This window comes from Falco cherrug, chromosome 15 (genome assembly GCF_023634085.1).
Source record: "Falco cherrug isolate bFalChe1 chromosome 15, bFalChe1.pri, whole genome shotgun sequence".
In the NCBI taxonomy this organism is placed as follows: Eukaryota; Metazoa; Chordata; class Aves; order Falconiformes; family Falconidae; genus Falco; species Falco cherrug.
This window is the reverse complement of record NC_073711.1, coordinates 9,075,248-9,218,373: the sequence shown is the minus strand read 5'-3', so window position 1 is coordinate 9,218,373 and position 143,126 is coordinate 9,075,248. Positions and strand designations below refer to the sequence as shown.

General features: G+C 45.6%; 1 protein-coding gene and 2 long non-coding RNA genes across 7 annotated transcripts; all 3 read left to right on the top strand.

Moving 5' to 3' along the window:
* Positions 1 to 37,290: 37,290 nt before the first annotated feature.
* LOC129737433 (uncharacterized) lies at positions 37,291 to 71,871 on the top strand. The gene is made up of 8 exons (XR_008735285.1): positions 37,291 to 37,462; positions 52,019 to 52,180; positions 56,453 to 56,543; positions 56,634 to 56,730; positions 58,829 to 58,912; positions 59,810 to 60,981; positions 61,069 to 61,271; positions 66,242 to 71,871. It is a non-coding gene; the product is annotated as an uncharacterized LOC129737433 (long non-coding RNA).
* A 43-nt stretch (positions 71,872 to 71,914) lies between these two features.
* On the top strand, positions 71,915 to 112,413 carry LOC114014749 (uncharacterized). Of its 5 annotated transcripts, XR_008735267.1 has the most exons (7): positions 71,915 to 73,672; positions 78,082 to 78,280; positions 80,182 to 80,366; positions 87,030 to 87,256; positions 103,198 to 104,806; positions 107,929 to 108,837; positions 110,673 to 112,413. It is a non-coding gene; the product is annotated as an uncharacterized LOC114014749 (long non-coding RNA). The 5 variants fall into 5 exon arrangements; XR_008735269.1 differs by having other exon boundaries at positions 71,915 to 78,280; positions 80,185 to 80,366; XR_008735268.1 differs by having other exon boundaries at positions 71,915 to 78,280; positions 107,929 to 108,129.
* A 10,990-nt stretch (positions 112,414 to 123,403) lies between these two features.
* Positions 123,404 to 129,116, top strand: VMA21 (vacuolar ATPase assembly factor VMA21). Its single transcript, XM_055727515.1, has 3 exons — positions 123,404 to 123,556; positions 125,550 to 125,659; positions 127,137 to 129,116. Exons 1-3 carry the CDS (start codon positions 123,501 to 123,503, stop codon positions 127,277 to 127,279), a joined length of 309 nt encoding a protein of 102 aa, XP_055583490.1. The 5' UTR covers positions 123,404 to 123,500; the 3' UTR covers positions 127,280 to 129,116.
* Positions 129,117 to 143,126: the final 14,010 nt, after the last annotated feature.

The following is a 143,126-nucleotide window of genomic DNA, read 5'->3' as shown; positions in this document are numbered from 1 at the left end:
GAGTCCAGTTGTAACTGTAACCTTAGCTCTGTATTTGATTTTATTACACAGACCAAGTACCCTGCTCCTGTTTCCTAACCAGATGCCGTATGTATAGTGTTAAAGTAGTAAAGACTGAGATTATCCATTAAAACAAAATATTGCTGAACAACCATGGAGCAGATGTGCTGAATGAACAAGCACAATTCAATGACAACCCAGAGTAGTACTGCTACTTTTTTTTTGCTAATCTTTCCCAACAGGCACAGGACTTCATCTGCCGCTTCCACAATAAAGCCTGCAATGCTCAGTGACATGACATGCTGAAAGCAGTTTATGGTAGGTGCAGATCCCAAAAAGTATGTCCAAGTAGAGCTGCTAGAAAACCCTTGCACACACTCATACCTGCTATTTCTGCCACGAGGAACTGAACAAATTGAACTGTCAGAAATGAGGCAGCATTATTTATTTACTTACTTGCCACAAAGTATAGTAGCTGGGAGATAAGATACAGCTATAAAAGACAAGAGGTGCAATAATTCAACACCAGGATAAAATCTCACTCATGGTGACTATTTAGAGATCAATATTTGTCCTAATGTATTTACTTCCAAGCTTATAATTTATAACATGAAGCCAGTCAGTAAAGAGCTGTTGCATATGTATTTAGAATTTTATTGGAAAAATGTAAATTACTGGGCCTAATGCAATATTTCTTACCGTAAAAGCCCTGAGATAAGAAATGCAGAATGGGTTCTTGCAAGAAATCCATGATGGGATATGCAAATTTTTTCATTTGTGATAAGAACCATAAAATTTGTATCACTCGTGAACCACATTTGTGAATGGAAGCTCTATAATATTCTTAACTGAATTTTCATTTTGCTATGCTTGTTTATAATATCCATTATTCATATGCTATAAGTAATGCACTGTACAACAGAGATAGAATTTACAGTATGGGGTCAGTTTCCAAAGCAAACAAGGTAGGTCTGAACTATTAACTGAAATATGTTTCTATGTTTTCTCCCAAGCATGGTCTCCCAATAAGGTTTTTAACTCCAATAATAGCTTTTAAGAAGCCAGGGAAACTTTAATGTATTTTAGATTACTGGCAACGGCTGGCTGTGCAGTCATGGTTTGCTTCAATTACCTTTTAAATAGACTGAAGCAATCAAACCATTTTATAAATCTCTCCAGTTGAAGCACATAATTTATTTTGTATGTAGAATATTTTAGAGGTAACACATTTAATAAATTGTGATGTCTTTCCTTCTGTGTTGTGCTTCTCCTGTGAGCAAAACTTCTGAATTTCCCTGAAAGCAGGATGCAAAATTATTTCAACTGTAAGCAGTTTGCTTAGCCTCGAAGTCGGCTTCCAGTGGCTTTGACAAGTGTGTCAGATAGAGGTATTGCTGTGGCATCGCATCTCCTGGGTGAAAACTGACAGCCGTTTTGCAAAAAAAACAAAAAAAAAAGAAAAAAATTGGAAAAAAAGTGCAAATTTCCTGGAAAGACATTGAAAAAAACATTTGTGGTTGAAATGACAGGAATATTTGGAGAGGTTTTACTTACTCAAAGTGGGACCCGGCCAGGACAATGAAGCTAAAGAACCCTTTAACATAAAAAAATGACTTAATATAAAAAATTATTTTTATGGTGCTGGGGCACACAGCATGGAGCCGGGTGTTTGGCTGCCAGAGCCCCCATGGCACGAGCAGAGAAAAAGCCAATACAGTAGTTAAAACTAAAGAAACATTGAAAACCAGAGCGTACTTCTGAGAATATGAAATGCAAAAATGTATTGGTAGTTAATATAAAAGTTTAGTAAGATTTTGGGGTTTGTTGTTTGGTGGGGTTTTTTTAATGAAAGCTCAACATTCCCCTTTCTAACACTTCTGAAATATTATAAAACACTGTTAGTGAACTGGAACACTTTTATTTTGTTACGTGCCTTTGCCCTGCCACCACTGCAGCACCCGGCTCCCCGCAACGTCAAGCCTGCCATGGCTGGGGACAAGTAATTTCTCCCAAGCTTCTCCTACAATAGGAAATGGGTCAAAAGAAGCATTTTAGGAGGACAGGGCGTGCGCAGCACCACATCAGCTTGTGCTGGGTCTCTGGGCCTGGCCCTTCCTGCAGGCCAGGCAGCCGCCATTTTGGGAGCCCCTTGGCGGGATCTCCTGAGGAGCCGGTGCCTCAAGGAGGCGGGAGCTCTGCCGGTAATTCACAGCCAGATCTTGAAGAAAATATTTTCCCTCTTGCCCTCCCAAGCTGTGATGTAGTTGTAAATAAAACAAACTGGTTCCCGAAGGATGGGTTGGGTTGGGTTTGGTGGTGGATTTGGAGGGCCCCGAGCTGCAGGGATGGTGCCTGGGCACAGCTGGGTCGGGCAGGGTGGGATGGGGCTGATGAGCTGATGAGCTTCTCCTGGGCAGGGCGGTGTCACATCGCTGGGGGAGAAGCTCTGCCTGCTCTGCCTTGCCCTCTGGGTATGGCTGGAAGAGGAGGAAGGTGCTGTGCAGTGCTCACCACCTCTGCCCCAGCTGCCAGAGGGGCCACTGCTGTGCTTCAGCGCTTGGAGGCCATGTCTGGTTGCAATGGGGACTGCTGAGGCTAAACTGTGAGAGGTGCTGGCTGAGGTAGGAGGGGACCGTCCTGCCCTGGGAGCAGAGGGTGCTGAGGCTTGCTTTCTTGGTACAGTGCTTTTTTGCTGGAAAGTCAAAATACATTTTGGAAAGCAGATATCTGGTGGAAAAACAGAGCTGCTCTCCTCTGGTAGTTTATGGTTTTCCCTGCCCTACTTGTGGTGATGCAGGAGTTAAGGCTACAAAAAGGGGCTTTTTTTCACTGGCAAAACCTGTCCCTGTTGCTGTCCTAGACCAGCAATTGACCTTTTCCTCCTCCTCTGCCACTTCTCTGTCTTCCCAGCAACACTGAGGACTCATCTGTAGGAGCACTGCTCAGCAGGCCCTTGCCTGCAGGCCAGTGCTGAAAGAGAGGAGCAGACAGGTGAAGGAAAAAGAGCTTCACCTTGGCCTGAAGCCCTTTGGATTCCATAATAGACCTTATGTATACTCCTCTCTGCACTGTATAGAAACAGACATATACACAGCCTGGTTTTACCTAAAGGAATCAATACCACTCATAACTTACGAAATATTGACTGTATAAAAGTTCTGATTTTTCTCCTGGAGCAGATGGAAGATGCAGCAGGTGCTGGTAATGTTTTTCTGCCCTTGGGAAAGCTTGCCACAGTTACCTGTTTATCTTGTTTATTTTGACATTTTACTGCCTGAAACTGCTCTGTAACATAAAAGCACATGCGGGGCAGTTAGAGGTGAAGCCTTACAGATTTACTTATGCTTGAACAACTGAAAATCAATAAGCTGCAAGCAACAAAGAAAAATATCTTTTATTATAGAATGGTTTGGGTCGGAAGGGACCTTAAATATCATCTAGTTCCAACCCCCCTGCCATGGGCAGGGACACCTCCCCCCAGCCCAGGTTGCCCAAAGCCCCATCCAGCCTGGCCTTGGACACTGCCAGGGATGGGGCACCCACAGCTGCTCTGGGCAACCCGTGCCAGTGTCTCACCACCCTGTCAGTGAAGAATTTCTTCCTAACATCTACTCTAAATCTACCCTCTTTTAGCTTTAAAGCTTTTAAAGCCTCTTGTCCTATCACTGCAGGCCCTTGTAAAAAGCCCCTCCCCAGCTCTTTCGTCACCCCCTTTATGTACTGGCAGGCTGCTCTAAGGTCTCCCTGGAGCCTTCTCCAGGCTGAACAACCTCAACTCTCTCAGCCTGTCCTCACAGCAGAGGTGCTCCAGCCCTCGGGCCACCTTCATGGCCCTCCTCTGGACTTGCTCCAACAGGCCCATGTCCTTCTTACGCTGGGGGCCTCAGAGCTGAACGTAGCACTGCAGGGGCGGTCTCAGGAGAGCAGAGGGGGAGAATCGCCTCCCTCGACCTGCTGGTCACACTTCTTCTGATACAGCCCGGGATTTGGTTGGCTTTCTGGGTTGTGAGCACATGTTGCTGGGTCATGTTGAGCTTCTTGTCCACCAGTGCCCATCCATCCTCTCAATCCATCCTCTGCCCAGCCTGTATTTGTACCTGGGATTGCCCTGACCCACATGCAGGACCTTGCACTTGTCTTTGCTGAACTTTATGAGGTTCACACTGACCCGCCTCTCAAGCCTGTCAAGGTCTTTCTGGATGGCATCCCTTACCTCCTGTGTGTCAGCTGCACCATGCAGCTTGATGTCAGCAAACCTGCTGAGGGTGTGCTCAATCTCACTGCCCCTGTCACTGACAAAGATGTCAAACAGCACCAGTCCCAGTACGACCCCTGAGGAATGCCACTGGTCTCCACAGAGAGAGTGCATGTGGAAGAAGGCTGGTATTTTTGCTTTTACTAAGGAAGTGTCAGGCAATGCAGGGGTTTGCACTTTGTGCATTAGTGACTGGAGAGTGTAAAATGAGCTTTGCTTTAGCTGCTGTGCATGTGCTTTTCCTTTGCTTTTTCAATAGGTGATGGAAACCTCAGTTTATTTTTGGCATGTTCTTAGGACTGCACAGAGAAAGAACTTGAGGGTTGGTAGTACAGACACTGAAGGCTTCCTGTGCTCAGCATGTTAAAAAAGTGAAGTCCGTACAAGATGAAAATCAAAGCAAATCCTGTTGGCTGGTCTGCCTGAGTCCAGCTGTGCAGCAGGAATAGGCATTTCTCAGTGCCTTTGTATGCCTGCTTCTGTAAGAACTCAAAAATGGGGATGCTTCTCCCCTGCTGATCCTATCAGTAGACTGGAGAGATTTGGGCAGGCTTTATTCCAAGAAGGAAATAAAGAGTTTCTTTATAACTGTGGGTCCTCAGACTGATAGACCGTGTCATTCCAGATGCCAGACCTTTCCCCCGTTCTCTTCTCTGATGCTGAGATTTTGCAAAGCAAATAATGGGTTTTACTGCTCCCACCCTGAGAGGCAGCATCTTGTAAGTGCTTTTTAGCTGGTTGTTTGCTTGGAGCATGTTCATGGGTTTTGTTGTTTGAGGAATTACTGTTACATATGAGTGTCCCCTTTGAAGGGGCACTGAACTGGGTTGGAACAGCATAGCCATTGATAATAGCCTGGATGGTAATAATTGCACAATCTCTCCATCATCATTTGTGGAGTACGGTAATTAGGCTTTCGGGTAAGGAATGAATTGCACCCCTCAAACTGTGCTGTCATCTGGGGCTGCAGCAGAGAATACTACTGCAGTACATAGAGTATATTACTATTATAGACTGGGACGGCCTCCTTGTAGCAATTTCTATAGGTCTTTTCCGTTCTGAATGTTGGTCTCTTGATTTGAGCCTTTGAATGAATCTCAAAGAACTGTCTGAATTCAGAGCTTTCAGCTGAGAGAGGTATGGCTCACTGTTTAACAGAAATTAATACTAGCCATTAAACCTCTTAGCTGCTAATTAAATTGACTATTTCTATTTTATGTGTAAATCAATTCATATTTTCACTTTGCAGCCAGATGAAATTTCATTAAGGCACTTCAGTAACTATAGAAGGATAGCAGCAGCTAGCATTTTGGGGTATTTGGGGTTTAGTGAATTATATCACTAACTCCTACTGATTACTAAATACTTTAATGATATGTCTAGTAAAATTTATTTTTGTTTTGGCAGGGATGTTAGGATGATAAATAACGCAGCAAAGAAGAGTAAATTACAGCTGAGCTCCGAGGTGGTGCTTGAATCTTTTAAGTCCATCGTTGCTGTGGTTACTATGAGGATATGTAAACAGAGCTAGATAACTTTGTATACAAGTCTATTTGTCAAACTTATTGCATATCAAACACTGATTTAAACTGCGGTTTCTTTATATGATCAATGTAGAAAGGCTGCCTTTTCCCAGCCTCTGTTCTCATAGCTTTTTAGTTAGTAGCTGGCATTGACTTTGGTTTTCTGTATTTTGTGTCAGCTTGAAGAGTGGATGCTACCTGGTAGTTGAAGCAAGGGACTGAGTAGAGGTGCCAAGCCAGGAGATCTTGCCTCTGTTCTTACCCCTTTCTCACTTGTTTTGCAACCTTGAAATGAAGCGTGCTGTAGTTTTTACCTTTGGTACAGAGGTATAGTTAATTACACTGCAAAGCACTGAGGATAGGACAATTAACATTTATCCAAGGGAATTGCACAGTGATTAAGCCTTAATTTGCTATATGATTTCTTTCTTATTAACCCTACTGAAGCAGGACCTTTGAAATGAAATCAAAGTTGAGCATCATTCTTAGAAGTGTCAAGGACCGAACAAGTCAGCTGCAACTTTGAAGACACATTTGTTTTATACTGGCCTGGGCCAAAACCCATGGCTTGGATACTGGGTAACAGGTTGTGACATTGTGACAGTACCCTGATTTTTTTTTTTTTACTGATGTGCTTTTTTGGTTTTGTGGGGGGTGTGTGTGTGTGTGTGCAGAAACAGTGATCCCAACCCTATGTGGCAGAAACCCAGAGACAATAAAGAAACAAGTCCAGCTGAGTTTTGATCCGGTCTCCTAACTCTTCTAACCTGAATGCGGTGTATGAAACGCAGGTGTATGTTCACTTTGCTATTGAGGCTTTATGTGTAGGTTGGATATAGGTTTGCTTGGGAGGATAATAACTTCACAGCGGAAGGAAGTTCTCTTAGCAGGAAATGTGGATATCAAACCCTGTGACCAGAAACATCCCCAAGTACCCAAAATGGGGTTGTGATCTGCTCAGCCTTGAAAGGAGTAGGATCCTTTTGTCCATAACAGATCAACTGTTGTAGGAACGGTCAAAAGCAGCGGGGGAAAGACAGAGCAGATCTGCATGCCATGTTTAATTCTATTAAACGTGTAATTATCAGTAACATATTAGAGTGCCGTCAATCTAATTCACAATGTCCCTTGTGATATTTGTTGAATTGTTCCGATGCAAATGTAGAAGTGATTTTATTTTGGTTTATCTAATGTTCATACTAATGTATACTGTCTAATTCTGGTGGTATGCAGGTGTTGTGATATCTTGAGTGAGCCAGTTTTCATGGTGAAAGTAATTAGCAGTGATGAAACATTATGAGATTTGCTGCAATACTATTTGGTCATACTAAGTAAGCCTCTCTCCAGAGCTTGGGTCATGCATATGTATTTGTGGATTAAACTCCTACTGTAGGTGTAGTAGGGAGAAAACATTAGGACTGACCTTTTTTCTTTGTTTCCCAGCAGAGTGAACAAGACTATGTTCACTGCAGCTACATTAGTGTAGGGAGAGAACTGGGCCCAAACCAATATGGTTTTTTTTATCAGTTAGAAATTAGGACTGGAGTTTTTCTAAGCTATATTAATGGCAACAGAAAATGAAAGTGAGAACTCATTTAATGGTATGTGTATAAATGGAAAAAAGGAATCTTAGATTGCTCCAGGAGTTCACGTGCAGGCAATTTCCATGATGTCTGGAGGGAAAAAGTAACATGTTCAGCTGGCACGGGGCTATGGATTCAGCTGGAGTTTGCATACAGAAGCAGCAGTCCTTTTAAGAAAACAATGCGGGAGTTGTAGCCTGTGTGAATCTGGAGGTCAACCTGTCGCACTATACTGGTTCCTTCTAGTATTAAAAAACTACTTCTGTACTCTACAAAGCTACATTGTGTCTGAATTGAATATCTTTAAATCTAATGGATGACTGTATTTGGAGAGAGAAATCAGAGATACTGCATTAATATATGTAAATATACGCAGGTGGTATTGTTACTGCCCTGGTCTTTCAATTTGAGGAAATGTAGCAGGTTGCTGTGTGAACTAGTGAGTGATACATTCATGTAGAAAATGTGTATTTTAAGCTATAGTGAAAGCCTGTCAAAAGTGAGGCATAATAACTTGTGCTCTCTACAAGAATATTCTATAACTTAGAATAGAATTGATTAGGTTGGAAAAGACCTTTCATATAGTCTCCAAACATTAACCTAAAGCTGCCAAGTCCACGCCTAAACCATGACCCTCAGCGCTACATCTATACATCTTTCAAATGCTTTCAAAGACGGTGGTGAATCAACTGCTTCCCTGGACAGCCTGTTCCAGTGTTTAGCAACCCTTTCTGGGAAGAAATTTTTTGTAATATCCAATCTAAACCTCCCCTGGCACAACTTGAGGCCGTTTCCTCTTGTCCTATCACGTCTGTTTTGGGAGAAGAGACTGACCCTCACCTCACTACACCCCCCTGTCAGGGAGCTGTGGGGAGTGATCAGGGCCCCCCTGAGCCTCCTCCTCTCCAGACCAGCCCCCCCAGTCCCCTCAGCCGCCCCCCATCAGCCTCGTGCCCCAGCCCCTGCCCCAGCCCCTGCCCGGCTCTGGACACGCTCCAGCCCCTCAGGGTCTGCCTGGGGCTGAGGGGCCCAAACCTGCCCCCAGGGCTCGAGGGGCGGCCGCACCAGGGCCCAGCACAGGGGGACGGGCACTGCCCTGGCCCTGCTGGCCACACTGTTCCTGACACCAGCCAGGCTGCTGCTGGCCCCCGTGGCCACCTGGGCACAGGGCTGGCTCCTGCCCAGCCGGCCCAGCCAGCCCCCCCAGCCCCTTTCCCGCCGGGCACCTTCCCAGCCCCCTGCCCCAGCCTGCAGCGCTGCCTGGGGCTGCTGTGCCCCACGGGCAGGGCCCGGCACGGAGCCGGGTTGAACCTCACACAACCGGCCTGGGCCCCTCGCCCGGCCTGCCCAGACCCCCGGCAGGGCCTCCTGCCCCCCCGCAGGGCAGCACTGCCCCAGCCTGGTGTCCTCCGCAGACCGGCTGGGGGTGCGCTCAGTGCCCTCATCCAGGTCATCGATAAAGATATCAAACAGGGCTGGCCCCAACAACTCTTGTCTCAATTAGTTGTAAAATTGCATCCATTGCTTCAGTCCATCAGTTAGACCAAGTCCCTACTGCTTATGGTTCACTTCGGATGGATTTCGTGTAGATGGGACAGGACACGAGGGGTAAATGTTTTGCAGACAAATTCACAGCTGCTGTGAAATTAAATATTCAATTATATTACCTGCTGGGTTTCATTATTTAGGAAGATACCTAGAGTATTTGTAACCATTCTTTCTTAAATGATCTAACTGCTTTTGGGGCCATAGTCATCTGTGTGAAATTCCACCTAAATCCCTGTGTCTGGTCTTTATTAGGGCCAGGATCAGGCAAGCAGTTTGTGCAGTGACTTCCCTGGCCCCTTAGATACCTGCTTCTCTCCATTGCCCTGTCATTGGGGCATGGGTGATTTCAGTGCTCAAATACGGCCCTAAAAGGATATATTCCAATGAAGTTAGGCAAGAATCCTGAGAAATATGGGCCCAAGGTAAGAGACCACCTCAGCACTGGGCTAAGCTGGGCATGGGGATCTTTGAGTACCTGCATAGCTCCCTCTGGACTGCCTTTGGCTCTAGCTGAGAGATCAGAATATTATTGTTATGCCAGTAAAGAATAATTAACATGATGATATTTCTTTCTGTAAAGGGAAGTGTAATCAATTTTCATTTGACTTATTTCTCATAAGCTGGTTAAATCAGCTATTAAATCAGGTGAAATGTAGGTATTCCATTTTATGCTCTCTACTCTGTTAACATTGTAGGGTATAAGTCAGAAGGGAAAAGTAACACCAATGAAGTCTGCAAAGCTGAAGATGCACAGGGATTGTTCTGAGGGTTCCCTGCTCATGGAATCCATTTGCTCTATTAGTCCAGAGCTCTGCAGTCACTTACGCCAGGAACATCATCACTGTGACTTGGGGCTGATGGCTTGTCCTGTGGGATGCACTTCTGCCACAGAGTCCTTCACAGTGCACAGCACTGCTTGGGAAAGTCTGTGGGAGAGGCTTTGGTAGCCAGCCAAACCCTGGTCAGGGCTCATCCAATGTTTATTTTTTGGATCCTTTCTTGTCAAGGAAAAATATGCTTGGGAGCCTAATGATAGGAAATGGGGACTAAGGAGCCTGGAGGAAAGACTCAAATGTGCCAAGATTACTGCTCCAGTCTTCCCTTGTTTCCATTTCTGTCCCACTGGCTGTATCTGGCTAGTTCAGATTGAGGGGACACCTGGAGACCAGTGACGGGGTGGCACTGCAGCATAGCTAAGTGCAAGAAAAGTTAAGAAATACTAAGCAGGTATTTGCAGTGAGGAGGTGAAAAATTGCATTTATTGATTACTTTTTAGGGTGAATCAATCTTAAAAAGAGGAGCAAAAAAGACTCTTTTTATTAAAATGTTATTAAGACCTAACTTGGGCAAACTGCCATTATAGCAATTACTGTACTCTAGTGTTCTTAAGGGTGCCTATTAGATGGGATTAAGAGGTGAAACCATTTGTTACTACTTCTACTATCCAAATATAAATTGTCCTGTAACATTCAGTGAGGCTAGTAGAGATCAGAAGCTCAATTATTCATGCCCTATATTACATCAATATTTCAGGGTGAAGTAGTGTTTATGTGAGCCTAGTGAGATTTTTAAGCCGCCTTTATTTTGTGTTGATTTAGGGAAAGAATTTAACTCTGGAAACAGACCTATAGACTGATAGCATGGACTTGGTTCATGTGAAGTTGTTCTGAACAGCTAGAGCTGTAAAACAAGATGATGGGACCATACTGTGCTTGGTCCTCATCGTGGTGCAGATTCCTCTTGTAAATATGATGTGGGACATGGAGCTCTTAAGACATGATAGGAAGTCTTGCTATTAACTTAGCAGGAAGATGGAGCAGACCCCATCCTGCGTGATGTTCAACTCTGCACCTCAGTTATGAGGTACTTGTGCACACAGTTACAAATAATACAGGTGCCCAGAGGGAAGCTTCACTGCAATACAGGTCACAGAGCCCAGCAGTGCTATTCAGAGGCATTAATCTTTGGTGTCTAATCTTGGAGGGTCCCATGATCCCATCTGACAAATGAGATAGAGGTGGTTGCTCTGGCTGCATGCAAAACGTCCTGAATAACCCCCATCTTGGCTCTACTGTGTTCAAACCTATAAGCCTGTATTTGACTTTGAGTAGTTTATTCTATGTCTGGGGCAGAAAGATTTAAATCCCTAGAGCAGCCCGGATTGAATTGCTCTGTTGCTGAACATCATAAGCAAGTCTAGATAAACAGAAGTAGCATTTCAGAAAAGGCAGGAGGCACAAAACCTGGTGAAAGAGGCAAGGTCCATTGAGGTAGGCAGAGAGCTTTCATTGAATGAAACTGTGGTGTTTTAGCCCTGCCATGTCATTGAGTATGGCTTCTGTCAGCCATGCCCTGGTACTAGCACAGTGGGATGCTGAGGGGAGAGGTTGTGACAGAAGACAAAGATGCACCGAAACACTTTGTCTTTTCCACTGAAACGCTCCAGCCTTTCCATTAATTGAAATGCTTCTATTTTTTGTGAGTTAACTTGTCTGTACTCTCCTCCTCTGTGGTGTATAAAGCAAAAAAAATAATAAACCCTTGCTTTTTGGCTAACCTGATTCTCTTCAGGTCACTGCTATTCAAAAACCAAAACCAAAACCAAAAGAATTCCCTTTTGAAATCTTCTCTTTGCAGCATGGTTCAGCTTTAATTTTGGTGATTTATTAGAGCAGCAGTGTTCACACTGCTGTAATCAAAGCCCAGTTGGTACTTCAATACAAACTTTGATTCCCAAGGGTCTTGTAACTTGCCTGTAAAACAAGTAAATAGCTGTTGCACTGTTAAACTGAGGAATTGTCTTAAAAATACTCATGCCTTCTCCTCGCTCTTCCTCTCCCTTCCCCCAAGCCCTCCCCCAACAGTCCTTCCAAAACTTAGGCATACTGCAAGCAAGAAAATGGTTGATGTTGGCAGGAGAAATGGTACAAGACTGTACCTCCAAGTACTCAGTTCACGGAGGATCCTGTCTGTTCCCCACCACTCGTAATCGCAGCCAGCTGTGTCACACAAACTATCATAAGCAGAACAAACTCTTATCTTAAATCCAGAAAGGATGTTGCTCCCTTTCCAGCTCCTAGAAGGCTGTTTTAGTACCTCTCAGTTTCCAGTCACAATGGAAGCTTGCCTGCATATGTCAATGTTTTTGTTGCACTGTTCTTCATCTTAGACAGCTTTTTCCCCATCTTCAATGTGTTTATCTGACTGCTGCATTTCAATAAAATTGCTATGTCTATCCTTATTTGTGCCTTGGTTAATTTTGTCAGGTTCTGTTTCCAGGCCAGGTAATGCAGGAGTATAAAACAGGAGAAATGAAGCTCTTGTGCTGTGTGGAGCTTTGCCTTCCTGTGGCTGTGGGCAGCCTTGCTCAGAGCAGTGTCTCTTCCTGCCTTTGTGACAGATGAGGGAGCAGAGGGGAGCATGCCCTGCTGGGAATGTGGTCTGCTTCTGTTGTGCAGAGCTGCCCCGTGTGCACTTCATCCAGTTTTAAAAGCATGAGTGACATCTAAACAAATTATGGTCAGTGGAAAAACAATCCAAACCCAACTGCAACCTTGACTATTGCTCTAGGACTGAAGATGACTCCTATCTTTTGCATATTTTCCTGCTGTAAGAGCTGAGAGGCTTCTCAAAGGGTTGGAGGAGTCCTGTGAAGAACCTCCAAGTGTGCTCTGACAGTGACTCTTCCAGTGATATTTCTCAATGCACTGCAATGTCAAAAATGGCACTAAGCATTAAACAAAATAATTGGCACTTGCATATGGATTTGCCCTGGCCGTACACTTTGCCTGTAAGTTTGGTCAAGTTAGATGCTTTAAAAAAAGGAAAAAGCTGCTATCAGCTTGCTTCAGAATCAGTGTAAATGTCTAATAAGTCTAATAACCTTTACAAAAATGGTGCTTATATTTCTGTTAGTGTCCCTGGAGGTATATCTGTACATAATACTGACTGACTACAGCAGGAGATATGAACCAAATATGCTCTGAATAATCTGTACTTTTGGATCAGTTTTCTATTCATTAGCTGCTGCAGCTAACATTTTCTTCACATGTTTATCTTGAGTCACTACATTTGTTATTTGAAAGAGGGATTGATCCTTGCTGTGTTCTTGTAACAATACACAGTATTATTATGCTTGGACTTTGCTGCAAGTCTTGGGCTCTGTTTCATTGCTACTACTAATTGATGTCAGTTTTCGTTTTGTGAATCCCTGACTCCTTGGATGTATGTTTAGATATACAAAAGTACAGAATGCCTGTCTAAAGCATCATGTCACCGGTGTTTGTGGGAAGTGCTGAGATCTCTTGTGAAGCATCTTAATTAGTTTTGCCTTTCATGTTGACATCCTAAATTCTAGGCTTGAGTTATGTATTACAATTTTTTACCCGTGTTTGTCAAAACAGAACTTCTTCAGAGTAGAACATAATGCAAACACTAATTAAAACTGACAAGCCAAATTGATGTCACCTATTTCAACCAGAAGAAAAAAAACCTGACTAAGAAAAAGTCCATTCTACCCTTGTTGCAGTTGACTGAAACATGATTACTGAAATCTATGGGCACAGAGTGAAGAGCTCTGTTCTGCTTTTGCTGTTTCTTGAGGCAGGAGGCAGCCATCACATAACTTCAGAGAGCAGAGCTGTTGCCTATGGGGGAAATACAGCAATATCACCCTTCTAGCTTGTTTTCAAAGCTGCTATGATGCACTTGGAGGTCCAGCAGACCTTGCTGGCAGACCACCTTTGGCCAGATGTGATCCCACAAGTTGATCTCTACGGGTTGCACATATAAGTGTTGAGACCGGTAGCCATCAGCCCTGTCTCTCCAAAATGCTCTAGGAGTTGCTCAGAAGGAACTCTGGTTTGAGCCTCACAGTTTGCAATCTGTGTGAGCGTTGCCCATGCCAGTACAGGCAGCGCTGAAACCAGCTTCCTTCAGTTGCTGTTTGGCAGGGGAATAAAACTGGCGCTGCCCACAGAGTACTGGCTGTTGTCATAGCTGACAGGAGTGTGGGAGCCCTCTTTGTGTAGCAGAGAGTTTGGAAGGCTGGTAATTACTTCTTTTCTTCCCTCCTCAAGAGGCAGAAGGTGGAGCAGGCAATTATTATAAAAACCTAAGGAGTTTTTCACTTTGGATCTTTTTCTTCCATCACAGAGCACAGCATCATTTCCAGTGCAACCTGGTATTGTGCTGATGGTGTACCACTGAATGGCCCAGTAAGATGTAAATGCCTGGACTTATTTGGTGAGGTGCATTTACTTGGTGGTGAGACATGTAGATGCTAAGAAGAAAATTATTTCCTATGTGGATAGACATCTTTTGTTCAGTGCAACCTTAGCAGGCATCTCTCTTTATAAATATGAGGATATATTAGATATACTCTGATCATGTCTTAAAAGAACATCTGCAGTGTGATTATTAGTGCCTTGTATTCCCTTTCAGTCTGTATGCCCTGCTAATGATAGCTACTATTTATATAATCCTTTCTTTTCCCCTCCATGTGCTGGGAAGACTCTTCCACTGCTCTCCAAAAGCCTGGTTCTTTCTTGTGGCCATCACTCTTTAAGCCACCCCTGGGACCCACCACTGTGTCAGCTTCAGTGCTCAGCAAGTTGCTGAGTGCTGGAATGGTCCCTAGGTCAGTGTTATGTGTTTTTTTCTTACTCTACTCCCAGTCCTGTTCACCTGGGAAGTAAAAGCTTTTAGGAAAGAAAGCCATTGCCTTTTAATTCCTCCAAATCAAACCTTGTTGTCTTCTTGGCATGATGGAGTATTACTTGGGAAGACCTCATTGCTCCTCTTTGGCCTTTGGGTGTTTTATGGCTTTATAAATAAATAAATCCTTCTTCCTGAACCGTTGTAGCTTATTGTGGTGGTTGAAATGGGTTGGCTGGCTATAGCTTGAGAATGAACTTCAGACAAAAAAACTGAGTACATCTTTTCACAGAATACATACTCATTGGATAAAAGTAAAGCGCTTGTAAACAAGCCTTTCAGAGCACAAAACACCTGAGAGAGGCTCCATGACACTCCAGGGAATCAGGCTGGTATAATACATTTTGATGGATAAAACTTGGAAGGCATTACTGTGGCAATCTGCTGAAGGCGAAAAATAGCTCCTGTTCTTTTAGTGTTTGGTCTTCTGTGGTGTGAACAGAATAGCTGTGTTTTACAAACCAGGAATGAAGGCCAGGTGCAGGGCTGGGCTGGTGCTGGTTGCAGTTCCTAAGGTTTAGGTCTGGAACAGTGAAATGTGTTGCAATGAGGTGTGTGGAAAAAGACATCTTGAAACGCAGTGTGGTGATCAAGTGACTGAAGTGAGCCTGTGGGAGGCTCTGGGGACACTGCAATCTGCAGTTGTCTGTCTGTGGAAGTCAGCTCCCAGCTCTGGAGTTGCAGGAGGAGCCCTCTGCCCAGGACATGAGGCCTCTCTAGCTGTGCAGCAGGCTGTGCTGGTAGGTCATTGCTGTTGCCACCACCTAAGCTACCTGTGTAGGACACTGTCAGGGCTGTGAAAAACAGAACTGAAGTATCTGAAGTCAGCCAGCATGAATCCACATCTTGCCTCTTGAGATGCAGCAGTGAAATTCAGAATGAGGTGACTAGGTGCTTAATAACCCATCCCTTGGAGCATAACCATGATGCTACAACAGAGCTTCATGTGGTAAGATATTTGGGTTAGAGGACCGGGGAGCTGGAGGAAGAGCAAATGGCTCTAAGCTCTGGAAAATACATTAGCAGATCGATGGCTCTGTAAGGACTTTCCCTGTGGCTTATATTTTTACCAGACAAACTGGTCCAGCAGCCATAGGAGATTTGACTCTTTAATACAGAGCTGAGGAGAAAAAATCCTGCTGAAAATGTAGCCTTTGCAACCCTTAGGGAGCTGATTCAATCCTAAGTGAAGCCACCTGTGACTTGGACCCATTTTCCAGGGAATCACAGTAGGAAAACAAATACACTAGACTTTGTGCTGCTGATCACCAAGAGATTGGTGATAGCAGTCTGTAATCACTGATAAAAGACCTGATCCTTACACAGTGTAAAAATTTTTGTGGTGACAGTGCAGCCTTGCTGTTTTACATTTTTGAAAGAGGTGAGCACAGAGCTGAGGGAGTTATCCGGGCACTTCCATCTTTCCATCCATATTTTCCCAGTTTCAGCAATGGGAAGCAAAAGCTTTCCTCTCTTTGGCAGCAGTTAAAAGTTCAATGGGAGCCTGCTGTTATATATACAACAATAGATATACATTATAACAACAATTAATATCCCCTTAAAACCAGCTGGCAAGGAATCTGATTTTAATAAGAGTGAAATCTCAAACGAAAGATATCATGACAAAAATTCTGTCCTTTCAGTATCCTCTGGGTTGAATACTGGGGTAAGGGATACAGCAGGGACTGGTTTCTCACAGGTGACACAAGACTGGGCTCTCTCTGGCCTGAGCAAGCGAGTGATGAGTGGAGGTGTTGGCAAGGACAGTCGGTGGGGTTGATGGAGGGAGATGCTGCTGTGCCAGAGGCAGAGCAGGCTGGAGTCAGGCTGGTTTTCCCACAAGCTGCTTGTCCCTGCTGACTGCTTCCAGCCCAACCACTGACCTGTGGGGAGATGAATACTTCTGCACTAAAAACATAGTAATGTAAAATCTGGACATTAATCACAGTAATGGCTTGTCAACTGCAAGTTGCTGTGAGCATGCAGCTCTTCCTAGGGTTGCAGTGCATTTCTGGAGAATAACTAGATAACATTTCTCAGCAGAGGGAAGGCAGCTTTAATGCAAAGAGGGCTTTATAGCTGAGGCTGCCGAAAGGCACCAATGCTTTTAGACCCCAAGTGCTGGAGCTAATGACTCGGGCTTGGTGAAACCACTGTTCTGTCTTGAGACAATTTTTTCTCAGTCTCTTACCCCATCACGGTAGTGCAATCCAGTTGACAAGTCACTCTAAGATGCAGACAGATAGGTCTGAAGCTGCATTTGCTCTGCTTCATTCTGAATGAGTATTGGCAAGCATCCCATGGGCTGTGACATGGCCAGCTAACAGCATGCTCAACGTGCATCTTAGCTTGCTAGTTTAAGTAGCCTCAGTAAAAGTAACCAGAAGATGCTAATAAGACACATAGAAGAAACTGTCCTTTTTCCATGGAATTGCAGATACGAACATTATTCCTTGGCTCAATTTCCTAATTGATGAAATTCTGAATTATTGCAGTTCCTGAAAACTGTGTACAATTCTTCAGATCTGCCTTCTGCTGAGGGGAGCTCAGCCCTCATTTTGCCAAAGTAGTACTGGCATCTTGGTTAAGACCTTGGTAAACGTCTGCGTGAAGCAGAGAATTCATCTACCAGATGCAGAAAAGATCTGTCCAGCATGCTAGTCACACAAAGCAGATGGAAATCACATAGCTTATTTAACTGCATTGACTAAAGTGCAGTTAAATTGCCAAAATACATGCCCAGTTTTGCACTTCATGCAATTTTCAACGTTAATATTTCTGCTGGTGTTGCATTTGACTACTAAAAGTAGTGAAGCAAAGACTGACAGATCATTCAAACAGAAAATGTTGCAGGTTTAGATAATTTGCAAGTAATAATGGAGATCTGAGACTACTGAAATGCCGTTGGTTTATATCACTGTTTTATATCACTGTCTTATAAACAGCTTTGCACATGTAACCCTGATAATAGCGAAGATACTAAAAATTTTGTATAGCAATGTCTTCTAAAGGTGGGAGTCTGTAGTTATAATGTGGGTTGGATGCTGTTATTTTCTAACTACAGTTCAATTACAAATTTTCAGATTTTCTTCTAATGCTAGCTACTGCTTTTCTTGTTCTCTGTTTTTCCTGGCAGATATCTCAGGCTTTCATTCTGTAACAGTTCAAAGTTCAAGTCACGTTCAAAGTATTGTTAATAATAATAACACCGGGGATATATCTTTCCGATGGCAGGCATTGAAAGTTCAAAACTGGAAGACACAAGCAGACACCAACAATATTTGAACCCAGGCACCAGATTAGATTATGGTTTTAGTGCTCATAATATCTCACAAATGTCAAATGGGGAGTCCTGGAGGGCAGTTTTTCTTTCACTTTAGATGAAGGAAGGGACAAAATTGTCTGGAAATTGAGAGCTTAAACCTTTAAGGCCAGTTCATAAGTTTTTGAAGTAAGGAGCATTTAAGATCTTATTTTTGCTCATCTCTACAAGTGCTGCGCAAGTGAAATCCTGTTTTGCTGTGTTAGCCTGAGAAAGCTTCTTTAACAACTGGTGTTGGCAGCTGCTGAGGCCCTTAGTACTACAGCAGAAGCTGCAGCAGTTGAAGAAACAGTACTTGTCTCCCGAGCAGTTCAGAACCTCGGTGCTCCTTCCACATGGTCCTCTGGTCAGTCGAGCAACCCTAACAGCTTGACCTCAGTCTGGTTTTTAAAAACTTCTGGATTAAGATCAAGGGTGGGGTTTGTTTTGCCCTCTGTGTGCTTGAATTACGTCAATGGCTTAGATTTAGCTGAAAACTTAGGAAGGAAATGGAGCAGTAGCAAGGGGGAAGGCAGTTGAAAAATAAAGATATGGCTGAGGGTCAGTGCAATGTAGAAATAGTCAACATAATATTTTTGAGAAATGCTATTAATGCTAGAAAGCTGTGTCTAAATGAAAGCTACATTGACCCATCATACTTGACCCCTGAATCACTCAGTAAAGGAGGACACTTCATGTTTATTTGCATGCTGCACAGCAAGTTCATGGATATTTGATTTAGAAGTGGTGGTTTAAAGGCTGCCTTGTGCTCAAGTTGGGCTCAGCAAGGAAGGATCACGTCCTAGTGATTCAAAAATGAGGTTAGTGTAAATCAGCAGTGATGCTTTTTTTGTTCTATTATTATTTTTTTTTTCTTGGTTCTTCTACAAGGAATTTAAACATCAGGAAGTGGCTTGGTTTTCAGCACAGACAGACATATCTGTTGCAAGGGAGGTAAATGTTATTTCAGCCAGCTCTGCATTTGAATGTCACACACATGCAATACCTGTCTCCATTGCCTGGAATATTGCAGGATCTCTTTCTGCAGAGTACGCGTGATCTGTGTGGTAGGGAGGGTGTGTATAGACAAAACAACTCTGTTATAACAGTAACAGGAGCAGAACTTGTCATGTGAATGCCTACCTTCATTGCACGTTTGCATCCTGGCACCCCGTGTCAGACACAGGCTTGAATTAGTTAATTTGAAGAAAATAGTGTAAAAATTCTCCTCTCTTCTCTGGGACCATGAAGGAGGAGACTGAACAACTTGCACAAAGTCACCCACAAACTGTTGAGAGCTCTGATCTGACCCATACCATGGGATTGCCTATCAGGCATCTGCGCTAATTAAGTGTGGCTCAAGAAATCTGCAGGTTTTTTCCCAGACACTTCTGAACAAGGTGCGCGCTTCTTGCCTTGAGATGCCCCTGAGCAGTTTTTGATGCAGTCAGGAGCATGGCTTGGTCCATGAGTGAGAGAATTCTTTTCTTTTCTCCCTTTCTTTCTTTCAGTGATACTTATGCTTTTGATTTGCAAGGTTTAATCCTCAAGGAAACCTTGAGGAGATCCTTTTCTGAGTGCTCTGAGGCTGGTGAATGCCTTTGCATTCCTGGCTTCACAGTGGTAGGGGGACCCAGCTGAGAGCGCAGAGAAAAGCAACTACTGGCTGTGTACATGGAAGGAGGAGCAGACTCGGTGCTCATTTTCTCTTGAGCAACTTCTGCACGGATGTCAGCCCAACACAGCCAAGAACAAGCATAGCACCAGAAACGGACCCCCTACTGAAGGCTTTTAGCTGCTCGTTGTAGTTAATGGCACTGGTATGGTTGCTGGCCATCAGCATTCATGACCCCAGCAAATCCTGTCTCAGTCTCAGGTAAGATCCTGGTGCTGTTTTCAAGACCTGGAATCATAACAACCACCTTCTTCACAGTGGGAACAAAGAAAAACATGCAGATGGAAGAGTGTGAAGGCAATCCTCTGGGCCTGACACTTGGTAAATATGTAAGGGTTGTTTTCTGAAATGTACAGGCTGTCTTGTTTTGAGACCAACTAAATAAAAGATGCTTGTGTTCTACTGAAATGCAGTTAAGGGTCAGACTTGGTAGGAGCTGGTTGTCAGGGTTAATGAGGCTATCATCACTTTGTTTTAATCATGGTTCAAAATTTTGGACAAACTTCCTGCAAAATAATTCTCTGCAGCTTCCCCACTGCAAGAGATTGGAAGTTCAGAGAGTGGCCTGGTCTTCCAGTATGTTCCTTAAAAATTACTGAAGAAATACAATCAAATCTTGATTCAATTTTCTCCCATTTGGCTCTGCTGGTTCTTTCCCTGGGGTCAACCAGAGACCAGCAGTGATGAAGATAGAGATTAGTGGTGATCAATCTGATTTAGTGGTTGGTACATCTCTAGTGAACTCAAATGGACTATAGTTAATCTAGTTTTCAACCATGCCTTGTGTTGTGAGTGCAAGTTAAAATTCACTTTACATCTCTCTTACCAGATGGCCTTACAGCTGAAAGTATCAGAGTGGGAGGAAGGAGATCTGGCATTAGCTTGGAGCTTTGCTACAGATTATCTATCTCATCCTGCCGCGGCTCTGTGAGGAATTTTCCCCAACACAGTGATTTAAAAGCCTATTCTTTTCACACTTCTTTTGGAGTAAGAGGAGTGCACATAAGTTACCACAGGTCAGCTTGTGTGGAGTAACTCGGCTCTCAGAGTCAGCACAGAGCTGATGTAATATGACCACAAAGCAGCTGGTGGGGGCCCCTCAGAAGAGGGGTTCCTTGCTTCCAGGTTGTATGTAACAATAAGGGAGAGCAAGGAACACGTATGCATGGACACAGCTGTGGTGGCTGCATGGCATTCCTGTCCTGTAACCCAGAGATGTCTCCCCTTACTAGCTGTGGTTCTCAACATCATTTGCCTGCAGCATAATACATGGGCTTGTGCAATGAACAAAGTCCTTAAATTAAAACAGTTTCACTGGGGAAAGCTGTGCTGGGAGCACAAACTCATGTATCTCTCAGTGTCATAGAAGAAGTGAACATTCTCAGCCTTTATAGGTGCCTGCACCCTAGGGAAATGGCTGCACCAGGGTACTGACTGTGAGCAGGTTTTGTAAATCTGGTCGTGGTGGTGTTTTGCAGTGCTTTCAAGGCTTCTTTTGAACCTGGAGTCCTCTGTCCGCTTACCTCACAGTAATTACAAGAGCTGTGTATTGTGACAGGCCAGGTCGTGCTTCTGTTTCTGATGCTTTTTCAGCCACTGAAACAACCGAATGGTAGAGTTAAATTAAACTCATCAGAGGAAAATGCACTTTAAGCTGTGGTCATTGAACGGTTTAGGTGTCTTCTGTCCCAGCTGATTTCCTATGGAGTTAGATGTTTGGGGAGTTTCAGTATATGTGACCTGCAGCAGCATCAAATCAAGCCAAGAGCTGCTCCCCAGCAGTGCCTCCTGCCAGACCCACACTCAGCTTGGCAAGCAGTGGCTTGGCTCTGCTCTTGGTGCTGTTCTCTGCTGCCTGCAAGGTCACAGCAGCGTACTCAGATACAATGCCATGGGCTTTGTCAGGAGTACGGGCTACTGCAAGTGTGCTCCACTCTCCACCAGCTTGCCCTGCAAAAGCAAGCTTGAGCTGAGGTGTTGGGCTGGCCCTGAGCAAGCTGGTGCTTCAGTTATGGGACCTGCTTTGGGAAATGAACCAGTAACTTGGGGAAAATTTGGGAAAGCTTAGCTGTGGTGAGGTCTGGAGGGTTTGGGGAGAGGTTGCACAGAAAAGCAATGATTTATTTCTCTACCAATTTTCAAGAATTAGCTTATAAAAAGTGTCCTGATGGGAAGCTTACAAATAGGCTTGGGTTTAGAACTGGACTTTTGTTGTGTGGGTTGAGGGAACTGCCTAGGGTCTGTGGCTTTTATATTCTAGATACTTCTTGGCCTGACCCCACCATACTTAAGACAACTTGAAGCTCAAATTGCAGATGACAGTGACAGCTATGTACTTCTGACACAGAAAGTGTCCTGGAGGAAAACCTGATCTTTCCAAAAATGTGCTGGTCATAGGGATGGGGCAGAGGCAGAGCCAAGTCCCACGGGTGGAGCATGGGGAAGCTGCAGCAAGGAAGGGAACCCCTTCAGGAGTGTGTGGGTGGCCCGGCAGGCATGCAGTTTGCAAAAGGGGAACTGAAGTGCAAAAAACATGTTGACAGCAAATAGCAATGTCCGTGCTTCAGAACTTGGGGCACTAAGCTGGCACAGGAGCATAGGACAGGCAGGGAGGCTGGGGGGTTGGTGGTGCAGAGGGTGACTTGCATTATGCACATCACTTCAAGAAGAAATAACCATTCAAGGCCAAGGGGTAAGATGCACGGAACCACTCCATATGCACAGCACAGGGTGGCCCTCTAGTTGTAAGGAGAGTTTTTTCTTTCACACCTGATTCTGCATCAAATAAAGCCTCTCTTCATGTTTTATTGCAGTGCTAGGGGGCAAATTTAATTTCAGTACCTATATTCTCAGATAAACCTAAGGTTAACCTCTCTGATGATCAGGACGCTATGGAGCTCGTACCTCACTGACTGTGCACTGACCATGCGAAACTAAATAAAATGCAAACAGCAATGAAGGGTGTACAGGTGAGAAAATGCTGATGTGTGCCACTAGTAAGAGTGGACATACAAAGATTTTCTTCCTTTTCTTTCTTCTCTACTCTTTTTTACTTTCTGTATTTCCAAGGACAATCAACCAGAAATGAGGTATTGAAAGGATGTTACACTTAGATTTTTTTAAATGTTTTTTTTTCCCCAGCCTTTCTTGTGGATGTCCCTGGAACTGTTTCACAGCACTGCAGGTGACAGATTAAGTCTCTAGAATGTATAAACTACACTTATAAAAAAAATTATCTTCCCTGAGGAAATGAGGCTAATTCAGATTCTTTGGGTTTTAAGACTCAACTGAATGCACAAGCCCAGGTGTATTCATTATTTTTTAAAAACCCTTTTAATCTTCAGAAGGCAGTGTGTTCAGTAATTGCTGTTTGATGCAAAAATATTCCTGCTTTTGCCTCATTAGAGCTTACCTCTCCCATTTGCAAACCCAGGGCTGTAAACCCAGCTCTCACTTGAACATGTTATTTGTGGAATAAATGAAAGGGGAGAGGAGAGGGCCAGGGCAGCCCCTCACCTTGGTGGGCACGCGCAGGTACAAGTGGAGTGTGATGCTTGGGGTGCTTCAATGGCACTCTTAGGGGGTGGGTGGGCTCAGGGAATGGCAAAAATGAGGAAAAGCAGCAAAATTACTGCAATCAGCTGGAATTAGGCAAGATAGCAGGAGGCTGTACAGGGACCTCCTGTGTGTGGTTGGTGGTTTGGGCTGGAAGTCCTTTTCACTTGTAGATGGCTGGGATGTTTTGCTGATGGATTAGCTCAGTGGAGGGAGGGTTAACTCCTGGAAACCTCCATCAAGATCAGCTCTGAAGGCAGCTCTTCCTGAAGCCTTGCAAAACTTGGCCTTTGTGTCTGGCTTTCCAAAACTGCTGGATGGGGGTGAGAACCATGTGAAGTTGTTCCCTATGTTTAACAAGCCTCTGTCAAGGTCCTGGATGAGTAGATCGCTCCCACGCATTTCTAAAGGTGCACAGTGCCTGTCTGCCTGTGTACAAGTACTGTAGGAAGAATAATCTCCTTTTAATACTGAAAATGGAACTTGATTGGAATAAAAAGTTGTCATGAAAGTTACTCTTCCTCACTGCAGCTTCACACATTCCTCTGCTGCGTGACTGAAGTGAGTCACAGGAGCTTTCCTTGTAGTTTAAACGGGAGAGCCTACATGATGACATATGATTATTCTTTTAAAAACCTTTTTTCTCCTGCTGTTTTTCAGCAGGCAAAATGAAGAGTTTGTTTTGATGTGGGGAAGGTGTCAAGTGCAGGTGGGGGGGCTTGTTTGTCCTTTAACATTTCTCACTGCATAGCAAATGCCTTCTTTTCCTGGGAGATGGTTCATGCCATCTGGTTTTTCGTGAGAATCACTCAAGCTCCATAGAAGAATTGCCTTGAGCCCTTTCCATTTGGAAGGAAGCTTGATCAGGCAGGAGGAACATGGGTCTCTGAACTTCTTTGGAGTGTAATTATATTCAAGACCAACTGTGCTTAGTCCAGTAGCAGTACATGATTTTTTGTGTTAAAAGTCAGCTGAGTCCCTTATTCTGCTGTACAACAAGGCATGTCAACAATGAGAAACAACAAAAGATTTGATCTTGGTTTCTCCTTTTGTGAGATGACTGTTTGCAACTACCAATGCCAGGGTACTGTGTAATCCCCAGTCACCCTAGTCCATTTGTATTCTTTAAGTAGTATAACACAATTTGTGGTAGAACTTGTGGTAGAGTCTTGATGTAAAGCAAGGCCTGGTTTGCTTTTGCTCACATGGATAAAGCTGCAGCAAGCCACTTTTCAAGGCCTTCCAGCCCAATATTTCAGGGAAGTGGGGTTCCAGCAGCTGGGCAGGAGGACAGAGGCTGCAGAGTGGGATAAGCTTGAGGAGGAGCTGGCACAGGCTGCCTGCGTGGAGGCATGGCAGCGCGGCCTTGCCTGCCCATCCTTTCTGGCTTGCAATGTGTTGTGTTTGCAGGCAAGCATCTGCTTTTCCACCAGGCTCTGATGAGCTCTGGTGGAGAATGGCTGGGCTTCCAGGCAACACTGTGATGTTTGTCCAAAAGCATCCCCTTGGGTAATCTGGATGAAGACCTCGATACAGCCTACCCTCTGTTTTTGAGCTATTCTAATAATTTTCTAAAGCAACAGATAAACCAGGTGGTAATGGCACTATGCCTGGGCATAGGTTTTCCTCAAGCCCCCCAGATGACAGTTTGCTTTAGAGTATGTTATACATATTAACTTGTTCTTAATAGTCACCTTATGTAATCCATGAGTTATGAAGAAATACATAGTACAGCAATTATTCTGCCGTTATGGGGATTCAAAACCACATAATGAAAAAACTGAGAATCATAGAACCATAAATTCTGTTAATCCACAAACAGTATTATTTAAAATATTTAAAAATAAAATTTTACCATATTATTCATATTAACTCTACACTATATGTCATGATTTGGTGCTCCTGTATCCTCCTTCTCAGCAGCAAGTCATTGCATTTTATCATTTAGGATAGAAGGGAATAATAAAATAAAATATCCTTTTTCATAAATAACTGGATTGTATCATAAGACTATCAGCAGTGACTTGTTTTATGGCTGACCTTACTGAAAGTCACTGTTTCAAATGGTGGCATGAATTACAGCAGCACAAGAACAAAGTGTGCTGAGGATGGAAAAAAAATCATGGCATATAAAATGCTTTTTGGACTTAATTTATTGATGTTATGTCATCTCACAATGAACTAAAAATTTGATGTCTAAATAAAAAATAATTAAGCAAGGCATGCAAGTGATCGTGAAATCTTAATCTTGTTTATTGATACTCTTTTGTTATACAGCCAAAAGGGTCTGAAAGTTTAACAAAGATAGTTCATAGTGATGAACTTTATTACAAAGTCTCAGCCTTTTCCAAAATTCCCCTTGTGAATAGTAGCTGAATGAGAATTTGCCGTCTGAAATAGATTTTCCACCTGAAAAAATCACTTGCATGTAACATTTAGGGGGTTGTCTATGCTGGGAAGCCTTCTTCCAGGCTTTTGTTTCTGCATGTAAACTTTTTGAATGGATGATTCACAGAAATAGTGTCAGTAACTCCGGCATCATCCATCTTGCCTTTGAATCTCTCTCTCTCCCATTCAGTGCCCAACGCCCTGGGCAGGGGTTGTCTCCTTGGGTGGGCTCTGTGCTTTCTGGGGCTTCTCCCATGGTCATGGTGAAAAGTAGACTTGAGGATCTCAGCATGACCCCCAATTATTTCTTCCCATGGATTTTGTATCTCCAGCCTTCAACTTGGAGACCAGACTGCCCCAGTAGGGATTTTTTCATGACACAGTACCAGCACATGCTTCTGGATGGGCACTGTACCCAGTGCAATCATCTGCTCTCCCCAGTGAACATGAACTCTTCAGGTTAATGGCAAATGGTTTTTGTGAACTCAGCTGTTTTCCTGTGTGTATCTCCTCAGGGTCTGCAAATTACCTTTCTCTGATGGATTCCAACATGTTGTACCACATCCAAGCTGACATTTTGATTACGTATTATACACATTGTTGAAGAAATTAACATGTGAAACAGTCATAGCTTTTCAGGGTATTTTTCCCCAAATAACAATTTTGTCTTTTGAGCGTCAGCCAGATTCTCCATATGGCTAAAATGTACTAGAACAGAAAGACAATTAGCATGGCTTAATAAACTTCATGCATGGTTTGCTGTTGCAATATCAGAAAGAAAACAAATATAGCCACTAGTTCTCCTTGGAATAACTCTGTTAGATTACTGTTGTTTGAAATGAGCTTTTTTTATGGCTTACGGCTGATGTAATTTGCATTGTGATAGGTAAAGCACCCTTCCGTATGTTTAATGCCTTTGGATTTGACACAGGCTTGCTTGGGTCTTGCATAAATTTCCCCTGGTGAGAAAGGAAAGGCATTAAATGGAGTTTTGGTATGGAGCAGAAAGCAATGGATCTGGGGGATATTGGGGCCCCATTCCAGACTACCATGAGGCACAAATTTTGTTGGTGGCTTTTCAGCCTGCTTTCAATCTTTTTCTATTTGCTTTTCTTGGTTAAATGCTATGTTTTGAAAGACAGACCTAGCTGACCACAAAGACCAACTTTCACTGTCTGTTTCACACAGTGTCCGTAGGTACATTTGTGCTAACACATTTGATCTGTCAGCAGAGGATACTGCTGAGCACACTGCTAATAGCTTCTGGTTTAGCATCTGAGTGTGCTATGTGTAGCACTGAGGGGAAAAAAAGCAATCCTGATGTGTCCAAGTTGTGTGACAAACGAACTTTGCGCACTGAAGTCTGATACTTAAATGCTCGTGAAAGCTTGTGTTTTGTTTTGGGTCACGCGTGATTTAGGGGTGGACAGCTCCATGCATGTGATGTGCAGGGCTCAGGGCATCATGCTGTATCATGGCCACGAAGGTGTTGTGGCAGTCAGTGATAAACTGTGCTCTCAGGACATCAGTGACTCCCCAGGCATGGCCTGCCCATGGTGAGTGTTCAGATCACCTTCTGGCAGGAAAACCTGTTCTTCCCACTACAGTTGGCTTTTTGGATGATGCTGAGTGCAGGGTTACACAGAAGGAGCTTGTAGTGGTGAGTCCCACCACAAAGCTGCTTGTGTTGGATCTGGCACTCCCAAATGACTGTTTAGCATTTGGCGCTGCAGGAAGCTGAGCCTGGGCTCGTTTCCCCTCAAGGAATGGCAAATTGGTCAGCTCCTGAGCTGTCACGCTGAGCCCAGCCAGAAAAGGGACTGGGAAATGACCAGAAATTCTCATTTGAAATCCCCCAGTCCAAGGCAGATTAGAACACTGCCTTGTTTAAGATATCTGTATTGCCCTGTACAGATGTCTTCTTGTTACTGATGCAGCCTGTCTTGCAAATTTTCGTGAATGAGAGTGCCTGTGAAAAATCTTTTTTACGGGGCACTGGTTTGGAAGCATTTGATGGTTTAATTAACTTGTAGGGCTTATGGTCGAAACGGGTTTGCACAGCTATTCCATAGCTTGATCTGGATCTCTCTGGATTCAGAGCACATCTATCCTAATGCATTCAGAGCACATGAGTTCAGATTACCAATGTGCAGAGGATGAACGTTTCTACTACCCCATCATCATTATCATCACCATTTTACTCCTCGCTAACAGAGTGACAGCGTGGCTATAATTAGTATTGATTGTGCAAGATGGCAGGAGTAATCGGGAAGGTGTTACATGAGGGGGGCAGGCTGCGAACTCCCTGCCCAAGTCTCTTACACTACTGCTGCTGGCGGCCTGTGGGTGCAGTACTATTTGTGTTTATTAAAAATAAAAAAAAAAAAATTAAAAAATTTAAAAAAATGAGTGAGTGAATGCTTCTAGAAAGCAGTCTTCCCTGGGAATACCTTTTCCTAGCACTCTGGGCTTAGGAGTTCACAGTTCAGCTCTGGCAAGGTGTGAGTTTCTGGGCTACCACCTACACCACAGCTTTAGGAGGAGCATTTCTCTACTGATTTCTCTTCTACAAAGAAAAATACTCCAGGTAGGGGAAAACCTCAGTGAATACCATAAGTACATCTGTAAGGTTTCTTACCTCACTGTGGTGGATGCCTGTCCCAGGCTGTTTTTCTTGGCTAGGAGATACACACCTTTTCTGTGTAGTGCCTGTTCACATCCTTTACCCTGTGAGATGTCTCATATTTTTCCCTGCAACGTTTGTATTCCACTGTCTCATGCTGGATTTTGTGGATTCCCTCCTGTTGCCAGTGTTGATTAAGAGAGGTAACAATAGCAAAATATTTTCTTTTTCTGCAGCACATTGTAGCAAGTGGGCACGCCAGGTCTGCACTGTCTGTGCTGAACTGCTTGCCCCCCTGCAGCTGACCCCACTCTCTTGGAAATACTTCTTTGGCACCAAAAAACTGGTGTGTTTGCCACGTGGACAAACCTGTAGAGAGAGTACAGTGCTCCCAATCTTTGTCTCTAGGGCCTCAACCTTGGTGAGTCCTTTAGGGATGTCAGCGGTGGGAGTCACGGGGGACCCTCTGGCTTTAGGCATCAGCGAAGGGGAAGCAGAGCTGTGTGTCTGAGAGACCCAGCCAGTAAAGCTCGCAGTGAGGGTGCTGTGGTCCTTGCAATAATACTGGGGTGAAATCTGGCTTTGCTGCCTTGGCATTGTTCTGCAGAAGCTGTGGCATTGAATCAGCGCTGATACAAAATGGAGCAAAGCGTGGTTGAGTGTGTGTTGACTGCTTCTGCGAGCCTCAAAGCTGCTCACTTGAAAGTAGCCAAGATGAATGGCATGCCTGAACACAACGCATAAATAATTGTATGGGAAGCCTAGTGCTCCCATGCCAGTGTGTATAAATATTCATATTATTCTGTGAATCTGTCATTATATGCAAGTGCTTCATCTTTCAAACTTTACTCCTGCCAAAAGTCCTCACTCATGGAAACACTCACTGAAGGCAATCAGATGATTGACATTACCAAAGGGCTGTGGGAGCTCTTGTAACAGCCTGATTTACAGCAGTATTTCATTCGTAATTTCTGCACACTGGGAAACAAAACCCAAACGCAAATTGCCTCAGCTGTTTTTGAGAGGCTTTCCCACTGTAGGGCTCTTACTTCATGAGGACTGAATGAAACCACAGAGCTTTTCCCCAGCTGCTAATTGTCTGTGTACAGTTGTTATTATCAGCAATATTAGTGAGGTAATTGTTGGGGGCTGATTCAGTCCCTGTCTCCTGAGCTGCTGCTTTCCAGAGCCTCGGCACAAGTTTCTGGTGTGAATCATAACCAACGGGAGTGGCTGCCCTATTATGTATTATTGCAGCTGTTTAGCGCAGGGCAGAGTAGCTCGAAAGGTGCTGGGATACCAAAACATGCTCCCAACTCTGGTTATCTCTGGAGCGTTCAGATGCTCAAGGATACTGAAGTTTTTATCACTGAGGTTTTAGTGTGATTGTATGGGACCCAGCCAGTCCCTTGCAGTTAGATCTGAGCACCTGAGGAGGGAAACGGAGATTTTGGGAAGAAATGCTTTCTTTCCTTGTTAGCAATGCTGCCTACTTGCCCCATGTCAGCCAGCGTGTCCCATGCTGGTGGTGCCCATGGACCACAGCAGCCACACACCTCTGGCTCAGCAGAGCACCAGCTTTCAAAGTGCAGGGCTGCTAGATAGTTTTGTTCAGTGTTGACCCATCTGGGGCTGTGCATAGATCTGCTAGAGGTAACACAGCTTCCTCCGAACGCTCCTTGTAGGGGGGCATCCCTGGCATGGCATCAGTCTTGCAGTAAAGCTGCTGAATTAGATTCCAATCTTGCAAAATACTTTAACAAGATTAACGGTGTACAGGGGCGTGCGAAGTGTAATTGTCTCCCATTGCTGGGGCGGGAAGGGGAGCTGCATGTGGTACGAGCTGTGCTGCTCACACACTGGTGTGACCAAGCTGCTGCCAGCAATCCCGCGCCCTGCACAGTACCACCCACGGCAGCTTGTCTGCAACCTGTGCCCTGCTGCACTGGGGTAGGAGAGCTTGGCTAGCCATCCCCAGGTAAACGAGGTGCTCTTTGCTGAAAGCAAATCCTTGCTAAATCTGTGGTGGAAAGTAGAATAGATCTTGCTTAGACTTTCATCTTCAGCCCCTAAATACCTCCTTTTCATGCTTTCTGCAACAAATTATCCTTCTCGATGACACAGTTAAGTTCGGTGCAAGCCTGTATTCAGGCCTAATCAAGGGTCTGCTCTGCCTGCAGAGGTGCAAACAGCCTCCCCTTTCAGTGGGCAGCATCATCTGTCTTTCTGCCTCTGTCTGCCAGGGCCTTCACGGACCACCAGCTCAGGACTGCCTTGAGGCTACCCAAGCTGCGGGTGTCTGAAGGTGCTGTAGCCTCTGCACAGTACTCCTGGCATGGTCCAGGCTTGCTGTTCTGCAGAGTCGAGAGTTTAGGCCATGCACTGATCACATCCAGCCCCCTTTGCCTCAGGAGGTGGGCAGGAGCATGTGGTGGTGTTTGGGACCTGCAGCTCAGGCTTCTGCCTTATCCCCCTGAAATCAGTTTGTCTGGGGGCTCCTGTTTTGTTGCTTGCTTTGGCAGCTCTGGTACTTGCAGGACAGCTCTGCCATGCTGGAGCAGCTGCAGCTCCTGCTCTTGCCTTGGCCCACATGGGCACTGGTGGGATTTTGGTGGTAGGGAGCTGCCTTGCCTCAGCAGTAGGGCATGGCGTGCTGCTGGAAGATATAATTGCAATGTCTGTATTTCGTGCTTGGTGCCCTTGCTCTTTGAATGCAAGTTAACCGTGGCCAGCCAGCTTTCTCTTCTCTTTCAGCCCTGAGCCCTGATACTCACAGCAAGCTGCCTGGGGGAAAATGAACAGAAAATGCAGAAACATGCGTTCCAACAAAATTATCATCTCCATGAGAATTATTTTTTTTTACAAAAAGATAAATATTGCTGAATTTACTTATGCCTTTTAGAGTCCTGATTCCTGTTTTAATTGATCAGCCATTACAATAACTCATGACATTGGTTTAAGTTGATTTTTTTTTCAGAAGGAAAAGAGTTAATCATGACAAACCCAAGTTTCCCTCTGAGATGCTAATTAAATTACCACCTTACAAAAACTGAATCATATCAATCTGTAGTTTCTACAAAACTCTATTTCACCACCTCCCCCCCCCCCCCCCCCCTGATTTTTTTAAGCTGTTATTAGCAATGTTGAAACATGACAAGTTGTGTCAGCCCCTGCTTGAGCTGCCAGAGCTCTCAGACTCTTAGGAGGCTGTGGAGAGAGAAACTGCTTGTGTGAAAGAGGTTTGGAGGAAGGCAAACCTCCTTCTTGTGCTCCTAGGGGAAAGCTGAAACCTTCCCAGAGCTGCAGCAGAGAGGGAGTCCTTGAGGCACCAGACATCTGTCCCACCAGTTGTGGTGGGACTGTTGTTACCTTGCTCTGTGACAAGGTGGTTGTGTCTTCAGCTTTCTGGGGGACCTCAAGGGCCTCAGAAGGATTGGTTGATCTTAACAACCCTTTTCTGGGTGCGCTCAGCTAAGTCCTGTCTTGTCTTTCTAGGATGTGGAGGAGAAACTCAATGCAATTAGTCTTTCGTCTTTTCTTTGTAGGGCCTGAGCCTAGTCAGTGTGGGACTTTGAGAGAGAACCTTATGGCTGGGACTGTCAGCCCAGGTTATGTGGTGACCCCATAGGATCCACAGGCAGGACATGTCCTGGTCAGGGCACCAGGCTGGCAGCCCTTCTTGGAGGAGATGTACCATAGCTAGGAGAGGACAGGGAGGATGGCAAATACAGCCTCAAGGAGGCACAACCAAGCTTACAGAGCAGGTGAGAGAACCAGCTCCTGGTGTCCTCTCCTTGCACCCAGCCTGACGAGGCAGGGGAATGCAGAGGTAGAGCACAAGTGCACTTTAAACCAAAAGACCTTGCTTTTATACATCCAGCAGATCGTAACAGCTGTAATCCTTAAACATGCATTTAATTGAACTGCATGTAAAGTTTCATCATTATTGTTTACTGGGTGAGCAGGAAAGACGGCTCTTACACTGCAGCTTTATGTTTCAGTACATTTTTTCTTTTGGAAAACAATGAAATGTGCTGGACCGCAAGATGGGATATTTGCTTGCAAAATGTCTTTTTGCTATCAAAACTGATTCCAATTGTCAATACAATCACCCACCACTACTGACAAGCTTGGGGTTTTTGTATTTCTGTATTCTTTTACACATGCTCTTCTTTGAGAAAAACAAGCTTCCTAAAACTTTGAATTAACAGAGGTTGACGGTGCCTACATCTTCTGCTCCGTTCAGAGCTGCAGAGTGGTTTGCATGTTCCAGCAAGTGGCATCTCCTGGTATGGCTGACAGATCCTGAGACTGTGGTGATGCTGTCCCCCAGATCCGTCCATGCCTAGTGACAGAGCAAAGACCAGACTTTTTGGTCTCTTGCAGAGAATTGCTGTCTCCTGCTGGCATCAGTGTCTAGGTAGACATCTGCCTGCAGTCCTGGGTATGGCATTTTGAGCAGGACCTTGTCCAGCCATGTTCCAAATTACAGCGTCAGGGCAGGTGTTACTCCCCATCAGCTGAGATGGAGCAGCTGACCACGTGTGCCCCTAGCTGACTGCAAATACCCCCTTTGCTGAGTTTGTATAAACCCTGAGTTGTAGAGAAACTAATAAATACAGGCTGATACTACAGAGAGAAGGGATCAGCACTTTCCCATATGCTTTCACAGTCACACGCCTCATCTATACTGTTTCCACACCTTCTCATGCTTAAATACTGGTGCTGAGTGTAGAAGAGCACGGATCAATATGAACACAAATGCTGGTGCCAATTAAAACTCCCACTGGAGAGAAAGGCAGTTTTCCCAGAAGTGTCCTTCTTGTTTTCATGGTTGTATAGCATTGCTAATTTCCCTGTGATGAGTCATTGAAAACATTTATAGAGGTAAGACAGGGATTTCATGCCTTAAATATAACTTCATGTCAGCCCACATGGAGCAACTGCAGGAGCTGGTTGCTGAGTTAGTAAGTACAACTCAGAGCTGATCCCAGCCCCTCCTGACTGATGGGGCTTGCAGCGAGGGAAACAGCGAGTTACAGAGCAGGAAAAGTGTCGGCATGTGTAAGCTGGGACCACAAGACCTGACATCCCAACATGGTGCACAAGTACAGGTGAATGTGGGCTGAAAAAGAGAGTAGGGACTATGGGAAGAAATGGACAGAGAAGGATGCTGCTTCACACTGCTTTTGCAAAGCATCCATGGCAGTGCTAGGCGGGTCTCTGAGAGACCACTGGTTCAGCTCTGCTGACCCATTGGGATGTTCCAAGTGTTTTTATGGCTCCTTTTCCTGCTAAACCTCCTGACCCGGCTTTCAGGCTGTTGTGGTTTCTGCAGATGTTCTTCTATCTTCGCTGTGAATGGGAGGTCACCCCTTACATGGGGCTTGGGAGTTGCTGGGTCCCTCTGTGCCTCCTCGGCAGGCTCACCTTGCAGAATCTGCCTGGACCACTGGGTCCAGGGAACCCCTGTGTGCCTGCAGTGCTTCTGGCAGGGGTGTGCGATCAGGCAGCTGGGAGCTTCAGGCAGGGCAGCCCCAAACCCTTCCTGCTGTAGCAAAGTTCCTGCGCTCTGAAAGCAGCCTGTGCCTGTGGCCTGGGCGTCATGCTGCTTGGGTGGGTGCTGGGATGCCTCCCTGGGCATCTCTGTTGCCTCCCAAATGTGCTACTAGATAAAGCTCTAGTTAAAGAAATCAATAACTGTGGGGGAAGGTTTGCAAAATCCAAACCAGACTACAGACGCAGAATGTGAATCTACGATGCTTCTTGTATGGCGGCTGAACATGGGACGCTCTCCTCGATTGATATGCAAATTCCACATGGCTAATTGGCTTTCTCATCTGTCTGCAAAGAGTGCATGTATAATTTATAAAGGACTGGCTATGTCTGCCCTGAGAACATAATAGCTAATAACATTGAATATTCATGAATTCCACCACCTACTAGGGAGGTAAGACCATCAGTAGTTTTGACACATTGGAGTGAACCATCACAATCTGGTTTTATTTGAACTAAAATGTTCTATGGCACTTTAGGTCTTCAGAAAACATTTATTTCTCTTTTAATCCAGAACATTTAAAGACTCTTTAGATACCAGCTTGAAGTGCCCCGTAACAATTAAAAGACATACTGTGGGTGTGTAGTGGGTGCACTAGACACAGATATATCTTGCCAAGGCATAAAACATTACAGATTTTCCTGGCAGAGCTGGGTATATCTTTATCTTCCCCCATCAGGTTTGCAGCTCCATTTTATTGAAACATACTAGAAAATGGATGTTTTGGGAGGAATAAACAAAGTGGGTTACTGAAATGGTTTCAGTTATGCAGAATAACATTTACTTAAAGTTGAGATCTTTAAAGTTTTGGTGTGCAGGATTGATGCCGAAAAGATGCATGAAAATGCAAACGTGCTAGTTAGAAACGAACTCAACCTTTGTGGGCTATGGGTTTGGAAAATTCAGATGTTTGAATCTACACCACTGATTATATTTAAATTTTAAGTTAAAATCCAGAAGCTGGAGGGAGTGGTATCAGCTGGTCTACAGTGAGTGCTGCAACATCAACGAGATTGTTAGGTTTTGAGACTGCAAATTTTGGAGCACCGGCAATTTTATTAGGTCTAGAGACTACTCCTTAACTCAAAGCTGCAGTCTTTGGCCAGCCTAGCAGCTGCTTCTGCATCTGCTGAAGTCAACAGGGAAGCACTCGATGCAGATCATGAGAAGCTAAATCCAGCACAGACCACAAATGGAGTGGCCAATAAAGAAGGGAATGGAGATCTGAGAACAGCATAAAGACCATGTTTATCTCCAGGAAATCAGCAGTATTTCAGACAGGGAGGGATTACTGCATGCCTAGACTTTATGTATATCTGCTCTGCCTCTAGTTAGACTGGTGTCCAATACCCTGGGACACTACACTCATGCCAGGGATGTGAACCTTGCAAAGTTTTTGCCTTGATTCAGGAATGTGGAAAAGGATTCTTAGGTGGAATGTGGAAAGATTTTTAAGTGAGTTTTGTAACCCAAAATAGCATAAGCTGGCTTTTCCTCCATCTTCCTTGGCTCTTATATTAATCCTGTTCAAAGCAGATTTCTTCCACCTGCGATGAGGCAAGTTTCTGGGGATGGAGTCTCTGCTGGTGGACCTCATCTTGACTGACAGCTTTCTCACCTTTCTGCAGCAGTAGAAGGATGACTATGGTTTACCTCAAATGCAGTTCACCCTACTTCACACTCCTGTAAAACACAGGGAAGAGCTGAAGGGTGGAGGGAGGCTCTGTTTTATCTGTCCTGCAGCCAGCACCCCTGTTTGCACGATGTGATGAATTAATGCAGGTGACTGCATGAACTGGTTCTGGAACAGAAGGTTGAAGCTGCTTTGTTAAAGAAAAAACTTATCAGAGAGATTTATATGGTAATAAAACATATTGCACTGCTACTAAAACACACTGTATTTTGAGGCAAGAGCTTTAACAGCATGTGTAGCATAGTGAAGCTGTTCATTTGATGTGCTTCCAAAGATGCTTGTGACATTTAAACGCTGTAAAAGTGGAACTTATCAGGTGGCTTGAGGAATGTTCTTGAATTACCTAGGAAAATTTCTATTTCACAAATGTCAAGATTTGGTAGGTAGGACCCCTTGCAATGCACAGTTCTGCATGATTGTGATGGAGAGGGAGTGTCTGAAACAAGCAGCTTTGAAGATCTTACTCTTGCTTTGAATAGTGTGAAATGTCCTCCTAGGCCATCTGCTTCCCCACAACGGGCTCCCTCCCCTGAGCCTGGGTGAGGAGACTTCAAGTACCTCAGTCCCATTTGAGCTGAGGTGTTTCACACCTCAGAATTCTGAACTCAGCCTGAAACGTGACCAAATATCAGATGAAGGGCACGGGAGCACTGCAGGACCCTAGGTGATAGATGCATTAAGTCTCCTGGGACTTAATATGCACTATGTATTATGTTTGATGTTATCAGAGGGAGAAAAGCAGGCTGGTGTGAAATAGGAACTGAATCTGAAATGAGTATCATCAGCTATCCAATTTTCTTTAAAAAAGAGAAAAACCCTCAAACTGTGTAGAAAACAAGCCAGTAGCAGCCTCTTCTCCGTGCTTAATGGAAAATTGTTTATCACTTACAAGTGCATGCTGTACCAATAAATCCCAGAAGAAAGAGAAAAATGGAAGAAATTCAGAAAAAATACTAGCTGTGTCAAATCAATCAGTGTCATCAGCTACACAAACAAGCTTTGTCCTGGTGGAGAGTACTGCTCCACAAGTTGATTGGAAGGACGAGGTCTGGTGAGGACTGGGTCTCTTCTAAGGGGGATTATCAAGCAGAAGCGATTACGCACTGTATAGGTGGCTGTTCTCTGGGTCTTCTTGGTGACAGCAATAGGTAGTTTTATCCAGTCTGTCACCTACTGGTGACTCAGCTATCGCCTTCCAAAGAGAGAGGATTTTTTCCAAGATCATCTTTTCTTTCTCAGTCTCTCTTTTTTTTTTTTTTTTTTTTTTTTTTTTCAAATGAAGAGTATTGCGCTCTTCTGTCTGTTTTCCGCAGTGCCCAGACCTTGAGTAGGGGATGGCGGTGTCTTTGGGAGGAGCTTTAATGTCACCAGAGCAGTCTGGTATTTAACTGACTTCTGCACAATGTTTGTTAGAGGATTTGGGGGTCAAGTTCAGTCTGCGATGATTCCTTGTGATGTCCTACATCCCAGTAGGCTTAAAACAAGCTTGCAGCATCCTCAGATTTCTTGCCGCTGTATGCCTAGCAGGGCTTCCAGGGCTTTATCAAAGGGCTCCCATACAGTTATTTAAGTGCCACAAGTGCTTAGCTTGTAGGAGCCATGGGAGTCTTGATCACAGGCAGTGGGAGCCAAAGCCTATGTGTAGTCTGTCTCCTCCAGAGCTTCAGCCCACTGAGTGCAGAGCCACAGGAGGTGCTCCAGAAACTCATGCTTAATTGCAAGCGCTGAAGTTATCTGTGGTTTCAGGGGATATCTTTGGGACCGGGAGCTTAGAGCCTAACGTAAATACATGTGGCTCTCTGGGCTGTATCCTAAGCCAGTAGATAACTTAACAAAATGTGCCTGGCTTCGTTACACCCCTTGAGTTCTGTAACTGAGCATCTTGCAGTGTTGTGTGAGATAAAAAGTCCCATGGGTTTACAACAGTGATCTGCACTTGTAAGTAGGCTGCTACACTGTAGGGCAAGAGCAGCTTGACCTGAAGATACTCTGTATGTGTTTGAGTGAGATCAATCAAGCTGCATTCAGGCCTTGTGTGAAGTCCAGGTAAAACACTGAATGTTTCCACGTTGTGTAATAAGGGTACGTTTCTGTCTCTTCTGTCTGCTGGAGATTGTAACTCTAAATGTCACGAAGGCAGTGTTCAACAACAAATATAATTTTACTTAGCCTGTTTGGGGGATGTGAAACATGTTTTTATGTTGACTTAAGTCCCGATGATAAATGTGGTTGCAGGTTCTCTGATGCCTAACAGGATTTATGCAGCACAGATTACAAAGAGGCTGAACTGTATAGTTGAGAAGATGACATTTACTTTAAGTTCACTTTTTACGTCTTTGCTTTCCCGCAGATTAAACTCTTTGTTTTGAACAATAGCCAGTCAGGACGCAACTGAAAATGTCTCAGTGAGATGTGGCCAGAGGGTATTGGAGCATTAAGATGACTAGTATTTCTGTTAAGATCAGTGAAATGCTCTTTTAGGCTTTGTGGAGTTAAAGCGAAGTGCAGAGATGAAGGGGACAGGTCAGCCAACCCTGTATAATGAACGGGTTTTGCTGTGACTTGAGTAGCTCTGCTAAACTCTAAAGCCATTTGGTACATCTCTACTTATATCTTTACTCTGCAGAGTATTGCTTCTGCATGCTGGGGTGTTCATGGGAAGTCAGGGCACCAGTGGATTGCCACCCCCAGATCCAGCATCGGGAGAATCTGGACTTTTTGTTTCCCATTATATCTTCATCTTCCATGGGACTTTTTAGCTTGAGCTTGCAGTTTGTCCTGGTGAACTTGGATATCTGCTAATCACAAAGCAGAGGCAGTGTCTTGCAGAGGGGTGTGCATCTGTGTTTCTGAGAAGCACCAGGGACTGGTGCTGTAACAGGGACAGTGTGGACGGCAACTGAACCTGGTGAACTAGAACACAGTTCTCAAGCCTCAGATTTAGCAAAAGACAAAAACATTTTTTACTATGAGCCAGCCTGTAATCTCACCTCAGGGAAGTGTTTATGCACAGTGTCTAAACAATGAGGTCATCTTGGTTTCTGTGAGACTATGTGCAAAGTAGATCCATAAACTTGTGACTTATTTTGTAGACGGTTTAAAAAATACGGAGTAATGACTTACTGTCAAGTGATTTCCCAGTTTTCAGAACTTTTATGCCCTATGAGATTTATGTGCCTTTCTCTGTGACATTCACACTTCTAAGCTCTAAGTCTCAAACTTCCTACGTAGACTTTTTTCTGACTTGTTTCTGAAACTGTGAAGGGTTATTGTGAGACTCTTGGAACGAGCAAGATGACCTTCATTCATGACTTAGTGAGTCAATACTCCTTATCTTGTGCTGGTTTTGGCTGGGACAGAGTTAATTCCCTTCACCGTGGCTGGTACTGGGCTGTGGTTGGATCCTGCTGGAGCAGCGCTGCTGACACAGGGGTGTCTTCGCTATTGCTGAGCAGGGCTGGCACAGAGCCAGCCAGTGGGCTGGGGGGCACAAGGAGCTGGGAGGGGGCACAGCCGGGGCAGGTGACCCCAGCTGACCCAGGAGATGTCCCACACCGTATGGCGTCATGCTCAGCGTATAAAGCTGGGGGAGAAGAAGGAATGTGGGGACATTTGCAGTGATGGCATCTGTCTTCCCCAGGCACCGTCATGCGTGCTGGAGCCCGGCCGTCCTGGGGATGGCTGAGCACCGCCTGCCCATGGCAGGTGCTGGATGAACGCCTTGGGCTGCTCTGCCTGCCTGCGGCTCTGGCTTTACCTGTTAAACCGTCTTTTTCTCAGCCCACGGGATTTCTCTACTTTTACTCTTCCAGTTCTCTCCCCCATCCTGACACGGGGGGAGTGAGCGAGCAGCTGTGTGGGGCTTAGTTGTCAGCTGGGGTTAAACCATGACAGTCCTTTTAACACCCAGCGTGAGACTTGAAGGGCTCAAGATAATGACAGGTTTGATTGGAATGTGCTAGATTGAATGTATAGCTGTTATTGCTGTTTAGCTATTACTTGGCAGGCTCCTGTGCTTGCCTTGGGGCTTGCGTGCCTTACTGTGTGTTAGAGCCTGGTGCTCGTTAGCGGCTGCTTCTTGCTTTCGCTGCTTGCTGTCATGCTGTACTGCTTATCATCTCCCTGTGCTGCGCCTGGGAACAGTCTGATAACGGCAATGGCGATGTGACTGGGCTGGTAGAGGGCCAGGGCATTGCTGCTGTTCCTGTGCTGCTGTACTGGACAGGCTGGGACTCCACTGTGAGCTCCAGTCAAAGGGACCGTGACCTGTGGGTGAGTCCACATGGGAGCGGGACACCCCAAAGCGTCTGTGGCTGTGGATAAGCCCCCGCCAGAGCAAGTACATCTCAAAGCACCTGTGGCTGTGGTGGTGGCTGTGCTGCAGCAGGTATACCTCTGAAGGGACTGCGGCCCGAGGACAAGTCCACGCCAGAGAAGGTGCACCCCGAAGCATCTGTGGCTGTGGACAAGTCCGTGCTGCAGCAGGTGCACCTTGAAGCATCAATCAGTGGCTGTGCACGAGATCATGCTGGAGCATCTCAAAGAAGGTGGCCATGGACAAACCCACAAGAGGGCAGGTACAGCCCTGGAGGCACTGCAGCCATGGGTAATGCCATGTTGGAGCAGGTTGGCTTCTGAAGGGACTGTGGCTGTGGGTAAGGCTACCAGGCTGGAGCAGGTCTGTCTCTGAAGGCATTGTGGCCCACGGGTAAGGCCACGCTGGAGCAGGCGCGCCTCAGAGCGTCTGTGGCTAAGTCTCTGCTGCAGCAGCCGTAGCCCTGGTGAGGCTGTGGCCCATAGGTAAGGCTGCACTTGGAGCAGGTATGCCCCTAAGGGACTGCAGTCTGCGGGTAAGGCCAAGCTGGAGCAGGGCAGCAAGATGAGGAGTTCATTGCAATGTTAAACCCGATGGTCTGGTCCAAAGGCACCAGGAGTGGAGATTGTAACGGAGATACCTTTAAATTGTTGTAAGCCATGGTTGCAGTCGCATGTTATAGGGATTACTGTAGCAGGAACCACTGAACCATTGGAGGACAAGCCCCACAAGAAGCAGCGCAAGTGCAGCAGTGACCCACCTGCGGTGGCTTTGGTGCCCAGTAACTCGACACAACCACCTCTCCTGTCCTGAACGACACTGTAACGAGTGGAGCCCAAAGTCACGGACTAAATGGGCTCAGTGGACATGTATGGACATTGTACAGGGGTGGCCCATGGACTAAGGGAATGATACCTGTGTATTGTATCAAAGGATGGGAGGGGGGGGCGGTGGCGTCATGAGAACGCATTGGATAGTGTGGGATCCAAGCATGGCATAAATGGTATGGAATAAGGGGTGGAGAAGGTGCTGGTTCTGGCTAGGATAGAGTTCATTTTCTTCACAGTAGTGTGGGGCTGTGTTTGGATTTCTGCTGAAAACAGTGCTAATAATTCAGAGAAGTTTTCCTTATTGCTGAGCAGGGCTGGCACAGAGCCACGGCCTTTCCTGCTCCTCACCCTGCCCCACCAGCGAGTGGGCTGGGGGGGAACAAGGAGTTGGGAAGGGGGCACAGCCGGGACAGCTGACCCCAGCCGACCCAAGGGATGTCCCATACCGTATGGTGTCATGCTCAGCATATTCACCTGGGGGGAGGAGAAGAAGGACTTTGGGGATGTTGGGCCCATGGGTCTTCTTGATTCGTCACAGATCAGGTCTTAGTGTTCCTCTTTACTACATTTGCATCTACCTCAGGGCAGGAGCAAAGGTGGGTTGAAAGTAACTCCACCTCCCCTCACAACAATGCTGTCACCTGATGACAGATCTCATCCTTGGAGTACTTTGTTGCTGCATTAATTGGTCCCAAGATATAGTCTGAATTACAAGTATCCATTCACTCTATCTCTCTCTCTTCATCAAAATCCCAGGCTTAAGCTGTTGGATATAAATCCTGATCATGAGGTTGGAAAAGAACATGTGCCCTAAAATGCAAGCTCAGACTGGCTTGTTTTCACGTAATCTTCTTTTTGCTCATTAGTTATTGTCTGATTACTTCCCTTAGAGTGACTTTGTCTTTCTTGACTTCAAATTTCTTGGCCTTTGCCAGTTAAGTGTGAATGAGGAGGGGACACAAGTCTGCTCCACGAACAAATATGATATCAAATTAATCTTTTCTGTGGCTCAACTCAAGTGTTTGTTATTTTTAAGTATTCAATGCTTTCCCAGAGCCCCCGTTGTTTTTGCAATCCTAAACCTGAATCACCTGGTTCACAAAGTTAGCAGAGCAGTTGTAGTTGTTTTCCTCTTGCCTAAATGGATGTAGAAGTTATGGAAATAAACAAGTGCTAAGGTTTAACCCCAGCTGGCAACTAAGCCCCATAACAGCAGCTCCCTCCCTCTCTCCCTCCCCTCACAGTGGGATGGGGGAGAGAATCGGAAGAGTAAAAGTGAGAAAAGTTATGGGTTGAGATAAAGACGGTTTAACAGGTAAAGCCAGAGCCGCAGGCAGGCAGAGCAGCCCAAGGCGTTCATCCAGCACCTGCCATGGGCAGGCGGTGCTCAGCCATCCCCAGGACGGCCGGGCTCCAGCACGCATGACGGTGCCTGGGGAAGACAGATGCCATCACTGCAAATGTCCCCACATTCCTTCTTCTCTCCCAGCTTTATATACCAAGCATGACACCATATGGCATGGGATACCCCTTGGGTCAGCTGGGGTCACCTGCCCCGGCTGTGCCCCCTCCCAGCTCCTTGTGCCCCCCAGCCCACTGGCTGGCTCTGTGCCAGCCCTGCTCAGCAATAGCGAAGACACCCCTGTGTCAGCAGCGCTGCTCCAGCAGGATCCAACCACAGCCCAGTACCAGCTATGGTGAAGGGAATTAACTCTGTCCCAGCCAAAACCAGCACAACAGTACTACAGGCAATCTGAATGGTTTTTTTGCATTAGTGTAATGGATTTTTCAAAGTTACCTTGAATTTAGTGCAGGAAAAAAATTGTCTGCTGGCTTTAGACTATTTGAAATCTATATGATGATTTTAACCAATTTAGAAATCATTTAGGCAGAGTCTGCTGTAAAACAAGCTAGAAATGTTTCTGAGTCTAGACAGACCCTAAAAGTCAATTTTATAGAAACATTTCTCAATGCAAAAATTATCTACTTAGGAACAACCCCCAAAAAATGCACGAAATTTTTTTTGTCAATAGGAACAAGTGAAGCTGTACATTAAAACAGTATTTTACTCTTCATTAATTCTCCTGCATTTTTGTCCCTTCCCCTGTGAGTGTTCATCCTGGGCTGGGCAGAGGTAGTGCCTCTCCCTCCATCTTCATCACTGAGCTCACTTTCCCACTTCAGGGTGCTACTGTGATCACGTGAAGTCTGTGAGACAGATAATACATAGGTATTTGCACACATCATTTCCCTCTGCTTTTTTTTTTTTTTTCCCTCTGCAGAAACTGGAGGAGGCTGTCTTGAACTACTTACCGAAGTACATGACTTGAGGGACAAAGCTAAACTGTGCTTTTTACACCGTTTTCCTCCCCCCTGTTGTTTTTAGCTGTTATGTGTGAGCTGTCACAGCTTTGTTGCCCCTTATTTTGGATTTCTCAACCAATTTGCTTTCCTTCTGGCTAATTAACCATGTCTGCCTCTGTGTTCTTCCAAAGAGATTATCTTCAGACTGCTCTGCTTGGTGTTAACAAGGTCTCTGGGCTCTTGTGTCATGACAAGAGTGTGATGGGTGTCCCCATCCATTTGGGGTGCAGGGTGTGCTACCAGGGCACTTCCATGCCGCACAAATACATCTCCTGGCAGCACGCCTGGAGGGTGGCTCTCTGCTGATAACATTGTGGTGTCCATCAAACTAGCCTGAATTAGAAGGCTTTTTTTTGTAAGATTTTATTAATGCTCTTTGGTGAAGTTGCTGGCTAAGACTAGCACATTTTTTTATTCTTTTTTATTGTTTTCTGTGAGAGCACAGGTAAGATCCATGCAATGCTGAAAGGCTCTGAACTGTGTGAGTTCTGATAAAGAATAACACTCAGCTCTTGTGACACCCTGGGCTGCCAGCTTGCTTCAGCCCTAAAGCCTGAGCCCAGGCCCTGCTTGCAGGACGCTGGTGGCCAAGGCTTTGTGTGAGAAAGAAGAGCAAGTGGAATTAAGGATTCATTAATGCATTATATGCTCAGAGGAACTAAAGCGGCTCAAATGGGAGAACCCAGCAAGCAGTGAACACGGGGGACCTGAGGGATGCTTTACCCTGATGGTGTATTACGCTCACTCAAATCAGTGCCAGGAGACAAACTCGGTGCTGGACCTGTATCCTGGGGTGCTTTGAGTCTTTAGACCAGCAGCATCTCAGCTGAAATAACATGTTTGATTTTTAAGCCTAATCTTGTGTTTTAATTACCACTTTAGTTGGGGGGTAAACACCTGTCTCTTGGTTGGAAAAAAAGATAAAAAAGAGAGAAAAGTGTTTTGTTCATCAGTTTATTTTTCAGACAGTCTAGTGCTGACACAAAGACAGAAATGGAAACGTGGGCTGGGATGTGGGGGCAAACCACTGGGGTACTTGTTCCAGCAGCGAGGGCAGCCAAGGTCAGCTGAAACCAATGCCAAAACCCAATGTGGGAATGGTGTGGAGTCCTTCCTCCACCACCTGCTTTGCTCATTCCTGCCCGGTGACCCCCTGGTCTCCCCTCAGCACTGGCAGGGGTGTTAGTGAGGCTGTGCAGGACTGGGCTAACCGTCTGCGTGAAAATCAGGCTGCAGTAAAAAAATCCAGCTTTGATCTAAATCAATCCTTTGATACTGCTTTTCTTGGAGTGCAGGAGGGGAGGATGGAAGCAGAGAGCAACCAGCTCTTTCCCTTAAGTGGTGCTTTATATCAGCTTAAGCCATTCATGAGATCACAGTGTAACCAAATAAATGCGGCTGTGTGGGAGCTGCCCTGTCTGCTGCCAGTGCAGGATGTGGACCCGGTAAATTTGCAAGAAATGTCATCTTTGGGAGGATTAGAGAGGCTTGTGGAAGCCTTCGTGTGTGTGCTTCTATTGCTCCAGTGCCTGCAAGGGCTGAAAATGCAACCTTTGATCCAGCATTAATGGATTCACTGCTGCTTGTGAAGTCTCCAAGTGCCCCACTTGTTCATGACACTGGCAAGCAGCAGCATGTGGTTGCTGGAGAACTCGAGGGCTGATCTCCACCTGTAACTGCAGAGGGACCAAGGAAAGCTACGGTGACACTCTGTTTATGGCTGGAAACACAAAAATTAAGAGAAAAGGTATATATCTAATTATGCCAGTCTATTGTCTACAAAAACGAACACAGCTTTTAATGGCACAGTTGCATGTTAAACTGGGTACGCATACTGGTAAGGGTCATGCTTTTATTTTAAGGAAAATTTAGAGCAAGAGAAATGAAGGTTAAATTCAAGAAAGCTGCTGGGGACCTGGTTTGCTTTTAACACATCCTGACTTTTGTTTAAGTATTTTTATGTATTGTTTGGTGAATATGATTAGAGCACAGATCATAAATGCATAGGTCACGGGCTTATCATCCTTCTACGAGAGGATTCTCTTCCCACTCTCCATGTGCTTTGCTGTGTTACACAAATGCTGTGTCAAGCACCAGTTTGCTCTTAGCATGGAATAATTTGTTACTTTCTGGGAAATCAAAGAGCTTTTCTGCTGTCATGAAAGCGCATGACTTGCCTGTATGTAGAAGCAGGGGGCAGTGCTCAGGAGCGTGGCAGGTCTATTCGAGTCCTTTCAAACAGGTTCTCTCCCCTTTTATTGTCTTGGTCTTGTGTGCTCTGGCTCTAGCAAAGGTCGGTGCAGCATCCCAGCAGCATAGCCCTAGCTTGCCTGTGCAGGATCGCTGCATCCAGTGTGGGCTGTGGCTCAGAAGCAGCATCACGTTCTACTTTTCTTCCTTCAAAACACTATTTTAAAATTTTCTTTAAGTCTTACCTCTCAGACTCAAGGTGGCTGCAGTTTTGTCCTTGGGTTAGAAGAGACGTGCTGTGTGTCTGCAGCTTTCACCATCTTCCTTCTGCCCTCCCTGAGATCGCCTTAGCAGAGGTCTGGCTCTGCCCGTTACACCACGACCAAGAGTTGGCTGTCTGGGGGCAACAGGCAGGAGAGGGTGTCTTGAGGGCTGCACAGGCGATGAGAAGACTGACTGACTGACTGCACAGGGCTCTGCACTTGGCTTCCAGATGAAGCTCTGCTTTGCCCTCTTAACCTTGCCCTTGGCAGATCCCTTGCTGTCTCCAGCAGCTAAGCAGGACCAGAGGAGCTGCGACGCCAGCCTCAGACATGTTATTACTTCCCCTGTGCTCCTGGGAAAGAAGGGGGAATCAGGAAGGGGCCAGTCCATTTATTTTGCCCAAATGTTCAGGTACAGCCCTGTCACTGCTCCTACTTTCACCCCTCCTATTTTCATTTGGTACCAATCTCCTAACCTGTTTCCCTGGTAGGGATCAGTGTGGACGGTTGGATGCTCTTAGAAGGATGTGGACCCCCAGCTTTTGCTGCAAATCAGTGTGGGGGCATTGGTGCAGCCCCATTAGGTTGTGCTACCCAATCGTTGGTGTGTAACTTTTTTAAAAAATAACCAGTAAAATAACTGCAAATACTGCAAGTCAATACTGATTTTCCACCCGGTTTTGTATTTGTGTCCTAAATGAAATCCACTTGACTGGATTGTGTTCAGATAGTGCTGTTACGGTGTTGCTACTTTTCTTTTTAAATTAAATTACTTAAAAATGCTGCCCTGTTGCCTGAACCCAAATCTTTTGAAGTTACTTCGGAAGGTTTTTTTTTTGCTTCTGGCAGCGAGGCTTTCCATAGATAATATTTTCTTTTCTTCAAGAAAAGTCACTTTTATGGCCCACACAAAGTATCTGTAGCAAGACGGAAAACAAATACTGTCTGTAGTCCCATGCATAATTAACAAAAATTAATCAAGTGGACAGCTGGAATGTTTTTGTGCTGATCCTTGTGATTTTTTAATCGTTATTGCTCTAGTGTTCAGAAAATGGAAGCAATGAGTTATCCCCACTGAACTGAGCTCAGGCTGTGCAAGCAGCTGCGTAACTCTAGCCTCACGGAGGCTTGGAGGTGCCCAGTGACCCCGCAAGAGATGATGAACATCCAGTTTCATTCACCTCATTTGCTGGTCTCCAAGCATGGAAGGATAACAAAGATCGGAGTGGTTAGGCCAGTATCCAGCAAATGCAAGCAGCGGAGAAGTGGGGAGGCAGCTGGGAAATGGTGCAGAGCACTCCAGCACCTGCATGTAAGGCATCCCGGCCCCTGGGCTGAGCCTGCCTGGTGCCAGCTTTCCTGCTGGCTGTGGGTATTCTGTCCCACATCTCTCCCCAAGCACATGGAGAGCTGATGGGGAGCACCCGTAGGTTTGGCACTTGCAGGGTGGTACTCGTTTTTCCCACCACGTGCTGAAGTGGTCCCTAAAGGATACTAGGACTGGGAAAAATATTTGCATCAGAAATGGAAGCAGACTCTGTTTTCCCAACACTGGAATATATTTAGGAACAGATCATTTCAATTATTTTTGCCCTCTAGTTCCTTGATAAATATATCATTGCATTTATTATTGGATTTATAGTCTGCTTTTTGGGGGAGACAAAGTATTTAGCAGCTGATCTCAGTTTTAATGTAGGAGAGTCGATTCAGCTTATGCCAAATGAGGCTGTGATGCTTATTGTCTCCTGAGAAATTTGTTCAAGTAATTTCATTAATAAAAGATTTCAGGGATAACCAAGCTCAGGAAATTTATTTATTTAATCATTTATTTATTTATTTTAAAAAAGGGCTGCTGTCTTGGTTTAGAAGAGTTTGTGTCTATTTTCTAAGTCACATTTTCATTTCTGAGGCCAGTTTTCGAATGTGGGGACTGAATTACCCAGGGGTGCCAAGCTAGTACATCCAGCTGCCAAAACATGTTGGCATCAGGCAGACCAGGCCCAGTACCCCAAAATTACTTGGGTGCTAGCCAGGCACCTACCTGGTCTCGAGCATCAGAGTAATATCTCACTAATTCAACAGGTCTTTAAATTAGGTTGGCTGGTTGAGCAATAGGTCCATGGTTCCTGGCAGCCCGTTGGAAGAGGAGAAACTTCCCAAGCTCCTAGGCTGGTTCCTCACGGGGTTCCTGGAAGCAGCCAGAGCCTTTTCGGTGGCGGCCCTTCGTTATGGGTGCAGCATGTTGGGGGGCCGGGACCTGGCTCCCCTAGGCAGTACAATGGCTAGGGACAAGTGGTCCATCACTAATGGCAGCAGCACCACTGGGGGTTGGTGGGCAGTGGGCTAGGGAGGATGGACCCCTCCCTGGGGTGAGGGACTGCAACTCGCACCGTGCCACCTATGGTTGAGTGCAGCCCGCAAGGCAGGGACTGGATAAGGAGCATGAAATAGGGGTGATAAACTACAAATTATCATCAGTCAATGCAAACTTAATTAAAAATGTGAAGGGGCTGTTCCTTCATCTTCCCCACCATAAGAAAGGTTTCACAGCCTCTCTTTAATTCAACATATTTGGTGGTAAATTAAAAATGGAAATGGGAAAGAATTTTCTGAGGCTCTCAAAGATGAATTATTTGCTTCACATGTTACATTTCCTCTTCCAGTCATGCTGTTTGCATTATTGCTATGTGCTGCTCGAGCGAGGTAGGTTAGGAAATCCCATGGCTGGAAGGGGAGACCTCAGGTGTGGTTTCAGGGCGCACTGACCCTGGGCAGGTGGCACCAGCTTTGGGCTTTCATGTATGCCACCTTGGGGCTGCTTGTTTCCTTTTTTTTAATTTGGGTAATTTTCACAGCTCTCTGTTCTGTGTATACGAAGGTATTTTTAGAATTAAGTTTATGAACTGTTTTTTTCCTTAGTGATTGATAGATAAGTATCACAAACATCTGAGCAAATAAATTCACCCCTCCCGCTTTCCATGCTCTGCAGTCACCCAGAGGACTCATGCTGTTGTGTTAATCTGTATGCAAGCAATCCGGTCAGTAATCTGTGCCAGTAAAGGGATTTATCGCCTCGCAGTGCACAGAGGCGATGTTCAATCTTGCTGTCAGCTCTAGGGTATGCCCCACTTAGTTGTTGGAAGACAGCAGGGTTTTTTTCCTTGCTGACTTTAAAGTGATTTCTATGACCTAAAGGACACGAGCGTGAGGAGTACTAAGGGCTTTTGAAGCTGATCTGCACAGCATCTGTTTTGGAGTGCAGAAGAAATCTCTAACACCTGCATGAAGCTAATAACAACAGTCCTTCAAGCCCCACAAATGAATTCTAAATTACAATAGATGCCTGCACTTGCTGTGCCCTCAGAAGGGCTGCAGGAATGCAGGGAGGACCTGGGGTTTGATATGGCATGTGAATGGCCTGAGACCAGGTCTCCAGACAAAAGCCCTGAATCTGAAGGCAATGCCCTCAGCACCCTGGCAGTCTGCAGAGTCACACCAGGTGTCCGGAGCCCCTTCTGCAGACACAGCTCTAGCATTTTGAAGGTGCTAAACTGCCATGCATGGGCACTGGGCAAGAAATGGAAATGCTGTTAATTCCTTTAATTTCCACAGCTCGTCAGAAGAAACTTTGTGGTTTCTTTCCCTGTCCTGGAGAGGGCTATCAGCGATCCCACAGCATTCTTGCCAGCACCTCATGTCTTGGAGGGAGGGTGGCAGACGAATGCCGATTATCCTCTGTCCTTAAGGGATCAGTAGCTGTTGCTCTTTCCTGGTCTAGAATGACAGACTGCCTGTTGAAATCTCGCCTCTGAATTCACAATGCTTCCTCACAGGGAACAGCAAATGAAGAGACCTTGGTTACACTTCTGGCTTTGTAACATCACTTAAATTTTCTGAACGAGGCACAAACTGTAACTTAGAACCAAACTCCACACAAGGCTGCAATGCAGCAGTGTTTCTCTTTCAGTGAAGCTTGCAAAGGAAGCAGGGCATCCTGCAGACCATCGTGTCTGACTGCGGTGCTCACCTTGTCTGTAGCCCATTCAGGTAGACTGGTAGCTGGTGGCAGGAAACTGGGAACAGCTATGACTGACATGTCTGAAAGTGATTCTCTTCTTAGACATGACCAGACTACTGGTAAGCCTTTCCTTCCTTTTTAAAAAGAGGATTAGGTGTTTCTCAGTATTTTACCGTAGAAATATTCATGGTACAAGTACAAAGATCCTATTCCTGTCCTTTTCGCTGTCAATTTTGTGGGCTCAGTTGTGAATTCAGGATGCCAGTGCTTGGTTCTTCCTCCCACATCATGACAGTGTGGATAATCGCAGGGGCCGGGTTCCTGCCCTCTCCTTCCTTTTGCCCAGCTGTTCCCTACACAGTCTTGCTGCAGTGGGATGCATGGGGGATGTGCTGTCCAGGGCCTCAGGCACGTCTGTGGGCAGCACAGGCTGTGTACCAGCCTCAGGCAGACCCCAGAGAAAGGCGGCTTTATTTTCTCTTACTCTCCGCAGCCACGCTTTCCTCACCTTGGCTGTTTTTATGCTAGCCGTTAAGGCAGCATTAGTCCTGTACATACACATAACTTGAGTACATCCTGTTCCTCATTAGCACATTAGCAACTGTATTACATCAGAGGCTGTAGGTCTCAGTTATGGTCACCGTGCTAAGGTCTGTATAGAGCTATAGGAAGAAATAATCTCTTCCTTAGAGTAGTTCACATCTAAGCACACAGGAAATGGAAGTGTAAGGGTAAAACAACACGCTCGAGGTCACACAGCACGTATGGGGAAAGCCAGGAAAAGAACTGGGTCTTCTGGTTCCTCTGCATGCTTCCATTCTGTTTTGCTGTCCTCTGTCCATTATACCTTGCTCTCACAGTCACCTCTGCCATTTCCAAACCCAACTCTCCATTAGCTGGTTCTCCAGCCTGGTTTCAGTCACTTGCTTCAGCCTTCCAGCTCTTTTTTTTTTTTTCTTCTTCTTTTTTGTTTTTTTCCTCCTTACCCCCTGCTCAGTCACAGATCTACCAGGAGCCATAGACTCTTTCTGAAGGGTCAATGTAAGGTAACTGAGCAAAGCAAGTCTTACGTCAGCTGTCCTACCCTTGTTGGGTGGAGAGGTCTGCACTGCTATGGCAAAACTACTAGGCTGGAAGCTTCCAAAGGGGAGCAGGATTTGAGACTGACACTTCTTAGCCTTTGCTTCAGCCACCTATGATGACTCTCCTTGCCCAGCTTTGGATTTAATTATTGCCTAAATTTCACTGAACTGCTCAGCCTGAATGCTAAGGGGTTCCTTCAGGCCCTTTTGCTGAATTGATTCTCCAAGGAGCCCAGACCATGTTTCCATATAGGATATGGGTAAGAAGCCTCCCTTCTTAACGCCATGGTCAAAGATGTGGTTTCTGCTTTTTTGGCAGCTATGGAAATGGAATTTTACCTGGAGTACAAGCCGGAGCAGAAACTATTGTATTTCTCCATGCTTGTTAAACTGGTTTTTAAGCTGTTGCATCTTTGCCTGTAGCTATTCCAGGTTCTTCACTAGATTTGGGGTGTGACTTTCAGCTACCTTAAAGTATCAATGTAATCATTAATCGGCTGTAATTGTTACACTAAGGCCAGGTTACACTAGCTTAATATTTGGTGGAAACCAGAAGAGTTTTTCTATGGCCTGTGACATCCCAGGAATAGATTATAGGACTGACAAGGCTGCTGAGATGTCCCAGCTCAATGAGGTCAGGAGGACCATCTACGTAACAACTGTGTTATTGGGGGCAGCTTCCATCAGTAGTGGACTTAGTACAGTGTGGAGGGATATTTCTGTCATGCAAATACAAATTTAATCCACGTGACATTTAAGTAACATTTATATGAACAGAGTTGAGTGCTTTTAAGAGGTGTCAGAATACTCTTAGAGTGACAAAACCGGCTAGAAAGAGGGAAAGGGCTGTGTGTGAGAAGCACAAGTCAAAGTAGAGAAGGGAGGATGGGGTTTTTCCAAAGCTGTTTTCCGTTCAGCAGCTGGAATGTGAAGCCCAGCCTCATGGGATGTTGATGCAGAGATCTGTTGTTCCATGCGATTTCACCTGTAACCTTTTTATCCAACTTTCAAATCCAAACATCTCATCGTGTTCTGTTACTGGAATATCTGCTTCACAGATTCCTTGGTGTTAAAACGTGGCCAAACTGAGCAACAAGAACATTTCTAGAATTTCCTTGACGGCATCCCTCCGTGCTGCAGCCTGTGCAGGAGCACTGTTTGTTCTTGTGAGCTTTGATGCCTGCTTCAACACACAATCACTCCTTTCTCAGTTTGACCTTTTTATTAAAATTACCAGGAAGCCCTGAGGCTTCAGTTAGGATTGAGCCCTCCTGTGTATATAAACAGTTTAAGAAAAATGAAATGCAAAGGTTAGCAAGAGGCTTGCAGAGACTTTGCTAAACAGGTGGCCATTTCATGGTTTCTTATTTAATAAACTGAGTGAGCCTGGAAATCATCCAAGAGACAAAAAGGTGTTGACACTCTCATTTTCATTGTTGCATTTAAAGATTTAACTGTTTCTTTGCAGCGTAAAATACAATGGTGAGCTTTTTGAACATCAGTGACAGCGCAGTGTTACTAAGCAGACTTTCTTTCCTAGCACCTCTCATGGGTGAGTCCTCCAGGCCTGTGCCTTCCACGTGGGGAACAGCCGAAGGAAGAGATTGCCCATGCAGTACTAATTCAAGAAGAGGAATGAAAGATCAAAATCCTGAAGACACCTGGCAAAGCCAAGGAACTCAAACCAGTTATCCAGGAAAAGGTATGAAAGGGGAACTTGCTAGTACAGACAACATATAAACCCAGAGCAGACACTACCTTAGACAACTGCTTCACCACTGGAGTGGGGCGAGAGATCTACTGGAAACAAAATACATAACTCCAGAGAGGCAGAGGCATTGCAAATGGCCCAAAGCTAAAGCAGAATGTAATGCAGCATTCATTTTATTTGCATTACATTCTATTTATTTTTTTTAAGCTATACAGGGGAAGAAAAATCCCTAGGGTCAGAATGAGGTGCAGATTTTCAGTAATGTGCTCAGTAGAATGGATGCATAAATCCCATTAGCAGAAATGGAAATCAGTTGTTTAACCCAAGTAATTGAAATTGTGTGTTGACTTTGTTATCTTCCACAGTAGTAGCTCTGAATCCTGCCTCTTTGGTTGTTCTTGGTAAATGAAATTAGTTTTGTTTCTACCAGGACTGTGCAGGGAAAAAAAATTGTCTTCCAGATCTGAAGGCAGTGCAGGTCTGCAGCTGCAGAGCCACCAGGCCCACTCTGGACCTCTTGGAAAAGGCCAGTAGCCTGAAGAAGGTAGGGACAGAAGGATGCTGCCATAAGGGAGGTACCAGGCTGCATCTGGACAGCTGTGTGGAGCAACAGTTAGTGTCCAAGGGATTGTATTTACATGGCTCATCATTATTCCCTGCTGAGGCATGATTACATGTTTCCTTGTGCTTCCAAAAAAACCTACTGTTGGGCTGAACTGCCATGATTAAGGATGTGAGCCTCTAGGCCAGGAATAAAATTGCTACTTTTTAAAAATTTTAATGAGGTTTAACAGGTGACTTTCTTCTTTTGGTAAAACTGATTTCTTCCTTGAGGGCTGCTTGAATTTGCTCTCAGCTTCCAGTGATTTTAATGTGGACAAGATGTACACTAGGAAAGGAAGACAGCAGTGAGACATCATCAGAGCCTCTACTGGCCCCAGATGTTTTCTATGTGCCTCTAAATCTTGAATCTATTTTTGGCAGGTCTGGTCCTGCAATCTGCACAGTTCTTCGTCCTGAGGATAGCAGTCAGCTCTGCAGGCAGCCACCCTGCCTTGTCCTGCCTGTCACGTTTGGTGTGTGGACATGCTTGTGTGGTGAGGAGCAGGCCTGACTTGTGTTCTAAAACCTCCCGGACAGATGAGCTCTTACACTGTGTATAGTCTAAACCCTGGAGTTGATCCTGGTTGGTTACACACGAAGCAGCCACAGGGAGAAATCAATACAGCATTTCACTGACTAGCAGAGGAGTCTCCCAACAGGTGACAGGCTTTGAGCACCATCGAATCATGCTTTTTTTGCTCAGTAGTTTGCATCACATGTCCTGGGATACCAGAAGGAAGAGTGCTGGCTGCTTCAGGAGGGATGCGGTTAGCTGGACTATGTCAGTAAAACACCTGGCATTGATGCTCCAGCATTGAGCAATTCTGATTTGTCACAACTTCTACTGGGTGAATAAATCCTTAGTGAGGGCTTTTCTAAAGGCTGGAAGGACAGTGTGTCACACAGCTCCAGCAGTCTGGAGGCATGTTCAGTTCTGCCCATCGGCCCTCGTGTAAATGAGAAACAGCAGTGTTGTTTAGGACAGGCTCATTATTCCTGCTGTGTTGACACTCATGTGAGTAACAAATACAGTCATAGTGGATCAAGAAATCACTGTGAAAGTTACAGTTCAGACATTTGGGTATGGCTGGGAAATTGCTTAACAGTTTTTCTGGTTTATAAACGTGGAAATGAGACTCTAGTAGGAATAGGTGTAGGACTTGGGTCTGCCAGGACTGGGAGGTTACTGTACTGAATACAGTTATGCACAGTTAAGAGATGGCCTTCAGCCCTCAAAACATTCCAGTCCAAGTGAAAGAAGAGAGCTCAGGTGGGATAGAACAGGAAATATGGAAGGAAAAGGTGATAATGGTGAGTATTGTGATTTGTAAGTTTGGTGGTCCTGTAGAAAAGGTTTTTTTTCAGGAAAGGATCTGAAAGAGGGCAATGTCTTTGTTTTATCGAAGTGTAAAAGCAGCTTCTCCCAAACACAAGGAGGAGTAGGGGAGAAGGGGCAGCTGCAGTCATTAGAGCAGATCGTTGCCATGGAGTCATATTCTGCAGAACCATGTAGGGCAAGATCGTGTTTTCCAAGCTGTAAGGAAGTCAATGCCAGTGTGCCAGTGATCCAGACATGAAACAACAACCTGAATGGCAGTTTTGGTTAGGTGGGGATAGAGGAGTCTGTGCATTAAGTGAGATTATGCCGAAAGAGTTTGCAGGATTCAGGCACAGCTTTGACTATGAGGACCCAGGGAAAAGCATAAAATGACAGACCGTGAGCAGTTAGAGGAGTGATGGTTCCAATGGGCTTTTATATATTCTGATTAAAGGAAAGGAGGTATCTAAGCAGGCTTGGCAAGGAGAGAGGCTAAAAGCCACTTTGTCCAACATGTCTCTAAGAAAAAAAACCAGTCAGGTAACGCTCTATAAAAGCTCCTCCATTGGCAGCACAGCTGGGAGACAGCTGAGTCCATTGCTTTGCAGAAGCATTGGCTCAAGTACCAGGTTATGTAGACATGGTATCTTCGTTTCGGATCTAATGTGAAATTGCAGCTTTGGCCTGGAGCTCACAGACCTAAGGAGGCTCCTGCTAGCTGCCAGCTGACTGGTGGTACCCATTCCTGTGTGAGTCTCCTTATCTCTATGGGAAATCAGGAGTGGCTTGCCTGAACTCAGCTTGCAGTGTGAGAGGGTGTACGATAGATGTTGTGATTTAGCAGCTAACGGTCTTTCAATTAACTTTGATCTACACTGATTTATCTATAGCGCTGACTTTAACATCCTGCAACACCAGGAGTCATAAAGTCACTCACTTAAGTGAAAAACCTTACTGAAATGTGTTGAACCAACACAGTGGTCTTTATCAGCCAGACCTGATAAATCCACAACAAAGAAATAGTTACCTTGATGGGGCATTCACTTATGCTATCTTCTAATTCTTTCATGTTTGTGTACCATATTAGCCTTTCTGTGATTTTGCTTGGGGTTCATGCAAGATTATGGCTTCTTGGCCATCTGCTTTTTCTGACCATCCATTTATTTCTTTCCAGCCCTCTGGAACACCCCATAGCATTCCAAGTTTTGTCAGAAGTTAACGCTAATGGCTGTTAATGGGTGTCAGGGGAAATGGAATAACTGATGTCTGCAGATATCTCTTTTCAGCCAAATTATTCTGCTGTGAGACCCGGGAATGATCAGGCACAATAAAAAGCACTGTTAGCGAAGTCTCATTGTACAGACCCTTGTGCAAAAGGATCCTCTGAGGCTCATGGACTTCACAGCTGCCCATTGATTTGGGGCATTAGTGATCAGTGCCAATATCAGCTTTCTCTAGGCAGTTTTTCTAAGCTTTTATGTTTCTGGCAACTTAACTTTATAAGGGTGCTTGTGTTCCAGGTTTGACACTTATTTTCCATGAAAGAATCCCTGAAGATCAGTTTGATTTCTTTGCAGCAGCCCATAGCTGAGTTTAGATTTGTAGACCATTAATTTCAGGGAAGACCTTGACTCAGCTGATGGTTGAGGAGACAGTTACTGCCGTTTGGTTGCCCACAACTTTACTTAAGCTGAGATAGTAGCATAAGGTTTGACTTGTAATGAGGGGCATCTCCATGATGTTAAGAGTCCAGGGCAGTGTGGAAGAGACACCAGGAGCGAACTACCTCCCTTGTGTAGGTCCCTAGTAAGTAGGTGCCTTGCCATGCTGGTCAAGCTCTTCAAATACCCCAGGCTAGTGCTGCATATACAGCTATGAACATCACAAATTGCAAGAACTGGATGTGCCTAAAGAGGCAAATGAGCTGCAGCTTGGCTTACCCCTAGCAGTCAAGACCTTCTGTGCCCTTATCACTTGTGTTGTTTTGGTGTGACTGCATTGAGGGTGGAGAATGTCAGTGATGGGGAATGGCTGAACCCAAAGGACTCTCTGTACCTTACTAAAAATAGTGTCATTTTAAAAAAAAAAAAACAACAAAAAAACCTGTTGCGGTTCTGCTAGGGGAATGATAGGACAACTTGGTCAAATGTATTTAAAATCTGCTAAAAAAATCCCATGCTTTGGGATGGCACTGGAAGGATAGAAGAGTTATTGTTTCCAGCTGTAGTAGTTCCATTATCAAAATGAACCCTAGGTGTAAGTAATGTGAGATGCCTCTGCATCCCACGTGCATGTTCAGCCTTCAGAGTAATTAACACTGATTGTTGTCATTTTTATAACAGTACCTTGCCAGTGTGCTGCAAGATGTGCATGAAATCTGGCAGCAGTGCTGAGAAGGGGACCCAAAGACCATTGACAATATTCCTAGTCAAGGTACCTGAAGGACTTTGGCTTCAGTCTCCCAAGTAAACTTACAGCTATTTTTATGGTAAGTTTTCAGCTGAATCACAGTGTCTCCTCTAGAAAAGCAGATCTACTTCACAAAACCCAGTCTGATGGAAGCTAAAGAAGCTAAAGGCAATGGAGCAAAAAGATGACCCTTTTGGACAGAGAGATTAGGGTAGGTATTTTGTGGCAGAGAGGGAAGAGATGTGGAAACACTGATAAACTGGGATTAAAAATAAACCCAGAAAGCATTCTCAGATAAATGAATACAGAGGGTAATAGCTTGTGCAATTATTTATCTCAATGAGGGACAGTATCAGAGAATGATTTATAAATTGGGGGGGGCAGTATTTTGGTAATAAAAGTTAAGAAATCAAGCACCAAAATACAAGCTAAGATCAAATTTAATTATTCTTTTCGGTATTTAGAACATCTTGGAGAGGCTTATCTCCACTTCTATATTCATATAATAATTTGCATATCATAGCACAAACTAGAGGTGTTTATGGAACCCTCAAATATAATAAATCATAAGGGAGTGCCAATTTATCTGGATTAAATAGAGATGAAGTTGATGTGCACAAGACAAAGGGGAATTTTGGTCCTGTTATGTTCTGATTTCAGCTGAAACTTCCTCTTTGACTGAAACACAACCCTGAATGTTTCACAGTTCTGTAAAAGGGTATTTGTGTTCCCAGTCCCATTTCCCCCCCTCCATGGCTTTCTATCTTAAACAGGGCTGAAGTTTGGTGCAGGGTACTAAACACCTGTAGTATCTCTGCCTGGTTAGGGAACTTGTCTATATATTTTATGTATCAGGAGGAAGTTAATTGCATTTTCAGTTGCTTAATTTCATCTTTCTTAAAGGATAAACACAGTTTATTATGGTTCATGCCCCAGAGTAAATCAAGATTTTTATGAATGTGAACAAGGTATCCTCTCAGTCACTTAAGAGTGGAGGTTAGTGACTCTCAAAGTCGTTGAAGAGTATGGGCACGTTTTCAAAGCTCAAAATACAGAAGGAACTATTAAAATATCATCCTCTGTGTTGTTTTTTTAATGTCATTTTTACCCCCCCTTCCTTAACTATAAAAAGAAGCATAGAATAAAATAAAAAAGATGTTCTTCTTTCACGGTGAACTCTTGTCCCTACTGTACACAGGACTGTCCTGGTTTTGGCTGAGATAGAGTTCGTTTTCTTCTTACTAGCTGGTGCAGTGCCGTGGTTTGGATTTAGTATGAGAACAATGCCGATAACACGCTGATGTTTGAGTTGATGCTAAGCAGTGCTGGCCCTGAGTCAAGGGCTCTTCAGTCCCTCGGGCTCTGCCAGGTAGGAGGTGCACAAGAAGCCGGGAGGGAGCAGAGCCAGGACAGCTGACCCCAACTAGCCAAAGGGATATTCCATACCATAAGACGTCATGTTCGGTATATAAACTGGGGGGAGCTGGCCAGGAGCCACTGATCACTGCTCGAGGACTGGCTGGGCATCGGGCAGTGAGTGGTGAGCAGTTGAATTGTGCATCACTTGGAGTTTTTTTCCCTCGAGTTTTATTCCTCTCTCTCACTATCCTCTTTGTTACAATTATTATTGTTGTTGTTATTATTATTTTTACTTTATTTCAATTATTAAACTCTTCTTATCTCAACCCACGGGTTTTACATTTTTCTGATCCTTGGATTGACTGAGTGGCTGCCTGGTACTTAGTTGTTGGCTGAGGTTAAACCACAACAATGACCTCATGCTTATTCTTTCTTCTCCAGCTTCATTCTTCTCACTTTTGGCACATCCACAGTATGAAGTCTGCCCAGATTTAAAATTCTTTTTTATTTCCAAAAGGTTGTATAATTTATACGTTCTACACTGACTAGCAGAGCTCCCTCAGCTAGAGGGGAGTGGTAAAATAAGGATACGCTCTCAGCAAATACTCATTGCTCTAAGGTGAGGTTACTTGTCCAAGTAAGGAGTTGAGGGGACCTGAAGCTGCTTGCTGCTCTAACTGTAGTGGAAAATTTTGGTGCCTTACTGAAATGGCTGTGAGAATTATTAAGGCATGTTCAAAGTTCTGCTGTATCTGTTAAGCAGTGTCCTAGGTAGCTGCACATCTGAATTATTTTGACTTTAATTCTCCACAGTCCTGCCTACACGCTTAATTTGGTGCATTGGAAGTAAGTGCTAATGATACCATGTGAGAAGTCTTTGTAGGAATGGCAGCTGAACACTGCAGCTTAATGGAGTACCCAAAATTAATTTAATTATTATTTTTCTGTAGAGAGGAGGCATTGCAGCAAGCAGAATTTTACAGATAACCTCCAGCTTCCTGCAGAGGCGCTTTTTCAAGGGTTCTCATCTGAAGGTATTTAAGTAATTTTAAGTGTTCTCTGTTGAGATTTGCTTTCTGCATGGAGTAAATCTCTCACTTTGATCAAATGCAGAGTTTTGCAAAAATCTGAGTGTTTGTTAGTTAAGGTTAAGGAGAAACTTTTCAGAAGTGCCCAAACAAAGATGCTGTGGGTCTGATTTACAGAGGTATTTGTAAAATCATGGTGAGGTGATTACGAGGAGTTATAGAAATGTGAAGGTACCTCATTCTCCGTGCAATCACTCTTGCTAGGGTTTTTGTCTTTTCCCATCATTCTCACTAACTGCTACTCTGAACCTTGAAGCATTTACATATTTTTTGCATTACCAGCCCAAAGATACACAGGCATGGTTGCAAATCTAGCTAGATGCACTGCTTCTCCTAAGAACAGCCTCCTACACCTTGTCTCAGTGGCAGTGGTTGCTGAGAGATGTCTCGATGGGTGGAGTTCACAGGCATAGTTCTGCATGTTGTATAGCTTGAGTGTCACTCAGATGGTTTTCTCCTGATTTTTTGGCTCTGTGGAGGTTTTTTTGGTTTTGTTCACCCCACCCACCCCCCGTCTGCCGTGGGAAATCCTCACTGCATGAAGACTATTGCAAAGCAAAATGCAATAGCTCCTACAGTTGTTTCTCGCTTGAATACTCCTTTCAGTGCCTTTAAAACATTGATATGTCAAGTAGGTATTTTATGTAGGTGTTTTGTATCATTTGATGGGAGTTAATTTCACCCACTAGGTAGTACTTCGTATTTAAAAGCGCTGCTCTCTAGAATGCTGCTGAGATAGCAAGGTATATCCATGCCATCTACAGGTAGAAGAATGAAACGGGGAAAGCGCAGCTTTGGTATCTCCCATGCTGTCCACGTTTGCTTTCTCAAATCCTGCTACAGGTGGCAATAGGCTTTGCCCTGCGACCAACCGTCAGGAAAAGGGGAGAGGGCAGCGCTTGGGATACGGGCCCCCATCCGTCCGTCTCTGCCCAGGCAGCAGGGAACCAGCGAGTTTGTGGTACGGGGCTGCGACTGTGTCAATGAGAGCAGCTGTGAAGTTTGTGTTCCTCTGTCACCTACCTCTGCAGGAGATGCAGGGGGTGCCCAGCTGTGGATGTCCCTCTGTGGTACAGAAGAGCATGAAGAAAGTCACCCAAAAAAGGCTGCGGTACCGGGGTGCTAATAAACCCCTGTGATCCGGGAGGCAGAAAGCGAAGGAGTTTTATGAGAAGGGAAGAGCGGGGCCGGGTGGGGGTGGGGGTGGGGGGAAGTCAGTGGAGCCCAACAGTTTGTCAGGGAAGAGAGAACTTTTTAATTGACTGTCAAACCATAACCTTGGAAACCTAAGGAAAAGAGGCATCAGCATGTCTGTCAGCACAGCTAGGCATCAATCTTCCCTGGCGAGACAGCAACACGATTACTTCTGGGGTAATGCCAACAACTTGGAAGTGCTGGAAGTTGATCTGGCCTGTAAGGAAGGAAGGGGGAAGGTGGGATGCACCTCCTCCCTTCATTCCTTCAAACTGTTCCATTTAAATAGATCAGTTACTGCTATTTTTTAATTAGGAGGGATTAAAACCTGTATCTCCATTTTGAAACATTTATTTTCACTTTGTTATGGCCTATTCAGAAATAAGGTCAAACCAGGGAGAAATATAATCTTAATAATTTTCTTTCCATATTTCCTACTGCTTTTATTATTTCATTTGTCTTATCCTAAGATATCTTAGCAAAACTGCTATGGAGTGGCTGATAGGAAATACTTCTAAATAGCTTTAATTTTAACAGAAAAATATCTTAAATTATCAGGACAGTTTTACTTAAGAACAATTTTTTATCTGGAAAAAGGTTTGGAACCTGATCTTACTGGGGAAGAAAATATCTCCTCTTCCTTTTCAAAACACTTTCCTAACTGTTTGGTGGTCTTTGGGACCAGTCAGCAGTCCTGCACATCCCATGGTGGGGACTTATCTCCTAACTAACATCCAGAGCTACCGATGGAGCGCCTGAGGTGGTCATCTGTCTCACTTCACGTGGAGATGATGTGTCACAGGAGCCTTCCTACGAGCCTGGTAAGGAGCAACTTCTCCATGCTGTGCTAGATGATCCTGTCAGCCCTAAGACATGAGACAAGACACTGTTCCCACTCTGCTTTCCAGCTCTGTGGAGTCGTGGACTTTGTCCAGGATTTCTTGCCCATGGGAATGTGTGTCCAGAACAAGATGTTGCTTCCCGGAGAGAGCACTAAGCATCCCTTCTCACCTGCTTCTCCGGTCAGCTGCATCTCTTTGTGGTTGGTCTAGCAAACCCAGCATGTCCCACATGTGCTGCACTCTGAGAGGCACATCTTCAGGAGCTCCAGGTAAAATGCCAACACTTGAGAGCTCGTCCGATGTGTCGCTCATGCTACGCTTCCAGCTGCGAACTCAAACACTCCACTGGGTGGTAAATGCAGGTCAGAACTCACAAGCAAGGGGCAGTCCAGAGGCACTCTGCCCTGCCTCATTCTGTGACAAAGGTTATTAGCAGAGCTGTGTAAATAGTTGATTATTATTTTTGCTGCGGGGTGGCTGAACTGCCCAGAGTTACAAACACTGATATTTTTTTCCGTTCTTGCTGAAATGAAAACACTCAAATATTAACTTTGCATCAAATTAAGTATTCCTAGTACCAGTGCCAGTAGTTTTGGTTGATCCAAAACTGTTGGGTTTAGCTTTCTTTTTCGTGACCCCTACTTGTTTTGCTCCAGGTAAACTACAGCAGTTCTTTTCAAAAGGAAAACACTGAGCTGTTGAAAAATTGTGGACAGGCTGGATTATAGATGTAATGTATAATGACTGTGTGACCTGATGAGATTTCTACTGTGGTCATTCCGCCTAGAAAAAAGAGAAGACTGTTACTAGAAACTAGTGATGAGCGTGGTCTCTGCTTTCTTCACTTTGGTTCTGAAATCTGTTCTTGGCCTTGGAGCATCTGCATTTTCCCGTGTAATGGCAAGGGCCATGGGAATAAGGCGCAGGTTATAAATAAGGTTATGTCAAGGCACTGTGATTTATGATATAATATTGCAGTTATGTCTCAACTTCCTTGCACAACTTTATCCTAATGCCATCTACTGTTATCTAGGAGGAGAAAAGGAACCTTAACTCACAGCTCAATTTATATTAATCTCATTTCCTTTTTACCTGCCTGGATCAAACTTTTGCTAGTTGTTTTGCAGAAGTTTAGGGGATGCAATCAACAATACCATGCCCTATTGTACAGCACATTTCAAACAATTCATATGATATTTTCTGAATTAGAAATAACTAGAAGCGTAAATGATCAAAGTGGTTTGTCAAAGGGCAAGCATCTGTGCTGACTGAAAAGCTTTGAAGGCACCAGCCCATTAACACCCATTAAATGGCTGCTATATGGGACCGTCCTAGGGAGCAGGCTTAGCGGGTGTTCTCCAGACTTGAGGCATGTTAATTTTCTCCCTGAAGTGCTGACAATCAGATTAAAAGCCCTTTGGTCTATCTTACCTCCTTTATCCCCACCTGTTCTGCTCTTGGAAGCACAGCAACTTGGCTGGAGGCTCCTACGTGCACAGGTATCCTGTCCCAAGAGGGGGTGCGAGCATGTAAAGGGGTGCGTGAGCACCTGCTGTGTGGGATGGCCCTGAGACTCTCTTTCATGGGGTCTAATAGGCAGTTTCTGATTATTCAAGCACATCTTCAGTTGCCTTCCCAGTTGCTGATGGAAAGATGAGGTGAATTCTTGGAGGCAGCCACCATCAGTGACAGAGGGATTTAACAGAAGACGCCAGACAGACCTCTGGGTCTTGGCCTTGCGTTGTTTGCTGTTCATCCACAGACCAAGTATGAATTGATAGAGGCTCAAAAGGTTATCTCCAGCCAGTGTGTGTGTAGATGGGTACATTTAAGGTGATTTATGAGGAGCATGGAATGATATTGCACCAAGAGAGTGATTTTGCAAATGATTCCAGGCTTGTAAAAGATCTGGGAGCAATGCGTGAGCATACCTTTCATCCATGTGTGGCCCTTCAGGATGAAAACTTTGGGGTTTTTTTATTATTATTATTTATTCAGAGGACACACAGTGCTTCATTTGGTACATAGATCTCAGCATGGACTACTGTAGCACCTGGGGGTGGGAGGGCTGGAACCAAGCAGGCAGAGAGGAGCAGGAGGAGGATAGAGGATAGCGCTGCTGGGCATGCAGGCTGGCTCACTGCAGCTCACAGGAGAAGTATGTTTGGAGAGTCTCCTAGTAGCCTTGTTACTTGCGCAGCTCCTCTTTCCCACTGTTTTATTTTTAGCACTTGATAGAAATTTAATTGGAAACTGTATGTGGGTTTTAAAGGGTTAGGAAAAGTGACTCATTTGACGTGTCCAGGAGAAAACCACATCTTACGAATTTCCACAAAGGCTGGTGTGAAGATGCCAAATGGGGAGTATCACTGTCTAATCCGTAAACTGTAGACACAATGATCAAGCTGCTGAGGCTAAAGTCTGCTGAAGTTAGGAGAAAACTAATCTCCTAAACTTGGGTGTATATTGCCCCATGGCAATGTTTCCATTAAAATAATTTACATATGAAATGAAGACTTTTTCTTCACTTTATTCAATAGTCTTAACTGAATTTTCCCCAATCTGTGCAAGGCTTGCCCTTGCAACACCTCCTGGACTGAGCTACAGCATTTCTATAACCCCATTTTACCATGGGGGAGTCTGCAGGGCTCATCTGTGAACACGTTCCGCTACAGAGGAGACGTGAGCCTTGGTGTTCCAAACCAAGGCTAGTCCCTTAACCCTGGACCAGTCTCCCCGCCTTTACGTTGATTTATGTGTATGATGATTTATTTCCCTTCATCATAGTGTCTACCATAAGTCATGTAGACACATTCTGCATTAACAGCATTAACATGCAGAATATATGGGTGCTGATAATCCAGGTTTAAATGAACATTTCCACAAAACAAGGTGCATTGCATGGATGCAAACAATTATTTTCATGCCATATGAGGATGTTGATTTCAGATCCACCCTCCAACTGAAAATGTAGATCCCTTTTTTAGTAGTCATGCTGGAGAGAGACTGTATCCAGCTTTTTAAGGAAAAGTGGGCTTTGTAGCCTTTGGGGCTAAAGGATGTAGTTATAAAAGGAGGTTCCTTGTAGTAAAGCTAAGAAGTCCGCTGGTAAATTCAGTGGAGCAAGGCAGGATGCTTCGGTTTGAAGGTAAAAGTCAAAGGTACAGTCCACTGCTGAAGCCCAGTTGTGTACTTCTGTCCACAGCTTTAGTCATGCTCACTCAGATGATTGTAAATTAATTACTTTTGGTATACACCTCAGCTGCTAACAGGTTCAGCCAGAAAATGTCTGATGCAGAAACCAATAGGAAAACAGAGCTTTAGCCTGAAAGCTCTAGGTACATTAACCCATTTTTATTCTATTTGCTCAGCTTCTTCGCCACTCTGCATGAAAAAATCCTACTAGCCCTTCAAATTTAAGCAAATTAAGGGCACACACTGAACTACTTGTTATTAATATCTCAGTGCTATTTTCTAATTCCCCATTCATGCTTGAAATGGATTAAAACTGGTAATCTTTGACAAGGCAGCAAAATTTGATGCTAATTTATTGATGTGCTCTTTTAAGAAACTTTGGGTTTCTTGTCTATAAATTAAATTTAAAGAGAACATTCAAGGTCCTTCCCAATTTAGAGAGCAGAGAGCAGCGATATGCGTGCTGAAACATCGCATGCCCTTGAGCCTGCTATATGGTATGGCTGAGGAGGGGTTGCCTTGTTTTCCTAAAGGGATGTGTTTGTGCTTTGATAGCTGTCTCTCAAGGTTGGCCATGCCGATGGCTTCTCCATCTCACATCACTTGAAACGTCTTGGTTCACCTTGAAGAGTGCTCTGAGCCCTTCTTTTCCACTGAGCTTTTTGCTCCTGTCCTGAGCTTAGGCATTGCTCCTTGGGCATTGCTCAGTACCATGGGTGGTTTTTAATGAGCTATCCCAGATGTGGGATGCTAGTGCTGAGCCTGGGAGAGGCTCCTGTTGCTCTGCAGGGAGTTATTTTAGAGTCCTTGCACATTTTTCATTATCTTGGAGCCTTATTTCAATCTTAGCCCTGTATGTTTACATTAGTAACACGCTCCTTTACCAAAGGAAGTTTATTATTTTCAGAATATTGCAATTACGTGACAATTGTTGCTTTCCTTGGTGGTTGTTTTTCTTGCAGGAGTAAATGCTGGGGAAGCTTAGAAAAAGCCTGCTGTAGGCACCTGTGTTCTGTGCCTGCCTTGCACTGAGCACAGCTGCCCTTTCCTCTAACACCACCACACAGCTGCCTTTACAGCTCTGGGAGAGACAACAGGAATAGCCTGAGCATCCCTGCCAGACTGCTGGGCCACACCGGCTGCTGGGGTGGGCGGCCACGGGAGGAGGCAGCTCGCCAGTGCTTGGGAACCAAGTCATTTGAAATCCAGGAAAAGCAGGGAGCTAACAGCATCATATTGGCCGTGGCTAATACTATAGTGAACCCTGCATGGGCACTGAGGCATTAACATCAGGTTCCTTTGGGTGGTTTGGTTTCTTGGCCTACCAATGTTTTTGAGGGTTTGACATTTCTGCCTTGCGTTAGGTCAAAAACTTGGAATTTTTAAAGTGATCTCATCCCAACACTGCCTCCCCCATCCTGTCTGTTATCCCAGATATTTTTGTTTTGGAAATGCCCAAACAAAATGTTTTGTCAGTTTTAAAAGCACTTCATAATTTGACAAATTAATCAAAATAAAATTTTCCCTGAAGAATATTATTTAAATGGCAGTTATCACCTCAGACACTTCTGGGAAACCGACAGCAAGCTTTATCAAAATCTAAATGACTTTACAATTAAAAAAGGCAATTGCTATTGAACCCCAACAAAACTTTCTGATGAACTGACTGCAGTAACAATATTCTTGCCAGCTCTGAAAAATGTCCTTTATTTAAGACAACCTGCAAATTCCAGACATCGTGATAGGAAGGTAACTGTCTTGATGAAGGTGTATTTTTAAAACCAAGAGAGGTGCAGGTGGAAAGGGACTGGCATAGCGCATCAGAAGAGGATGCAGCCAACACTGCCTCTCTCCAGCCAGCGCAGGGGGTGCTAAAGCAGTGCAAGTTTAATGTATGCATTAATATAAGTAGGAAACGGGGCAGGTCTCCTTCTGAGTTCTTAAAGGTCCCGAGTTTTTCCTTAGGTATTTGCAGCGAAGCATTGATTTTCACAAATCAGCTGCAGCCCTGGCACCCTGCTCCCCCTGTCCTTTTGCCTCCCAGGGCTCCTTCCTGGTCCTCGCGGTGACAGCCAGGCTGGCTCTCACTCACCAGCTCTGCTCTGGATGCTGCTGCCTGGACTCATCTCTGAGCTCATTACATCAGGTATTTTCTTTATGTTTTTGCACAAAAAGCAGCGTTCCTCCTGCTGGATCCTCTTTGCTGGGTTGGGATTATCAGCACGCTTTGGGAAAAAATATGCTTAAGTTTATCTTTCCTTCTGCCTGTCCGTAAGTACTCATGGAGTAAAGAGAATGCACATACATGCCTGTGAACACATACTCCCAAGCTCGTGTTTCTGTCTCCCTATCGTGATTTCTACAGCACTGCTGTGAAGAACTTCTCTGCCTGGCTTCCTTAAATGGTTACCAATTAGCCCAGTAAATTTTTGGAAATTCAGGGGAGTGTGAAACTTGCAATACTCAAACGCTGAGGCTGGGTTGGGGTTGGTAGCTGGTGAGAGGAGTGATTGCCCAGGGCTCTTCTGATGGTACATCTCAGGTTTTATGGGAATCCCTCGCAGAGATTTTCCATCCTGAGACCAAACACGTTCCCACCTGTATCACGTACAGTGTTAGCATAGCTGGGTTTCCTGAAATGCTTTGTCCTCTTAGCAGGCAACAGCTTTTAAACAAAAAAAAGCAGATGGTGTCTCTGAGCCTGGATATCACAAGGGTGGGAGTGAGCATTGCGAGGTGATCTCAAAGCAGGATCCTCAGCCTGGGAAGTTATATGCACACTGAATTTTCTCAATATAGTGTTTGCTTCGCTGCTAAAAAAGCTGCGTGATGGAAAGACGATGGGACTAGATCTGCCTGGCATTTGAATCTGGTTTGCACAGCAGGCAGGGCTGGTTCCCATTTGGCACTGCTGAAAATTCGCTGAGAAAAGGCCAGTGGCTAAGACACGTAATGTTAATTACAGATAATGTCGACTGAAATACCTGGAGGAGACAGGCAGTAGCTGCAGTCTGTAGAATCCAAAGGGACCTGTCTGAGTGGCATTAATTTTTAACGCTTTAATCAGGATATAATCCCTCTACAAAGTCTTAAGTGGAGTAGAAGTCTGTTTAATTTTTTTAATATAACCTGAAGGAGAAAGCAATGACTTCAGCAATCTCTAGCGATGACAAAGTTCTTAATTGGACAACAAGAAAAACAAACCCCTCATTTTTACCCAAGCCGTTTAAAATTCAGCCGAAGCCAGACAGAGACCAGCAATTCCATTATCTTTATAAGCCATTCAGTAAGATTTAAATCTCTTGCATGCTCTTTTTTTTTTTTTTTTTAAATGAGATTTCGTGCTGCCCAGATAGACACTTCCCTGCTAAAGCTGAAGGGGTTTTGCCCAGGAAGAGGCAGGTTTCTCCTCTCCCCTGCTGCTGCCGTTTGCGCGGCCAGCTGTGGGGTGAGCCATGGAAGAGGACCTGCACAGTGTGGGCAGGAGGGCGCAGTGTGGGCGGCAGAGGACTCGCTGCATTCCCCTGCACCCCCAGGAGCTCTTCATCCCACTCCGAAAAAACCCTTCCTTGCCAGAACGTAATAGTGTGCTAATAACCTTTCAAAACCCGGAGCTGTATTCTACAGGTGTGCGAGGCATATGGCTTCTCCCCTATTAGCAATGCAAATTTAATCAACTGGAATAATATTCAAACGGTTGGCTCAGCACGAGCCAACAACCAACAAGCAGTTGCCACTTTCCCCGCTTTTGACAAACATAAGAAAGGACTTTGATTAAAACTCCAGTTCTCCTTAAAAACAGATAATCCTTTGAATGAAAGGAAGCAACCTCCTCTAGAAGATCTGCTGCATTTCCACCGTTACTTCCCAAGAAAACTACTTTTTATGTCCAGATCTCAGCAACATCAGAAAAACCTGTTACTTTCCAGTTGAAAAGCAATCCCTGTCGCTAAACGTGCTGTAATTCAGCAAAGTGACAAAGTTCAGGATGATCTGCATATTTTCCCATTTGGGATTTTTATTGCGTTTTAATTTAATTTCATAGCACGATGCTGTTTGTTGTTGCCTGGCTCTTGCTAATAGCCTCAATATGCTGTGTGTCTGCTCTTCTGCCTGTCAAACAGCGCCAGGTCAGTGGGTTTATAGACTTCACCGCAGAGCAGAAGTCTGGAGTGTTTTGCCACCCTCCTTGCTGCAGCAGCACAATCTCGATCATCACGGGGGCAACTCCTGGGAGAGGGTCAGCGCAGGCACGTTTAACAGCAAGGGCACCGGAGGCAGCACTCACCCAGCCAGGACCCGACCCAGGGTGCTGTGCACGCTTTGCTAGTTGGCATAAGTACGTCTTTCTGGTGATTTGAGGAAGATGGTGGTGGTTGGAATTTTGTTTGAATCTTACGGGAATAGTGAAAGAAAAGCAAGGACACAATACAGAAATGAGGGTCCAGGTGTCGATTGCTCTCTGAAAAACCACAGGTTAAAACATGGAGGGGGCTGTTTGGGGATGGGCTATAAAGCTGAGTGATGCCCTGCAGACTTAAACAAGACAGAGTTGTTTTTCTCTGGGTGGTACATCCTCAGACAGGGCCCCACAGAGAGACGCTGCTGTTGAGGCAGCCCCAGCTGAAGGAAAACTCTGCACCAGGCTCGGCCAGGGGTCAGGACTGGGGTCCCATCACTGAAAACATATTTGTTGCACAGAGATTCCAACTGACCCCTTCCCAGCTTAACAGCATCACACGCTGCTGGAAGGGGATGACCTTGTCCCTCTGGGCATTTTGGGGAGCTTTTCAGTGTTTCCAGGCTAGCACGAGCCCTCCTGCCACCCAGGGCACTGGCACTGACCGTGTGGTACTGATGAAACTGATCTTTTCGCTGCAGCATAAATACCGATTTTTGATCTGACTGACACCAGGTTTGATGTGACGGCACTTTGCTGGAGTTCATTGGCACTGGTGAAGAGAAGATCTGGTCTTGCAGCCTGCCTCCAGAATAAGTGTATCCACTGCCTGCGGTAGGTAAAACTGCCTCTCTTTTTTATCTGCCTATAAAACACACATGATGCTGCACCCCGGGGCCACCTCCTCTTGTCATCTGGGCAGCCAGAGGAAACTACAGTGCCATCCCGTTGAGTAATTGTGAGAGGGCTGCAAGACTCCACTTAAAATCTCAGGTAATTGCGGTCACTTTATTTTTCGTTCACTTAGTGAAAGAAAATGTGAAATTACCATAGCAGATAATTATGGTAGTAATTTCTTGTGTTCTTGTTCATTAAGTGCTGATTGAGAATGGTTCACTAACAACTTTGCTGAGTTACTCCAAATATTATCGTTTACGGGACTAGACACAGTCTTTTTATTGAAAGCCCCTTTGTCTAAAAAAGCCCTGCATGCCACATCCTTTTAAAGGACCATTTGATCATAAAAAATATCAAAGTCTGTCTGACTGTTGCAGAAACATAGAAGCTGAGTTGCCTGAAGACGTAGAGGTAGATCTTGTGGTGCATGGTAAAGCAGGGCTGGGCTCATTTTGTAGCCTTCCTGCTCCAGCACTGAGATAACGGCACCTGTGTGCTGCCTTCCCAGGACTGGCCGGACACAGTGCCTTGTAGACATCAGCGGTGGCTGGCATTTGCCAGTGGGATCTGAAGTTATTAGGGACACAGAAGCACTGTGTGGAGATGGGACAAACCTGGCAGCTGTGGTCCCATGAGGGAAATAAGAATATGGCCAGCCTAAGAAAAATACAGAGCTAAAATATGAATGCTGGACTTGAGCAGATGAAGCCTGTCCCTGCCGGGAGCCGAGGGGTGGCAGGCAGGTCTCTGGGGTGCCCTCCTGGGGCTGTGCTGCACCCCACCGCCTCCTGGTGCTCTCCACATCCCTGTTTAGGAATGGCATCTCCCTGCCCTGAACCTTGTGGACGGGGTTTCTGACCCCACCTGAAGCCCTTTGATTTATGTAGGAGCTTGCTCTGCAGGCTGTTTGCAAAGTTGTCTGCTGCTGCTAAGTTAGTGCTGTAGCCAGCGTGGTTCTGGCCTCCAGCCACGTACTTGCAGTGTTTCCTGAGACACCGTCTGCTCCTTGCTTGACTGTTTGAGTGCTGCCTGTCAGCCCTCGGGTGCCCTTACCCTGCAACCTCACCCACATGGCCTCTAGCCTAATGCAGGTGCTTCACGGGAGGGCTGCGGGGCATTGCCCGTACCACCACAGAGCCCGGCTGGGGGCTCTACGGGCAGTGTAGAGGAATGAAGCTGGGTTAATTAACATTGATAATGTACAGCTGTGGGCTGGCTTCAGGGGCGGTGGGTTGGCTGACGTGGATAAGGTGCAGCTGTGGCTGGTTTCTGCTAAGTAGTTAAATAGCTCTGAGGGGTATGGAAGATTAGTGCTGGAGGAAGAGAGACCTGGGAGAAGCAGAGGGAGGGGAGAGAGAGCACCCCAGATGTAGGAGAGATAAGGAGAGGCCCTGGGAGAAGTAGAGGGCCTGGATGAGGAGAGGCTGGCTGGGAGAGGAGCCGGAGAAGAAAGACTCTGGACACAGCAGAGGCAAGAAGCAGGGTGGACTGGCCTGAAGAGGATAAAGAAACAGCACGGACAGTAGATGAACTTTTGAAACCTTGTGGGGGACTGGTGGCTGTGTCGGAACAAGGCACAAGAACTACTCATTGAAGTTAACCTGGCATGGGGTGGTAAAAGCCTTGTTGCAGCCGGCTAGTTTTTATAGTGCTGTGACAGGGTTTATAGTTTTTATAGTGTTGTGGTACCTGCAGCCCTGGGGATTTGGTGTCGGCTCTGCCACCCTCCTGGCTGGGTTGCGGGAATGTGGGCAGCCAGGGCATGTGGGAGGAGGCAGCGAAGCTGGAGGGCCAGGGGCAGACTTCCACCGCTGCATAGGCAGTGGGACAGAAGGGGTGAGCAATGGTCACAGCTCACGAGGGGGCTGAAACCTGTGGCCAGAGCAAAGCTGCATCAAGATGGAAGTAAACATCAGTCCTCCCAGGAGGAAGCAAAGCCCCGGAGCTCCTGATGCGTTGTCATGCAGGACTGCAGGTAGCAGAAATGTGGTGGTGAGTGCAGGCAATGTTCCCACTGTGTGCCACAGGGTGCAGGCTTCACAGGCATCTCTCACACAACTTTTGTTTTTGTTTTCCTGGAGAAAAGTACACTTCAACACCTCTTCTTGCTGTGTCTCTTCTTATTCTTGCCCAGATAGGGCAGTGTGAGTGCCTGAACATTTGTTGTGATCCTGGGGTTGTGGCTTGGTTTGGGTCTTGGGGTTTAATAGAACTTGTTCAGCACTGACAAGCACTCAGGAAAGAGTCTTCGGGCATTTTGTTTCCCTTGGTTGCTGATTTTTGTTTACTTCAACCTCTTGAAAAGAAAAGCACTTCTTATCTCTACACGGGAGGTGAAGCCATCTCTTTAGCTGCAGCCTACTTAACAAAAAGGGTGTTTTTCTGATGCCTGTGTTTTCCCCTGAGAAAACATGAAACACAATGGAAGGAGTTTAAGCAAAAAGCCAAAGTCCTTGGACTCCAAAGGCATCAAAGCTGAGCTACTTTCCTTTGGAAATAGTATTTGGGCGGACTGTGATTATTCTTAGGCATTCATAATGCCACCCATCAGGCAGGTTTTATCCTAGCTAATTTTGTCTTCCATTTCTTGATGCTTTTGTGCCGCTTTTTTTTTTTTTTTTTTTTTTTTTTTACTTTTGATGCACTTAGCTAAACAAGCTCAAATATGGTCCCAGGAGAAAATCCAGCTCCGGGAGGTGGTGCAGCTTGGGACCAATCTGCGCAGGCAGCCCTCCCCAGGAGCCCAGTCTCCCCCCATCCCAGCAGAGTGGCTTCTGCATTGGTTGTGAGTGCCAGCAGATCTGGGTGTCCCCTCGGTGCCACCACCCTGTGTGTCCATTTTCCTCGGTGCTTGAAATCCACCCCTAAAAGAGCTCTTGCAATAAACCTTCTTCCAGACCTTGAATGTCTGTAAAAACAAGTGATTCCTGCTGTTCTCAACACCTTCTCATTAGACTAGATCAGGCCAGCACAATAAGGTAGGTTAGTATTTTATCTTGTTTGTCTTTTAATCAAAGCAAATGGAGTCCTGGGAGTGAAATACCCACACACGGGTAGCGTTGGCATATGCTCCATTTGTTCTGATCCGGGAAGGAAGCTTCTTGGATGGAGACTGCTGCAGATGGGTTTGCAGAAGGAAGGAGTAAAAGGTTAGCAGGGTCCCGCTGTTCCCCACAAAGCTCATTAACTGCTGTCAGTCTGTCTGGTGGATGCGGTCTGTGTGCGGCTTGCAGAAGTGGCGATGTTAGCTGAATCTGTGTCCGAGTTCTGCAAACGCGACTGCATGTCACATTCCCATCATAAGCAGTGATGATGCGGCATGAAAAACCACAACCCTGGTGTCTAAGATAGCCAGAATGGCTTAAGGGGATTGACCCACCAAGGACCACGCAGAACTGCATGCTTTTAACAAAATTCAAACATCATAGATTTGTTCAGGTCATGAGGGAAAACTATCTGTAAGTCAGTCTTGAGCTGAGCTATGCTTAGCCTGTCCCTGTGGGTGGCTCTGGGCAGAAGCAAGCATCAAACGCTTCAAAAACACTTTGGGCAGGAGCAAGCACCAAAAACCTCCTGATGTACTGCGAGGCCAGAGGGAGGGGGATGTTCTGGGCTGGTGGATGCTCTTGCACACAGCGCCCAGCGTAGCCTCACCCCTCCCATCACCCGGGGTTTGGTGACCTAGAACAGGCATGAAACACTGAGGATTTGCTGTAGAGATTGTGTTCACGATGTCAGATCTTGAAGTGTGTTTTTCTATGGGTCTCACTCGTGCTAGGAGCAAGGCCCTCGCATTTCAAAACCTGTTCTGTTCAACTGGCCTCTAAATATTTGTCAGGCAAAATGTTTTCCATTTTCCTACCTAAATTACCAAAGTATCTTTCCCTCTCACTGCTTCTTATTATTCCCTCTCCATTTCTGCTACCTGTGCAAGCTGCTTATTTGCATATAGTTACTTCATTACGCTTTTTCTTTTGTTTAGCTTGCTAGTAGTTAGTTTTGAGGTTTTTCATTTACATTTAATTTTTAATCTTGTAAATTGGCTGTTGTCAGGATAGCTGCAAGCCAAGAGAAAATAGTGTGTTTCAGAAGAGAAATAATGAGATCAGAAGTAAAAAAAAAAGGTCCCAGTGAGACAAACAGTCGCAAAAAAACATGAGGGGAAGATTTTATCTCTCCAATTCAAGCCAATCAGGAATTTATTCTACCAGAAACCTTGCTGGTATCAATGGGGTGAGTATGGTGAGTGCAACCTGACCTACAAGTTGTATTGTTTTGACTTCTTTGGCTCCCAGCAGCCTTTCTGAACAGTGCCGGTACCCTCTGTCAGCATGCTCCAGGGAGTTGCAAGTCTCTGGAGATACACCCTGTGACTGCATCATACTTACGCCTGTGCAGGTGAGTGATATCTCCGCCTGTACACATTGGGTCTTTCTCATTCCTCCTCTGTAAATGGCAGGGTGCCCTTGTGAGGTTCCATACCCCGCTGACAGCAACCAATCTTGGATTTGTCCAATTCCCTTTCACCACCTCTTTGCAGAGAAAATAAGCTATTGCTGGCGCTTGGGTCAGTCGCTTGTTTTTTGATGGTGTTTGATCTGTGAAATTCCCAAGAAGCCTAAAAAGCAGTGGGAGTGCAAAGCAAAACCAAACCTACTGGGAAAGAGCAACCCTCAGCTGATGGGAAAAGAGATGGGCTGCGTAACGTGCCGGTCTGACACCGCACCGCTCTGTTCTAGCGGCACGTCGCTGCAGGCTGCTGCAGACTGTCCCCCCGCTCCTTGGGGCTGTCTTGCCCCAGTGCCCTGGTGCTGAGTGTCCCATCCACCCCATCTTCCATCACCTTTGTTCCTGCAACAGCAACGACAAAACAGTCCAAATGTGTTACCGTCCAGGGCAGGCTGCAGCATCTGTGCTTGAAGGGTGTTAGAGGGAGAGCTGAGGCTGGCATCACCGGGGGGAGGTGAAGGAGCTGTGCTGTGCTTGATGCTTTCCTGCTGCATTTTCCTGCAGGAAAAACTGCATTTGCCAAGCTCTGTGCGTGTGTGTATGCTTCTGCAGAACTGCCAGAAGGTCTAAGCCTGAAATTAAAAGTGGTAACATTTAGTAAGGGACAAATCAAACCTGCACAGGACTCCAAGCATGATTGTTTACCCTCTCCATAAGGAGGGATGGCCGGTGCTCTGGCACCCGATAAAGATGTGGGCTCTGAGGCAGCCACTTTGGGGAGGTATTTCCATCTGGATTCTTTCCTTTGTTCCCATGAAACTCAGTGGAGGATGGATATGGTCCCACCAGGTCCCTTCAAGAGAAGTCAGACTGGGCTATGAGGTACCTGTCTCTCGGCTCAAATACTGTGTGATAAAGCAGAGAAGTAGGACAGCTCTGCTGGTCAGCTGCGGAGTTTGATCCAGTGAGGGCACTGGTGAAAACAGGATGGGAAGAGGAAGCTTTTAGGGAAGTTTGGTCTATAGATGAGAATGCAGTGAGACTTTTAGCTCCAAACACAGGGAACTTCTGATGACTAGAACAATGAAAGGTGCAAAACCAGTCACTAGGAAGTATCCGTGACTTTTCGTCAACCAGCCATCTGTGCCAAAAGGAAGGGAAAAAAGGCAAACTTAAAAAAAAAAAAAGGTATCACTGTTGCTGCTGGTGGGTGACACAGATGCTAGATTTATTTAAAGCCTGGGGCTAACAGCTACACTGAATGATACGTAGCTGATTTGGGTGATGTATGAATACAACCCAAGTTGGAAGATTTCACAACAGCGTTTTCAAGGCGGAAATTGTAAAGGAGTGCCCTTTACACGTCGCCAGCTAAGTGGTGTGTATTTGCTGCTCAGAGCTACTGTGCCAGTTGGACAGCTGCCAGGCTTGTAATGCTGCTTTAAAAGGGACCACTTGCCATGCGGAGTTTTTTGCATTTTCTGTTATCCAAACAGACTCACTTGAATGTTAATTTGTTCCTGGCTGCCAAGGACCCAACTCTGCAAAAAGCTGAACGTGGCCGAGCGCCGTGCCTGCCGGAGGGGCTGCTCCCATCCCAGCTCCGCGGGATGCTGGCGGGCTGCAGGCAGGGATCTGTCACGGGGATATAAAACCTCCAGCCGTTTCCTTCTTTCAAAGTGCAAAGCTGTGGCCTGGGCAAAAAAAAGGACAGCAGCTTTTCTCTCCTGTGGGGAGGGGACAGCTGAGGAGGGCATGGGCGACTACTTGGGAAGGAAAAATCCTCTTGAGGTTTTTGGAGCGGGGCTACTGCGAAGCACCCTGGTCCTCAGGTGAAGCCCACCAGGGTCAGCAGGGCAGCATCGGGAGTGTGAGCTGGTCAACATGGGTGACCCAGCCCTCGTGAGATCAAAGCTAAAGCCACCAGGAATGTTCCTGTGCCATCAGCGTGCTGCTCCCACAGTGCCTGGGTGCCGGGTGGTTTAGAGGCAGGTCGGGGAGCCCTCATGGTGGGGGTGACCCTGTTGTACCAGGGCCCTGCTGTGGGGCCCTCAGACCTTCTTGCCACCCCTCTGAGTTTTACCTTGTCCTTTCCCAGATGGCAAAATAGCAGCCAATGGCCTTGGCCTGGCTTCCAACAGGACTGTTTGCAATCTCCCTTCTAGTTCTTCCAAGTGTTTGCAGCCCCTTTTGATGGACATCTGTAGGTTTTTCTGTGTGCCTGTGGACAGAAGGGAAGCCACCAAGCCAGGGGATGTTCTGAACCACCCAGAGGCTGGAGATGAGAAAGGAGTAAAATAGCGATGGAGACTAAAGCAGATGGGAGAGGGCAGCAATGTGGAAGGTGTGACAGGAGGCAAAGTGTATCTGCCCGGTGGGGTTAGGGCACAGACGGTGGGATGCGGTGCATCTGGTGTGTCCTGCCGGCACCTTTCTCTGGGCAAGGGCAGGAGCTGGTGAGGGGATGCTGGGCTGTGGCAGTGGCCCCCCGGCACTTGGTGCAAGGCGTTGGAGTGATGGGGATGCATGGGAAAGACATCCCCCCACCCGTGTCCGCTCATGTGTGAGCCATTGGAAAGCCTACAGGCAGAAGGCTAATCTCATTGTTGGTTGGTATGTGTTTTACAAGGTGCTGGGATCTGCACTGAAACTTCACTGCTTTGACTAAAAGGCACCCAAATAGGTTCAAATTTAACTGAATTTTCCTCCTCCTGCTTAATTTCTGTATCAATGTTTTTGGATGCTTAAGGAAAAACGCTTTTTTGTGGTGTCTGTTTTTAGCCAAGGGAAAAATGGGAGGTTGTTCAAAATTTGAATAAATATTTAAAGCACTGTTTCTATTTAGAAACTGGCACTTTATCAAGTTAAACAACCCATTAAGCTCATAATCACACTCCATCTTTTGGGGCACAATGCCTTTTGCATCTTTTGAAATGAGTATTTGTGTCATCACTCAGCATGCTCTGAGGTGAAATTAATCTTCCACCGTATTGTTTCATCTTACTACTGGACTGAAATAGTATTTTCAATATCTTTTTCATTGTTTATTTGCATTCTTTTTTTTGACACATGACTTATGGAGGAAATATGAAAACAAGTCACAAAATTGAGATCCCTGATAAGCTTCTAAACCTGCTTAAATATTCTGCCATCAGCGTGCTTTGAGTAACTGCCTTTTTACCTCTAGCAGATGCAGTCAATGTCGTTTTGAGAGCTGCTATGGACTTGAGGCCCTTTTCATGTTGTGTGATCAAATACTTAAAGATACAGTTTTTGCAAAACAGCGGTAGTCTGTTCTGGAGGATGGAGCCCACAGAAAATCCTATGAAAGGCCAGAAGAATTGAATCAGACCTCTGTAAAGAACCAGGGATGTCAGAGCACATCCCAACCCCATGTTGACAGGGGATAGCTGGCAGACATGATGCCTGTTGCAGTAGTGGCATCCCAGGCGTGAGACCCCTGGGGTGCTGTGCCTTCCTGTGCCCAAGGGTGGTCTCTGTGTGGGGAGCAAGCACTCTCCCATGTCCCACGAACCAGGCAAGGCTTGTCTCTGTGTCCGGCTGGGTCATTGCCACAGTGCTTTGTTTAGTAGGTCAGGGTACACTTGTGTTAGAAGTGCTGTCGTCATTCAGCAGCCTTACCACATGCACGGTATCAGTGATTTGAGCAGAATCCTTCTCCTCCCTAGTCGTACATCAAGGCAAGTCTTCCTTTTTTAGTTACCTCTAAAAATAAATGAGGCGGGCTGCTGTTTCTTTGAATGGCATGTCTGCTTTCTATGACAAAGCTGACTTGGGAATACCCTGTGTTCATAGACTGAGAGATGCGGCAATGTTTTAAAACCCTGCATCTTTTTGCAAATGTAATCTTTTCCATGGATGACTACAAGGTATTAAGAGACTTGCGATGAATGCTTGCAGGTTGATCTTATGGCACGTTACTACCGCTATAAAGGATAGTGACTACAGCAGCAAAGTCATCGCTGCACTTTATATGTAGGAAGTGATGCGGTTGTATCAACAGAGCAAGTGACCAAGCAAAATCTATTATTATTTGTGGGCTGGAAGGCAGTTCGATAGCTAGATATAAAAGAAATGTAAGTTTAGATCATGTGCTTCACTCTGTGCCTTATGCTTAGAATTAGTGCCCAGCTTTTTCAAAGATGTTTCCTGCCATTGCTGACGGTGCATTCACCACAAGGAGTCCAAACAGTCCTGGTGTTGTAAGTTAGATCCTTTCTATAGTCCAGAAGTCTGAGTGCCATGTCTTCTCAAAATGAACTTGTTGGAACTGTCAAGCTGTTCCCATGCTGTCACCTGTCAAACATTTCCCATGCTGATTTCTTCCCTTGTTGCAGGCAGGGGTTACAGAAAGCAGAACTGCGTCAGCCGAAACAGAGGTACCTGCTCTGCTGCAGCTCTACCCCCAGCTGAAGGTCTGCTCTCCAGCAGCGCCTTTACACGTCACAAACTTTTGTTTTCTTCTTGGGTTTCCTGTTCTTCTGTGCCAGTTCATATGAGAAATCTGATCAGCCTTCCCTCACTTGCTGTTACACGGTAAGTAGTTGTGCACTTAACATCTACTCCAGAGCTTGTGTCTGAGGATTACTGTAACTGCCCGCGTTGCTTATAAGTTGGGGTTTTTTTATTTTTACCTATTAGTGCTAAGCAAGGGGGCTTCCTGCTTTGCTTCTCATGTCCCCATCGATATTTCCATGATCTCATACTGGCTTTTTGTGAACCTCTTTTTGTCATGGTCAATATAATAGTCATCTGCAAATCATTTCAGCGAGCAACGTGCAAGAGAGCATGCTTCAAAAACTACTCAGAGTACAGACAAAGCCTCTTACACTCCTGCCTGTGTTTGGTTTTCTTCTGAACTAACTCCCAGTTCGCTGAGCAGGAGGCATATTCCCAGGTGGTGCTGTCACATGCTGGTTCTTGGAGACCTGGAATGTTATTTCATTCTCATAAAGTGGAGACAGTAAAACATAACCTTACACTAAAATCAAGCAATGCATCAGCAAGCTGCTCTTTGCTGCAGAAATGAGCATTGTTTATTAGATGAGATAGTCCTTCATCCCAGATTTCCATAGCACAGTTGTTTCCTTGGTGAATATGAGTAACTCGCGCACATTCTGCTAAGTTTCCTGACTGGCTCTGAGGGGAATACTTGCAGCACCCAACCTAGAGAGTTTGGTCCCAAATGGGAGGCTGATGTGAATTAAAATATCAAAGGACCGAGGAGAATATAAGAAATAGGCAAATATAACTGTTATTTTGAAAGTCACCACAGCAAATCTTGAACTGTCATAGGATGGTCTTGAACACTGAAGCAATAGAGGCGAGGTGAAGTGTTAGCAGTGTATTTGCATAGGTGGGAAAACCAAATGAGCACTGTTAAAATTGAAGTAAAAACCACAACTATACAGCAGATCGTAGTGGGATACAAAATAGGAGGAAGCTTAAATATGTATGTACGTTCTAAAACTCCATCGTAGGATTATTTAAAGCACAGCCCAAGCAGCAGTGAGAAAAGACTTAGGGCTATCATTTTTACGGAGCATTTAGTCATTTATTAAATGTTTGCACTATACTTCTCTCCCAGAACCCAGCCTACAGGGAAGAATATTCGGCTCCTCTGACAAGGACTTGTGTGAGAAAACGGGTCAGGAGTTGCTTATTCATCCTCTATCAAAAGATCACGATGCTTCCTAGGAGGGGCGGGTGGGAGGGGGCTGTCTAGAGCAGTCAGGCACAACCCCAGGTGATGACTGGGGGTTGTAAATAGGTAAAATCAATAAATAAGTAGAGTCCTGGCACTTGTTCCCGACACTTATGTGGGCTGTGAATTGGGTAGTAAAAGAGGAGATCTGCGTGCCCATAAAACAAGCCCAGCTACTAAGTACTGCTTGCAGAGATGTGCTTGCAGCCGTGATCCCGCTGTACACGGAGGGATGTTGTGATGCTTCCCCCACACTCTTACCTCCTGCTCTTCTGCTACCTGTGGTCGTCTTCCAAGTAGATTTACTTCCTAAATAAAAAATAATGGACAGTAAATGTAAATTGCTGTAATAAAGTAATTTACTGACTCCTGCTGTGTTTTACTATAGACCTTGGATAAAAATAGATGTACATGTGGAAAGCCTGACTGCCTCCTAAATTGTGAGAATGAGAAATTCTATTGGACAATAAATATTCCAAATTAATGCAGCATTTCTTATAATTGCTCAACAATTCCAGTCTGGTTATCATTTTCCTTTATTTTCATGGGTACCAAAATAGGGCATTTCTATAGGTCCTTGAAGCCTGCCCAGTCAGGGCTGGGAAGCACCTGGAGACCTCCCTTCCTATTTGGCTGTGTAAACCCAGAGCCAGACCATTCCAACAGAGCAGACGCAACTTTTTTTCTCGTTTGTTGAAGGAAGGGACAGCGTAACCAGATCTTTCTTATTCAGCAGCGTGATTCAAGGACCCATCGTTCTGGACCCTTCCACACATCTGGATGTGGTGCAAGGCTTGATGGCTTCAGCAGCCCTGGGTTGCATTCCAGCTTCTCAGCATGATGTCTGCTTGCAAGGGAAACTGCAACCAGGACACATAACTGATCGTTTCCTAATCTACCCAGTTGTCCTCTGTAAAGGTATGCTGCTATTTTAAATCCTTGTCACCACAGTGATGTGGATGTGCTATAATCACCTGCTTCTCTTTTCATCTGTCTGTCACCAGATGGCTGTTGTTGATGATTTATAGGATTATATTTCAGACCTCATTAACCAACATAAGAGCATCTATGTGCTAATTTCATCCTGTCAAATACTATTTGTAATAAACATCCTGGTAGTTTCGCCCAGTCGGGTTTATTGACTAAACCAGCAGTGAGGCAGTGCCCACACGCTGATCTGGTGGCTCTGGCGTTAGTGAGCAGGCTGGGTGGATACACACCCCCTCAGCTGCCGCACGCTCCTATGACCATCCCTGCTCAGCAGCTGTCAGGTGAAAGCAAGCCTCGTTCAGCAATCCCTGCTACCTTCAATGAAATGGTTTCACTTAGAGCCCTCTCTTTCCCTGGTGATCTGCACCATCTTAAAAAACATATAACACAGCTCCATACGTGGGTATTTTCTTCCTATCTGAAGAACTCATACCAGCATTCTCGGCTTAGGCAACAAAATGTTACCTATTTCAAGAGCCTGAGGTACCATTCAAGGTACCATCTGCTAGCAAAGCAAGGAAAACTGCAGTGTCTGAGAGCACAGCTGGCCCCACTGCTCCTGGCTTTGGGTGCTGGGACCCAAATTTTCTTCCAGTAATACTCCACACTTGCCCCAAACTGTAAAGTGGTTGGGGGTGACACCCTCACATGCCACTGGAGTCCAGCTCCAGCATGTGGTTTCCAGACAAGATTTGGGAAAAGAGCCAAGGATTTAGCAAGGTTATTAATCCCACATCTCTATTCAGGATAAACTGCTGTTGCCAGGAAAAGCCATATTAAAACAGCTCTTGTCCTACAGCCAACTCCAGGGAGTCCAAAAGCAGTGAGCAGAAGCCCGAAGGTGTAGCTCTGGCCGGTGAGGCTGAGTGTAGAGGATGGACCTTCATTTTCCTCTACTCCAAAATAGCTACAGCCCATGTGGCATTTGATGACGGTTGTAAAACTAGAAAACAATCCAACTTCACTGCAGTGGGAGTGCTGGGGTCAAGGAAAAGAGGTGGTGCTGCAGAAGGATGTGTGTGCAGGGCTGAGGGTATGGGAGGTGCCTGTGAAAGACCTGGTCTGTGCCCATAAAGCCACAGGGGAAAGCTGCTGGAGAGGACTTTCTCCTTTCCAGGGTGCTGGTGGTGATGCTCCAAGCAGGAGCACCTCCGTGAGATCTCACGCTTCTGCTAGCTCTGAGTGCGGAGCAAGGGGTGGGAAGCTGGGCACAAAGGATTCCGTTGCATCGCTCTGCGCTGCTGTGCAAGCTCTTGTATCAGCCTGTGATGCTCATTACCAAAGGCAGGCTGTTGGTGCAACATAAATAACAATAAATCCACCGTAACCGCAATTCTATGGTTAGGCCCATTCCCAATATTTAAAGAAACGGACTAGTATGTATTTATTAAAGGCTACAACTGCTGCAGTGACAACTGGTACCACTGGTACCCGTCTAGATGAACAGATGGTGCTTCTCCTGTGTTTTGTTATTGCTGTCACAGATGGGGAGAGCTCCTGTTTAAGGAAAACCCTGTTTGGCAAGTGTTTTCTGCTGGGACTTGGGATGAGGAAAGCAGCCTGGATGTCAGGTCCCTGCAATCTCTAGCCAGGAGCCCATGCCTACTTGTGTGGATGGGCCCGCTGAGCAGTGTCACTGATAGACAGGGCAAAACTAGGAAAAGAAAAGGGTGTCACAAGCCTTCCGAGCAAGTCTTTTAGCCTTTTCCGATATTTCACTACAGCCTGGGCAGATTGACAGAGGGAGGGAGGTTTCTTAAAGGGCGACAACTTCTGCGTTGCCTTCCCACCCTGGAGCCCTCTCCACGCTGTGGGGCAGAGCACGTGGCACCACTCTGGTTTGTTCCATCAGAGCAGAGTCCAGCGGGACCCAGGTGATGGCTACTCCAGCCAGGGCAGCCTCACATTGCCCCCAGTGTTCCTCAGCCCACATCCAGCGGTGCTCAGCAACCTCCCGCCCATGAGACCTGGCTGCAACACCTTGTGTTTGCTCTGATATTAACATTAAAGACACATCCACCCTGAAGAAAAATCGATGCCCGGGCCCTTATCTTGCAAACCCAGGTAAGCTAGGCTTTTGTACTGCAAAAACACACATGGCTTTTATCAGACCAGACTCTTATTAGAGTAGCCAAAGCTGCTGTGAAGTGTGTAGATAGATTTTTGGAGTAGTTTCCAGGGTCCTTTCTGCCTTGCTCCCTGGGCCACTCCAAAAGCTTTGTCTTGGTGCATCGTAAGAGCCCCTGGGTGGTTTGGCAACCAGGTGAGCAGCCAGTTCTTTTGTCCTATAACCCTGCCTCCCATTACCAACTCCTAGCTTAAGCGCCTTTGCTGGCTGGGTGCGTGTCCTGATGCTCACTGAAGCAATTGCGTTGCCAAACAAATGTTTCAGCAGCCGCAGTCTGGCTCCAAGTGTTCTTAAAATCCCATTTACAGGATTTCCTCTCTGCTGTGCAGGGAGACAGTTCTAAGCAATGTGCTTAGCTCTTCAACAGACTCTTCTGGCAGCTTCTGTGTTGAAACATGGCAGGAGAAGGGCAGGATGGCATGCTATCCCAAAACGTTCCTGTTCCTCTGTGCTTGCCATTGATTCTGCCGTTCAATTTCCCAGCAAGACTAAGCCTAAATGATTTACAGGCAGGAATCTTTCCTGCTCTGAAAAGCTTCTTAAGAGAATGTAACTTGAAGGAACATCTTCCGTTTTCTTATCGTAGAAAAAAGTTCCGGAGGTGATCACCAAGACCAGCACTTTCCCAAAGGTCACAAGCCTGAAATTGTTCAGGATTTATTTTTATTTCTGTTTTTTAGATCATTTGAATAGACAACCAAATCCTTGTTTATATATAAAGCTCAAATACCAAAATAATGAAAATGACGTTTAAAAAAACTGAAGCAAATGGACTTGGTTTCCACAGAAGCCTGTTAATGAGCAGAGTGTTGATCTTCACTTTATGAATGGGCCTTTTTAACTTGAAAGGTTAGTAATAGGATTTCTTTTTTAACTCTCCTGCCTTAAAGCTTAACTTACCTCTGCAGTATCTTTAGTTTTCAGATGAACAAGCAGTAATTAGTCGTCCCTTACTGGGAAATTCTTCAGGCTATTTCTGCACGTGGCAGAGGGGGGTGCAGGCTCCCGGGAGGAAGGTTTTGGGGTCCCTGCGCTAGCAGCCAAACCGCTGGCCGCCCTGCTCCCAGCTGGACGTGCAGGTGCTCAGGGATGCTCAGCTGGCTCAGTTACAGCCTGCCAGCTCCATACCACCTCACACCCTCAGAAACCTTTTTTTTGATACAGTTGGGTGGAAGACTCATTCTTTTCAGGATTTCCCAACCCACCCCACCCCTGAAAAAGCTCATTAACGATTTTTAAGCAAAGACCTGGCTGCACCCACATCCCAACCAGCAGTCCCTGTTCTTTGCCCAGCTGTGCGCTGCCCTGTGGGGCACTGAGCCCCACCACCCAGGCACAAAGCCTCCGTGAAGCTTGCAGGAGTCTTCGACAAAGCCAGGGGTGAGCCAGCAAGCTGCTTTGGAAGGGTTTTGCCGGGGTCTGTGGGGTGATGCCAGCTGCCCCCCAGGGCAGGCAGCGGCCAGAGGGGGATGGCTGTCCCTTGCTGCAGTGCCCGCTCCTGCCTACTTCTGTCTCCCAAATGCCCCTGTCACTTAAACATGGCAATTTAAAGAATAACAGTCAGATGATTCTCAGTACCATCTGTCTAAACATTGCTTTTGCTAGGAAGTCAATTAAGCTATAGTTTTTCTTTGCAGAGAATGATAGCTGCACTCTGATGAGAAATGCATTTGATAATTTAATAGGCATTTTGTCTTCTTTCTAACAAGCTGTGTTGATTTGAGTAGTCTGCTATTCACTAAGGGAGGAAAATGAATGAACTGAAGTAAAACATTAGAAGATCCATCAGTGTGAAGGATGTTTAATCTCTGCAAACTAAAAATAAAGCTTGTGAGCTATTTGGATTATTAACATTTGAATGATAAAGAAATTTAGGAAATGCCAAGACACTGCGCAGGGAAAAATGACAGCTTTTTAAATTAAAAAGAATTGTTTTGAAATAATGGAAATAATCATATTTTGACTTTTGAAGTAAAAAAAAAAAATGTTTCCGTGCCAGTATTTCTGTGTAGTAGAATATTTTCAAAGGCAAAATCAAAATGTTCAATAATTTTTCAGGGCTCCAGCTTGAACGAATCAGTCCCAGGTTGTGAGAGGCTTTTTGATATTTTCAGTTCACAGACATTTTTGCCTGTCTGTCTTCCTAGAATATGGAAAACCTTCAAAGTCTCAAACGCAATATGATCGGAAAACCTTTTCCCACTCAGCCCTGGTGCTTTAATGGACTGTCTTTGGCAGAACTGTGGGGGTGGTTATCGGGGCCAGGTGGTGCTTTAGCTGAGGGCAGTGACTTCTCAGCCTGGTGATAAGTGTGGAGATGGTTTCCGCTGATTTTTTTCCATCATTGGCCCCTACACAGGTTGGATTTTATGGAAAACCAAGAGCCAATTCCAAAAATAAGATAGTTTGGCAGTTAGAAAACAAAATGGGATTTTGTTTTTATTTATTTTAGAATGGTGTTAGCACATCTGTGCACTGGTGCAGCAAGGTTTTTTGGCACATGGTCAGCCTGAGCCTGAAAACTGCCCCTGAGAGAGTCTCCTGGCCCGTTGCTGGGCTGTACCCAGGCCCCAGTGACCGCAGGGATGCGACTGGTGTGGCTGCTGCATCCCTCCTTCCTGAGAAGTACAGCAGCGAGCGGGAGCTGCGGGGACCCGGGCAACGCCAGAGCGGCTCCCCGAGTCCCCTGAGGGGGGAAATCTGAGGCTGTGCCTCATGACGAACAGTGGATGTGTGGGGTAAAGCTTCCCGAGAAAGGGGTGCAGATACAGGCTCCCTGCCGGAGCTGAGGAGCTGGGCTAAAGCAGCATCACCTTACTCTTTCTGCTAGAAAATGTGTTTTTCCCCAAAATCAAATAGCAGAGGGGGTGAGTGGAAGAACAGGAGGCGCAGTGACTCTGTCCCACACTGGCTGGTAGCCCTGTGCTGCCTCTGGAGCCCAGATCTGAGTTTAAGTCTTCTGCTTCAGATCTGCTCCACACAAAGAACCAGCAGCTCCTGAAAGCCACTTCCCAGGCCCTCCGCTCATTGCTTGCAGGTGGGCGCTCGGGAGAAGTTAACTTTAGTAATGGTTTAAACCTGGTGGGATGGAGGCTGACGTCAGGTGAGTGATGGGCAGGGTGTGGGGAAGCTGTGGGGAAAAGGAGAGGCTGAGAAGGAGCCGTGCCAGGAACCGACTGAGGCAGGGACAGGGCAAGAAACAAAGAACGAGCCAGGATGATTAAATCTACAGGTCTGCATTGCACAAGCCCTTGTTTTCTCTCCTCTTATTTTCATAATAAAAGTTAAATATGGCAAGTAGCAAGCCATCCATATGGGACCAGTTTTTTGTATTTACTGTAAATTCCCCTGTGTGGCTGGGAAGCTGGTCCCAGCACAGCTGCAAGGCTGGAGGCATCTCAGTTTGGTGCCTGGTACTTGCCAGGACTAACAGAAACCCTGCAAAGCACAAGCAGCCTGTCGGTCCTTTGTCACAGCACCCTCTTACCCCCGATGCATGCAGGTCCGTAGGTCTGTGACCGACAGGGTGTCTTTATAACGTTCACTACTCAGGTGGTTATACAGTAGCCGCAGTGTGCTAGCAGGAGACGTGCATCTCTGCTACATTGCAATAAGTGCTTAAATAAATCCCAAGTAAGCTTCCACCCCAGCAAGAGGTGACACAAACTGGGCAGAGCCACAGCACCAGGTCTCATCCAGGTCTCCCAGGACACTGAGTACAGCCTCCCATCGGGGTCTGCTCCTCTGTCGGCCCTTCCCTGCCTTGTGAGCGTGTTTTTTCTCAAGAGTCTTTGAATCCTCCTTATTGCAGTGTAAGCCACATCTGCACTGGAGATTTGTTATAGACCCTAAAGCAAGAACTAGCACGTGTAGAAGTGCCGCATAGTGAACCTTTTCTCTTGGACCAAGTACACACAGAGAAAAGCAAAATACAAACCACTTACAAATGTTTTATAGGCATGGGCTTACTTTTGCACTTTTTCGTGAAGATTACTTGGGGGAATCTGACATTTTATGGACCTAAATAATGGCTCACCTACAGATTACTGTCCAGGCTTGGACACACCCCCCACCCCCCCCTTTGCAGCTCAAGGGATGTTTGGAAAGACCAAGTCTTAGCTCACAGGTGGGGTGAGGCCGAGGGCTGCATTCAAAGTGTCCCAGGAGGTGTGACAGGAGCCCACTGGTCCCAGGACTGCTCCTGGATCTCTCCTGCCCTGCTACCGAACATCCCTGTTGCTTTGCTCTCCCCTTCCCTGGAGGACCTGCCGTGGGAGAGGGCTGGGAAAGGTCCAAAAATCCAGTTGGCTGTGGCACAGCTCAAAAAAGACAGAGCAAACTTCAGAAAGAACACCAGGTTTTAGGATATTTTCCGTTAACTTGAGGGCAAACTGGGGTTTCTGTAGCAGTTAACGACATGGTATGGGCTCCTCACGGGTTTACTCGTCCCTGTCTTCTTGAAGTTACAGTTGTTTCTGCTGAGTTGAAAGCTCTGAAGGTGATACCCTGAGATGAAACTCCAGTGCTTTTGAAAGACAGCGTATCTGAATGCCAGAAAGAAGGACAAAGATTAAAATTGCTGGGATTATGCCTGAAGCAAGAGTACGCCATGGCAAACAGACGGATTTCATGGAAATGTGAAATGGCCATCTGCCAAAGGTTCCTGTGAGCTCTGAAACAATACCACGAGGTAAAACAATACTGTGATTTAACCAGAGGGTGAGTAATACTGCTCCTGGCAGCTGCACGTGGGCTGGAAATATCTGCACAGCTTATACCTCAGGGTCTTCTCAGGATCCTGCTGGCAGTGCTCCTACGGAAAGGTCCTGGTACCTGGGGTGCGTACCTAGCCACTGGGCTCTGGAGCTGGAAGGACTGATGCTGCTCTGGTGCTGGTAGAGATTTCTCACCTGAGTAACACCCAACAGAAGCCCCTGGAACAGCCCCAAATGCCCTTTAATTGAAACTTACAATTTTTTATTTTTTTTAAAAAAAAAACCCACCCCCATATTAAATTACTGCAATAGTTGAGGCAAGGACTGAATGCAATGGAGTTGTTTCATTTTAATAGAAGCTGTAAATTATCTTTGGAACAGGATTGAGTCTTGTGGATGGATGCTCTTTAGCAGAACGGACCAAACTTTGTTTAAATCCCTTTGCTGGCGCATACCACTGGGCACCACGGGACTTGTTGTTGAGCTTGCTTGCATCATGTGCTTTTACCCTCCCTTCTCCTCCTCTTTCATCTTTAAATTTAGGTAGGAGCTGTAATTCACCTGTTTTCAAAAGGCCCTTCTGAAAGGCACACACTGCTCTTAAATATCTCCCTCCCACGGTGCAGCCACAGCTCAAGGCCAACTTAGCATGATTGTAATTCTGAGTGATTAAAATTTATGGTGGCTAATCTGTTGAAAAACTTATGTTAGAGCAGCATTCGGCTGATCAGGTTCATTATCTGATAACTGCTAGTAACTTCTGCTGTGGGATCTATAGCCTGATTCCGAGGGGAAGGTATTTAACCTGCAGCAGCTTATGAGACTAGAAAGAAATAATAAAACCCAGTGTACACTTAAGGGAAAAAGATGAAATAAAAGTTATTGAGAAGCAGCTGGTGAAATGGTTGAGACGTTAGAGTAGTAACTAACCAACAGCCCTGCTAAACTGATGGGCTGTGTGACCTTGGCTGGGAGCAGGTACGGAATGGTGGTGTCTGCCTCAGGCTAGCAGAAATTCAGGCAAATAAGGAGATAAAATAGCAGCCGATCAAACCTGATCCTGTTCAACGGTACCAGAATGGATTTCCGAGGCAGATTTTTTGCAGAATTATTAATGTGCTTTGAAATTTCTGTGAAGCAAGGAATTGCTTGGCAGGATTGTTGGATTTTGGCACAGCAAAGGCTGAAGAACAAGCCTTCACTGCTGGGCCATGCAGTGGAAATGTGCTCGGCTGGGTCTCGTTTTGGAAAGTCTGAGGATTGCCGTCAGCATCCCAGGCATGGAGGGATCACGTGAGGGAGGTGCACTGGATCACCAGCCAGGCACAGTGTTTGGCTTTGGGCGCTCAGGGAGCACTGTCTTTCCCACCCTGCTCAGCAAACATGTAAGGTTACTTTGACTTATTTTAAATTCTTTTTGGAGATAATGTTAGTAACTCAAGCTGCTCATAGCCTGCCCATGGAGAAGTATTAAATGGTTTATGCCGTTTTCCTGCTGCCTGGCACAATTTTATTACGTTCCCATCTCTGCTGCTGGGGCCATAGCACAGTGTGGAGGGGCTGCACTCGGTGCTGCCCCAACCAGACACAGCGAGGGCAGGATCGGTGGGCTGCCCATCCCTCCTGCCACCTACTTGCTGTTGTCATGGTCCCTTGAGCAGGCGTTTCCTAGGCCAGGCTGCAGTTTCCTTGGAGATTCATTCAGTTCACGCTGTGCCACAGTGAGGAACTCCTTTCCCACCTCTGGGCCATGAATCCAGCAACCTTTGCCATCACTGCTCGTTGTGTCCTGTTAGGGAGTGCCGGGGCAGCTTTGCCTTAGGAAAAGGAAATGTGCTGATGAATCAGGAGCGGTGGCAGGCTCCCATAAGGACTTGTCCCTTCTTTTTAACAAGGTGTTTTATTTTGTAACCTTCCCATCATTTTTAATAAGCTCTTTGCTGTCAAAGCCGCACTTGGCTATCTTTCTCATTTTCCATCTGCTTATGAAAAGGGCTTACAAGAGATGAATGATTAAGAGGCGATTCTGTTGAGGATGGCTGCCCTGTGCAAGCAATCAGGGTTCCCATCTGGCTTGCTTTGTGGTTGGTTTTTTTTTTTTTGTTTAGTTTTCCAAACTAATGTTGCTGACATGGGAAGCACACCAGCACATGTGTATGGCCCAGGCTCCTTTCCAAAGGGGGCTTGGTCTGGGGGCTGGGAGGGTTGTCTGGGTGAGAACTGAGGAAGAAAAGCAAGATTTATCCCATTTAATTAATCTTCTGTCTTTTCTTGTGTCTGCTGGAACTGCACCTGTATTGCTAAGTGAGAACACGGTCCTATTACCTAGGTGTGATCACATCAGTCAGTCCTTTTAGCAAGCTTTCTTCAAAAGGCTTAAGTGTGGTATAAAAATGATTCATTTTTAAATTCAGTCTGAATGCTTCATCATGCCACACTGGAAACTCTTGTTCAAAGCTATCCCAAACAGTCCTGTGAAAGACAGAAATTACCCAGCACATAGTCGTTACCCTGTCTGCCTAGGAGTGATTTGTTACTGCAAAATGAAACTGTCCAACAGTAATAACTTAAAAAAGAAATCCTCTTCATCAGTGAGATGAGAATGTAGTCTTTATAATTTATTATGGCAGCATCAAAGAAATCTATTGCATATACCTAACTCTTGGAAGCAGGAGAGATTCCCTACAGTTTCTGTTCCTTCTTGCAGGAAATTTGCCTGGCCCAGAGATTACTGGCTGTACCCTTCCAGACCAAGCTCCCACAGTGATCAACAGGAGCTATGGTTTTGGCTCAGAGAGAAAAAAAACAGCTTATTTTTGCCCATATTTATGGCAGCTGGCTCTAGCAGTGTCCATAAGTGCTCACCACTAAGGGTGAGTCCCAGTTGGGAATGCAGAACTGGCCTCCAAAGAGCCTCTTTCTGCCTTCAGTAGCTTGTTAAAACATAAATCTCTTCCCAGCCAGGCTAGGGTGACCCTTGCAGTCTGTTGCAGCAGTTCGTATCACAGTTCACAGAGATGTTTTTGTTTGCCCGTAGGGATGAGTGTGTTGTTGCAATCCTTTAACTGGTACAGCACGTTCAAAACAGAAAGGTCTTTCATGTATTCCTGCTTCACTGCTCTCAGCGAATTACCAGTCATCTGATTTAATTAAAGGATAACTCAGCTAAACCTAATACGCACATTAGTCAATGATACTTCTTAAAGCTTTGTCTGGGTAAATTTATATATATCTTCAATTACGGGAATGGCTCAAATGAAAAATGAAGCCTCTTTAGCCCCTGCTTTTACTTCTGAGGGTCTGAAATGTATTTTTTAGACCAACAAGCTTTATGAAGGGCTGCAGTGCATTTAGAACAATTCCTGGTAGCCTTTCCGATGAAACATTCCTCCTCCTTTCCATGATGTCCCAGATCCTTCGCATGTTCGACAGGCTGCCCTTTGTCTCACGCCACCAGAGAAAGCTTCTGTGTTCTCCCTGAAAGGGGAAAGGAGCTCGGTGCCCCAAACCAGCCTTGTCTTGTCTGTCCTCACTTGGCCCTAAGCATCCAGAAATGCTCAGAGACCACGCTCCTACAGCTGGGGCAGGGTGGTGGCATGTGAGGACACAGGAGAGGTGCTGTAGCTGGAAAAGAGCCAGGCCCGCTCTCCTCCCTCCCTCCCTATGCTTTATCTACATTTTCTCGACAGCCTCTTGAGGCAGGAGGGAACAAGCCCCCCTACCTCCAGGCTGTGGGGGGCATAGACATGGAAGTCCTGACATCGAGGGAGAAATAAAGCCACCTCTGCCCATAAGCTGTCCTTGAAATTGTAATTGGGCTGTTACATGGAGGTGAAAAGCGCTTTCTACTTTTTAATGTGTTTATTAAGTGGGCAGTATATGATTTATTATGTTCTTAATTATTCATTTTCTTGCTCATAAGTGCCTGGATTTTTGTAAATGATGAGATAGAGAAGTGTAATGCTGTCACTTAGGAACCTTAACTGAAATGAAGGGTTTGGCTTTTTAATGCAATTTATATTTATGAGAAACTAATATGAGATCATTTTATATTATCAAAGTAATATAACTAATACAAGATGAGTAAAAGAATGATGGTCAGATAGGTCAGATATGAACTGATGTGAGCAGACACTGAACAGCTGTAGGATGTAGGTCCTAATTTTGCAAAACAGTTAAATACTCAATTTTGTGGGCGGGGAGAGGATGTCCTGCATGAAGACCTAAGTCTGAAGGAAGTTATTGAGCATTGCTCAAGACTACTTAATATTCTGTAAAATAGGGTTTGATCTAGGGCAAAATTGAATATGGGGTAGATTCAATCACAAGTTTGGCTTGCAGTCAGTCTCATGAAGCTTTACCTGCTGAGCATTTGCAGAAGATGCATGTGACGAGTGTCGTGGGCAAGGCTGGATTAAACTGCTTTAATTCAAGTTCGTAGTTTCTGGGATTTCTTTTTACCACTGTGGGTGAAAATAAAGCTCAAGTAGTGGGTCTAGTTGTGACAGTCACAGACTACCTTGAATACCAGCAAGTGTCATCCAGCCAAGGAAAAGCACCAGTATTACACCATTTCTGTAAGTCTTGAGCACAGGGCACAGTGGACACTTGTATCAATACGTGTAGAAGTTCTGAGCCTGCCTGTGAGGGTACAGAAGTTACCCAGGCACCCTCAGAGCACCTTACTCGGTGCTGCCAGTGTCTGACCGTGAAGTTTCATAATGAAGTCATTCAGAATTAAGCAGTCATTGCAAGTAAAGGAAAGAAATCCATTTGAATCCTTTGCATTACATGTCCCTTTTACTTCACAGCAATTTCATTTTCATAGCCCTGCATGTGCCGTATGAGGACAGCAATGCTTTCATTCTGTAATTCCACTTCAAGGGGGTAAAAGAGCAACAATATTTGAATCCCTATTTCAAACTGCTCTCTGACAAATAAGTTTTTCCTGATATAAATCAAGGTACTGTCAGAATTCACTTTTCTCAAATGTCAAGGTCAGCTAGAGGTTTGTAAATTAGTTCATGCCAAGAGAAACTAATGAACCAGTTAGAAGACTGATATAGAGGTTTGGCTCTGTGAACATGTTGGTTAATCATCTGAGAGTCCACTAAGTATGCTTTTGATTACTTTCTTGACTTTATTTCTGTACTTAATTTGAATAAATCTTAGTCACAACCTCATTTTGCTAGGAGTCGCATATCTCCACTGGGTCTTTTTGGAACCTTTTTTAGTTTTATATTAAATACATTTATAGTAAAGGCTCTATAACCAGCATGCAGCATAATCATAGCAGTTATTACACAGATATTTTAGATACATTGATACAGGTGTAACATAAAACAAGAATACAAGTTGTACTTTTTTTTTTCCCAAGGAATAATCTACTCAAGTGAATGGGTAGCTCCGGGTGGATGTTGCAAATGCTATGGGGTGATCATTTCCCAAGGATTAATGCCCCAAATGCTGTTGCAACTATGAAAACTTGCCCCTCGCATGCTGGAGAAAAGAAGAATAAGGATTCAGTTACAGGCATTCATGGAAACTTATTAATCTCAGAGCTTCATAGATCCCAACAGACCCAAATCAGGCAAGGGCAGGCATCCTCCGTGCCAAGAGCAGGGTCCTGGCCAGGCACTGGCAGCAGGAACATAAGATCTCTTTCCTGAGCTCACTCAGTCTTCCAGATTTATTTTTAATTCTATCTAATCACCTTGCAGTTTTTTCATGGGTGGTTTCAACCTCCCTGCCTCTCACTGGAGAGGACAGACAAGACAACAGAAAGGCTGCGCAGCCTTTGCTTGGGGTTTTACTGGTGATGGTTTTACGACTGGGCTGTTTCCCCTCCTGGTTCATTGCACTGCCTTCCTCTCAATATTCATCATTCCTTCTCAATTTCTCAATGCACAGAAAAATCACAGGCGCTGGCTCATGAAAATGCAGATTTCTTTTTCCTCTTCCAAATCCAGCATCATTCTTTTCTTAAGAAGGGGAATTGAGGTTTCAATAGCTTGACTACATCTAATGTGAATTGATGGTAGAGGCAAGCAGCTTAATACTGCATTTCAGCTCTTTCGCATCTGTTGGGAACTCAAGTAAGTTCCCCTTCAGAATGAGTCTCCCCCAGGCACGTGTTGCTCTGCTGATGCCCTAACAGATGCAGCTGATCCCTTTTGCTGTGGAACGCAGCAGCCCCAGTCCAGCCAGGAGGGGAGGAGCCTGCCGAGGATTACGGAGGTGTGAGGAAAGCGAACGGGTGAGGGCAAACCATGAGGACCCTCTTCCCGCACCCCCGGGAAGGGGACACGGCCAGCACCCAGCTGAGGGGGAGGCTCCTCTGGGAGCTCTCAGAAAAGGCAGCCCAAGGATGCAAAGGTGAGAGGAATTTTTCCTTCCCCCTGTGCCTGGATGGGGCAGCAGGGGCTGGACCGCTTACTCAGCAGAACTGGCCAGGACTTCACTGAGTGAGGAGACCAAGTCCCTCCAGGGTATCTGTGGTCCTGAAGGGACACTCCCTCCCAGGGGCTCCTGACCCCTGGTCATGCCTCCAGTTCTCATTCTTTCCCAAATAAAAATTTCCACTAATTCCAGTGTCCCAGACTGCCAGGCCATAAAGCCTTGCAAAAGGAATTATTTGAATAAACACACAGTCTGACCTCCCAAAGGAGGGCAAATAATTAAGCATTAATTTGAGCAACATTTAAAAAACCATTATGGATTTTATTTGCAGATCAGTAACTGCTTAAATGGATGGCTTTAGGGCAAGAGAGTGATGCTTATCCTTACTGGATCGGTAAGGTGTTCTCTGTGGGCAGCTGGTTTTGGACACTTTTTGCTTGTGTTTCCAAGAGCTAAAGGAGGGACTGGTTCAGAGCTAGCCTGGTTTTGTAACACAGACATATTTTAATCAGGGCTAAACTGCTGACAGCATAATGGAACATGATGATGGCACATTTGTTTCACTCACCAGCAATGCAACTGGTGAACCAGAAGCAGATAATTGCAGCTTATAATAAACCAAAAGCATTTACGGTAGGTACTACTAGAGGAGTAAGTGGACCCAATTTCTCCTTGACGTTAGGGTCCCTCAGCCCTAACCCATGTTCCCACCGTGACACTGGAGTTATGGTCTCTCCCGCACCCCTCATATAGTTAAGGACAGTGGGCAAGTCCCGGGAAAAGATGCCAAAGCTAAACCCAAGAGCATTCATCTGACCTATCCTCTCTTGGTTTTCCCTACAGGACAATTCTACATTGCCTCACAGTTCAAAGAGAGCTGATTAACAGAGCAGTAAAAACATTTCCCTGTTTTAAATAATTAAGTTTTTCAGGCAGTTGGCAGAAAGCGGAAAAATTCATGGTACAGCAACCAAAAAAAAAATTAGCTGAAGGGGTGCAAAAAAAAGATAATTAATGCTGGGTACAGTTTTATTTACCTGTCTAAGCACAGCAGGTAAATACCGATGTCCCTGATAATCCAACTGCAAAGCGTGGTGCAGTGTGTGAAGGAGCAGTGAGCTGCTGGCCACCAGTGTCACCAGAGCTGTCTGCCTGCCCCACCGCCTGTCCCTGCCCGGGCAGCTCACTGAAGGGACGGGGTCACCTTTTGGCTTCTTCAGCCCCAGAAATCAGAAGCAGGTATTTCTTTTGGAACATAAAGCTTACAGGGTTTCAGATGTTTTCAGAGCTCAGATCAATGTTGTCCCCATTAATCAGAGAAATATTTCTTCCTCCTCTGAAATCCTACATCAGCTCTTTGTCTCAGATCTTAGAGCAGAGATTTCCACTGGTTAATTATATTGGTTTTCTATAGTTCACCCTCTAGCTGCATGTCCAACAGTGAGTTGCCTGCTTTATCTCCGCTGTACCCCACATCCCAACCCTGCCTGCTACGTTACCTTAAAGCATAAAAAACCCACAGGAACAAAAAATGAATATGGCTCCATCCCTGGGAGCCCTGAGACCCAACACACAGGGAGTGATTAACTGCCTGATTTGTGCAGTACTAGCAACGGTACTCAGGCAAGAATTAGCAACCTAAGGAGAGCACAATAACACCTTAAATCTTTACCTTGGCAAAGTGGCAGCCTGCATTAATATATAATAGTATAAACTAAATCAAGGAACATAAATATAGTCGACTACCTCACATCGGCTTCCACGTGGATGCAGAAGTGAAATAATACATTTTCTGATTGGGAAAAAGCCTGAACCGAGACCAGCTTAGTCTTGAAAGACGTATCATACCTGCTTATTTTAATAAGGACTGCTGGCTTTTACCTAGAATAAAACATGCCTGCATGATTTCCTAATTGTTCTATAATTATGATGGAAAAAATGAAGAGAAATGTGTATTTATCCCAAAACCATTACACTGAACATCTGTGAACTCCAAGTCAGGTAAGGTTACAGCCGGTGATCGACTGTGTTTCGAGTGTAGATTTGGGGGTTGTTACTCTGCGAGTAGATTATTATTATCTATTATCTATTATAGATATTATTATCTATTACAGCACTTTTTTCGTAGAGAACGTGTCAGGTGGAGGCTCTGACAGCAGGTAAGATGCGTTGCCATGTGTGAAGCAGGCAGGTGGGAGTCTGGGTATGGTTTGTATGTGGTATGTGCACGTTGAGCTGGAGTCAGGGCTTGTGGGGAGCTGTGCAGGGGCTCCCGGCTGCCCTCTCCTTGTGGAAGAGCAGGTGAGAGCTGGGTTGCACACGCGACAAACGTATGCACAAGCAGGTGATGTTCTCTCACCGATAAAAGACTGATTGAACAAAGGGTGGTCAGTGAGGACCCACTGTGGAAATCACAAGGAGAAGGGATTACCTGATAGAAAACAACTGCAAGATCAAATAAGTGAGTATTGCTAGAGGCAGGGCAAGAGGTGTTCTGCTGTATCTGCAGAAGGGCCGGGTTTACTGTGGAGCCCAAATCCCTGTGGGAAAGGTGGAGAAACTGTGAGACACGCAGATTTTCAAGCAAAAGCTCAAGTACAACATTGGGGTTAACCTCTGTGAGGTCCCCAAATGCATCCAAGTTGCCAACCTTTCCCTCTTCACCACTCACTGCATGGCTCACACCAGTACCCAACTTAGTTTAATTGGGACCCAGCCAATTCCCCAGTTGTTCCTTGTTAATTTAGCTCCGCTCAGGCAGGGGTAGTTGGGGGGTTGTGGTTGCTGAGCTCTGTCTGCTTGGCTGCAGCTGCTGTTTTGGGGGTATGTTGCTTGTTTGGGCTCTTCTGGCCTGCTGTTTTCTAGTGGCACTTAGGGACTCTCTGGATGCCCTGGGGCGCCTTAGATCTCGCAAGCTGTTAGACTCGCACAGCAGCATGGCTTCCCTGGACCAGCCCAGCCAGCAGCACCCAGTGCCTGCAGCCAAGGGAGATGGAGAGAGGGTAAGACTTGCCCCTGCAAATGCAGGTAGCTGAAGGCGGGGGGTGACATGGAAAGCCTAGTCCGTCATCATTGTGCTTGGGGTGTACAAGCCCGTGTCTGTCCAGTGGTTTTCCAGCGAAGATGGCCTCAGCAGGTGGTTGCTTTTCAGCTTTGCTCTTCGTGTTGCTTCCTGGGGCTGCCGGGCTGGTTACTGTGGATGGGCTGCTGTAGCTCCAGGGAGGTTACACCTGCCCCAGTGCCCACCCAGGCTCTGTTGGCTTTCACAACCCCCCTGCCTGCTGGGATGGTGGCACGACTTGGCCCTTTCTCTGTCATGAGAGGTAGAGACTCAAGCCCTGTGAAGCCTTTCTAGTTATCTGCCTTGCTGGTTTGTGTGCATCTGTAGGGATGCAGCTGTAAAGAGATAAACAGACCATGGAGATCTCGTAGTTTAATTTCAGATTGTCATCCAGAAGTAATGGGGTAATTATCTTTCTAAATCTGTGTGTTTTGACAATGTAGAAAACAATTAGAAGTCAAGCAGGGGTCATTGACTTGCTTTATTCTTGTTCTAGAACAACAAAATATAAATGATGACATCAACGGTGTGTCAAGGTTGTCAGTAAGCGCAGAAATGTGTCATGTCTCTGTCCTGCCTGGAACGAAGACTTCACCCTTGTGTGCTCTGGGTTCTGTTTGTTAAAATACACCAGGCAGAAGGAAAAGCAAACTGGGGCTCTGTGCTTAGGTGTACCCTAGCCATGCAAGGAGACACGGGTGGAAACTGAGATCCAGGGGTGAGACCCGCTGAGCTAGCTTTGTGTGTGAAGAAGCTGGTTGCTTTGCTGCAGAATAGGAGGTGACAGAGGAGGTGAGTGAACAGGGGGGGCCTGAACAGGGCGAGCGATTGATTTAGTTGTAGCAAGTGTGTTTGCAAAGGCTAATCTCTGAAAGCAATTGGCATGATCAGATCCAGCTCTCAATTCATGTACGGTCAGGCTGTTGCCTAGTATAGCCTGCCCATCTCACTTAGCATCCAAAAGCTAGCAGCAGTTTGTGCCAGGAATATGGGATGAGTCATTTGAGCTGTCTTGTTTGAAGAAATCGGGTCCCTGATTGCACTGGTTGTTCAGAAGCCTTCCTCTCTCTCGCTGAGAAGAACAAAGTCTGCCCAGAAGATGTGGAGGGTTTTTTATATATGCAAATAATGTCCTTCATTAAGTTTATTCTTTGTCTAAGTAGGAGTTCAGGGTACCCTCCATGCTTCACAAGACAAAAGATGGTACAAGGCATCTGCACCACGTGAGAGGCTATTTTTAGGCTGGTTATGGGCCTCCTCTAATTTAGCATCACCAGACAGTTCAGGTGAGCAAGTGCCTCTGGAGATGGGCTGGTGCAGAGCAGAATACAGCTTGCTCAGAGCAGAATCAGCTACAGCAGGCAGCCCAGCACTGTCCCGACTTGGGTTTTGAGTATCTCCGAGGATGGAGACTCCACAGCCTCTCTGAGCAACCTGTTCCTTTTTGACAACCCACCCAGTAAAAAAAAAAAAACCACAACAAAACAACAACAACAAAAAAATAACCACCAAACTTTCAATTTTGTCACTGTGCCTAGAAAAGTCCATGGAGGAGAGTCTGGCTCCATCTTCTTTGCTTTCCCCTCACCAGATATAAGATCCTCCTGGAACCATCTTAAGAATGGGTGTATTTTTATCTTTTCCAGAAATTGCGGTTCAGCTGTCAAACTTGTAAAAAACCATCCATCTTCTACATCCACCTTTTCCCCTCTCTTCCCCCAACACCATGTTTTTATTGGACTGGTTCTGCCAGCTGTTGCTCTGTTTGCCATCATCCTCTTCTGGAGGGTTGGATGTTTTCCCCGGACGCCAGTCAGCCTCCTTGGCTCTCCACATCCCCCACTTCCCTGCAGCGTGCCGGCTCCCGGGCTGAAGGGTGCTAGTGGTTTGGTGGCCTGCCTTGAGTCACGTACCCAAAGGGTGGCTGGACCTTGGGATAGGGACTGAGTCTTGCTCCTGAGGAGCAAAAGGGTATAAACTTGACTTCCCCTAGTACATATGTTCAGTAAGACAGCAGCTATAGAGCTGCCAAGAGGAACCCAGGAGAAAAATGAAGTGTGGGTTGGGTTGTTTTTTTTTCCTGTTCTCTCATAGATGGAGGCATTCTTCATCTAGCGCTATAAACTGCTAAGCCTCTAGGTCATAAACAAAAGAAATAATTTAAATAATAAAATTATCATTTTAAACCAGGCATAGTCAGCATTACAGCCCTGCTTCCCCCAAGCGCTCAGCGTGTGCCCTGGAGCAGGCACTTGCAGAATTCCCTGCAAGGGCTCGAAGAGGTGTTGGCCCTTAAAAAGAGTCAGGGAAAACAAGGTTAAGGCAGACTTCTCAAATGGTATCAAAGCATCATTTGAACCAACAGCTTGCTCTAAATGCTCTGCCCTGTACTGGGGGCTGGTGGGGTCTGCTGAGCAGGACAGGCTCCTTCCAGGCTGGACCTCTGCGAGCAGATGGTGGGGGATGGGTTGGGGACCAGCTGGAGACAGCCTTCAGTTTCCATAACCAAACCTGCTCCTCCTCTTCTCTCGAATGAGCAGAGTACTGGCTCACAGCTCTGTGTCCTCCACAGCTACTTCTCATGCTGGGGTCAGAGAGAGAAAGTGGGCAGAGGTTCACGCTTCACAGCCAAGCTCCTTTAGAGCTGCAGAGTCTTATTTAGACAAGGAACTGAAAAGCAGAACCCCAAAATAAACAGGTTTTATCCTTTCATATCTTTGTAGCTCTGGGTTTTTTTTCTCTTCCCAAACAAACATTCTCTCTTACATATAAACACTGATATTTCCTTCAATAAACTTCCAGCAGAGGTCTGAAATAGCTGCATCTCTCTAGAAAGTCACATAATTTGAATAATTCCTGCTTCTGACAGGCATTAAGGAAACAGTTGTCTGTAAGTAGAGTATCTCCTGTTTTGCAGTTAAAAAACAAAACAAAAAAAAAAAGCAAAAAAGCAGTACTTTGAAGAACAAAAATCTCAGAAACTTATGTTTTTTATTGCTGCACTTATGCTCCATTTCACATTTCTACTGGAAATGACAATTTTGAGTTTGAGGAGTTGGCGGACTGTATTTGTGTTAAGCAAAGCAGTGATGTTGCCAGTTGTGTAGAGCAGGTAGGAAACAAAGTTTTAAGCCCTAGGGAAGCTGGCAATGTTTGAATATATGTTGTGGAGTGGGAAAAGTGTGACAAAGTCATAACTATTTTGCAAATCAAAACATTCAGAAAGGTTTCTGCTTAAAAGGGGTCTGCTTTTTGATTGGCGCATCTGTCAAAGCCACCCACTCTTACCTGACTGAAGCTACATGTTCAGAATCACTTAGATTAGAAAAGACCTTTAAGATCATCGAGTCCAACCATTAACCCAGCACTGCCAAGCCCACGCTAACCCATGTCCCTAAGCACCACATCTGCACATCTTTTAAATCCCTTCAGGGATGGTACTTGACCACTTCCCTGGGCAGCCTGTTCCAACACTTGACCACCCTTTTGGTGAAGAAATTTTTCCTAATATCCAACCTAAACATCCCCTGGTGCAACATGATGCTGTTTGCTTTTGTCCTGTCACTTCTTACTTGGCACAAGAGACTGACCCCCACCTGTCTACAGCCTCCCTCCAGGTAGCTGTGGAGAGCAATCAGGTCTCCCCTGAGCCTCCTTTTCTCCAGGCTGAACCCCCCCAGTTCCCCCAGCCTCATACTCTAGACCGTTCAATTACAGTTGCACGAAGCCAACACACATTTTTTTGTTCTAGCGAGCAGGAGCCCTCCTGACAGGCTTTTGGCTGTAAGGTCTTCTGTCCTATCTAGTATGCATGGTGTGTAAATTATTTGGGATGAAACCTTCCCTAATCCCTGCAGTTATTCTGATTTTCTCTGTTTTGGGAATTTTGTAAGAACTTGAAACATCTCTCCATGATCTTACATCATCAAAGCGCACTGATCTTCTTTTTGGTTTATTAGCTTAAAACATCCTGGAGTTTTCATATTTCCTTGCAAGTCAGGCTGGAACTGCCAAGCTTCTCTTTCCCTCTTTGTGGCTGTTCTAACCGAAAAAGAACTAAATTTTGCCCGTCTAATAGCCATGACCTTTTCAATCTCAAGTGCTTGTACTGAATTTCACCTGAGCTAGCAACTTTTCCTCCAGCATCCAGAAAAAACTCTTCGCCCTACAAATAACTTTCACAAATGCAAAAACTGGTCACTAATCAGACGGGAGAAATGTCTGGCATTTGGTGAGACTCGCTAAGCTGGTGGTTTTCAACACGTGCGATGCTGCTAAATGATGCCTGGGAAGGAAGTTAGCTGGTATTTGCAACCAGCCTCTTCCACCACTGGGATGTCTGGGGCAGGGAGGTGATCTGATCAGTAGATATTCGGTAGCACTTAATTTGTTGCTATTGATCTTGCAGCAGAGGTACCAGACGCTGTGATCAAACACCTGGCTGCTCAACCAAGATAAAAGGCTCCTACTTCTGATTTCATTTGCTAATAACATGCTCGTTTTGAGGCTTGTTGTGCAAACCCCACCACCACATAGGGAGGAGGCAAGGGATGCTCTTGGGTTTCAGGGGATTGCCCAGGTGGCTGGACATGCCTCAGCTCACACCCTTGTCAGGGAGAAAGATGCTTTCTGCAGAGCTTGAATTGTACCAGGATAAGCAGGAAGGGAACTGGAGAGAGACAGGGAGCTGAACCGGTGTCCGGCTGGTGGGCAGTTCGTCTGGCAGGAGGAGCTGAAGGCAGCAGAAGCATCCCCTCTGTCCTAAGCAGGCTGGGATGCTCCATGTTTATGTTTTTGTAGTTTTCTAGCCTCACACAGGAAAAAAGACTAGTTATCGTGAGAAGCATGCCATATGTTGTTGCATATGGCTGAAACATCTGCATATGTACCCAGGGATCTGATATATATGATGAGCTTCTGTTACAAATCTAACAGTGGAGGAATTAGCTTTTGGATTTTTTTGTTTTGTTTTGTTTAATCTCTACCGCTCTTTGAGGGAAGTTAGCTTTCTGGCTTTGCCTTCATGGGATTTCATGAAACCTGTGAGGATCGGTGCACGTAGAAAGTAGAAAGTACTGAGAGTTGTTTGTCCAGGAGCCACCAACACTCCAGCCATTGCTGGGTATGTCTGAAGGCTGAAAGAGTTGTCCAAATTTTTTGTTTTGGACAAAAACTGCTGCTACCAAGCAAGCAGCAGCAGAGAGAAACAGATTCAAACTAAAACTATTCAAACAATCCACACAGATACTTTCGCATCTTCCATCATCCTTTTTGTCCCTAGCTGATTCCTATGACTCATAAATGTAGCTCAATATGAAGAAATCACAGTGTTCTGTGCATCCAATAGTGACATTGTTAAGGTAAAGAATTTAATAGGGTTACAAAACTGAGCTGAACAGCAAAAAAAAAAATAAAATAAATAAATCTGTAGTCATGGCAGTTCAGATGAAATAGGATAAATAATACTGCTCCTCATTTTTAAAGGTGGTCACTGATAACCCAGCTGCCTGGCTAATGTAGGACATTCAGAAGCAGCGGCCACAGGACATCTGTTCATCATATATGGGAAACCTTCCATTTTCCCCAAAGTTATGGTGTCTTCATCAAGACGGAGTTTATAAAACACTGATTCTGTGTTGTGTTCATACAGCAGCTAGCGCAAGGGAATCTCCCATCCCTGCAAAAGTCGTTAGGGAAAATACCACAAATCAGTGAATAAAGTGATGTTTGTCTAGTTCCCCACTGAGCTAGGGGGATGGAGCTCCTGAGGAGCCCTGTCATGCGGGGTCTGAAGCACGAAGTGGTTCTCCTAGCCACATGCGAATGCATAAAGATCCACCTCGTTCGGTTGTACTTGTGGTGCAAAATTCTCAATCACATGTAAATTCCCCCAAAGCTTTCAAGCAGATGGTTTTTTTAGGCAGATGGTGTGGGTGGATAAGGGGTGAAGAGATGGAAGATCATCTGACAAAACAAACAGAGGGACTGATTGAACTAGTCCATAAATATAAATGTATTCCCGACAGCATTCTGTGTGCTTCTTTTCATCATCCTACAGAGGGTGGACTACTGATGGGTTCAAGCAGATGGTAGGTGGGGGAAAGCGAGTCATCTGGGTTTGTTTGACTTGTGTTGCTTGCTCCCTGATGGAAGAATTCTTCACCTGCATCCTGCTGTCTCCCATGTGTGAGAAAGGCCGATAATAACGCACACGGGTCCAAGGGGAATGTCTAAAGGTCAGCGTTTGGAGGGTGCTTTCAGGCTGCAGGTGCTGAGGAGCTGCTGTCTGGCAGCATCACAACTAGCAGATCAGAGCAGGAGATGTCCTTGTGCTCTGACCACAGCTGGGGGTTTTTGCCACCTTTCTATTCACACAGCATGTGTAAAGGCCTTACTGGAATATATGATTTATATTACCATTGCAGATTTCAAGTTGGTATTTTGTTTTCATTTCAGGCACCCTGAGACCACAGCCAGGACATGTTCTAGCGACACAGCTGGTGGGTCCTACAGCTTGTACCTTACTACTCCGGGCACCGCAGGAGAGCCTAATGTGTGCAGCTGCCTGGAGGGGAGAAGGGCAGGGAGAGAAAAGCCTTGGTCTGAACAACGCTTGACTGCCTATTACACCTCTAGGTTCTCTGGGAATTGCAATGATACCTTTTACTTAAACTCTGACAGAGCCCCTATGACCCAATTCCCTCATGATTTGTAAGATTGAGCTTTAATAAGCTGAAGGTATGCAGAGAAAAGGACAGACTTATTAACTAAGGCAGCTTAATGAGGAGGCATGGGGAGACAACTCCGTCCTGCCTTTTTGCCAGGTGATGCCCCAGCATCTCAGGAACGTGGTGTGGGTGTGTGGGCAAAGAGGGAGGGAGTCATCCCGGAGCAAACCAGGAGCAGGGCGCTATCTGCACCTTGGTAAAGGTGAAGGTCTAGGTCACAAGGGTGGTCACAGCCTCATGAAAGGGCTCATCTGAGGTGGGTGGAACCTTGCTGTTAACTTTATCTTAATCTTTCAGGTTTAGCTCTTTGCAACTGTTGTTGCATAGCTGCTTTAAAATACTTTTTCAAAATATTCTTCCTAAAGCTTGCCAAGCAGCAGTGCTGGCTGCGGGCTTGCATTTCTCCAGCACCTGTGGGACTGTCACTGCTCCGGGTGCGTGGCCCGGGACCAGGCTGCTGTGGGGAGCTGAGCTGGGCAGGCAGCGGCACTGCCTTCCCCGGGCACAGCTGGGGCTGGAGGAGATGCTCTGAATCCCAGGCAGAAGTCTGGGGGTCTCGGCTGTTTTCAGCTCTCAGGTGGGACCCCTGAGGGGCTTTGTGGGGTTTAATCCCTTAAACTCACAGGGCTCATGCTTGCTGCAGGGAGCTGCCTGCAGTGCTGCGGGCTCAGGCAGGGTGAGGGGGTGGCAAGGAGATCAGAGGCATTACCGGGCATTCCTGAAAATAGTCCCTTATGAAATAGCCTCCCTCCATGCATACAAGTCCCTACTCAGAGGGAAGCAGTGGTAGGAAGATGGGATTACTCACTCCCGCCCTACAAGCAGGTGAAGAGCTGGCAGTACCCAAGGGCAGAAGTGTTGCTGCTCTGTGCCTGCTGCCAGCCCGTGGTGAGGCAGGCTGCCGAGCCCCCCCTTCTCTGCAGCAGCATTGCAACAAGTCTTTAAGGCACGTCTGACGTGCCGCTTTAATGCTCCAGCAGAGTTCCTCAACATCACGCTTGATGGGGAGATGACTGAATGTATTACAGCATATCAAAGGGTTGACTGCCCGTCCAGGGCAACACTCGCAAATCTTTCCAACTGACGGAATTGTTTCAAGACAGCTATAATTAGGTGTAATAACTGCAGTCATAATTGAATCTCCTCATAATGGGGATATCTGCTGCTTAATTCGGTATTAAAATGATCTACTTCAATATTGAACCAACACTTCAGAGAAATCCATGAAAAAAATACATTGTAAAACCATCAGATTTGTGCAGGTCTCGGGTGAAAACTATTGAAAACATGAGAGAAAAGAGCCCAGACTGAAGCCTTGTACTTCAAAATAACACAAGGTAAGAAATAATGTATCATCAGTTTATTCAGTATCGCTTGCAACCTGCTATTATATGTCAGAGAAAAGAGAGCATATGATTCCTACAGAAGGTTTCTTGGATGGCAAAGATTCCTAGATACTGCTTAATTATCACGTGCCAATAGCTCAGCATTTGTGGAAGGTGTCATCTAATTAAACCAGAATTTTTAAGTACCAGACAGCATGAAGACCAGTAATAAGAGAGCAAGATCCGTCTGTATTACAGATGGGATGTGCAACTCTAATAGTATGGCTTTAGGCAATATTTAATTGAGTAGTTAAATTATCTTTTCCAGACGGGAAAATAAATTACTGCTCATCTCTCCAATTTATTTTAGCTTCTCCACATTCTGTTTCCTGAGGGAGTGGTGAGGGAGTGTGGGACATCCCCAAATATGCCCAGGATGATTTATTCTCCCCATGCACCATAACTCTTCCGTCAAGGAGAATGGCTTATAGGCATGTGGAAGTTGGTGTGTACGTAACAGCAGCTGTATGCTCCTCTTTCTTTTAAGGGATGTGCTGCTAATTGCTGTGGTGGGATCACAGAGATCCAGTTATACACTTACATGTGTGTGTTTTTATATATATTTTAAAAAAGCATACACGCCAGAGAAAGAATTGCTAGTTGCACATGCTGTAGTCAAATCCAGAGCGCATGTCCTGCCGGGGCTGTGCAGTTGGCCCAAGGAAGTTTTCCAAGCTCTGAGACAACCTGAAAAATCTTCCGTTTGACTCACATCATTTTGTAGAATGGGATTATGTGGGGAAATTGTGTCAAAGTCCAGACTGTCATTCCTCAGGTTGCCCAAACTCAGCCAAATCAGAACACAGAAATGCATGATGCTCTGCATGGTGCATGGGAGCAGAACTGAAAATATTGGGAAATTACTGTTAATTAATTATCAGATCCCCACAATAACAGGTTTCCAGGCTGGATGAACTTTCCCCGCAGTCAACTGTCTGCATGCCAGGATAGCCCTGTGAGGGCTGTATGAGCTTTCGTGCTTTACACTGACTACAGGAGCACAGCAGGTATTGGATCTGGCATGAAATCTGCTGCCACAAAGTCACTCCTCGGAAAGTCTTGAGCAGATCCGAGTCAGCTGCTTGGGCTGGGACCAGCCTGCTGCTTTGTGGCGTGTGGCTGTGATGGTTTTGACTGAGTGCTCCAAGCCTGAAAACGGATTTCTCACTTTTTGCAGAACCACAGCCCGAATCCCCTGTGACTTCTGAATATTTTTGGATGTAGTAACAGGGCCATGTGTAAGGCAGAGTGCTGGACTTAGTCTGCCCATTTCCAACCAAAGTCACAACTTGCTTTCCAGCTGGCTAGTTCCCAGTCACGGGACTTGGCTGTGGGCTGGATGAGATAATCATGTTCTCCTTGTGTGGCCTGAAATTCCACCAAAATTCTGGTGGGAAGAGGAAGGAGAAGTAGCTTTTACAGCTCCTTGGGAAGAGAGGCTCTGTATCAGTGCAGGATGATCTTGTTGTTATTGGAGTATTATTACATCTGAGAGTGACTTAAGGGACTAGAGAAAATGGCTTTTAAAATTACAGGTGGTCTATTTTTCCCCTTGGTAAAGGGGTTTTTTCTAACAAAGTTAATAAAAGATTGCTTTAATGAATATGGATGCTTTTGTTGTATCGCCTGGGAACTCCATGGGCTGTAGAAGAAGATGTCTTCAGGGGGAAATGCTAACTAGAAAAGCAGACGGTGCTAAGCTGACATAACTGAAATGTTTCTCTCCAGACACGCTAAGCAGAGAGTGCTTCCAGGCTGCAGGAATGCAGTGTGGTTGGCAGGAGCCTGGAAGACTCCTGTGCTTGATCTCAGTTTTCACCTGCGCTGATCCCTTTAGTGACCACACAGCTGAGCTGCTTCCCGTTTGCCCAGAGGTGCTTAACAGTGAGCAGAGATGGGTCTATGGGAAGGGGCAAGGAAAATCTGCTTATCCACAGAAAGGTTGGGACCCTGGGTTTGATAAAAGTCCCAGTGGACACTTTAATGCTGCAAATCTGCTCCACAGGCAGGAGCATCCCCACCTCTTCCCTCCCACTCTGGCAACCTGCTCTTCTGCCTTTGATCTTGACCTTGCTTTCTCTTAACCAAACAGACTTCAACAGCTCTGCAGTCCCTCCCGTGAGGAGGAGGTTTGCTTCGCTTTGCTCGGTTCCTCTTTTCACTGCCCTGCAGGTATCTGATAGAGATGGAGCAGACTGCACCTTGCGCATGTGCGAGGCAGGGACCCTGGCCACCAGCCATGGCCAGCGCTCCGCCCTGGGACCTCTGCGTAGGAAGGGGTAAGAAAACAGCCTCTCCAAACAGTGGGTTCCAGGCCAGTGGCCTCATCATCCTTTCAGAGTCCAGCTGTAAAGGCATGGCTCCTTGGGAAAGAATGGGTTCATCTGCCAAGGGGAATTTCCCTCTGCCAGCACCAATATGTGCAGAGCTGGAATTTAGCCCTTCCACCTGCACCAGAAAGGATGTATGTTCACATAATGGCAATTTCATTTTTAAATTGAGTGAGCATAGATGCTCTCTAAGCTGCCTGGAACATGAATTCAATACACACATTTTCTGAAACAGGAGTTACTAGCCAACTCCTTTTCAATAAGCCTCTCTCTCTTAGACCAGTCAAAGTTTAAACCTTACGAGCAGCCACCCCTGAGGCACTGTTCTGTGGCAGGATCAATGCTTTAAGGGGTTGCTGCACAGTGAGGATGCAAGGCTGCTTCTGCACCCAGGACTATACATCAGCAGTAAATTTAATCTCCAGATATATTTTACTGCATCTCCTTGCATGTCCATAAATGATGTTCCATATTGGCATTGCAGAAACACTAAATGCTCACTATTTCTACATTTTTGTTAATTAAAATGTATTTAAAGCCTGAGTACAGATCAACACTGGATTCTAGTGATTTGTTGCTCGCAGTGGTGAGCACTCATTGCCTTTCAGTTCTTGTGCATGCTTCCTGGTTGCAACAGAAGACTTATTTTACTTTCTGGCTTTGAATCTAATAGCTAAAATGCTTTTTTTTTTTTTTTTTTTTTTTAAAGCCTTGACTTCAAAGCTGATTTTCTCTGCCTTTCAGATCCTTCCTTTAGGATGGAGTACCCTGCTGTTGACTCTGCAATAAACTGCTCATTAGAAAGACATCCTGACAGTAATGGATAGACACAGATCTGTTTCTGCTCCTGTACTTTCTGCTCAGGCTGCTCCAAAGGCTGATGGATTTGGGAGAAGCTTAGCTCCAATTTCATTTTTTTAGTGTGAACCAAAGTCTGCTGGAAAGGTACAATTTACTCTCCTCCATCAGCCACAGAATAGATGAAAAATGGATGAGGATATGATTAAGCAGGTGTGGGAGAGCTCTTCCCTATGGAAACCCTGGGGACCAAAGTGGGCTGCAAGAGTGAAAAAAGAGGTAACAGATGACATTGGTCCCTCTGTACGCAAGCCCTGCAGAATGGCATAAGATGCTAATGGTCCCCTGGGATACCTGGCTCCCCTGAGCAAGTCCCAAAAGCCCTGTGAAGTGCGAGTTCCTGGGGTCTGGCCACAGGTCTGTCACCTGTGCAATGCAGCATGCTGTTGTGGAGGCGACTTATTTTAGAAATCCAGTTTAGGGGCTCTACTGGAGGTACCGGCTCATAGAAGTCGAGCTGAGTAGGTGGCTGTTGCTGCCAACACAGCTGTGCCTCTGCACTGGAGCTGTGCTGAAGAGCTCTGAGTCACCCAACAGAGAAGTACCACACAGGCTCTAGCCTCTCACCTCTTGTGTACAAGACCATGAGACAAGCAGCCATGTGTGCACTTTCTGTTTCATTGTGGATTTTATGAACTAAAACCAAGCAGAACTGGAGGTGCTGACTGTGCAGGGCTCAGGCGGCGAGGGACACACAGGTTGGCTGTGCCGGCAGGCTTCACCTGCAGCTTGGGTCCTCTGATCCTCTCCTCCCTGATGCTCCAGGACTTGCTGGTGTGGATGGTGAGACCACTGGTACATTTTCATGGGTGGTACTTTTTACTTTTCAGGTAACATTCTTTCAGGGTTCATCTTTTACAAGCTCTTATGCTCAGTGATAGTTTTTGTAAAGAGTTTGTGCTAGTACCTGCCCACAGCAGGGCAGGCAGGGTCTGGGCACTTGCTGTTCTCTGCCCTTTCAAAGAGATGTTGACGTGGCACGATGGGATGCTGTGGGAAGAAATGGGAGCTTTCTCAAACTGCCCGCTGAGCTCTGCAGTGATTCATACCCTTTCAAAGGCTATTTTAACGCAGGAGCACTGAATTTGCACTTACACTGCTTCTGGCATCTCAGCTATCTCAATATTGAGAAATAGCACTCACACTCCTGCTGTAGGGTGATGACTCTTCCAGGGTCACCATGATGCCTGCGTCTCAACATCTCCTAGTATGAAAATTGTATCTGCCTACAAGGGAAACTAGTTGTTATTTGTGATCCAGACAGGGTTCAGCTCCTTGGGCTGCTCAAGGAGAAGATGCATGAAAGTTGCGGACCTTTATGCTAGTGCTCACGGCCACCCTGGGGCTCCCTGGAGGGCATGGCCAGGCCTCCTGGGCTCCACCAACCTTCAGTCACTCTGCAGGAGCTGTAGCTGAGCTGTGCTTGGAGGGATCAGAGCACTGCGTACCAACCCGGCCAGGCACTGGCCCAGGTATGGGGCATTTGCAGCCCTCCCGAGGCGGCATTGCCAAAAAGGAAACTGCCTGGAGCAGCTGGCTGAGGCTTCTGCAACACCACCTCCATCTCCCTGCAGTCGGGCTGCTCACAGCTGCGCTGACCCCACTGCTGCAGTGACTTGTTCCACATGCAGCATCACCAGTTGTCTCTGAGAACCTGAATCTGCCACAAGTTGTTGCCTGATACCCAAATTAATCACGCAGTCCCGGGTTTGCTGTTTGCTGCCCAGCCACCTGATCCATCCCCCTCCCGTTGGCTGGGGGTCTGACCCAGCTCTGAGCTCACTGTTCTCTCTGTCTTGGCTGAATGCCTAGAGTTTCCGGAGGGGATACAGGGCTGAGCCATCGCCAAACCAGAAAAAGCAGCGTGCCTTTTTAGCAGATCCACACCCAGAGCATCGCTGCTCTGTGTCTGCTCTTCAGTGTCTCCAGTTTAGTTCTTACACCGTTAACTTTAGCTCTTCTTGTCATCGTGCTGTCTCACACCCCATTGAGAACGAGCATGCTGCTGAAGTTCACACCCCTCCCCTTGCAGTGTGGCACTTCAAAGAAGTCCATGTAGTAACACAAGTGATTTTTATGAAGTTGTAGGACTGTATTTCATTCTCTGAAGGAACACTTACTTCACATGAAGGCTTTGACATTTTTATAGAAATGGCTATAACTGTGTTATTTCATATGAGGAAGAATTTATTAAGCCTAGATCTGGATCCCCTTTTTATATTATGCAAATGACTAATAACAAGCCTTCTTCATTACCAGCTCAGAGCTCAGGCCAGGGCTATTAAACCCTGCTTCCCTTCGGTCTGTGTCTATCGGAGTGCCACATTAGGCTGCAACCTAATCAGAATTCATAAAACCAGCCCAGGCTCATACTGGGATACGAGGCTGCAAAATTAAAACCTGAGTTGCAGAACACGATGTTTCTTTGGCTATTGTAAGAGGAGCAAGCCGAGGTATTTTGGGGCACGGCGTGTTGAATGAGGCATGACGCCACCTTGATTACTTGTGATTATGAAAAATTTCACCACAACCATACAGTGAGGGGGAAAAAAAAGTACAGGTTCATTTATCTCACTGCTCTGGTCAGATTACACATCGGGCAAAAACATCCTGCTTTCTGTGTTTTTCAGGAGTGGTTTCCACTGCGTACCATCCAGCCATGCAATCTTCTCCTTGAACGCTGCTACTCCTTGCTCTGCTCTCTGCTCTTGCCCCGGAGGTGGCTACAGAGGAGGGCTGGGGTGCCTGTGACGTTCGGCAGAGCTGCGTGGGACATGCCTGGGAGGAGCTCACTGCACCTCCAGTGATGTTGCGACCTTCACACTTGTAAGACTTGTGCTTGGTTCCCTGAAAAATCTTTCAGTTTTGTTTGGGGGTTCCGTGATATGCTAGAAGTTTAAAAGCAAATAGGACCTTTCCTATTGGCACATGAAGCCAACGGAGCAGCAATGTGCCTAAGAGAGTAGTCATCCCAGGCTCGTCTGTTGCTGGATATTTGGGGGCAGTCCTCTGCAAGGCAGATGTGAATTTGAACTTTTATGATGTATCCCAGAAAAAAAGCCTGTTTCTCCTCAATCTGGGATGACCACCCAACCACTGCAACTGGATAAATGTGCTAGGGAGAATACTTGCTTCTCTGGCTTCCGCATGCTCTGAAAACACCAGCTGAATCAAGCCCTGTAGGTGAGAAAACTAGAGGAAGGACCTTATTTGTGGATGTGGATGGGATTTTGTGGGGGATAAGCATTTCTGTGGATGGATCCAGCCCAACTGATCTGAAGCGGCATGTGCTAAGTGAAAAAATACATATCTGAGGGAGTTCCAGGACATAATTTAATGGAAGAAAGGGAGAAGAAAAAGGCATTCCGGTGAGTTTCATTTTCTTTGCAGGGGAAAGCTACCAACACTCTTCCCAGAGCAATTCCAGGAACTGTAATTATGCTTGTGTGTATCAAAGGAGAAGTGTGTTTACACCTGACCTAGTCTCTGGGTAGATGAGATGTTCTGTCTTGGGAAATTGTCACCTTCAGGCTGGTTGCTCTCACATAACTATTGCAGAGCACAAATTTCCCCCGTGGTGTGGTTGTAGCAATCTGCCAATATTCACCCAAGGCAACAGCGGCCTTTTCTGCTTCCATGGCCTTCAGGGCAGGCTCTGGCTTGACAAATAGTGCTAATATTAATGGCACAGATTCTTCAGAGCTTGGTCTGTGATTTCCATTACATAGCATTAACTTAAAAAAAAAAAAAAAAAAAAAGAGAGAGAGAAAAATACTAGTATCCCAGCAAAACGCAGTGCTAATTTAGATAGATGGTAATTACCTGCACTAAAATTGAGATTGGACGGGATCATCAGTAGCTCCCGCTCTTCCTGAGCTCCGGTGCAGCCTTTTGCTAGCACCCCTGGGCACGGCCCAGCTCTGCTGCCATGCCATGTGCCTGCGGTGCTGGTGCGAGGACAGCCGCATGCTGCCATGTGCCACATGCCCGTGGTGCTGGTGCGAGGACAGCCGCGTGCTGCCTTGGGGCTCTGCTTGCCGCTGGGTCCCCGCGGCACCGCTGTGGTTTGAGCCGGCGTGCGGTGGCCTGGCGAGCAAAGAGGGTAAGGAGTGTAAAATGGGAGAGTCTGTCAATGAGAAGTGGACAGTGGATTTTAAAATATTAGGCAATGAAGCACATTTTTCCCCCTTTAGCAGCCAGAAGGAAATGTCCATGGTTAGGGCTCAGTGGCGTTTCGGTCTCTACTGAAATAATTTGGGAAAAGCGCAGCCTGCTCCTACCCGGGGCCCAGAGCCGCCGCCGCAGGGAAGCGCGGTTAAACCCCCCGCCCCCTGCCCCGAGAGGGCACCGGGGCTCTCGCCGCACCCCAGCCTGGCGGGGGGGGCTCGGGGGGCAGGGGCACCCCGCAGGCTGCCTGCCCGCGGGTGGGGGGTGCGCGCCTGTAGGGGTGCACCCGTGCGTGCCTGTGGGGGTGCGCGTGCCCGCGCCCCTGTGTGCGCGCCCCTGTGTGCGCGCCCCTGTGTGCGCGCCCCTGTGTGCGCGCCCCTGTGTGCGCGCCCCTGTGTGCGCGCCCCTGTGTGCGCGCCCCTGTGTGTGCGGCGGGTGCCGATTGCCGGCCGCGCAGCACCACCTAGGGGCCGCAGCCTTCCCGGGGCGCCCTGAGCCCCCCGCCCGGCCCGGCTCCGCGGCACCGGCCGGGCTCTGCCCTGGGGCTGCTGCCGGCGGGGAGCTGCCGTGGCTGCGGGGGCGCAACTGTGCCGCCCCCCGGGCCGCCTCCTGCCCGCTCCGGGCTCTGCCCTGGGGCTGCTGCCGGCGGGGAGCTGCCGTGGCTGCGGGGGCGCAACTGTGCCGCCCCCCGGGCCGCCTCCTGCCCGCTTCGGTGGCGCGGGGGGGCGAAGGGCGCCGTCACCTGAGGTCCCGCAGCCCTGGCACCAGCCGGGAGCCGTGTGCCGGCCCGGCGCGGGTGGCGCTTCCACTTGCGGTGCACCGTGCACGGGCGGCCGCGGGAAGAGCCCCCCGGCACTGAACGCGTTGCCCCAGGCTCTTTGTAGCATCCCCCCCTCTTTTCGCCAGGTCTCTCCTCGGCCGCCCGAGCTAAGCTAAGCCTCGCTTGATGCGCCTTACCCCGGCGCCGTGCTCGTCGGGGCGCCGGGCCCCCATGGGCTGGGGAGCTGGTGGCACAGCCCCCGGGGGTACCTCCAGCAGGGACGGGGTCCCGCCGCCGGGCACTGGCGGCACCACCGCGCCTTTAAGGTGAAGCTTTGCGGTCTTGCATGGCCGCTGCTTCTGCAGGTAGCGGCGAGCGACGGTTAGCGTGGGGCTCTGAGATGCTGACGCATAGCACGGCAAGTTTCTGCTGTGGTTTTCTTCGTTGAACTACTTCGGAAGGACTTTGCTGGGGAACAGGGCTGAGGACCTTGCTCTTCAGCTCCTCACACGGCTTTGTGTTGCTCACTTTGGGGGGGGGGGAGGAGAACAGGTGAGTGACGTGGGCTTTGGGGAGGAGTGGGACATTGCAGGCTTTTCAGGTGGCCTGAAGGAAAAAAAAATAAAAATCCCCCATGGCATTATGCATTTACCTTTCTAGAAGAAGTGAACCCTAAAAGTGGGCAGTATCTGAGTGCCTAATGTAGGGAAGGGGCTGGGGAAGTCAAACCGCCAGCCAAGTCCCTCTGCTTCAGGCTTGCTGGGGAGGTATCTGGTCAAGCACCAACTGCCTTCGAGTAAGGGGAAAACCAGCCCCAGGGCAGGTAAACTAGCAGGGTATCTGCTGGCCATGGCTTACACCTATCCAGGAGCAGAGCAGCAGCAGCAAGGGTCTGTGCACACAAAGAGAAGACTCAGAGTTAAGCGTTTGCTAGTTTACATCCCTAGGGAAAGACCGTAGTTTTGCCATAGCAGTGAAAGGAACACCCTAATCCTTATTTGAGTTTTCCCGATAACCACAGTTACATCACACTTACCCTTTTTTCAATATATCAGATTAATTTGGAATTCATATTCCATATCCTTCCTGGACAGACACGTATTTGTGCTTCAAGTGTAGGAATGAACCATCCTCGTAGATATTGGACTACACAGTTTTGCAGTAGCTGCTGCTGAGTGACATGGGCTGTGTTCACCTTTCTCCAGGAGCAAAGTGAGCATCTGCGCTTTGGAAAAAGCAAAGTGTTTTGCTGGAGAGCCCCAGGACAGGAGCAAGGACATGCTGTTGATTCACTTTGCAACATCTCCTGGTGACTTGCTCCTCCTTGTGCCTAGCAGAAATGCTGGGCAGAGAGAGGAGCCTGACTTGCATCTCTCCATCCTTCTTGGTGGAGAAAATGTGAACCGTGGTACTCAGCAAGTTAAATAAATACATTTGTGGTCTCCTTTCAGCAGTGTTCATTTACCTGAAAGCCAAACGGAGGCTCTGGCTGGATTCAAATATCTTTTGGATAAGTATTGGATCCAAATAAATAATTCCTGTCGGTGCAGCTGACCTTGGAGATTTTTATCAGCTAATTAAGATGCCACACTAAAGGACAGAACTGGAACCACAGTCTCAGTTAAAATTTAGCTACTCTATTAATTGAGTTGTAGAAGTCTGGCTTACATCCTAAGCTGTGGCATCCTATACAGCTATAAGAATATTGCCATTCTTTTTACTGTAGAATGCAAATATCATCACTGTCATACTGATGGATGGCTTAGCATGTAACAGGAAGGGGGGAAAGCTGGTAATTTTGTAAAATTTTATAAATTTTGTGGTGGGGTTGTCCCAGCATGCTGGATCTCTGCAATGTTTTCCAGGACAGAGGATGAGCAGGGACCATTTTTTGTGTCAGTTGCAATGAAAATAAAATAGAGATTCTCAGAAGCGGGGAGAAGGGAAAGCAGTTTTTATGTAATTTACATTGTGAAGCTCATCAGAAATCCTTCATTTTTAGGAGTGTTTCAACAAAGAGATGACAGATTTTAAGATCCTCCCACACAATGCAGTCATATAGTGGTATCGCTAATTGTTGTGATATAGTACTATTTACTCCCAAGCACTGTTTTTCTTATCTCTGGCTTAAAGTACGCGTGTGTGTGTATGTGTTTGTAGCTATCAATCTATCTGTCTAGACCTAATCTTTCTGCTTAACTTGAAAGTCCTACTGTTCACCTGAAGCCAGCCTGTGCCACACCTCCGAGGGGAATGCTGAGTGGCAACTGCAGGGCTACAGCTCAGCCGAAGGTGCTCTTTTCCTTTGGGAGTGGGTGCTTCCGCTGCAAAGCTATGACAGATGCAGTTCTGAGGTGTCTAGAAGCTGACACATGTATTTCTGACTTCTTTTTTCTGGGGCATGAAGACAGTGTTAATTCTTTCTTCTCCATGGTGATCCACGGAAACACTGTCCCCCAGTGCACCTATTTTATCTATTTTATCTATTTTTTCCCAGTTCGTCTTTCTACACAGCGCAGATACAGCTGGCTTGTAGATCTCGCCTGGTAATACTCTTTGTCTGAACTCTGGTGACTACTTCAGGGGGGCACTTTTGAGTATAGCAGCTGTTCTTTCCACCTTATTTTCTCAGTTTTGTACCTGCCGACAAATATGCAAAGCCCCTAACTTCTTGTCACATTTTCACAACGATCTTCAATGGCAGCAACAAAAAGTAGGGGCAAACAGCAATTAAATACATGCATTTCTCCCAGTTGCTTTATTTTGACTTAGCTATCAACACAGTAGTTGTAGGTAAAAAATCCTCAGAAGATTACCTCTTATTAAAGGGGGTGTGAGGAGGGAATCTGTTTCAGGCACATAACCACGGCATGAGAAATGTGAGTTTAAGTCCCTCCTTTGCCACCATCTGAACAAGCTTCTATGACTTGGACAGGTTCTTTTGTATCAGATATGGGAATGGGGGTCCTAGAAGTATTTAGCTGAATCTGTTGGGGTCTGACTGCTCCACTAAGACCTTAAAGGTCTTAGTTGCCAGTTGCCCACAGTGCCTGGACAAAGATTTCCCCAGATTTATAAAAAGATGGCAAGAGGTCTGCCAGGACATAGTTGCAGCCAGCATTTGAGACCTAAACAGAATGAGAGCTATATTTCATAAATTGAATTATTTTCAGAACAGAAAATTTGTATTCATGTCCTTGAATGGGCTTTGGAAGTACTTTTAGCCCTGTACCATCCTTCCAGGGAGTTAATGTTAGTAGTAGGCGATGTAATTATATTATTACAGGTCTGCCAAGAACAGCAGCCTTTGAGGGAGATGTTCACAGATCTGAGGAAGGGACATTTACAGTCAGTTTGCACTCATGCATATGAATAATGGTAACAATTATATTTCTCATTCTCAGCCATTTCTGAAGGACTGCAGTCATAGCACTGAGAAGCAATTTTTTGTTTGCCATGTCACATTTATAACCGTCAGTCTTTCCAGGTATCCTTTTCAAGAATGTGGGGCTTTGGTTTTTTTTGTTTTGTTTCCAACTCTGCAAGATGAAGGTAAAATGTGGTCCAATTCTTCGCTGAAGTAATGGTACAAGATCCGAAGGCCCATGCTGAAGCAGCCGGGGAGTCATGAATCTCCCATCGGGAGGTGTATCATGGGGGACAGAATGCAAACAGCATCCCCCTGTTGTTGCCTGCCCCTACGTGTTGGGTAAGAAGGCTGTAATGTAACAACTTGGCCAAACTGGCTGCCAGGCCGTCAAAATGCTTTCCACAACCGAAGGAAAGCCAGGTGGGTATGGCCATAATCCAGCCCCACGGCAAAGGACTCTTTCCCTCTTATTCTCCACTAATAATATTAGTTTCAATGCCAAAGGGGAATACTTCGCACCAGGCCCTTCTGAAGAACTTACTGGAGACCCAAGTTTCTTCCTGCTGCTTCTGCACTGACCTGTAAGCAAGGCATGGCTGTAATCCTGCTGCTGAAGGAAGAGGGCTGTCATCCTAGAGCTGGTAGGTATAAAGTATTGCAGTTTCTATGGCATAAACCAACATCTTTTTTATGAGTAGACACTATCCAAGCTGTAAAACCCACGCCTGTTTCTGTACTCTATAAAATGTGTCTCTAGACCTGTCCAGGAAACAACTGCTTTTCCAGTTTATTTGTAGGTGTGGAGCTGAGGGCCACATTTAATGCCTGCCGCACAACCCCCTGCGATTCAGAACGGTGGATTTCTTTTCCCCTGCTGTTCCCGGTGCACTGCAGCCCTGGCCACATCCTGCCCCGCCTAGAGGGGAGTATGCCAGCCTCAGAACCTGCTTTGCTGATACAAGCTATTGCCTGGTTGTATTTGTTTAAGCCACTGTCTTGCCTACAGTGGTGCTTGTGAACACAGCAAGAGAACGTAGTTATTTCTATGCCACCTGCCAGGACCCGGTGCTGCCTGGCTGTCCCTGCTCGGTGCCTGCAGGGCACTAGCTGCGGCAGGACAGCGGCTGGCTGCACCACGCCAGGGGCAAGCTGGCAACGACCTACCAGGGATGATGGCACGTAGAGTTCATGCCTCTGATGAATGGGTTAGTGCTTCTGTGTTTGGATAGGAAGGTAGAAACATCTCCAGTTTTTATAGCTTTTCCTGGGCACTTAGAGCAGCCAATTATTCTGCCTTCGCTGAATATAAATTTCTTGGAAAATTTCTAGTATTAATTAGAAAAATAATCAAAATAATCTCCTCTTTGTCACAAAATCCTTTTGGCAAAGGTGGAAAGTGGTTTCTGGTCTGTCTCAGATAAAAAATACTGTGAAATTTTATCTAATAATCTAGTGTGAAATGAGATAGATGTGATTTTTTTTTTTTTTTTTTTGCATGTGTGATCAAGTTACAGTCAAGGAACAGATTTGCATCAAATGAAAAGGTAGAAGTCCTCTAAATGTAATTGTATTTCTACTGCTGTATTCTGTTCTAGTGGCAAATAAATTACGTAATTATTCCACTTCCCTCCCCACCATCCCAATTTTCCTGCCCCACAAAGAGAGTTACACTTACAAAAAAAGCACGTAGAGGTTTATTTGGTGCTGGAACATAGTAAGAGAAAAAGGGAATGTTACACAACTCTAAGCTGTTGACATCAAAACCAGGGTATTCTGTCTAAAATATTGAATAATCGCCGTGCTGCTCTGTTCCAGAAACTTTTGAGGTCTGGAATTATCATGGTGAATTCTTTCCTAGGAGTCTTTCTGAGCTCAGTCTTTTGATACAGGAGTAAAACGTAACTTTGGTTGTTAGGAAGAATTGTGATTTGTTGTTCCAGTGTTCCCAGTAACTAATATTCTGTACTTTCTTTATTTTCTCAGGTACCTTAGGAATGTCCGACCGAGACAGCTATTTTTACGCTGCCATAGTTGCGGTAGTTACTGTCCATGTGGTACTTGCTCTCTTTGTCTACGTAGCGTGGAATGAGGGTTCTCGACAGTGGAGGGAAGGCAAACAGGACTAGAACGGAGATCGTCGTCTTCTGATGCCTACAGACTGTAAACCAAATTTTTTTGAGCTGAAGGAAAAACATTCTTCCAAATGTGTAATATGCCTGTATTGGGTGCATTGGGTTTGCGTGGCAAGGTTTTGGTAGCGGGGAGGGTGCAGGGGTGGCTCTGTGAGATGCCAGAACCTTCCCCCATGTCCAATAGAGCCCATGCTAGTCAACTCCAAGATGGACCTGCTGCTGGCCAACACTGGGCCCATCTGAAATATCACCTCCATAACTCTCCTTCTTCATAAAAACCTGTTGTATTTTCCAAAGCTAACTATAATGCAAACGGTAGTGATAAGGGGCTAGGTCTTCTGTGCATTTGTGCTCACATACGCTATTTTTTGGAGAAATACCCCCTCAAAACCTGCAGAACAAATCCACATCATCTACTCTATAGTCAGCACTGTTTGTCTGGGCAGAAGTATACAATGTCACATACTGATTTAATTGCATGTAACATGTAAGACTGATTATATTTGCCTCTACAGAAAATGGGGATTTCTCTTTCCTTCAGTATTTAGTCTCACCTGTAACCGATAAGTATTGGTTAACTTATATCAGGTGTGGGAATGAAGCCTTTCCACACTCTATAAATGTAGGTTGCCCCAGGTATTTCACCACACATGTGAAAGGCAGCTATTTCCATCAGTAGCCCTACATTTTCTTTGCAAAACAACAGCAATAATAAAGGATCGTGGAAATCAGACTGTGAGATTTCTAAGCTTCGTTAGCTAATGGGGTGTCTTAGCTCTTTGCTCTAACTTATCCTGGAATGTGCAATAACAGCAACAGGATTGTAACAGGGAATATGCCTCTATAATGCCTATATTAATAGTTTATTTGCTAACACAAGCATTAATGTTATTCTGGTTCTGTTTCCACAGAAGCTGGTGGCCAGCTATGCAACATGCTCTATCCTTTGTATTGAAAAGTTGGACTTTTGGCTGGAGTTAGCGAATCCATTCATTTCACCTTCTGTGAAACATCTCTCTTTCTGGAGTGTAAAGGTTCACAAAACAGATAAATAGAGAATATTTATAGTATTGCTGGAGCCAAGAACATCAAGAAACTGAAAGAGGAAAGGTTTGATAGGAAGAGCTAACATCTTTAGTTAGATCATCACTGGGAAAAAAACCAGAAAGTGTTCCAGCAGAGATGTCCTTATTATTCAGCAAAAGACATTGAGGGCCCCAAGAATTTTCTTTGCTCAAGCTCCATCAGATGGTGTAATGAAAGACATTGCTGCTCCCTGCAAATGCTAGCTCTCATACAGGATTTGTCTCTCCACACTGTGAATCCAGTCACAGATGTTATTCATCCTTCCTCCAACCATGGCAAACCATGACTTGAAATTAAGCCCCGTCTTGCAGCTGCTCTTTCTTCTACACCATCACCTCGGGAGCTAAGCTCTAGCCACGTAAAAACATTTACTAATTCCAAGCAAGTGGTTAAGAGCTCGAAAGCTGATGGTGCACAGCACTGCTTGTTTGTTGCTGGGAAATCTCATTTCAAAAGTCAGACCCTTGGGGTCACTGGACACTTCTGCAAGATCAGGCCTTGTATAACCTGAGCTGTTACTGGCTCAGAACCACGGTCCCTTCCCTGCTCTAGCTCCTTTTCTGATCATCTCTTTCATATCTTTCTTTTTGATACATTACCATGGAAACAAACCTTGAAAAAAATAATATTCACAAGCAGATGGTTTTGTTTTTAAATATTGTATGTTCCGTTTTCACCTTTCCAGCTCTGCACATGTTGAGGGGATTCTTTCTCTCCATCTGCCACTAGATGGTATTGCTTCAGCAGGCACCTGCCCGGCTGCTCTGCACCCTCACTGACACGCAGACCCCCAGAAAAGCCGGGGCCTTGCCGAGCACCCCGTCCACACAGGCTCTGTTCTCAGTCTGAATCCCAAAATGTGCTCACCACACCAAATGAGCCCAAATGAACAGAGTTCAGCAGTTACACGCAGGTTGTATTTTCATGTTGCTTTTAATCTCTTACAGGCAGGCTGCAAGGCAATTACAAGGACCAGCTAAAGGGGCTGCAGCACAAATGAAGGTGAGGAGGAAAAGAAAATGCTCCAAGCACTTGGTGGTGTGTGTGTGGCCAGAGTTACCAGACTAGAAGGCTTTCTTTCTGCATTTGCTGGGCAAACAGGAATCCCCTCACCAGCAGGCAGTCCTCTCCATAGTGCTCACTGCTGGGAACTGGGACAGCGTCCCAAGAAAGGAATTGCTCTGTGCAGGCTTTGGTTTTTATATTCCTCAAGCATTCCCTGTTGACTGTTGTTGGTTGAAGTCAGCGTCTTAGAATAGCAGATCTTTGGTCTCAGCTAATTTGGTGGCTTCTTGTGCTTGTAGCACAGTTTCTGCTTAAGGGGAATTTTTTTATTTTTTCTGTAATCCAGAAAGTATAACAGGTATGTGGCCTGCCTTAAATTTCAGAATACTTGACATATAAAACCTGAAGCAAACAGACAAGACTTTGTGTGCTCCAGATCTTATAAAACAACTCACAGAAAAATGCGAATAAAAAGCATTTTTTTCTCACAGCTGCAAATTTTTTCTAATAGCTTCATATTTCCCCTATGTGCTCATGAAAGAAAAGCAGTTAAACATGCAGGAAATCATTCAGCAAAATTGTTACTAGTCTAGCAGATGAAAGCATCAGTGTGATGAGATATGAAATAATTTTATATTAAAAATTAATAATTTGGGCTGTTAAGCCTTGAGTGATTTGCAGCTTTCCAATGATTGATATGCACCTTTATGGTAAGCTTATATGATGTGAGACTTATTCCACTTTTATGTTTCCTTGATTTGTGGTTTCGTTATTAAACTGTCTTATGTCATTGCTTTTCCTACTGGGGAAACAAACAGGAAAGTCAGTCCAGAAGTGCAAAGAACATAATGTATCTGGTGATTAAATGTTCACTCACCTACATTCATATTTTTCAGTCATCTGATTTATATCTTAACTACATGCTGATTTTTGTGCCAAATTATTTTTGTTCGTTGAGTAATCCATAAATAAACAAAACCTGCTCACATATTTGGGTTGGATTTTGTGAGTGTCTAGCTGGAGTTTAATTAGATGTTTTTAACAGTTTGAAGTTTTAAGCTCATGCTACACAGCAAACCCTCCTGCCATCCCCATCCAACTGGTACGGGCTACAAGGCACCCGCCTGGTCCACACCAGCTCCCTTCTGCCCCTCTCATGTAAATTGTCTTTCTTGCTTGCTCAGGCAGCAGTGGAATCAAATGAGAGGAGGGCTGTCCTGTTTTTAAAAAGCCTGAGATCTGTTGGTTTATAGTGAAAATGTGACCACGAGAGCCAGACCTTCCTCTGTAAGCACTGAACAGCCTGAACTGTGCTGCATCTTAACAAACAGGAGGGAGCTGCCAGCTGATCTATGTTCATTGCCAGAAAAAAAAATGTTTCTAAGAAAATTCACGTTCTTTCTCACATATACTGGAGAAAACATAATAAAAAGCCTCACTGTTTGCAATCAGTGGAGAAAATCGGCGCTGCAGAGTTGCTCCTTCCCTCCCACCTCTACACATCATAGCTGCTGATGCAGGGTGGTGTCCATTGCCTCTAGCCCCGTTGAGGGAAATTCACTCTGAGTAAGCTCTGAGAGGCAAGCTCACAGCAGGAATTACAAAGAACAAAGTGCTTATTTCCTGAGCTTTCTACTTGCAAGGAAAACAACCCTCCCTCATATTTCTTCTCTTCCAAGGTCATAGGTACCAGGACGCCACGCTGGCCCATGACAGAAAGAAGAGGCCGCCGTGCCATGCCATGTGCTACGTGGCACTGCAACACGGGCAGGGCAGAGCCGCGGTGCTGGGCTGCAGGAATGCTGGATGTCCCCACGCTGCAGGAAAACATGGGAGTCCTGCGTGGAGTTAGTGACTCACACGTTTAGGATGTAGCATGGCTGAGGGGTAGGACAGCAACATGGTTTTACCATAAAAGGGTGAAATACATTATTTCTGTGGTATATGAGATTCAATGAAATGGCAGTGTTCACTTAAATGGCTTCCAGAGTTATTGTTTGGAAGCTTGCAATGCTTTGTGTTCCTGCTAGAGCTGTTCGTTGAGTATAAACAATTAATTCCCCTGCAAACATGATTGCATAGCACACAGATTATAACTCTCTGGTCTTCTGTTGAAAAGCTGGGTTCAGGTCCGTCCCTTGGTGAGTATTTAAGCGGAGTACAGTAGCTTCAACAGGGATATGAATTAATAGCTTAAATGGAGTGCTGTCTTGGAAATGCTTTCTGCTCAGCCAGGCAACAGGAGAGTGAAATCTGCCTCTAAGAGTCCTTAGTCTCTCATTTGCAGCACCTATTAGTTATGGTGGGGATTGTTCCTCTCAGATTTTGACCAGAAATTTCACCTTTGGCTGGAGAAGGAATTTTTATTAACATTAGTGCCTGGACAGCAGGAAACAAACCTCCCTCCTAACAGCACAACACAGAAACTTTGCAGCCTCCATCTAGAGAATGCCTTAGCTCATGCCTGTGTTTTTTTCATTTATAGTGCTTTCTACTGGTGAGTTCATCAAAACGCCTCAATTACTTTTTTTTTTTTCTTTTTTTCTCTTGAGGCCACGGCCATTTGGTGGAAAGCCTTGACCTTCATCCAACACATCCAAGCCGTTTCACCATGCACAGCCACTTCCCACCTCCCTCGAGGGAAGCACCCCTAAGCGGCACAGACTGTGCTGCTGTCCCAAGCGCACGGCGAGCGTGCACAGGATCGTTTCCCTGTACAGAGGCAAAGCCGTCCCGGCACAACGGACGCCACGCCAGCAGCCCAGGCCGGCGGGCCATGCCCTCCCCCCCGCTCCCTGCCCGCCCTCAGGCCTGCCCGCCGGGGCCCCGCGGTTGCCATGGCGACGGCGCCGCCGCGCGCTGCGCATGCGCCCTCCTCGGCGGACTTCCGGCAGCCAGGCGCTTCCGTGGAGCGGGGCGCGGAGGAGCGGCGGCGGCGATGGAGCGGTACGGCGAGGCGCCGCTGAGCGCGGTTCCTGTGGCAGACTTCAGGCAGTAAGGCCCGGGCAGGGGCTGGCCCTGGCGGCGGGAGGGACAGGCACCCTTTGGGGTGGCAGGGCCCGCCGGCGGGGGGGACAGGCGCTCTGCGGGGTCGCAGGGCCTGGCGGCAGGCCGCAGCCTGTGCGGGGGAAGGGGTGTCTGCTACGCCGCGGCGGGGGGGGCGGGCTGCTCCCGGTACCGCCGGCCCGGGGGGGGCGGGCTGCAGCCCCCGGGGAAGGGTGCTTGCCTGTCCCGCAGCGTTGGTGAGACGGGGAGCGGCAGCTGGGGCCAGGAGGAGCCAGAGCGGGCGGGGTGGGCCCCGGCAAACGGGCGGGGTGGGCCCCGGCAAACGGGCGGGGTGGGCCCCGGCAAACGGGCGGGGTGGGCCCCGGCAAACGGGCCCCGGCAAACGGGCGGGGTGGGCCCCCGGGTTTGCCGGGGCCGCGCTGTATATCCTGGGGCCGCCAAAACCCTAGCGTGGAGCCTGGCCTGCCGTTAAAAGCTGTGCGGTAAGGCTGGGGTTATACCGGAACGTTTGGGTTCGCTGTGTAGGGAAGTGATGAAAATATGTCAGTGTAAGAAAAATATTTGGCAACAGTGGAGTTTTTTGCTTTGGTAATAAGCTGTAGGTTATCTTGTGCTTCTCTGGGTAGGTGTTAAGTAGAGAATAGTTTCTAATTTCCATAGGGGAAGTTTGAATGGAGTTATGCTTTCCACCTTGACGGACCTTGAGGCAAACTGGAATAAAGGAAAAGATTCCAAATGGCTTTTTTAAGCTGCTTAACATGCTACCTATATGTATGGCAGTACATGATCAGCAAAAAGTGCTGTTAGCTTTTGTATAAAAGCTGTGCATGACTGCAGTGTCACTGTCTTTTGATGATTGTCAGGATGAGGTTATTCCCCCCCTCCCCCTTATTTTTCCAAAGAAGCATCAACGATAAAATGTGATTTCAAGTAATATGCTTTGGCACAAGGATGTTTTGATAAAAACTTTTTGGAACTACTTATATGAAAATTGCTGTGGACGTGTCAGGGAGTTTTAAGAGTTACATATCCCTGACTTGAATTGGTTTTTTATGCATATTTATGTTTCAAAGCCTTCAGGACACATGCCATTGAGTCTGGTAGCCTGTGAAAGTCAGAAGGGTATTACTTGGCTTACATGTTTACTTCAGCATAAAATAATGTAGGCAGCCAAGAAGAGTGAGTGAAAACTGGTGGAAACGCACACAAAAACAAGCTGTTTGTGGTGTTTTGTAGATACAAAACCTGTTCTAGGAGATCAAGTTCAAGGAGACCTCACCCAAGTACATAATCCTTCGTTATGATTCTCTTCCTCAAGGTCTTCTAGGTTTAGGACTGTGAAGGCAAAAAAAGTTACTAGTGTTTTGGTGTATTGGCTCCATGTTCTTATTATTGCTACAGTTACTCCAGCTTTCTTTGTGGAAACAGAAATTATGTTAAATACAGGAACAATACCTAATAAAAAGGATCTTAACTTAACTTAAAAGGAATAGTAAGCTGTTAACTCATTCTGTGTACTTCCCTTTGTGTCCTGGCCTGTAGGATTGGTCATTTTCCTAGACTTGCAGTTATTTTTTCCAAGGGAACTTGGCAAGTTTTAGTGCAGAATACTGTCATATGACAAGTGCATGCGTATCTAATATTAGATATTTAATGATTATGTAATAATACACAGACAAACATATTAATGTAAAGCCCCTACGTTGCTCAATCTTTGCAAAGTTCTAAGAGGGAAAAATGTAAGGACTATTTTTAATCTTGTTTATGAGCTTTGACTGGCAGAATCATTAAATTGTTTTGAGTACGCTGATTTTTCTGTTGTAGCCAACAAATGCATACTCCAAGTCTTTATTGCTTCCAAATGATATTTGTACTCAATTCTTGAAAAGTAATTGGCTTCTGTTTGGGATGAATTTTTATCCTGTTTCAGGTATATATATTGTGACATTCTTCTGTGTGTAATTTTTCTTATTTATTTCAGAAATGAGGGTTCATTAACATCAACTTTAAGAACACTTCTATTCTTCACAGCTCTAATGATTACATTACCTGTTGGGCTATATTTTTCATCAAAGGCTTATATATTTGAAGGTAATTCTGTTTCTGCCAATTAGCGTTGCCATTACAAAAAAGAGGAAAAGTGCAATCCTCTAATAGCATCTTTGTTCTCCTTCCTGTTTTGAATATTTGTTTCCTTATGCAGACTAAAGGCCTTCTAATGTCTAATTAGAACAGAAAATTATATAAACGGTTGCTGCATCCTTCCCAGCATTGTGGTCTACAATCTAATACTTTGTTATACCAGTGGTGTGTAGTTCGCAGATGCGTGGTTCCCCATACCTAAAGGGTACCTAACACCATCCTGCAGCAGTCTTTTATCAGAATCATCAGGGTTATGTTTTCTGCAGGTGTTGAAAATTACTTGTGGATCCAAGACAGACTAGTGTTTACTGGATTGGGGGGTTTTTTTGCTTTTAAAAACACACTTACAAATGCAGGTATAAGTCAGTTGAATCATATACCCAGTTTCAGGTACTGAATGTGGTTGCTTGTAGAACTTTCTATTAATTTTTAAAATGAGAGAGAGAGACTTTAGCTGTTTGTTTGGAGCGGTTCTATCAAACTGCTACCAACCAGCCACGTTCTAGCCTTGATACTAGAAGGCTTTAATAACTTTTCTCCTGTGGTATTAGCATCTCCTTCAAAAGCAGGAAGGAGGAAGGAACAAAGCAGCTGCTTTAAGGAGCAGTTTGTGAATATGCAATTGAGTTGTTCCAAGACAATTCTCCTTTGGTGTGAACTGCTGTATGTAGTTCTGAAGGCTGAAACTGAAACTTGTTAAGTAACTTTGAAGATCCTTTCTAGCATGCTTGGTTTTTTTCTTCTTCCTGAGGCATAGCAAGCTGAGCTTTAACTTTGCTATGTCAGTTAATGGCAAGATCTGTCAGCACTGATAGGACTGGGTCTCTGTTTGGAGGGTGTTGGTTTTTTTGGTGTGGTGTGATGCGTGGTTTTTTGTTTGGTTAGTTTTGAGGTTTTTTTTAAATTGAGAGAATTGATATTTTGGTATTTCATCTTATGGTATTTGAAAGCTTATTTCATGTGAGATGCATTCATGTATCTTAACTAGTGAGGAATTACTGTTTTACAGTCTAAATATAGAAGGTAGTTGTCCTCTAATTGTATTTGTACTGCTGTATTCTGTTCAATTGGCAAGCAAATGAAATAATTATTCTCCCCTGCCCATCTTCCTGCCCCACAAAAAAAGCACGTAGAGTTTTATTTGGTGCTGGAACATAGTAAGAGAAAAAGGGAATGTTACACAACTCTAAGCTGTTGACATCAAAACCAGGGCATTCTGTCTAAAATATTGAATAATCGCCGTGCTGCTCTGTTCCAGAAAGTTTTGAGGTCTGGAATTATCATGGTGAATTCTTTCCTAGGAGTCTTTCTGTGCTCAGTCTTTTGATACAGGAGTAAACTGTAACTTTGGTTGTTAGGAAGAATTGTGATTTGTTGTTCCAGTGTTCCCAGTAACTAATATTCTGTACTTTCTTTATTTTCTCAGGTACCTTAGGAATGTCCGACAGAGACAGCTATTTTTACGCTGCCATAGTTGCGGTAGTTACTGTCCATGTGGTACTTGCTCTCTTTGTCTACGTAGCGTGGAATGAGGGTTCTCGACAGTGGAGGGAAGGCAAACAGGACTAGAACGGAGATCGTCGTCTTCTGATGCCTACAGACTGTAAACCAAATTTTTTTGAGCTGAAGGAAAAACATTCTTCCAAATGTGTAATACACCTGTACAAAGATAAGGCTGATGCCTCAACTCTAGTTAGAATAAGACTTGTACTCATCTTGAATGTGTGCCTGTGTTTTCTCTAGTGCTGATGGAAGTTGTTCTTTAGGCAGCCTCTACTAAGTCGAGCTGGGGAGGTCTTCACCTGCAATTAGAATAAAATAATTACCTGTTTTTTAATAAATCCTGTAGCTATTTTTGCTGTTCCTAGTATTTTTCTGACTTGCTCTGAAAATAATACTGGCCCAAAGCAAGCATTACATTTTCAAGTAATAGAATTGCTAGTTAATCATATGGTGTGTGATCTGCCTTGGGTCACCTGAGGCCAGCTGCCCTGGCTGTGCCCCCTCCCCACTAATTGTGCCTCCCCAGCCCACTCGATGGGGGGGAGTGGAGTGAGGAGCAGAAAAGGCCTTGGCTCTGTGCCAGGCCTGCTCAGCAATAACAGAAACATCTCTGCATGTATAAGCACTGTTTTCAGCACAAATCCAAACCATAGCCCCATACAAGCTACTACGAAGAAAACGAACTTTATCCCAGCCAAAACCAGCACAGTGGGACAGGCATAATAATGTATTTCTGAGTTTAGGAGTAATTGCAAAACCAGAATCGGTTAGAAACTCAGGTGATGTCTTTCTAATGTGAAATACAAAAGTTTGGGTGTGGTTTTTTTAATTTTCAAATCTAATTCTTTATTGCAGTGTAAAAATGCAATCTTTCATTTCCTTTTGGGAGGACTATCGTATTGCTGCATTGCTTATCCTTCCAGTCTTCTGCAGTTGATCTTGGTGATGCGAAGGAAATGGCATAGCACATTTTTTTACAAGCCTTTACGTTTATGTCTCCATGATAATTGCTGAAGGATGTAGTTGTGTTTCCTGTGTTAAAGTCGTATCAGTAACAGCTATAAGCCACCCTAATGGCTAGTAGAGGAACGAGCAAGAGAAAACAAGCTGTAGTTGTCTGCAGATGTTGTCCTTTATGAAGCAGAACACAAGAGTGATCATATGGCTTCTTGTTTTTCTTCATAAATACTAACTTGTACACTGTGAAATGATACAGTATGTTGTTTTCTTTTTCCCTTGGTTATGTGTGGCAACTTTCTGTAGTCAAACCACAGTGAGAGTTTTGTGCTGTAGGATAACAGGAATTTCATTTCACTGTTTTGCTGTTGTTAGCAAACTTTTTATTCTGTAGATAAAACCTGTTTTCCCAAGGTTTCAGCAATGCATAGAACTTTCCTAATGCTGATGATTGCTGTTAAGCTGTTGTGCTTGAGGTTGTTCTGTTAACTTGAGTTTTCCTGTTTGTTGTACGAGTTGAGCCTTTTTTTGGAAATGTTTTCCTTAATATAGGGCTTGGAATGGTTTTGCTACTACGTTGGTTCATGGTAATACTTATGCTTAAATAAGACAAAAATCAGTTTTCCATGCCCAGTGGCTGAATAATGTGTTCCCAGGTCTCATTCCTTTTGCCTTCACCCCGGTTCCAGGTGTGCGCAAACACATACTGTGTCACACTGGTGCAAATCCCTTTTTATGTTTTGTTTCTGAAATGACAGCTTTCCTCATCTGGAAGCCCCTAGTCAGGTTTCTGCCTGCAAACTGGAGGACGGTCTCATAGTACTTGAAATACAACTTTAGTTTATATACTTTGGCATATTGGCTTGCTGTTCTCCAGTATATGAACTGTACATTGTAGAACTGCGTTTTAATAAAGAACTACCCTGCAATACAATCCCGTAAACAAGCAAGTGTGCTGAACAGTTTTTGAATAATGTCTTTAATACTGCTCATGTATAGTACAACTTTAGAACAAATAGATCAGCTGTAGCGCTGTTCAGTAGCTTTTTTTTTTTGTCTCCATTTATAGTGGAGCATGAACGGGAACATAGCTGTTGTGCTTTACTAGAGTGTCTTTTGCTATATGTGTTTTGTTTCATGTATCAGAATCCCTAGATACTAAGTAGATTTCCTAGGAAACAACAGGAAAATAACTGCTTAATATAATTGTTTAGTTACCAAAATCTGAAAACTTTGACCTGTTCTCCAAGTATTGATACTATAATATCCCAGCAACTGGAGTTAACAAGCTGAGCATTAATCCATCCATTGGAAGGTCATCTTTGATGGTAATGCTTTGATCTGCAACATCCTCCTTGAGGAAAGAGGCACTGTGTGAGTATCTGCATAGTAACAGCCATGTGCTGAGGTTTATGTTGCCTGTGCTTGGGACTTGAAACAACTGCTGAGGTAAATGGTGCAATGAAAACAGTCAAGCGGGGCATTACACCGTGACTGGGGAGTTCGGAGAACAGATACTGCAGCCCTACGAGGTAGGAGGTACCGGGAGTAGATACCCTACTGGGACTCCTGTTGTGCCTTACCACTGCTGGGATTTACTGTATTTCAAGAGCTTTGTTGTGGTCTCTGTAAGTTGAGTGTTTCCTTTCATGTATCTAGTGTTCCTGTTAATGTCAAAGTTAATTTTCATGGCAGTTTTTAATTGTTTAATGATCGCTGTAAGTCCTCTAGAGTTTAATGCTGTACTGCACTGGGTTTGCATGGAAGGCTTTGGTTGCGGGGTGCTGCGGGGTGGCTCTGTTGGAAGATGCCAGAACCATCCCCCATGTCTGATAGAGCCGATGCCAATCAGCTCCAAGATGGACCAACTGCTGGCCAACACCCTCTGGGATAACATATTTAAGAAGGTGGAAAAAATGCTGCTCAACAGCATCAGTGAGAGGAATGAGAATGTGTGAGAGACTCCGTGGACACCAAGGTCAGTGAAGGATGGGGAGGAGATGCTCCAGGCACCGGGGCAGAGATTCCCTGGCAGCCTGTGGTGAAGCCCTTGGTGAGGCAGGCTGTGCCCCCAGCCCGTGGAGGTTAACGGTGGAGCACTCTGGTCCCTGCCAGTGGTGGGCTCTCACGCTAGAGCTGAAGCTCTGCACCCTGTGGAAGGGACCCGTGTTGGAGAAGTTCATGGAGAGCTGTCTCCTGTGGGAGGGACCCCACACTGGAGCAGGGGAAGAGTGTGAGGAGCCTCCTGCGGAGGAGGAAGAAGCAGCAGAGACAAGGTGTGATGAACTGACGCAGCCCCCACTCCCCGTTCCCCTGCACCACTGGGTGGAGGAGGTAGGGAACTCAGGAGAGAAGTTTGAGCCTGGGAAGAAGGGAGGGGTGCGGGAAAGCGCTTTAAGATATGGGTTTATTTCTCATTACCCTACTCTGATTTGATTGGTAATAAACTAATTGCCCCAAGTCAAGTCTGTTTTGTCCATGATGGTAATTGGTGAGTGATGTCTCCCTGCCCTTACCTCAATCCATGAGCTTTTTGTTGTTCTCTCCCCTGTCCAGCTGAGGAGGGGAGTGAGAGAGTGGCTTTGGTGGGCATGTGGCATCCAGCCAGGGTCAACCCACCACATGTAAAAATACAGAAACTGATAAAAGTTGTGGGAAAGATCAATATTGTTGCTTTGGTTTATATTTTCTATAAAATGATGGTGTGACATTTTTAATGGTGTAGTACCTTGAAGTGGTACTATACCTTTGTTCATTTTATTACTAGGAATGGATTTGAGATGACTGTTGTTAAAAAGACAAAGTTGGGAAAGCATTGTCTGCATAAGCCATTCAGTACTTCAAAATTGCCTCTCAGTGGTGTCATGTGTTTGTGTAGGTTGATAATTGGGCAGTTTAACTAAAGAAAGCGATTGTATCTAGCTGTGACCAAATACCTTGAGACTGAGATTGTAGCAGAGATTTTCTGGAATGTTTTCTGAGACTATAGTGAAGGCAGTGGGGGCAATTGAGGAAGCAGAGAATCAAATCCATCAGTGGTGACTTCTCAAAATTAGTTTATTTTTTTCCTGTATTTCTTACCATCTTTTTGTAAATGCCTGCAGAACGTTGTGGTGGGTACCCAGCCTGTGGAAGTATGCAGGTAATCGGCTTTGGTTTGTGGATAGGGATGCCCGGTTTAATGCATATATTAACTGCTAGCACAGTGCAGGAGGTCCCCAGAGAAAATGGTGGTGTTGGTGATCAGGTTGTTAGCGGGAATTTTGTCATACTCCTAACACTGATTAGTGTACATGAACTTTAAACAGTCTTTACAGTATATTTGAAATAGAACGTTACCTACATGTGTGTTGCTATGCAAGAGGGGACCTGGTAATAACTCTCATTTAACATTAAAATACAAACAACCCCCCCACACACACAAATCCAAACCAGCCAAACCCCCACAAAACCCCCGACCTCCTGCATGATTTTCCCAGTGGTGGTTGTTGGACACTGTCAAACTGGTACAAGTTAAAGGGTCTAGTTTTGCCACACTGCTAACGCAGCATGACAAACTAGAGGGCAGGCTTTTCTGCTCGATTCCCGTGATGGGAGAGGGGAAGTTGCGTTGACTGAAAAATTATGTTCTCACTTAATGCATTGGTGAACAGTAAATGTTCGATTTGATTTCAGTTTTGACAGTTTTTAGACTGCTGGGCAGTTATTGTGGTTAAATAAATTGTGCTTAGGCTTCGGATAGCCCACGTAATGGGACAGGGCGTGCTCAAAGCCTGCGGGCAGGGGTACTGGTGGTGATAGTTCAGATGAGCAAGAGACGGGACAGGGGAGGGCCCATAAAATAGTGAACTAAGCCACACATGTATTGTTAAAAAATAATACGGGTATGACTGAAACGCGGGTAGGCTGCAGCCCATGGGACAAGAGGAGGAAGGAGCCTGCTGACGCAACGGAGTGACTCGGGGAGGTGGGGTGGAGAACGGGGTAGGGTGAGGACTGGAATGTGCTGGCACAGCTTTGTTTGTGACTGAGGCACTATGTTCTTGTTCGTGAGTGTTTATTCCACTGTTCTCCAGGGGATTATGCAGAGCCATTGATCTGAAATATTAAATGTAAATCATACAAGATAGCAAGCCGATTCCATTTTTAACTTCCAGTTGAAGTCGTTCATAGGTTGGCAGCTTTGCAGCATGTGATCTGGGGCGCATTTATTCAGTTTTGACTTGTACAAACTAGCGTTGTTCCTGGCTCAGAGTCATTTCTTAGGGCAAGGTCAAGCCCTTGGAGTGTAAATACTTCTTTAAAAGTACCAACAAGCAACGGCCACTCTGATGTTTCATGCTCTAATCCACTGTCAGCTTAAGGGAATTACACAAGCTTCAAGTTCAGAGGAAACAGTGCTTGCTGTTCCCCTGCCGGGGAGGGTCTCCTGTGCTGGAGTGGGGTGTTCGGGGCCCCCACAGCCATTCTCTTATCTGAAGACACGTTAACGTCTGAATTTCTGAGGTGGTAGAATACAGCTTGTTAGGAGGACTGAATCACGATGTTGTATAACAATGCTGAGGTATAATTTAAGTCAAGAGATGGAGGTAAACTCTCGGGGCTTGAGTTCCATTTGAACCTAAAATGGTAAGAAAGATGATGTGGGAAGTGATTGGGGATTTCTGTAGAAAGCAGCTTTTGTAGGTGCTGGTCTCCCCGTTTGCATTCTGAAACCAAGAGGCAGAGCCAGCGGTGGTTGTGTTTCCAAAGGCAGGGATACTGGGAAGCTTTGGAGTGAAGGATGACCAGGGAGAAGAGCTTGGGAAGTTGAACAGTTAACGTGGCGACTGTCCAGCTGAATGCTTGGGGCTGAGTTCTCCTGGTGCTGGTTTTGCTGTCACATTTCACCACCCCCTTTGTCCTGCCGGCTCTGCATGGCATGTCCTTGCCAAGGTGATTCCAGGTGGGTGCTCAGTGTTTGTAGGAGGGATCGGGTGCTTATTGCAACTGTGCTTTTACAATAGTGCAGACTATTTGTAGGGCTGGAAAAAGCCTGTTAATGCTTACAGTTGGCACATGACACAGCATGGTTTGTTTTGGTGTAAATGGCCCAGGGCATAGGCATAGGGGGTGTGTTATTAATTAAAACTGTTTTTAATTGAAGGATGATTGATGAGTGAGAGTAGTCAGAGAACAAAAGCTGCTGTGGGTGCTGGCCCGTGCTGTGGGCACCACTGAGGAGCTGTTTAATACATTTGCATTTTTCATCCTCAAGTTCCATGGTGTCTCTTAACTGGCTTGACTCATTAGTACAGCTCTGCTGATGTTGGAGATCAGCTGGAAGGACCAAAGTTTATCTCCATAGCTGGAATGGTTCATACAGCTTATTTCAGAGGAATGAGTCTGTGTAGGTAGTTTTGTGTCTGATAGAGAAGATAGAAGAACCCACTTTGCTCTCAAACCTTACCGCAGTTTGAGCCCTTTCCTAGAAGAATTCCTATAGAATTAGCAAACGTTGGATGATTCTGAACTTGAAGCGTTACGATAGAGCAGTTTGCTTTAGAATCTGGTGTAGTCTTCAATACAGCATTTTTTTTTCCTCCCAGTGTGACATATGCCCTCGCCAAAAAATCCAAACCAAAGGTGATTCTGATGATTTGGGTGTTCGAACTGTTTTGATGGCTTGTTTTGTTAGGTGCGTCTAGCTGTGTTTCGATGCACAGTGGCTGTAGCTCATCATCTGCAAGTTTAGCCCAGCGTCCCTGAGACTTGTTGGGTGGATGTGAAATTCTGTGCCCTGTGTTTAATAGGAGGGTCCTCTGCCTTAATGCTTAGTGGCTCCAACAGGGTTATTAGAAAAAAATCTTGTATAGTAGCTGCTTCATAGCTCCCACTTTTACTAAGTGAAAACTGGATCTTTACTTGGGTTTTGTATTTGAAATAAATAATGGCACCTCTCTTCATGGTAATGAGTAATCTGTTACATTAAGCCGGTTCCTTTATTTCTGGCTGGCGTTTATTTCTAACCCATTATACTTTTGCAAGCAACAGCAAGTTCCTCACTCTTCTTAGCACTTCTCCCTCTTTACCTCTCCTAGCTGTTTGTCAAGTGCTTTTGTTGGGACCAAATATTTTCTATAGTGTGACATCTGTTGTGATCCCTAATTAAGATTACATTGAGCTTTGTGGGAAGAGATGATGGTTTTATACCACTTGGTGTGGATTGTGCTTTCCTGTCCATGAATTTTCAGGTTGTTAGTGCTATCAGTTCTGATGTTTGAGGCATAAAAACAGTAAAGCTAAGGAAAAAACTTTCCAATATTATAAACCATTCTTAATCAAATAGCTATTTGTCAAGGGCTTCAGGAGGACTAATTAACACTAAAATAATAGTACATTTCTGTGTTGTCATATTCAAAACAATCCCACTCTGTGCTCAAATGTAGTTTTATTTTAGTATATTACAACACTTAAGAACATTTAAGTACACTAAGTAGCATTGTCAGTATGATCCAGGCTGCGTTCACTTTTCCAGCTCTGAAAGAAAACTCCATTAAGCCTTTTAGTTAAGGAAATCTTAGAGAGCACCTGGGAATGTGATGCAGCTCTTAAGCCTGCCCATGCCAAAAAGCCACGCTTGCATTGTATCAAGCTTATGCAAGGGATTAATTTGGAAGCACAGCTGAGTGGCTTGTAAACTTTCTCCCTCAGATCAGCTATGCTGTAGCTGCATGGTCCACATTGCAATTTGATGGGATAAACAACTTTTGTGTGCTTTTTATGGACTTTGCTGAAAGAATGAACAGGTGATTCTGCACAGCACCAGAACTAATTTGCAACAATTTTATTCGGGTAAAGATGGAGCAATGCAGTAACGTGGCTGATTACGTAAGCACAAGGTCAGTTGATCATATCTGTATGTGAACTCTTTGACCAGTAAAACAGTCACAGTAATTTATTTTTTCTTGTCTCCTTGAATTCTGCCAAAGTTTTCTCTCCGTTCAAGCTCAGCAGTTTGCTCAGCCTCAAAGATTACTGTACAGACTGAGTGACCGGTGAGATGAGCTGCTGTTTTTGTGGAAGCCAGTGTGCTCCAGACTCCTGTGACGAACTTGTGAAGCTTTGCATCATAAGGCAAGACCCCTTGCCTGTGATGCTGGCTTCTGCAGAATTAACAAGAGCTGGTCCCAAATCCAATAACAATATGAAATGCAGAAAATGAGGTATTGGAGGTAAATGTGTCAGGGGTACTGTGATATGGATGGATACAAAGAGTTATCCATCAGTAGCAGGATGCTGACTGACTCTTTTTCTCATGTGTGTTCCTAGCACTGGGAAATCAGTATAAAGCCATCATCCTGCTTTGATGAAAAAAGAAATCATCATTTACTCTTAACAGTCTTTGAATAGCACAGTCCGTTTACTTAGTATTTCCCCACAAAAAAATTGCACATAAACTAGGCTTTTGAGACTGTACCAATGTAAGCTACTTATTCTTTAGCCACAAAAAGGAGCTTTTGGATAGAACTCCGGTGTTGGTGTTGATGGCTTTTCCTCCTCCAGAATACCCTGCATACTCCTTTTGTGCAAAAAAAAAAAAGGGGGGGGGGGGGGGGGGCGGGCGTTTAATATCACAGAATACTATGCGTGGCAGCATGCACAGGTTCATTGTGTTGCAGTGGAGTATTTAACCTTCCTACAGATTGTACCGCTTACGTATCCAGATACCGCCCTCTGTAGTGCTTGCCTTTTGGTGTTCTGTCTGCTCGTCACTGCAGCAATACCCAAAGCACAAGGTAGGATCCTGGGGCACTAGATCCTTGTGAACGCACGGCGAGAGTCGATCGCTGTCCTGAAGTCGTCACCATATATAACTAGATAGGTCTGGCTAAACGGGTGTTTGGAAACAAACTCAGCAAATGTGTCCAAGTGGAAGTGGAGAGGTATGTGTGGTTAGTACGTGGTAACTCCTGGGGTCATTGGGCCTGGCCTCTGAGCTATGACTCCATAAAAGAAAAAATAACACATCTTTACTGTATGTGGGTACACTCAGAGAGCCAAAGGGATCTGCTCTGCGTGCTACGGCAGATCACAGGTTTAGAAACGGAGGGAGGGTGGGGGAAAGGACTGGAACTTGAATCTTTTGACCCACTGCTCTGTCAGCAATATCTGCCATTCACCACCATCCATCCAGAGTGGTTTTTTAGGCATTGTTTCTGGTGAGATCTTGAATCGGTGGATACCTGGAATGTCAAGCTATGCAAAATTAGCTAATGTTCTCTTCAAAGTCTGTGCAGCTCACACTAGTGCGTGCTTTCCTTCTTTGTCAGTTCTTATGAGTGCTCCATCAAATTCCTGTTCTGGCAGATCTTTGCCATTGTTGAGCTGGCTTTAGACTTCTCAGGGCTTCTTTCGGGCATCTTTTCTCTGCCTGCTCCTTCCACCTCCTTCTAAAATCTTAAGTAAAAATGATGTTAAAAGGCTAGTTGACACTTGCACACCGCTGGAGGATGATGCTGCATGTGAACTGTGTGATTCCATTATCTTTTCAATAGCGTTAGTGCTGTGGTTTTGTCCTGCTTCACACTTTAAGAGCACATCCCTTCATCTGCCTACAAGATTGAGCAGGGAATGAGTTCAGTGGTCAGGGTGCAGCATATGCATGTAGTGCTAATTTGGGGGAAGAGCTGGCATGAGACTGGAAGAATATGGTGGCGAGTAAATGATAAAGGAGTTAAACCAGTATACAGACCCTAATTTTTCATGTATGCTTTAGGGTATGTGCGTATCTTAGTCTTGGCTTGAAGCAGTGTATTGTTGTCTGAAGTACATTCAAGCACAATTAATCTGCATTTGTCTCCCTTTCCCAAAACATTGTGCCATTTGAAATGTTTTATTTTTCTATATTTAAAGAATATTATTTCATAATCCCAAAAGCTATTTTTCTTTTTTTTAGAACAATCCGTTGAAGAGTCTTTATTAATCTTTTTATTATTTAAGCACTTCTATCTGCAATACACAATAGAGGCAAATGAATTTATTTTTTTGAGACAAGCTTGCTTTTTATCCTACAGAAATGATGACTCATGAGATTCATCCAACCCTCATCTGTATTCCTCCCCCAGCTAATAAGTTAAATGTGAGTTTTGTGTTTGTAAAAAGGCAGCCTATGCTTACCTCACCAGGGAGCTTGTTTGAACATCGAGTTCACAAGAGGAAAATTCCATGCCACAGTAAAACTGCATCTCTGGGCATTAAGGAGCTTTGCAAAGTTTGCTCCCTAAGTGAAGAAAACAGCATTAGATTTAATTCATTGCTCACGTTTATAGTGATCTTAGACTGGCGTGCTTGTAACTCTGCATGGTGATGGCAGAAGGCTTGTGGCTCTGACACATGAAGGGACAGCAGAAGGCAGAGACCTGTAATATTTTCTCTTTGGGCCTGTTAATCCCACAGATGGGGAGTATTGGAGTGTAAAAGATGCGACACTGGTCTAGCATAAAAACACTCTCTATTTTCATCCTGACTTAAACAGTCCTGCAAATGGTTGTGCTGGTGTAACTGAGAAGGGAGCGTGGAGGATGGAGGTGCGTGGAGGTCCTGGAAGCTGGTGTTGCTGCTGAAGCCCGGTGCTGTGAGAAGGCACCCTCAGTTGGAGCTGCCTCCCATCTTAATGCAGCCAGGCTTGGTTAATGCTAAAATGGGATATGACCTGGCAGCTCTGCAGGGGGAACGCACCATGAGTTTTAGCTGAGAGGAAGGGAGAGCCTGATCAGTACAATTTGCAGCATAAAAAGTAGCCAATTTCTCTATGAAGCAGTGGATTTTCATGGGGCTTCTTTAACTGAGCAAAGATCTTCTGAGCATCCTGGCTGGCAGATCCTGGTTTAAAGCCTCCCTTGGGGGATGCCTGATAGGGGTGCACAGGAATAAGAGTCTTTCTTGGTGGCTCCCAGCCTACATCTGGCAAAAGTGTTTCACACATAGGATCTGGTTTCTCTGACTCTGCTCTTTCCTCACAAGGTTCTTATAAACCAGGTGACGTGACTGGGGGCTGTATGGAGGCCTCTGTCAGCTGGGGTTAGGGAGAGAGCAGGAGGAACCAGTTGCAGTACGAATCGGTTACTTTGGAGAGCTGGCCTTGAAAATTGGCTGACAGGGGGATGCTGGAGTTGTCCATTTAACCTCAAACTCTTGGGTAAAGAGATACTTGACTTCTGTTACATAGCTGAGCCTGATGCTGATTACGTTCCCTTATAAGGGAATATAATTTCATCCTTTTGTCATGTAAGTGCTGTGTGACCCAGAACAGAGTGGAGCTCCAGAATTGGTATTGCGTAGATGCTGGTCAGTGTCTGGCTGTAGACATGAAGCCGAAACAGTGACATAGGTGTGAATTCTCAGTCTGGACAGTTGTTTTGCCCTGTCTTTCCTTCTGTTAATTATTTGGCAGCTTCACAAAAGCAAGCCCCTTTTTCCCCAAGTACACCTTTGTGGTGAAATCTGGAGAGGTAAAGCAAAAGAAGCAGCTTTGCAGAAAGAAATCCACACTCTGAACATCATTTTTTTTTCCTGTTTGGTCAGTGCACCCTTAATACTGCCTTGCAGATGTTGGGATGGCTGGTACTTAACTAAGAAAACACTGATTTTTCTAGAAACAATAAAAACTCCATGCATAACTATCTCCTCCCTTCACCATTTCCTAGGGCAGGAGGGGACTGGCTCTAATTACAGAGCCTGCAAAATACTCTCCATCAGCCAAAGCTACAAGCCTCTCTCTGTACAACTCCGGCTAAAGCCAGACAGATTCCTCTTAAAAGGGTTTTGGAGATTTTGCAGCACTGCTATTTTCCTGGAACTCTCCACAGCAAGTATGCAGCTGTGAATGGAGTTTTTGTTAGATGAACTTGCAGAAGTGCAAGTGATGGGCTGGGTCATGTATAGCAAAGGGTTAAATTTTATATCCCACAGGATGCGAAACAGAACATAGATCTGCAGGAATAAAGGATGAAGGCAGCCTAGAGCATCACCTTGACTTTTTCCAATGGAGAAAAACACTTTGGGCAGGTGTGGCTTGTGGGAGGAAGAAGAGATTCCACCATGGCAGAAATGGGAAGGTGAACTGTGTGTTGAAGTTCAAAGACTGAAGGCTCTGAAAGGTAATTCATGCTCGTGCCTGTAGGCACCTCTGAAGGGTAATTCAAACTCGGTTAGGATTTTGGCTGCAAGTAAAGTGAACACCAGAAGCTTCGGTGAGACAGTTCTGCTGGAAAGTACGTTGGGCAGCTCTATGAACAGGCAAGAAGTGTCTTCATAGTTTGACAGGTAATATTTAGTTTCTCCCACCCCTTCTCAAGACCACTGCAAGTGGAAAAATATTGTGATTGACTACAGGCTGGTGGGCCAAGAGACATTTTTAACTTTCTCTGACAGTGGCTTTCAGCTGGCTTTGAGCATGGTTTCATGGACACTTCAGCACTAGAACTGGCCGAAGTGCAAGTCAGGTGCAGTTCTTTTGGGTGGATTCCCCTTAGCTCAGTATCAACAGCTTTCCATAATTTGAATTTCACGAGTGATCTGTTGGTTTGATGTAATTCTGTGCATGGACTAAATGTAATATAGCATTCCAAACTCAAAAGTGCAAGGTAAACACATTCCCAATGCAAAAAGCAATCTCTGACTTCCAAACCCTCCTTTATGCTAAAAGTAATTTAAAAGTATACTGTAACAAAGATAGTATCTGCATGCCAAAGAATATCTTATTTTACAGAAAGGTAACTTACGAAATGCATATTTTGAAGTTTGGTGTTCATACAACATAGTATTAGTTTCCTCGTTCATTTGTGTATGTCTGCTCATTAAGCAAGATCTTCACAAAGCGTCGAGGGCTGTTTAAATGCTTTAGGGGTTGAACATTTTTATTACTGGTTGATAATCCTTGTAACATTAAAATACAAATGGGTTAGAGTATAGTCTGATGGGAAGCATGAAAGTGGTTACTAAACTGCAGGAATAAATGTGCTAGAACCCTAAATAGTATAATAATCCTCTAAGGGGGAATCGCACCCTCGTTCATTTATAATGGTATTGTGATTGGCTTTGTTTTAGTCCAACTTGGAGTCAGTGCCTCCACAAAAATCTCATGCCTTCCAAAATGACATCAAATACGAAAGGAGAAAAACAGTCTTGACAAAACCAGGTCACTACATCAGCAAGAGCAGAGTGGGCTGAGCAGCTCTGCTTCCTAAATCAAAGCCTTGCTGCAGGAGCATTGCTGCACTCCCCGTAGTGCCTCACAAGTGCCGTCCTCAGCAGCGAGGGACCAAAAGGTGTCACAGTAGCAGATAAAGGGCTGAAGGCTTTGGCCAGAGCCCTGGTGCCTCTCTTCTCAGAGCACTGCTGTCCTGGGGTGAGGGTGTGGAGATTCTCCTGGCATCCCTTTGGGCAAAATGGCCTGGTCCCAATTATGCTTTGTAGCCAGCCCCTGCACAAGGTAGGAATGAGGAGGCATTGTGAGTCCTTTGTGCCTGGATCAAGCAAAAATCCCAGCAAGGGAAGTGAGATGTTCTGCCAGCTCTGTGCTTCCAGAAAAGCAAGGGTCCTTTTGTAGTCTTGGCTAGGAGCTCACAGGCTGGAAGACACTGAGGATCTTCTAAGGCATACATGTCTCTGATTTCTGTGAACCATGAGTAAAATGTACGGGCCTGGAGCCCATCTCAGTGTGCCTACAGAGCCAGGAGCTGTCAAGGAGCCATCATCTCCCTCTCCTGCCACGTGTCCTGTGCGTCCCTGGAAGAGCTGCCCATCAAGGGACAGAGACGATATGAGTACACGCGCAGAGGCCCACGCAGGCTGCTGTGGGATTGCCATGTGGGCAAAGTAACTCCTTCGTGCCCAGGTCTGCTGTCTGTAACGGCGGGCTGGGAGCCAGAGGGCATTCGCCAACAGCACTCTGCTCCTGGATCCCATGCGACAGCATCCTCCAGCCACTTTTGTAAAGGGCCAGTTAGCGTATGTAGCCAAAGGTGGACAAGGTAATTATGCAGCTGGCAGGGCCAAGTAATTAATACCTAGTTGTACTGTACTGTACATACTGCCTCTTTTACATGTGTTTTGTGCAGAGTGGAAGTGCTGAGGTGTGCTAATTTTGCAAGTTTGCTCTCGTCTGGTGAAGAGGGTGGAAAAAAAACAACCTCCAGGAAGAAGGAAAATGAGTTTCCTGTCTTTTGGGGTGTTGATTAAATAACCCGTAGCGGCAGCAATGGCAAAGTGCCAGGGCTTCTCCTGGGACATGCTTACTGAGGCAGAGATTTGCAGAGGAGAGGGAACCTGGATGCAGGAGGCTCATACAGGTGTCTGTGTTCAAGAGCAGCGTCTGTTCTTGCCAGCAAGCCTCGCTCTGTGTGTTTTTTATGTACTTCATGAAGAAGGGACCTTTACCTGTATCTTTGACCATATGGGTGCAAGGCCAGAGTTTCGGCGTTAGCACGTGAACAGCAGTGACAGCACATGGTCTCTTGCAGGTTTCACTAAAGCCATCCAAGAACGCACCTAGCAGATGCTAAATGGAAGACACATGGCACAAGCTTTGCTCTTTCCATAGGACACCTCAGGCAAGATTTACTGAAAGCAAAGACCTAGTCTCAGGCTGGAAATGTCACGCGGCCCAATCTGTCTCCCAACGCAGCCGCTACAGAGTGCTGCAAGCTGGAGTCCTGGCGTTCCTCCGGCTGCACCTTGTCGGCAGAGGCACCCCGGTTCCCAGCAGAAGGAGCTCACAGGGGGTGGGCGAGCCGCTCAGGGCAGCTGCCACTCCCCACAGCATCCTCCTGAAGCCCTGCAAGCCCTGCAGGGGCATGGAGAGGAGGAATCACCTGGGGTCTGGGTCCCAGGGGGGTTGTGCCTGTACAAAGGGAATGCTGAGCCCTGGCCCTGCGGGTCATCCGGAGGCTCATGTTCAGGGAGGGATGGAGAAACTTACTGTAATAATACTAAGATAGACCTACTTTGGGTTCAAGTGAGTTAGTACCTCAAAATAAATTACTTCTATCAGCTTGGGCTTTTCTGGGTAGGATTTTGAGCAGAACGAGCTAATAATGATTCTGGCGCACTGGGATTTTAAATGGCATTCTTGCTGCTTGGTGTAAACAGAAGGTGATAGCACAGTGTGTGGGAGGTCTTTAATCTTGTACTCTAGATTTACATTTTGTAGGATTATAATTTTTTTTTAAGCTTTTTGTTTCATCTTGAGCACTAGCAGAGGCAAGCAACTAACTAAAGGTACATGCAGAGCATTTTAATGTGGCTTTTTCCTAAAATCACCTGAGCAGCCAAGCCCCCTCCAATCACAGCCCCACCCTCCCATCTGCATTTCATAAGGGTATTATCACTGTAATTAATAGGAGTTGTGTAACAGTACCTAATTAAACTCTGATCATATAGTGTAAATTTAACTTGATTATCATTAGCCTCGGTGAACTCTGCAAGAGATTAATCCTGGTGATTCACTCAGCGCAGAAAGCAACAGCGCCAGTTCTGCAGAGGACCCAAATATTAGTGTACAGAAATGCTCTGTGCTCCGGGGTAACCCTGCGAGGTGGTGCTGGGTACCGGTGGTCACACCGGTGTTGGCGAGGGCGTTGCAACTGGAGGCTCCCCATTTCCAAACTGGTTAAAAGCCACTGGGATGCCAGCAGGCTCCTGCAGCGCAGATCTTAATATCACTGAATAAGGAGTCTGTGAGAGGATTATGGCTTATGTAAGAGTTTTATGTCTACAGCCCCTTTGCGTTTGTGGGCTGTGTACCTTGTCCACCAATGATCCGTGGACACCAGGACCTCCTGAATTGAGTACAAGCCATGTTTTGTTTCAGATGAGATTTCAAATACAGGACCTGGTCCCTGTCCTACAAAAGCTGGTGGGGCTTTGTCTGTGGGAACAGAGCAAAGGCATTAATGTTATTTATTTTGATTTC

Excerpts from the sequence above, each read along its gene's own strand:
- VMA21 (XM_055727515.1), top strand. The coding sequence starts at position 123,501 with ATGGAGCGGTACGGCGAGGCGCCGCTGAGCGCGGTTCCTGTGGCAGAC. Across the intron at positions 123,557-125,549 it reads CCTGTGGCAGACTTCAGGCA|AAATGAGGGTTCATTAACAT; the intron begins GTAAGGCCCGGG and ends TATTTATTTCAG. Across the intron at positions 125,660-127,136 it reads AAAGGCTTATATATTTGAAG|GTACCTTAGGAATGTCCGAC; the intron begins GTAATTCTGTTT and ends TTATTTTCTCAG.